Below are 140,000 nucleotides of genomic sequence, written 5' to 3' on the forward strand. Positions count from 1 at the left end.
AAATGCATTATTGGAAACTTAAAGAGGATAATAAAGTCATACAGGGTTGTAAGGGTTATAAATCAATTGCTAATATTATTTCTAAAATTATGGAAAGGAATCATAAATATTTTATAACATTCATTATGCTAACCCCCAATATTATAATTTAAAAATAAAAGCTGATTCAGCATTGATACAAATACTGTCCTTCTCTTTCATGTGGTTGCATTCCATATCATCACCTTTAAACGTGACCTTCCCCAGAATATCCCCAAAACTCAGAACCCCAGACCACTCCAAATTAATACAACCACACCATTCCAAACCACCAACCTCCCTCCCCTGAACCACTATCTACCCTCTTATCAACAAAATCAATCTCAGGATACATATGAGGCAAGACACAGGGAGCAATTTCTTCCTCGCTGTCTACATTAAAGACAACATGCTGGGTGAATCCTCGATCTTCTACCCATATATCAGTCAAACTAACTGTTATCATCCGACATTCCATTGTATCCCTGGCCAGTGTAAGGTACCAACCAAGCAAGGTAAGCAGAGACTATCGTTGGGGACCAAAGGAAAGCACAAACAAGAAAACCTACCAATCTTGTCAATGTAATATGGAATCCTAAGGCGTGGCCAGTGAGAAGAAATAATAAGGGAAACAACAAACAGACTTATCACTTGCTAATATTTCACGTAAATATTAAGATTGATTGAATAATTAAATACTAATTTAAGCGAAAATCTATGAGAGAGCTGCCTTCTTTGATTAAGTATAAATTTTGAATGAATTGTTTATAAAGTAAAATTAAAGCAAATCAGAGAGAGAGAGAGAGAGAGAGAGAGAGAGAGAGAGAGAGAGAGAGAGAGAGAGAGAGAGAGAGAGAGAGAGAGAGAGAGAGAGAAAATGGAAACAAAGAAAATGTAATGTTAGGAAATTGAGAATCACAGGATTTACACATATCACACTCCTCTACCTATCAAGCTTCAACATGTAACTATATCAATTATAATGTATCTATATGGTCCAACTGTGCTTGGATATAATGGGCCTCAGTTGCAACAGGAAATTATTGCAATTCTTGAAGTCTCTGTTGTATCCGAGCCCTATTATACCATTGAAACCTTATGGGGGTGTTGAATATCGAGGAAAGTCACAGTCTGTTCCCTGAATATTTTTTATCATTAATTTGATGTCATGGTCAAAAGACTCGACAATTCTAGTTCCTAAAATTCTATATCCTCCATAAATTTAATCATAAGTTTGAAAAACTCTTCCCAGTCTTTGGTTTTGCTTATGTCATATTTCTGAAATTCCCTGCCTTTATTATTTTTTTTTCCCTAATACTTATTTAGGCCTTTTCACTCTTCGCCATCAACGAAGCTCCCCCATCGAACACAATTCTGGGCTACCCTGTCCACTTCCTTCCATGCTGTCTTCTCTCCTTCAGTTAAGCCTCTGTGTCGCGCTTCCAGCTGTAACATGGCCTTCCCCTCTCTTTCTTTTCCCCTGAGGGTTTCATAGCAGTGCCTGTCGTGTGATGCTGGATGCTGGCTTCCTAAAGCTGTGTCCACTCTAGCCCCACTTTTTTAGTTGGATCTGCTGCTTAACCAGTGCTTGTCCTGTATTTTGCAAGAGCTCTTCATTTGTTATCTTCTCTGGTCATCTTATGATGCAGATCCACCTCTGACATGAGTTCAGTATCTTATTGAGCAATTTACAAAATTGAATATAACAGTTTCGAAAAAGAGAAAAAATATCAAACACAGAACATTTTGAGCTAAAAACCCTTCTTCAGCCAATAATAAAAATAAAAACATTAAATACATCACTTAAAATCCAGAAAGAAGGCAGAGAAATATTGTTTTTGTTATTGACTGATAAAGAGTTTTGAGCCCATATGTTCCGTGTTTGGTATTTTGTTCTTTTTTTGAAGCTGTTAAAGGCATTTTTGTTCATTATTTTTTACAGTCTACAGCTTCTAGTAGCTTGGTACCACTATATCTTATTGGACATAGTTTTTGTTTCTCTCCACATCTCTGATCCATAAAGTAGAACTGACTTAACATAATAATATGTATTGAAGATGTGGAGTTTGGGTTTTCAGATGGATCACTTTTGAAGCCCAAATGTTCTTCAGTGAGATGAAGGCTGTTCGGGCTTTGCCTATCCTAGATGTTACCCCTCGGTTCGCATCCCCGTTTTGTCTACCACACTCCTCAAGAAGGTAAATGACTCCACATTTCTGATTGGCTCTCCATTCAATGAGACTGGTGTTTGGACAATGATGTTTAACTTCATCATCTCAATCTTCCTGTGATTGATTTTGAGACTTGTGCTTGTTGTAAGAAGAGTTTTTTTTGTCCTGCATCTGCTTGTGGTCGTAAGACAAGAGGGCAATGTCTTCAGCAAAATCAGTTGCATCCAGAATGTCCACTGTATTCCATTATTACTCCCTGTTGTCATTGATTTCATAATCCAGTCAATGACCACTTTTCCAAACGCTTTTCTGCATCTGTAGAACATATTTTTGGGGGGCAATGTGGCAGAGTCGTAAAGACATTGCACTCTGATCTGGGAGGTCCTGGGTTTGAACCCCACTTCAGGCACTTCCATTTTTTCCCCTGGTCAAGATTATTAATCTTGGTTGATGAATAATCTATATTATTTCATGGAAGGCCTAGGTGATGGTATCTAACGGTGCCATGGCGGAAGGCGGAATTTCAAAAAATAACATTTCTACATTTGTACTTGTGTCAAGCATAAACCTTTTTTCGCTTTTCATATTTCCCATTTTGCTGTCTTAACTTCCATTAACAGTGGATATCAAATGTATTGCTCACTCTGAACTGTCTCTATTTCAGAACTTTAATCAAGCAGTCATGAAACGGTCTACTATTACTCTTTGCTTTGGAGGGGGGGAGGTTTTTGGTTTTAAAAAATTTTCCAGTTTGTTTCTATGTCTAATTCAGAGACAGATTGCTAAATATTCTATGCCTTTCTTCTCACAGTAGTGCATTTTGATTTGAGCCACAGACAGAATTATAAAGATATGCATTTATAACTAATGGTATTTCAGGGGCATTAGTTATCATATATCCAATATAAAATTAGTCTTGTCTTTGAGTGACAATTCAAACATGTTATCTCTCTCTCTCTCTCTCTCTCTCTCTCTCTCTCTCTCTCTCTCTCTCTCTCTCTTTCTCTCATGCCTTCCCTTGCACACATATTCCTTTCTCTTTTTCAGTATCTATCCCCCCCCCTCCTTTTTTTTCCATTCATAACTCGAGTCAATTAAAAAAATGTAACCTTTTTTTAAAAAAATCTCGTCATTATCTCTTATCTGTTGCCATACGAAGGCCAAAGACTGAATATACATACGTGTGTATTGTTTCACTTTATGAGCCATTATAATTCAAACATGTTGGATCAAATGTAGAGGACCTCACATTCCATGAGTTTGGATCCAACAAGATATCAAATTTTACAATTGAAATATAAATTGCTATTAATTTATTTTGTTTAAAATCGCCAAAATAAATAACAACACCTTACATACAACATGGCATTGGACATAATGAGGTGTGACCCCAGTGCAACAGACCTCATTGTATCCTGCTTTCAATACAGTTTGAACATGCCAAAGCTAAACCATTACTCATATATGATAAATATTACTCACAATATAACTATGATTATTTTTTGCAAAGAAAACTAATTTTAAAAAAGGCTCTCATGATAGAAGAACATAAACTATTTCCTCCATGTATTCCATATCAATAAAATGTCGTCATTCAATTTCATATTATAAGTGCTTTGGAAAAATAATGATAAAAATAAAAATAATAATAAAAATAATAATAATAATAATAATAATAATAATAATAATAATAATAATAATAATAATAATAATAATAATAATAATAATAATATCAATATCAATAATAATAAAAATAATAATAATAATAATATTAATAATAATAATAATTTCATTGAAATTACATTACTTGTGTCATAAGTTTTAACAATCGAGTAATAAAATGAGTGAATAAAAATCGAAATATCATTAAAGTTGAGACTAGGGGAGATAACAAATATAATCATTTCATTTTTCAATATTGTTAACATAACACCACATATACTTAGTAGGCACGGTACAAGAACGTACTGAATGAGACCTTAATCTTCTTTGTCATTATCATTTATTATTCATTTGAAAATTTGGTTTAAAAAAAAGGAATTGTTGAACAATATCCTTCTTCTTCTTCCTTTGAGGTCAAAACGTCAGAAAATTGGTAATACCCCTGTAGTGTTTTTTTTTTAAATTTTAAGACTCACTGTAATATATTGCAAAACTTATGAATGCAACCATGTCATCAACTACGAATATCTTTTGGATCATTGATAAAAAGCTTGACGCTCAGGAACTTAAATACCATGTTATTTCGGTAAATAAAAAAGACAGAATTCTGATTTTAAAAGATATAATGAATGTTAGGAAACACATTTTCCACTTTTTGTTTCGAACAAAGCCTACATTCTTGAAGTTAAAATCATATGCGGCAAACCTTTTAAAGAGCTAAAACAGGATACCCTAATGCACAATACAGCAGCATGTTTGGACTATTATATAATATATTCTAGATTTAGAGCTTTTTCTGTTCCTGGTATTAATTTGCTGGTCAAAAAAGCATAATACTGGAACATACAATGGTCATTTCCGTACATGCAATCAGTCCAATTTTGTTATTTAAATTTTTTTTTCTCATATTGCCAAATCGGGACAGTCTCGATTCTATCAAGAGAGTTGGCAGCTTTGCATTAATATTGTTAGACATAGATGTCACATAGTCATAGTCATAGGATTATAATAGAGATCAACTGTGCTTAATGCAATAAATACAACAGAGGCCTTGTGATTCAATGTATCTTCCTATAAGGGGTATGATGAATGAAAATAAGCACGACAAAGTAAAAAAAAATGCAAGATCTTGATATAAATGTGTATATTTAGTACAGTGGTCTCCATTTATAAGTAAAGTCCTCAGGAACCAAGCTGAGCTTATAGCTTATAGCTAGATCAAGCTTATAAGCAGATTCAGATTTTTTGATAAATCAATGCTCATATTAAAGTAAAAATAACTTTTTTCTATGACTTTCCAAGTGTATACATAATGCTAAATGCACCGGCTTGCAGGCTTGGACCTTCAAAAAAGTTAATGGCATGCGCTACATCTCATAAAATTAAAACTATCAATCTCACCCCAACACGGAACCAAACAAACGAACATTTAGCTGAAAATTCAAAAGTCATTAAATCTCCACCCTCAACGACTATCTGCCCCCTGATTGACCTCATTGTGCTACCTGTATGAGCACTTTTGACTGACCATTTTTTTCAACAATATGCCAATTTTATTGGTGTCTTTAATCACGCAGACTTTGAGATTGTGTTATGTTAAAGAAATGTTTTAGGTTTGGACAAAACTAAATAAAATAATATTTTATTATGACACCAAACTCATAACAATCATTTGTACCGTTGATCGTTTAACCAAAGATAAGTTTAGTAGACATAAAAATTGTACGAAGACTATAAAAAGTTAGGTTTTGTTAAGTGAAGTATTTAAATAATATCACCGTACAGCAAATATATTTTTGGCTTAAAAGAAAGACAAGAGAATGCAGATTATAGTGTTATAAATTTCTTGATTAGCTAAGTCACCAAAGCCAAGTTACATGCTTGTAAAGTTGAATAATATCCATTCTTCACGAACCTACCAGTGCAAGTAGACTAGTATAGCAGAGTATAGTGTTATCTCATATCAATTGTAAATGATCATTGAATCCAAAATAGTTTGTTAAGAGAGTTGCTTTTTATTACTCTTAACACAGTGCAAAGTATAGTGGCATGACTGACTTAATAATGCTTTCGACCAGCAATGTTGTCAGATATTGTAGTTTCGGCTATAGTGAAAATTCAATGTTTATTTGATTATAAATAAACAATGTTACTGATGAACGGTTTCTATAGTCAATCGCATAATCCACCAAGCATAATAAAGTTTACTGTTAAAAATAATCATTTGCTTCCTTTTTAAAATCATCCCTCGTGTTAGTGTTGGTCATTATGCTTGTCTTTGAGAAGTGTTTTAGATTTGACATTCTTTCCATATATTACTTCAGCACCCAAAAGATTCGAGTTTCTTTTCGATTTACATAGACAAGTAGTAGTCACTAAGAGCCACTAAGTCCATGAGTCGGAGTTTATCCTTCTGTTTCTGGAGTATTACGGTAGAAATCACTAGTTACCCTCTGGATCGGACACTAGTCTATCGGTGGTGTGGGGTTTGAGGGTTTGGGCCAGAAATAATCTCCACGTCACTGGTAATGCATATAGTATAGAAAAATGTCAACAGGACAACGAGTGGAAATATCACTGTGGAATTCGACTATTATTAACTTGGATAAAGACAGAGTATTAAGCGTACAAATATAAGTACCAATATTTATCGCGGATGCAGTAAAGTTGGTTTTTAACTCTAGTACCGCATTGGGGTCAACCGGAAATAACGACCGGTTCCCAGTACTTGCCTAGCAAGTTTGAATGACGTAGCTAACATATAGCATCACTCGGGTTCAATCGCGTCATTTCTTACGTAAAAAACTAGCTTCATACTCAACCCAAACAGCTTAAATAAACTGTTTGCTGATTGGCTGAAACTAATAATATCAACCAATCAAACTTTTATTTCATAAAGAACACAATGGAATTTTTACTGAATCAAGGTCGGGTCTGTGTTACGTTTCGACAACTGATGCGCGTGTCACTTGGACGACTGCGGCGTCAGTGAGGTGGGAATGGTGTGTTACGTTTATACAGCGGTCGAGGATCGGGGGTTAAGAATTATTTTGTCCAAAGAGCAAGATTTGATAGCTGGTACTGTTTGATCAGCTATTACTTGAAATATATACTGCAGTCCAATCTAAAGATTAAGAAGCAATTGGTGTCCTTTAAATGATAGAGAACCTGTGATAAACATTGGTTTTATGATATTTATGGTTTTAAAACACTGCTACGGATTACACATAACAACAATATAAAGATATTGCTGCTTTCATATAATCTAATACTAATACATGTATTCGATTAAAATTATATGAAAGCAGGAGTAGTGACGATTCAGCGAGAATTCCCCATCCACTGTTTTAAGCATTTACTTTTGCATCAGCGTCATGTCCGTAACCCATACGGATTGCGAGCACTAAGAGTCCGATTAGCCACAAGATACTACTATAGTTCAAGCTGAGTTCAAGTCAAGTTTATTCTCCTGAGTGAGAAATAGAGTCAGCCTAATTACTAATTACTACTGTTGGCCATGTTTGCTCTGTTCGTGTAACATAAAACTTGTAAAACGTATATGTCTTTACTTTTTTTGTCCTAATACTAATACTAATAGAGTACAAGATTGAGTTTACTGCATCATTGGCATCATCCCATTCCACTACTATGGTTCATCTCTCAAACTCAAAGGGCAATACTTTCAATTTCGATCATACGTATCTTATATGATATGACATTCAATCTGGTCATGGTCTCCTGGTAAGCAAAGCAAGATAACGACAGGGACTTGAACCTAGTGATAGGTCCAAACTGAGGAGGGTTGAATGGATGGTAAACATACTAACCACCTATTTCTTCTGTTCCTTCTGTCAAAATATCTTTCGTTAAGTTTGACAACTGTCCAGTAAGAGATGAGATGCTGCCTCCAAACCAAGAAGACATTTTATTTGATTTCACTTTTCTCAAATGATACAAAACATGTCAAGTTGTCCAATTACGCCAGAAACTTCATATGTGGGAGTGTTGTATGCGTGAAAAGCGGTTAAAAACCAAAAATACAAAGTTTCATGGAGGTAGCCATTTTTATCCCATTTGACGTGTCTAAGGTTGTTCCTAGTTTCAGTTTTTCATTGTAAACAATCTAAGGGAAATCACTCTTGAATTGTTTTCTTTAAAAACTTCGTTTCGTACTCTGCTGGAGAATTTTAAATGTTTGTTTACTTTTTTTTTCCTATCCAAAACAAAAAACATCTCATGTTCCGCCTTGGTAAAGTGAGGGAGTTAAGTAGTGTCCGAAACTTCTATTTCACGCTGTGACTAATGGTCAAAAAAAAACAAAAACGCTTTGACTAATGGTTATGAAACAGAAATTTTCACTTGCATGCGCTCTGCTTGTGTGTGTGTGTGTGTACTTGAGATATATATCTATAGCTAGTCTAGATCTAGTTGAATATTTTAAATATTTAGGAATAACCATAGAGTTCCCTCAATTTCATAATATCTAAGAAAGTTGCCCAAATATTATACACATCTTAAGGAATTTGAGAATATTTCAAGTAGGGAAGAAAACTATATGTTAAGAGTTTATGACTCATTGGTTAAAAGTGTAATTGCGTTTGGCTGCACCATATGGTTTGGCGGATGCCGACTTAAAGATAAATAAAAAATTTCAAAAATAATAAACCATCCTCTTGATGGAGTAGAAAGAATTCATGGAAAAGCAATAGAAAGGAAAGCATTCTCAATTATCAACAAGAAAAAAACATTTTATACCATGAATTTAGTCTTTTACCATCTGGGAGAAGGTTTTGTCAGATTAAATGTAGAACTAAGAAGTATAAATCAACGTTCGTTCCATCAGCAATAAAATGTTGAATATTTCATATGGTACAGCAAAACCACGGATTGATGCGTTGACTGATTGACTGATTAATTTATTTAATGTTAGATTAATTGACAATGATGATAATATTTGGTGTCGAATGTAAGGAATTGGAAATTAAATGAATATGTTTATGTTGTGTATATCGCACGCGTAAATGAAAGAGAAAGAGAGAATGTGAGAGAGAGAGAGAGAGAAAATAAGTAGGAGTGAAATATCTGTTCAATGTTATAGTTAGCATGTAACGTTATAACAAGTGTAACTAACTTAATGACAAATTGCCATATTTATGGACAATAAAGATCTATTATTGTTATTATTATTATTATTATTATTATTATTATCAATGACGATCACTAACACTATCTCAATCTCTGATGGGCCTGAAAATATTTTAACGAGTCTTGTTTTACCACATTCCTGTTAATCTTCTAAAATTTGGGCAAAATTGACCTGGGAGAGTGAGAGAGTTGAATTTCCAGTATAAACATATTCATTCTATCCCCGTTATCGCAGAGTAATTACATTCCAATAAAGCCAAGCCAAGTGGCTAGGCCTAGATACATATCATATATTGGTGATTACATGTTATACCGGTATTTTCACCACTATATTTTCATTATCATTCGATAGTTTCACTCCTGTCAATACTTTTTAAACAAATTTATTTTTGATAATTCCGTTGTGACTAACTTGACATCTAGATGTCTAGATTAATTGGTAATTATAATTAATGTGTTGGGCGCAGGGGAGACAAAGATACGAGATCAAATTGAAAAAGGGTGGGTGTGTGGGGGGTTGGTTATTTTTTAGGTAATAATCATGCCTCCCCCCCTCCCTCCCCAACCACACGAAAAAAATGTCAGAAGAGATTGCAAGTTATTGGCCAGTCGCCCACACAAAATTTAACTTGGTTTTATATTTTAACAGAGCTTGAATGTACACAAAATCAGCAAAATAAACTTATGCAACTCATAAGAAAAAATATGAGTGCATTGGGTGAGTGAGCTGACTGATTGCATAGAAAAAGGATAAGAAAGAAGAAGAAGAGATAGTGAATGTAAACAAAGGGAAAATAGCGAATACATGACTTTGCTTTAAAAAAAAAAGAAAATATAGAAACAATTTGGAGACATGAAGTGTCTGAAAATATGGTTATCGAGAGTAAGAAATGGCATTTACTCTAGAGACAAGCCTTCCAAATAGATATAGAAACTTCCAATAACGAACCTTGAGTGCTGTGAAGGTAGCCTACAAATTACATTCAGGGCGCCATGAATGATAGTAGCCTGGCTGACTACATTCAAGTCATAAATTATAGGTCAAATGGTATTGTTCCTTGACAAAGGCAATCAACTAAAGGTAATTTTCTCATTTTTCTGATTTCCAGAGGAGAATAACTAGATTTTTTCACATCAAATAGAATTCGATTTCATTTCCTGTTCCATATGTTTTCACGATCTGATATAGAAAATTATCATCTCTTCTTTATTTTGTTTTGCTTGATATGTCTGCCTTGCTTTTCATGACTTTTTTGAAATCCAATTATGAGATGATGAATTTGAAGATTGTAAGACAAGACATACATTTTAGGAGAGGAATTTTAATTGCATCCTCCAGTACCTTACAAACAATAAATATGTTCATAGTTGCTCACTTGAGTTAAAGTGTTATACAGATACACCGCACTCAAACATTGTTGTTTAGCATCCTAATAATTCCAGTCCAGTCTCTCTAATCCATAACTCCTCAATTCGGATGTCTCCACTATGCAGACAGGTTGCCAGGGGATGGATTATTTTCCATCTTTTCTTGTACACTATAAACTGGAAATTCTTGTTTCGAGATCCAAACATTTATATTTGGGAACAAACCATTTCAATGTAAAAGATTTATGACTTTATAATCAGAACATCGCATGGATTGACAACGTCTGTCTACCAACTCTTATTCAATGCAATCAACTAATGAGTGTAGAATAATCTGTTTCAAATGCTTTGACTTTGACACATTCAATTGACGTCAGGTAGGTAATTTATTTGTCTATCCAGTCCTGTCATTGGGGCAAACAGCCCCACTTCCTAAATTATTGTGGTGATGTAGTGTGTGTGTGTGTGCAATAATCAACAGATGTCAAAGCATGTTTGACTAGTCAGTTATAGAGAAATATAGACACCAATCCACCTGCGTCACTTGATATCGCTGTCATTGGGTACACAATGGCTATTGTTTTTAATTAAAATGTAAGATTTGATGATTGTTTGATCTTGCCACTGTTTGATGCTCCAACTTTTCAATTGTCCTTATAAATCTGTTCTCACCTCAAGAATATGCACTACCCTACAAGTTTTATTTCTTGTAATTTCTTTACATCAGTGTGTCAGCAGCTTCACCAAAGAAAATAATTAAAGAAATTGACTCAGTAATCAAAATCAGTGAAAAACTGTTTCGTGTAATGGAAAAAAACCCACAAAAAACAAAACAAATCCAAACATCATCTCCTCTTTTAAACAAAATGGTAAACATGAATTTAAAAAATGAATAAAACATACCAAAAAATCTACTCCTCCAAAAAAAAGTAATTAAATATGCATAAATAAGAAAACTGGCCAACAATGCAAGTAGTATAGCCCTATAATTATTTGCTGCAATTATATGCTTAGTTACTACGGTCTGAGAACAAAACTACATGTATGCCACTTTAGGTACTGAATGCACTATCCAGATGTCTCTGTAATACAGACAAAATGCTGGGAAGGAGGTATTTGGATAATGGAGACGTAAGGGTCTATTCAATGGTATAAAAACCAGAATGAATTCCTGCTCCATGGGTCTCAATGCTCAAAAGTACCACAATCTCCTTTGCTGCTACTGGTAGATGATTGATTCAAACTTAAAAAGTAAGGCTATTGAAAAATTCCTGCTTCTGAATCTTTTAATATTTCCTTGATAATTTCATGTTCAATTTGTCTATTTAACATCAGTAATTAATGATTCTGGAATGCATATGTGAGTGCCATTATTTTATTTTATTTTGTTTTTGTTTTTTTCTTTTTTGAATGTAGATTATAAGCTTTGAATCTGTATATGGAAGGATGGTAGTTTCTGTAGACATCAAGCACATCTTTAAGTACCCCGTGCAGCTTGTGGCAGACACGCATTTGACTAAGGTATACATTTTAGGATGAAATTAGTTGCATGACAAGATTTCTCCCAGCTTATCTTCTAACAACATCAAGATTGTTATCTTATAATAATATGGAAAATACTTTGAATGAATCTGCTTCATGACTTCCATTGCTGTGTTTGATAACCAGGATTTTTTATTATTGCAAGAAGATTGCTTCACTACTTTAAGCCATTGACAGACCTCACCATCCAACTGAAAATGTTTTAAGTGAATTAAGTATGATGATTAATTTATCTCTATATCCCCAATTAATATTAACAAATCTTAGATGCCAGAGGAACTAAAGATATTTTGTGGTCTGAGATTTAAATGGCTCCATCTCTAGATTTCTTCATATTGAGAAAAACAGATTTAAAGTTTATGTTTTGTTTTAATCTGTAAATAAAGTTCTGTTACTCTTTTGTTGATGGCTAAAGTGATTAAAATATTTATGATCCCCGTCTTATTGTCCAATTCTTTTTTTCCATTTTTTTTTTAGAAATGATCATCCATTGAATTGTGATTATCTTTTTTACAGTATCCAACGCCAAAAGACAAATTTGTGGAACAGGTTGTAACAATAGAGCATTCTTTTGGTATGTAAACGAATTTATTTGTAAACTTTATATTTGACTTTGTTGTCTTTGACAAAATTATCTCATATTTTGTGACATTGGGAAACCCTATCCACACATGACATACAAGTTTCAAACTAGCACCTTCAAGGGGGCTTAATAGATACTGTCATTGAAAGGATTAATATATTTGATGTATTTGATTAATAAATGTATAGTTGATAGCACACAATGACAGGTCAATGCTACTGAAGTCGATTTCAACCAAGTCAATTTTTTACTCTGTCCCCCAAGGAACACGAAGATAATAAGAAAAATTGAAGATCAAGCATATAAGTTCAATTATGCAAATCAACCTTTTCATTGAGACTAGTGACAAATGAAGGTCTTGTTCCCTATCAATATAGAGGAAAGAGACTGTGTAAAGCCTTCATCTGTATACATAAAAGCATAATTTCTGGTTCTTCCATGACAAAAAGAGTCCAGTGGTGGTATGGGATGGAATGTGGAATCAACACACTGTGAAGTAGTCACCTGTACTTTAATCAAAGTATAAGATAGTGACCATAATGGCAGAGAATAGATTGGGTGGAGTAGTCTGGGGCCTTTTCAACATGTACACTGTAATAATCTTCCGTGAAATTGAAGAACTACTAGGCACCTGTGTTGGAGGTGAGAATTTGATGAACCTGAGGTATGCAGATGATGCAGGTCTTACGGCTTACACACCAGAAAATCTTCAGATCATGCTTGACAAATTAGTGGCTTGTTGCAAAGGGACGTTTGCTGAACATCAAGAAAATCAAGTGCTTGGTGGTTAACAAACAAAATCAAGATCTATCTTTTCACCTCACCAGCAAAGGGAAAACCATTAAACAAGTTAAAAAGTTTAAACATCTCGTGCAACCATCAGATTTAAAGAAATAAAAGAAAGAACAGCAATCGTTTAAACCACCTTCTACAGTCATCTCTGCCACCAATATTGAATTAAACATGGAACTTAAGATTATCGAAACTTACATTTTCTCGTCTCTCCTCTACGTGTGTGAAACCTGGACTTTAGACAAAGAATGTCAAAACCGCCCAGAAGCTTTCGAAATGTGGTTGGACAGTAGATTGCTAAACATCAAATTGTCAGATAGAATAACAAACATAGAAGTTTTGCATAGAATAAGGAAACCCATCCAAATTGTGAAAACCATCAGAAAAGGGCAAATGGACTTTCTTGGCCATGTGTGGCAACAAGGGCACATTGAAAGCCTAACACTCAGTGGCTACATAGGGGGGAAAAGAGCTCGTGGTCGTCAGAGGTTGACGTTTTTGACCAGTTTGAAGCTATCAACAAGCAACATCCCTACAAACTCCGAGTCATGAGGGAGGACATAGGATAGGTCGTCATGGAGGCATATGACAGGCAACATGCATACCAGTGCAGGCCACAGATAAGTAAGTAATCTGGGGCATCAGGTAACAAAAGGATTAAAATTGGTGTCACCCGAGGCACGGCATTCTTCTTACATGTTCTTTTCACTCTCAGATGCTATGATATTTCAATAGCTTATAAATTAAAATTATTAGTATCTCCCAAAACATAACTTGATGATAGTTCTCTTATGAATTCCAGATCTACAATATGAAACATCTTCCTCAGTCTATAAGATTTTCAAGCCCTAATGCAATTTTTTAAAAACGTTTCAAGACATATCTTTTCATTTAACATTTACTTGATTGACTTAATGTATGTAATAAATAATGTATACATATATACAAGGTGTCCCAGAAGTTGTTCACCATGTAGATTCTTATGATGATACATATGAATTGCAATTTTTTAAATAATCATAATAGATGCTCAAATTGTTCACCTTTGGCATTGATAAATGCATCAATTCTCTTTATAAAACTGTTTCTTGGAAACGTTTGATCAAACGGCGGACAGTAGTATGGCGCAGTGGCTTTTCTCTCTCAGGATGAATATGGTTGAATTAGTCGGCTATATAGTGGTATATTGCCCCATTTTTTCCAAACATAAAAAACAATTTAACTCTTTCTTGTATCATTAGTTTTGTCACCCATATCTGGAACATTAAAAAAACCAAATTATTATATTATTATAAAGTAATATTATATTGTTACTCTAATGTATTTGATAAAATTCTACATGTAGCGCGACTTCTGGGACATATATATATAGTAGAATGTTGTCATTCTTATTCAGAAAGAAGGAGGGTCATATTTCAATGCTTCCATAACTGATATGAATGTTAAAAGTCATTCATCATCTTAATTTCTTCATCATCCCAGATAAGAAAAACGGATTGGACTACAAGAGAAGATGGGCATTTTGCAAAAACGTTGTTCCTGCTATGTTCCGAAAGGTTTGGAGAAAACTTTTGAAAATGTTTTTAGTGAATTAGTATGATGATTAATTTCTTGCTGTATCCCTATGTAACAAGTCTCCAGGTGAGAGAGAAACTAAAGATATGTTGTGGTCTGACGTCTAAATGGTTCCATCTCTAGATTTCTTCGTTTGAGAAAAATAGATATAAAGTATATATTTTGTTTATAACTATATAAACTTCTCTTACGCTTTTATGGATAGATTTTTGAGTTAATCCTTGGATTAGAAGACAAGTGGAGATTGAACAAGTTAATCCTCAATCCATGTTTTGCAATCAGTAGAAATTGATACTGGACTATGATTGGGTAATTTAATTCTCTGAGATATTTAACCTATGAGTGTGTTATTTGGATTTTTTTCCCTTAATATATGGAGATTTACTCCTCTATATTTTACTTACAGTCATTGTCAATATCCACACTAAGCCGAGAGAGAAAAACAGAATTAATCTTCCTCAACAGGGGATCGAACTTCAAAACTCTCAGACGTGTCAGCATATCTTACACCAATGCTTGCTCCCCAATTTTGTATTTTTTATTTTATCATGGAATGACGAGTGTGGACTTCTTTGATCTTTCAGGTGTTATAAGGTATTATTTTTAGATAAGATTTAAATTGCTTTTCACATGTTACCTTCAAAATTCTATAAAGACATGGGTAAGAGATATTTATCTATCTTTTTTTGATGTGACTGTTTCCTTTAATATAGGTCTCTTTCTTGAATGAGGATCATGTTGTCTTAGAAGAAGAGACTTGGCAAAACATGAGTACTGGAAATCTCTATATCAAGTCACGTAATATCACATGGTCAAAGTATGCTGTCATGTGGGAGGAGTCAAAGTTTACTCCAGCAGATGAAAATCCCCATTGGTAAGAATATGGATGTGGATAATAATGAAGAATAGTAGTTTGGTGAACTTCTGTGATAGGAGTTCAGTCGACTTTGTGTTGATAAATCTATCAACAAGTAGAATTGTGTGAATCTGCCACAGATTACTGTCTAGTTACCAATTTTTTGTTTATTAAATGTGTTTTCTATGTAAGTTTGCCCTCCGTACTAAGGTCACATCAAGATCTTGACTGCTTCAAAACTCTGGCCCAGGACCGTGACCAATGGAAAAATTAACAACATGGATGGAGAGAACAGCTATACGCCTCGAATTTTAAATCTCTGTGGCTGAGTCATACAATTATCAGCAAGCATCATTCAGACTGCGAGGCTTACTACTACTACTACTACTTCTACTACTACTACTACTACTACTACTATTACTACTACTACTCCTACTACTACTACTACTACTACTACTACTACTACTACTACTACTACTACTACTAAGTGCTTCTAATAGTAGGGAGCCGTGCAATTAGAAGCCATAATGGGTTAGATGCCTCTGTAAAATATCTGTGACTGAGCTGCTTTGTTGTCTTGTGGTATTACAGTCACTTTTGAAGCAGTAGATCCCTGGTTCAGTTGTATATGAATCATTACTATATGACCCAGCTTTTTAGATTTTCATCTTGCACTGATTTTCTAGCCCAATTTTCCACTTCATATTTTGTTCAATTATGGTTTATTATTTGTATGAGCACAAAAGGAAATATCAATGCTGATTCAAAATTGTGCAGAGTTGGCTTGATAAGTTGAATATACAGGATCAACATAAAATATGCTTTCAATGTTATATATTTACTTGCAAGGTATCTTGCCCTTTTTTATTTTTGTTTTTTTCATCATCAAAGAATGTCTACATGAATGACCTGGCCATATAGGGAACTCATTATCTACTCCAGCTTAATTAATATGAACACTGGAGGGTTGACATAATATTGTCCAAATAATCGTTCTCTTATTTTTAATTTTTTTTTTTAATTGTTGCAGGACTAAATTTGAGCAGCATGGCCACTTCGAAATTCCCAATCTTGGCATTTTAGGCTCTGTGTTGGAAACATTTGCAAATAAATTTATTCACAGCCATGGAGTTCATAAGGTATAATAATAATAATAATAATAATAATAATAATAATAATAATAATAATAATAATAATAATAATAATAATAATAATAATAATAATAATAAAAGTATATCTTTATTGTATGAGAATGTTTTTAAAAAAAATATTTTCTGAATGTTATGTATACCATATTGCGTTCATAAAATAAGAAAAAAACTGTAATTATGAAAGATTTTAACTTGCATATCTTGCCTTTTACATTATCATGACTCTTGTCTTCTCCTGATATCAGATTTCTTACACTTGCGCATTTATATACTGCAATATCCACTAAACACGCTCAAAGCACTTTGCAAAGGGTCCTTAGTCAACAGCAACACTTAACTTGTAGGACGAGACACAATGCATGTAACATCACTGTTAACGGCCAGGTACTCATTTTACACACAAGTTCGGTGAAGAATTATTAAAGGGCCTTTTCCAAAGACTCAACTATGCGCCGCTCAGAGCAGGACTTGAACCCTTAACCCTTCAGTCTGAAGGCAAGTATCATATCCCAAGACCACATAGATGCACCATCATCTAAAGAAGGTGCTGATCTTTAATTTATTTTTTGCTTACTTGTTCTATAAAACTTAATGTTTGTTTGTTTTTACTTGTGTGTTGGTCTTTTAAAAGTGTTTTTGGTTTTAGTTTTATTTTAAACTGATTTTTGCACAAAATATTAAGAGCTTTGTTTGATACAAGAATGGTAATTACGTTTGCTTGTACCCTTAGTGATTCCAACACATGTAGCCGATACAATGTATCTCCACCTGTTGCAATAAGATTCCATCATTGTTTGGCCCCACATCCACCTCTCTCTCTCTCTCTCTCTCTCTCTCTCTCTCTCTCTCTCTCTCTCTCTCTCTCTCTCTCTCTCTCTCTCTCTCTCTCTCTCTCTCACACACACACACACAGTCACTCTCACTCACTCACATACCTTCCTATTCTGTCTGATCTGGATAGTGATATAAATACAAAGAGGAATCCATGGGTTTCATATATTATTTTTTTTAATTTGTTAAAACCAAGTTCAACAAAGCGATGATAATCTTAGACGTAAATGATTGATGCATAAATTATTCTTTACTCAGGCCCTAAATGTCATGGAAGAATTGCTGGAGGAAAGGTATTGCAAAGATAGCTGAATCTTCGATTTATGTATATGGCAATGGGGAAAATGGTGACAATACAACCACATCATGACCCAGGACTTGCCTTATGATTTTTGATTTCCAACAATCATGACAGGGTATGTGACCTGTTATACCACAAGTGGGACCATGCCAATTATTTTATTTTTGTCCACTTATAAGTTATAACTACATGAAAAGTGAGTTTGTTTGTTTTGACAGTCTTGTGTCCAATACATTTTTTATGGAGACGTTAAAGTAACCCTTATTGTTATGTTAGTGTTATATGCCCTTGATTTTTAATGTTTCCGTTTTTTGTGCTTGTAATGACATGAAAAGCGAATTTTTGTTTTGACAATCTTGTGTCCAATACTTTTTAAATGGACAGATAATTTGAGACGTTACAGTAACCCTTATTGTTAATATGTCAATGTATGCCTTGATTGTGAATGTTTCTGTTTTTGCGCGAGATAATCTAAACATGTTAGTTATATCTAAGTATTACTATGATGAAGTTTTGATAAGAGTCATCAGATATGAAACCTTTTACATTTTTATCATATTTACTTTTACAATTTTAGTGGTTTTGATCAAGAGTTGAACAAAAAAAAATGATGATCATTTGAAAATACACCACATTTATGAAGTGCAATTATGTTCACAGATTTATATAATGATATTATGTAAGAATTTTTTTTAAACAAAAAATATTAAAGTTATTGATATTGTAAATCATAACTCTTTCTCCACAGATGAATCAATAAGTTGAGGATAAATTTAAGCCCCCCCCCCCCCCCAACCCACTGCCAATCAAAGGCTTCCTTAAGCATTTGATAGCTGATCAGCCACACAACTGATTACATTTCTTTTTTTCCAAAGGATCAATGATTTTATCTTTGGAATCGTAGACACTATGCAAACATTACTTGCTTGACTTGATGAATAATCATATGTCACTCCATTCAGTTGGATAAATATATAAGAGTGTTGTAAAGCAGTGTTTGTTTATAATTTACATTTACAAGATATTTTTATTGTGCATTGAGATGCGTGTATATGAATCAAATTTTGAATTAGATGAAATTATAATGTTTTGTATTTGTTATGAGCTTGGTCGGTGATAACAAGTTATCAGAAGTTGAGCCTGAGAGGCAGAAATTATGTTAAACACAAGAGCAGCAGGATTTTGCATGAAGTAATGGTTATGAACGAGGTTAATAGGTGGTGACCACTTCATTCCAATTTTCTGTTAATTATCATACGATCAGGGTGCACTTTTATTATCGTATTTCATTATTTCTAGTCAATATATTTTTATTTAGAATTTAAAATTAAATTGTAGGTAAGGTTTGGTTCAATAAATGATTTTCTTTTCAATATTTTAAGATCTGTTGATATTTTTCATATTATGTTTTTCGATTATTTGTGATAATGAGTTTATTTTTCTTGTTGCATTTACTCCATTTATGTCATCTGAAGATTGATATTTTGAATATGTTTATTCAACTGGAACCTTAGATAAATAATTTTATGATGAGTCATAGTCATTTATCAAGTTTATGATTAGATAAAAGATATTATTGGTTTTAAACACATTAGATTTTTTGCTATTCCATGTGATTAAACAAAATACTCCACTTCAGAAATATTGGTGAAGGCTGTGGACTTCCCTTTTGGTCTGGGGAGGGTCACCTGTGTTCTCTTGCTCCCCACTCCCTTTCTCATGCTTTATCACCTTTCCACGTGGTTTCGTGTCCTTGTTCCAAAACATCATTTTAGATCATTTTATTTCGTCAGGTCTTTCATTGAAGAGACAATATGTTATGAATTTATTTTCTTCGGAAGCTTTCTTTTTCTTGTATTCATCTCTCTCTTATCTCTTTTATGTGTATGAAATTATTTAAATGTTTGATACATATTTAACACTTTGTTATAGATTAGTGATACAATTACTTTCAGATTAAACAGTTCTTTAGAACTAACCCCTATTTATCGTTATAAAGATGCTTAAATTGTCTAAAAGTGTTGAAAGTCCCCTTTCCTGTGACTTGAGCTGGTCGTCTTGAAGGAATCTTTATTTTCTTGCCCTTACAGTTTCTGGGATTCCTCTTTTATTAGTTTATTTTTTTTCCCTTTTATATCTTCTTGTGTCTCATGTTACAATCTGCTATCAGTATGCTGAATCGATATAGTGGGTTCCTTTTGGTGGAGTCGCATAATAGTTTGAGTTGTGTCAGACTGATCACAGTTGCTTTCTTCCTTACTCTTCAAAGTCCTAATATACTTTAAATCTACAGTCTTTTATCTATCTTATTCTCTTTCTCCTGCATGGCCCCTTTAATTCTGGAAACAATTCATGAAGTCTGATAGATTTAAGAGTGGAGATTTAGAGTTAAATAGCCATATGATTTTTGAAATACTTACATTGTCCTTTAGATTACTCATGAGTTTAATTTTCATATGGGAGAAAAATGTATATGTATTTTAAAATAACTCAATTAGATGTTTATAATGTAAACAAGGAATTTTGTATCTGATCTGTTAAATTGTGAATCCCAGTGCTCAATTCTTTTTTTTTTCCCAATGATATTATATCATTGCCGTTTACTTATCAAATTATAAAATCATTACTTTGTGCTCACATTCTATGTGGGTGAGATTTTTGACCTCCTATGCTGTATATTCTAGTTCCCTCTATATTCTTTTCACCCTTCCACGTGGCTTTATATACTTGTCTTGGACTAGGATTACATAACATAGATCTTTAGATGAAAGGAAACATATATATTTTTTCCCCTTTACAATCATATATTCCTTTTTTATTGTCAACATTTTTAGATATGGATATATTATTTTGTAAGCATTGAGTATACCCATTGTTAGATATCCTGTGCCTTTGATTGAGTCAATCACACCTTTTTCTTTGGTGCTTATAAGCGCAGACAAGTTGAAGTCATTTTTTTGTGAGAAAGGCAGTCAGATTTGAAAGATGAACTTTGTATTATAAATGTGTGACATTATTATCAGTGTTAGAAACCTCTCTTTTCCTTGTTCTTCATAGTTTCTGTGTGAGACATTGGATGGCCTTCAGACAGGCACACGGGTAGAATGCTCCTGGGATGTGCTGTGTGAGCTATGCCTTTTTTGGCATACTTTGTCCTTCGCGCTTTTGGCCAATATGTTTCATGCACTGAACTATTAAATCTATCTGTCATTTTATGACGTGTACCTCTTTACTGGTGCTGAAATGTTGCCATAGGCTCCTAAAATAATAAAACATACTTTAATGTCATCAATTTACATAGTATTCGGTTGGAGCGCTTTTTTGGGTACATCAATTACTGTGAACTGATTTTTTTTTATTGCGGATATTATTGCTATTTTATTTTTGAATTTGAGAAAAGTTATCTTTTCTTTATCGACAATTTAATAGTGCAACATTGAAAGCAATAATTTATTTAATTATTGTAATTAAATCATGCTGTGTCTTCTATCCCCTATATCTGTTTTTCGAGTTGCTTTCTGTCTTTGTCTTGGAATGCAATTACATGGTTTTGTCCTAGCCCTGACTTGGGTCCATCACTTAGAGGGAAACAATCAAATGCATAGTTATAGTTTTGGGAGTTTTTTTTCTTTGTAAATCATTTCTCTGTTATGTAGTTACATTTTTGGTTGTTGTCTTAAATATATATATATATATATTGGTTTGCGGGTGGTTGGATGGGAGCATCACCCTTGAATCATATACCTATGATGTTCGCATGGGTGTACGATCCGATAGTGATGTCGTTTCTTCTTCTCTTTACTAGCCTATCCTGCTTCTTTGGTTTGTGATTGTATTTTTGACAGGGGATATTTTTTTTCCTGTAAATCTTCTGCCTGTTTGTTCTTGGTTATTTATAATTTAGCTTATGATATCTTTAGGTTATGATTTTGATTTACATTTGTACTATTTTTGTTAGATTGCTTGTTTTTTTGTTTCAGCGGTCTCTCATATAACCTCAATTGTGTTGGAAGAGACCTAAAGCAACAACAACCAATTTATTTTGGTTTCTAAACATTTAATTTGAGTGAATTCCTCTTAGTGGGGACCTGTGTTTGTGTCTGGATGAGACTTAGATAATCTCAAACTGAGTACACTGATAGTATGCTCTTGGAATCTACATCTGTTCACTATTTGTACCATTCCTCTTTGTCTTACTTTATCTTGTGTGCTTTCAATTGTAAATCCATAGATTTTTGACTATACCAGTTTCTTCCTTTTGACCGGTGCTGAAATGAACTAAATGTGTCGCAAGCGATGTAAAACCCTTAAAAAAGAATGGATCTTTTTGATTCGGTTGTTATCTCTATTTTATTTTTCATTTGGGGAAATTTATCTTTTCTTAATTGGCAAATTAATTGTTTATATTGTTAGCAATCATTAATTTCATTATTGTAATCAAATTCTTCAAAATTTATTGAAGACTGAGTCCTGGATGGGGTTCCTGACCTCCCATAGTGGGCAGGGGGGGGGGGGGGGGTACATACTGTGTCTTCTATCCCCTTATATCTGTTTTCCAACATGCTTTCTGTCTTTGTCTTGGAATGAGATTACTTGGTTTTGTCCTGGCCCTGGCTGGAGTCCTAGCTGGGATGGAAACAGTCAAATGCATGGTTATTGTCTTGGGAGATGATATTTTTTTTTCTGTAAATCATCGCTCTGTTATGTATTGTTATATTTGTTATTTTGAATGTATAATGTAAGCAATTGAGTGTGTTCCTCTTGGGTGGATTTTGTGCTTGTGTCCAGATGAGACTTAAAGGTGATCTCAAACTAAGTACATTGGTGGTATGCTTTTGGAATCTACATCTGATCCCTATTTATTCCCAGTTCCCCTTTGTCTTACTTTCTCTAGGATGCTTTAATTGTAATTCTAGAACTTTTTACTATCCCATTTTCTTCCTTTATACTGGTGCTGATATAACTTAAATGTGTTGCAAGCGCCGTAAAATCCTTAAAAACAAAAAAATAAAAAACGAAGACTGAGTCTTGGGGTACTTATTATTTTCACCTTACTAGATTTGCACTACGTTGTTAATAAGTTACTTTATATTTGCTCTCGTTTCTTGCCATGTATTTGAAATTGTTTTGTTGTGTTGAGGTATACTCACAACGAAAATCACTTTTACTTTAACTGTTTGGTTTCCACCATAATGTATTTGATGCAATGTTAAAACCTTTTAATTATTTATTGTAGAATGTTTTGCTCAAATCAATATTAAACCAGACATCCAACTATTGACCACATTGCGGGTGGTTGATGAAATGACTTTTTCGTTTGTTTATGGGTTCTCTTCTTTTCTCTCATGTAACAAGACTTGGTTTTTCCTTGGATCTGGATGTTTTCATGAGGAAGGTATTATATGCTTTTCTGTAAGTGATATTTTTTTTCTTCTAAATTATCACTCTGAGTGTGTATTAAAAAGGAATGAGGAATTTTGTTTGGGATTGTGTCTGTGTCCGTAACACTGGAGTAGATTCAAATTACTGCTTATGAGATTTACTTCCTGTCTTCTTTTATCTTACTTTTTTTTTCGGATATCTGCAGTGGGACCTTGACCACCCTTGGCCATGATGCTTTATCTTTTTTCCCCCTACATCTGTTTTCCCTTTTCGTGTTTCTCTCAGCTTTGTTCTGGATTGAGATTAATCGGGGGGGGGGGGGGGGGGGGGGGGGGTCCTGGTCCTGGTAGGGGTTAGCTGAGAGTGTAGTTCCTGTTTTTAGAGATATTTTTTCCTTGTAAATCATCTCTCTGTTATGTACCATTAAAATTTTTAGTTTTAAATATACTGTACTTTGTAATCATTAAAGTGTACCATTCATAGCGGTATCTTCTGCTTGTGCCTGGATGTCAAAATAGGTACATTGATGGAATCTTTTATTCCCTATTTGAACCCGTCCCCTTTGTCTTTTTTCTTTGGTGCTTTTATCTTCTGGTCGAGAACATTTCCCTTATCATCTTTTTAAAACATTTTTTTAAAATGCTGAAATGACCTATAAGTATTTCAAGCACCATAAAAACTCTAAAAGCATACATTTCTTGGATGTCAGTGAACCAAGATTGTATCTGATAGGTACTGAACTTGAAATCTATCTTGCCGTTGTTTGTTGGGTATCATCAAAAACTTCTTATTTGCAGATAGAACCTAGAGCTAAATAACAAATGGATTATCAAGCAAGGAAATTGGTTAATTCAATTGAACATTATTTTGTAAAAAAAACAAAAACATTTTTACTAACCTTATTTTTTTATTTTTAAAAATTGTGTGATGATTTTTGGTGAGGTTTTTTTTTCTTTTGTCAAAATATGCATTGAACAATGTATTACGGTTAATGTTTGTTATAAAACTGATATCAGTTCATATACTTTAGATTTAATGCTCAGATTTTCAGATGAAATTTTGTAAAAAAAAAAAACATTTTTACTAACCTTATTTTTTTATTTTTAAAATTTGTATGATGATTTTTGGTGAGTTTTTAGTTTTGTTTTGTTTTTTCTTTTGTCAAAATATGCATTTAACAATGTATTGCAGTTAATGCTTGTTTTAAAATTGTTATCAGTTCATATACTTTAGATTTAATCCTAAGGGTTTCAGATGCAATTGATTATTATTTATCGTTTTTAAAAGAATTTGTCTTCATACTTATGGCTGAGCTAATTCCTCAGTTGAGCTTATTATGTTCAGAACTAATACCAAAAAAAATGCAAGAACACACAAAAATAAAATAATAATGAAGCAAAACCACTGCTTTGTATACAGTCTAAATTATGCAAGAATAAATTGCTTCCTATTGTTTTCATGTTGCAGATATTTGGCGCTTAGCTCTCTAAAATCTACACCATAGTGCCGGTTGTACTTTGTTTTTCTAGTTACATATACTTACTGATTTTTATGACCAGTTTGCATTCAACAAACTCATTTTCAACCAAAAAACCTGGTTTTAGAATTCACTACCGACTGATGTATGAGTCATCTCATGATGTCAACATGTTTATCTTTTCTCCCATAGTGGGCAGGGACGCACTTAGTGTCTTCTATTCCCCTATGTATGTTTTCTAACATGTTTTCCTGGGTGGGGTTCTCTACCTCCCAGTGGGCAGGGAGGTACTTCTATCCCCCTGTACCTGTTTTCCAATATGCTTTCCGTCTTTGTTTTGGAATGAGATTACTTGGTTTTGTCCTGACCCTGGCCCCAGGGAGACTTGGCTGGGAGGAAAACGGTCGAATGTATAGTTGCAGTTTTGGGAGATGATATTTTTTTTTCATTGTAAATCATCTCTCTGTTATTTACTGTTATTTTTCTTTTTTTTTTTAAACATTTCATTTGTAAACATTTGAGTGTATTCCTCTTGGTGGGATCTTGTGATTGTGTCTGGATGAGACTTTTAGGTGATCTCAACTAAGTACACTGATAGTGTGCTCTTGGAATCTACATCTGTTCCCTATTTGAACCATTGCCTCTGGGTGGGGTTCCTGACCTCCCATAGTGGGCAGGGAGGTACATGCTGTGTCTTCTATCCCCCCATACCCGTTTCCCAATTGTTTCCTGTCATTGTCTTGGAATGAGGTTACTTAGTTTTGTCCTGATCCTTGCCGTAGCTCCTTGGCTGGGAGGGAAACAGTCGAATGTATAGTTATAGTTTTGGGAGATGATATTTTTTTCCTTGTAAATCATCTCTCTGTTATGCATTGCATTATGTTTAGTTTACATATTATATTATATGATTGGTAAACATTTGAGTGTATTCCTCTTAGTTGGGACCTGTGCTTGTGTCTGGATGAGACTTTTAGGTGATCTCAAACTAAGTACATTGGTGGTATGCTCTTGGAATCTACATCTGATCCCTATTTGTTCCCAGTTCCCCTATGTCTTACTCCTTCTTGGGTGCTTTAATTGTAATTCTAGAACTTTTTACTGTCCCATTTTCTTCCTTTTTACTGGCGCTGATATAACCTAAATGTGTTGCAAGCGCCGTAAAACCCTTAAAAACACACACACAACCATTGCCTCTTTGTCTTACTCTTTCCTCAAGTCCTTTTAATTGTACATCTGGAATGTTTTTACTATCCAATATCCTTCCTTTTTACTGGCGCTGATTTGATCTAAATGTGTTGCAAGCGCTGTAAAACCCTTTTTAAAAAACCCAAATTTACTGATTTTTATGACCCTGCAGTCTAGATTGCATTCAACAAACTCATTTTCAAACAGACCTGGTTTTGAATTCACTACGACTGATGTACCAGTCATTTCATGATGTCAACAGACTTACTCCCATAGTGGGCAAGGAGGTACTTGCTGTGTCTTTTACCCCCCTGTATCTGTTTTCCAATTGCTTTCTGTCTTTATCTTGGAATGAGATTACTTAGTTTTGTCCTGGCCCTGGTCGGAGTCCTTGGCTTGGAGGGAAAGAGTTGAAGGTATTTTTATAGTTTTGGCAAATATTTTTTCCTTGTAAATCATCTCTGTTATGTACTGTTATTTTTTATCGTAATTCTATAACTTTTTATGACCTTAATGTGTTGCAAGCGGCGTAAAACCCTTAGAAACAATACAAAAAACATTCGAGGAAGACTGGTTTTATGGGATGGTTTTTTTTCCCTTGCTTTGTCTGGCACCGTTTAATACTCACTTGTTCAGATCTTTATCTTATGCCTGCTCCCTAATTTCTCAATTTAAAGTAAATATATATTCGACTGTTTCCGTCTTTGCCAAGGACTCCAGCCAGGGCTGGGACAAAACAAACTCCAAGACAAAGACAAAATTCAACCTGGAAAAGGAAAACGGATTTAAAGGGATAGAAGACACAGGAAGAGCTGCTTGTTCACCATATTTTATTGATACTGATATGACCTGAAAGCTTTGGAACACTCCAACATTTTATTGAAAGACAATAAGTTTTGGAAAATTTTTCCCTCAACATCCACTCAAAATAACACATAGCAGCAGCACATTTATTCATTGAAGTCGAAACTATTTCGCTTGTCTAATACCATGCGCACTCGACTGTAAGTCACCATAACTGCTTATCATAGATGTCAGTGCATAAGTCTTTCCATCATATATGACAAATGGGTATACTGTCTTCCTATGTATTTTTAACATTTATATTTTTATTAATGGGTTTGAATTTTCGCATTTATGATATTGTTACTTGCGTTTACCAAAGATATTTTCATGGAGTTGAGAAATAAAAGTGAATTCTACTCGTCATGTTCGAATTGCCTTATTTTGTCGTTTGGAGACCTAATATACCCTGGTGTGTAATGGGGAAGGAAACTCATGCTATCTGGGTGGGGTTTTCTGATCTCCTAGGTGGGCAGAGAGGTCACTTTTGTTGTGTCTTCTATCCCCCTATATATGATTTCCCTTTCCACATTGCTTTTGTCTTTGTTCTAACTTTCTCTTTTTTTTTCTGGTCCTGGCAGGGATCCTAAGCTGAATGTATTGCTTCTTTTTCTGAGAGATTTTTTTCCTTGCAAATCAACTGTCTGTTACATATATTATATTTATTTTTTTTTCAGTTTTGAGTACATAGTACTTTGTAAAAAGTTGAGTGAATCCTTCAAAGCGGGATCTTTTGCTTGTGCCTGGATGAGACTTTTGGCGTTTTGTTTATTTTTAAGGGTTTTAGGGCACTTGCAATACATTAAGGTCATATCAGCGCCAGTAAAAACGTAGAAAATGGGATAATAAAAAGTTCTAGAATTACAATTAAATCATCCAAGAAAAGGTAAGATAAATGGGAATTGGTTCCAATCGGAAACAGATGTAGATTCCAAGAGCACACTATCAAAGTACTTAATTTGAGATCACCTAAAAGTCTCATCAAGACACAAGCACGGGTCCCAAGAGTGATACACTCAAATGTTTACAAATCATATATAATATGTAAACAAAACAATACAGTCCATAATAGAGAGATGATTTACAGTACAGGGAAAAAAGTATCACCTCCCAAAACTCTAACTATACATTTGACTGTTTTCCTCCCAGCTAGGATATCAGGCCAGGGCCAGGACAAAACCAAGTAATCTCTTTTCATGCTTTGCTATGTTACGATAGAGAAAAATATGGTTGCTAAAAGGTAAAGTTGGAGAATTTTAAACATTTTATTCATATTGTACCTTACCCTTACGCACTTACCTTAATCAAGGGTAACTTTAGAAATTTTAGACACCTTTTTGAGTTTTGAAACCTAAGAAAATGGATTCTACAGATATATTTACACAAGAATCACCAAAAAAACAATTTTCGTTTTATTTTATTTTCTGAATCTCAAAATTTGAGCAGCACATGACCCCCGGATCCTCTTAAAATAAAAAAAATCAAACATGATGAAGATGCAGAAAGAAAGCTATTCTCTTTATGGACAGCACCAATTATTTCATCCTCATCTGATGTCTCACTAGGTCGCCCTTGGCAAAGTCGATCTACCGGGGTACTAGATAGTTGATCTTTCCTAATAAGGGTGGGGTTCCTACCTCCCATAGCGGGCAGGGAGGTACTTGCTTTGTCTTCTATTCCCTTATATCTGTTTTCCAACATGCTTTCTGTCTTTGTCTTGGAATGAGATTACTTGGTTTGTCCTGGCCCTGGCCGGAGTCCTTGCCGGGAGGGAAACAGTCAAATGCATAGTTATTGTTTTGGGAGATGATATTTTTTTCCTTGTAAATCATCTCTCTGGTATGTATTATTATATTTGTTATTTTTAATGTATAATGTAAGCATTTGAGTGTATTCCTCTTTGTTGGATTTTGTGCTTGTGTCTGGATTAGACTTATAGGTGATCTCAAACTAAGTACATTGGTGGTATGCACTTGGAATCTACATCTGATCCCTATTTGTTCCCATTCCCTTTGTCTTCCTTTCTCTTGGGTGCTTTAATTGTAATTCTAGAACTTTTTACTATCCATTTTCTTCCTTTTTGCTGGCGCTGATATGACCTAAATGTGTTGCAAGCGCCGTAAAACCCTTAAAAACAAACAAAACAATTTCCTAATAATAGAATACATTGATCTCCTCGTAACTTAATTTTTTTTTTTTTTTAACTCTGTGAGACACACCTGCTTCAGCATGACCAATGAATCGTGCTCTGCTGTTTTTGGTGAGATGTGGCCTTGTGACCTGTTGTCGTATTTAGTCGTTTACTTTCAATGTCTCACAGTGTTCACTAAGATTTGTAAAAGTACTCTTCCACCAATTTTTGATTTACCAATACCTATATATGTATGTGTTAGCTAAAAACAAAAAACGGGTGACTCGAAATCTTAGAATGCATAATTAGAAATTTGACACATTAGCCATTTTTGTAAATAATGAGTGGCAATAGAAAACATAAATTCATAAGTAATAATAAGGTTGCAATTCTGATGCTGGTATTGGAAAGTTCCAAGAAATTCCCTGTCTGAGATCATTTGTTTGTTTTTGTTTTGAAGGGTTTTACGGCGCTTGCAACACATTAAGGTCATATCAGCGCCAGTAAAAAGGAATAAAATGGGATAGTAAAAAGTTCTAGAATTACAATTAAAGCACAAAAGAAAAGGTGAGACAAAGGGGAATTGGTTCAAATAGGGAACAGATGTAGATCCCAAGAGCACACCGTCAAAGTACTTAGTTTGAGATCACCTAAAAGTCTCATCCAGACACAAGCACAGGTCCCAACTGAGAGGAATACTCAAATGTTTACAAATCACATAATATAATATGTAAACTAAACATAATATAGTGCATAACAGAGAGATGATTTACAAGGAATAAAATATCATCTTCCAAAACTATAACTACACATTCGACTGTTTCCCTCCCAGCCAAGGAACTCCGGCCAGGGCCAGGACAAAACCAAATAATCTCCCATCCAAGACAATGACAGAAAACAATTGGAAAACGGGTTGGGGTAATAGAAGACACAGCATGTACCTCCCTGCCCACTATGGGAGGTCAGGATCCCACCCAGTTGTTTGTTTTTACTACAGGAAACAGATGAAGATTCCAAGAGCACACTATCAAAGTACTTCATTTGAGACTGCCTAAAAGGTCATTTCAGTGTCAGTAAAAACGAAGAAAATGGGACAGTAAAATAGTTATAGAGTTACAATTAAAAGCGTACAAGAAAAGTAAGACAAAGGGAAATGGCACAAATATGGAACAGATGTAGATTACAAGAGTGCACTACCATTGTGCATAGTTTGAGATCAAGCACAGGTCCACACTATGAGGATCACAAATGTTTACACATCATATGTATGTTCCCAAAAAAAAAATACAATACATAACAGAGAGATGATTTAACAAGGAAAAAATATCATCTCCCAAAACATTAACCATGCATTCGACTGTTTCCCTACCAGTCAAGGACTCTGGTCAGGGTCAGGACAAAACTAAGTAATCTCATTCCAAGACAAAGACAGAAAGCAAGGAAAACATATAGGGGGATAGAAGACACAGTAAGTACCTCTGTATGAGATCTGGCGACAAAACTTTTGACACGTTATCATCAGCTCCTTGTCTAATATTTAATAATAACTAAGTGTTTACTTATTTTGTCAGAGTATATAAGAAACATTTTGGACATGTGAGTGTTAAGAATTCATAAACACAAGGCTAATTTGTTGTATGTAAAAAAACAAAAGACATTTATTTCACAATATTATCAGAGAACAGCATTCTAAACAAAATGAATATACAACATGTTTGGAATATTTAGAGGAGGAAAAAAAATCAGTGGAAATGGCTTGCCCTGAAGAATCTGTGACAAAAATTGGCTAAAATGAAAAATACATTAATAAAATGTTTTTACTTCGTTTGAGCCCCAGTAAAGAGAGGATGACAGAATAGTCAACATAATCTAATTATCAAGAACTGAAGAGAGACATACGACAAAGATAACTAATGTGTTTTATTTTTGTTCTGAAAAGTTTTATGGTGCATGCAACACTCTTAGGTCATTTAAGCACCAGTAAAAAGGGAGATGATAAGGGAAAAAGTTGTAGACCTGAGGTCAAAAGCACAAAATAAAAAGCAAGACAAAGAGGACTGGTTTAAATAGGGAACAAGAGTCCATGAGCAATAATCAATGTGCCTATACTGACTTTACCTAAAAGTCCCATCTAGGCAAAGCAAAGATCCCACTATGAAGAATAAATTCAAATTCTTACATAGTACAACCTATTCCGAACTAATAACTATACTCATGCATAAAAGAGAAACCATACATTTGACTGCCTCTCTCCCAGATAATGATCCCTGCCAGGACAGTGAAAAAATTAGTAATCTGAATACAGAACAAAGACAGAGAGCAACATGGAAAGGGGAAACAAGAAGTTGGGGATAGTAAACATATTCAGAGTGGCCTCTCTGCCCACCATGGGAGGTCAGAAGATATTCTACTCTTATCCCGAGACTGAGGCACAACGACACTGGTCCCACTCATAGGAAGCTAATCCGTTTCTAATATACACTCAGAGAGATGACCTGTTTGTTCTTTTAATTATCACTTGAAATCTCTCGTGTTCACATGAATAGGCAATCAAACAAATTTGTGAAATTTCCTTTCATGACAGACTCAAGAGATAAGACCTATATCCTCTTACAAAAATAAAAAGCACACACACACAAACAAACACGATCACTTACAAATGCTTCTCATATCACAAATAACAATGTGAAATTGAATGTAAGCTTCGATTTAATTACAAAAACAGATCAAATGAACGTTTCAGGTTTTCCCTTTATCAACAAAACAGGATGAATGAAATACTACAGATGAATGAGATAATGTGGTAGTGACGTTGTCAAGATAAAATTTTATTTTTATCTTGACAATGTCACTACCACATTATCTCATTTTTTTGTAATTAAATCGAAGCTTACATTCAATTTCACGTTGTTATTTATTTCTTTGAGCTTCGAGCAGCAACATTCACATCTCTCATATCACAATACTCCAGCAACAGCCTGAGTAGACTAAATCACCTCCTTTGGGGACAATAGATGAAAACAACCAACAAAGAAAGGGTACTAAAGACATAAGGGATAGGGGGAAACCTAAATGGTTATCTTTAATATATGTCTCAATTGGTTTTAAGGCGCTTGCGCCACTTTAAGGTCATTTCAGCTCCAATATAAAGTAAGAAAATGGGATAGTCAAAAATTATTAGATTTACAATTAAAAGCGCCTGAGGAAAAAGTAAGACAAAGAGGATTGTTCAAAAAGGGAATAGAGATAGATTCAAAGAGAGATTTTGAGATCACACAAAAGTCCCAAGATCTTCAAGGAAAAAAATATCATCTCCCAAAACTAATAATTTACAAATGACTGTTTCCCTCTCAGCCAAGGTCAGGACAAAACAAGGTAACCTCATTCCAAGATAAAGGTAGAAAGTGGCATGAAAAGGAAATTAGATATACAGGGATAGAAGCCACAACATAGGTGTCCTCCTTGCCCACTATGGAAGGTGAAAAGATACCACCGAGCTAGTAGTGATCTTACCAACCACAATAAAAAGGAACCATGCAAAGATTTTAATAATATAATATAAGGAAATCTGCCAAACCTTAAGACAACATTAACAATTTTTTTCTTATATCGAATATGGAGGCCTTCATATTAAAAAATTTATAGCGACATCCTACTTCGAGACTTCATTCACAAATTCTAAATACAATCACTTTGTTAATACTGCTGATTTTCATTTATTTAAAATTGGTTTTAAAGAGTGTTATTAACTTGATTATTAGTAAACAATAAATAAAACCATGCTGCCTGAAAAGGGGCAAAATAAATTGCATTTAAGCACCTAGTATGTCATACCCACTATGATTAAAATAGAAACTGTATTTCCAGTATCTTATGTAATTTCCACAACGTATTGTGTCCAATTAATTTATAAACGTATAAGTATTATACTCTACTGAAAATACTATGGTAGCTATTGACAAAAAAAAAAGTCCATTAATCATTAACTTAACATGCAATATTTAGCCAATATTTTACATAATGCAACTGAATTGTGCATAAAAAAAATATTTACATTTGTTGTACATGTAAATCTCAGACTGCTATGATTTGATTTGCTTATTTTGTTAGGGGTTTTACGACATTTTTGGAACTTTTTCAGCTCCAATAAAAAGGGCATGATGAGAGAACCAAAAATATTATAGACTCGAGTTAAGATATAAAAGAAAAAAGTAAGACGAAGGAAATAGTTCAAACATGGAAAAGAATTAAATCCACAAGCAATCTGTGCATGCCTACATAGGATAAAAGAAGATAGCAAGCAAAGGTGAGGATATATGCAGAACCCGACAGCTCAAAAAGTAAACATTCCCCCATCCACCAATTGGATGAACTACAAAGTTCAAAATATCCCCGATTGAAAAAAACAAAAACAATTTTGATAGGTACTGTTTGTTTTTGTTTTTAAGGGTTTTACGGCGCTTGCAACACATTTAGGTTATATCAGCGCCAGTAAAAAGGAAGAAAATGGGATAGTAAAAAGTTCTAGAATTACAAATAAAGGCGATAGAAGACACAGTATGTACCTCCCTGCCCGCTGTGGGAGTTGATAGGTACTGCTTTTCAATAGTTTTAAGGGTTTTACGAGCTTTGCTATACTACTACGTGATTTCAGCACCAGTAAAAAGGAAGATGATGGGAGAAAAGATGCAAATATGAAATTAAAAGCACCAAGGAAAAAGTTAGAGGGGAATGGTTCAAACAGGGAACTGATGATTCTATTTTTATGAGCAATCCATCAATGTGCCTATTTTGACATTACCTCAAAGTCCCATCCAGGCACAAGCGAAGGATAGCGCTATGAAGGATACACTCAACTTTATAGCATAACATATTGATGATTTACAACAAAGAAAATATCATCTCTCCAAAAAAAAAAGGTATAATACATTTGACTGTATCCCTCCCAGCTAAGGCTCTCCATCTAGGACCAGGAAATAAAAACCGAGCAATCTCAATCCATAACAAAGACAGAGCAACATGGAAAGGGAAAACAGATATTGAGAATAGAAGACACAGTAAGTGTTACTGGCCTCTTTGCCCTTAATGGGAGGTCAGAAGATCCCACCCAGGAAATGAGCCTGGGCAAAGCCACATTGTTCATTGTTTCAGAAAAAGGACTGACAAAGAAATTCCCAGCTCAGGGGAAGGTGTTCTCCTGCTTAAGGGAACTTCACCCACTACTAGCACAATGGTCATTATCTAAAATGAAGTATACCCTTTATCAACGCAAGTATTATTCACTTATTTTTTGTTTTTTTGTTTTTTAAGGATTTTACGGCGCTTGCAACACATTAAGGTCATATCAGCGCCAGTAAAAAGGAAGAAAATAGGATAGTAAAAAGTTCTAGAATTACAATTAAAGCAGCCAAGAGAAAGTAAGACAAAGGGGAACTGGGAACAAATAGGGATCAGATGTAGAATCCAAGAGCATACCACCAATGTACTAAGTTTGAGATCACCTATAAGTCTCATCCGGACACATGCACAAAATCCAACAAAGAGGAATACACTCAAATGCTTACATTATTCATTAAAAATAACAAATATAATAATGCATAACAGAGAGATGATTTACAAGGAAAAAAATATCATCTCCCAAAACAATAAATATGCATTTGACTGTTTCCCTCCCAGCCAGGACTCCGACCAGGGCCAGGAAAAAAACCAAGTAATCTCATTCCAAGACAAAGACAGAAAGCATGTTGGAAAACAGATATAAGGGGATAGAAGACACAGTATGTACCTCCCTGCCCGCTATGGGAGGTCAATTATTCACTTAATACAGGTAGTTGGAGGCAGAAGTTGTGACGTCACACCTCCCTTAATTTCAGTTCAAAACTCCTTGGAAGTGTTTAACCAGTCCTCAAGGAGAATGAATAAACAATGAATAGGTTAAATATTGAATTACAGTCCACTCCGGATAATCGCAACTCAGTTAATTGCAACTTTCGGTTAATCACAACATTTCCCAAGAAACGGAATTAATTCTATATAAAAGTCACTGGTTAATTGCAACAAACTTTGTTTAATTGAACAAATTTTCGACCTCTGAATGAGGCAAATTCAAGGAATCAATCAAACAAAATCTCATGATTAGATTTCATCATGGGTGAAATCATGACGCGTTGAAGAATCAAGGATGGGTTGGGTTTAATACTACATTAGTGTGTCACCACCCTATTCGGGACAAAAGAGGGCAGGGCTTTGCAGTTCGGGTTTGTGCGGTCATCTGTGGCCATTATGTTTGTTTTTATTGTTTTTAAGGGTTTTACGGCATTCGCAACACATTTAGATTATATCAGCGCCAGTAAAAAGGATGAAAATGGGATAGTCGAAAGTTCTAGAATTACAATTAAAGCAACCAAGAGAGAGTAAGACAAAGGGGAATTGGGAACAAATAGGGATCAGATGTAGATTCCTAGAGTATACCATCAATGTACTTAGTCTGATATCACCTATAAGTCTCACCCAGACACAAGCACAAGATCCAACAAAGAGGAATACACTCAAATGCTTACATTTCATTATACATTAAAAATAACAAATATAATAATACACAACAGAGAGATGATTTACAAGGAAAAAAATACCATCTCCCAAAACAATAACTATGCATTTGATTGTTTCCCTCCCAGGCAAGGACTCCGGCCAGGGTCAGGACAAAACCAAGCAATCTCATACCAAGACAAAGCAAAAACAGAAAGCATGTTAGAAAACAGATATAAGGGAATAGAAGACACGGTAAGTACCTCCCTGCCCACTGTGGAGGTAGGGAACCCCACCCAGTGTGACCATTAGATATGAGACGAGTGGGCTGGGTATGGTTTAGACAACAGGTAGATGATGACAGTTGTGAGGAGAGACTGAGCGATGATATCCCTTGTTTTGTGATTGACAACTGTGCATTGTGATCGACGGGTTTGGTGAGAGCTTATTGTCTCTCATTACGGCTAATCTCTTGGACTCTTACAAATGTTGAGAACAAAAAGTGAAAGTGAATCCAATCTTAAGATGTCGGCTTGCCTCAAAGCTGTTTTTGCTCGTCAAAATCTATACAGGTCTGGCATATATTTTTTATTCCAATTAATTGCTCAGTCTATGGTGGACTCAGATTTGAGTTTACCATATTTGTGTAAAATGTTGCAATAGTGGACAGAAAACTCAACTTCAGTTAATTGCAACTTCGGTTAATTGCAACATTTTTGCTGATCCCAAGGTGTTGCGATTATCCAGAGGGGACTGTATAAGGTAGCATAACCATTTTAATAGCAGGATATATAGTCAGGCTCTTATGATTACGGAGTGTAAAAGAGTGAGGATGATCTTCACTGAAAACCAATATCTATTTAGGCTAGAAAATTAGATGCCATCACTCTGAAACCAGAAGATCAGTTGCAGTGTATGTATCCAGTCCATCGGAGGACTGGTTTAACACTTTCAAGGAGATTGGAACCAGTATTTTGACATCACACTTTTGGTCCTTATTGCACTGTATTTATCATTAACGAAAAAAAAATATCTTTTAAACAATCTGTATAGATGTATATATGTATACATGAATCCTCCCTATCAATGATTAATGTCACTGAAACAGACCTTCAACATTTTCTAACATTTCTAAAGCAAGGATTTAAGAAATGAACCATTAAGCAAAGCAAAGCTACATTATGATTATTTCAATATTCAAATTACTGTTATGTTCATAAACACAAATATAGTGAAACTATACATTGTGAGCTATCTCCTCCTTAAAATGGTATTGTGTCGAGGTAAGCTTCTCGCTGCTGAAAATTTAATTCATTGTAAAAATAAAATCAAACTAGGGTTAAATATTTATGCTTTTTTGAGCAAAGTGATAAACGTTGCTGTTTGAGGGGGACTATTTACCTGTTAAAGGCTAGATGATGGGTTAGTCAAAAAATTGTGAATCTGGATAAGTTCACACAGGGTACAGGAAGATAACAACAGGTGTCTATCCATTGAAATTGATCACCACCAAGAGGGATACACTCAAATACTACACATGTATAACTATAAATAACATATAATGGGGAGGCAGCTGATTACAAGAGAATAAAAAAAAATCATCTCTACCAAAATTATTTTTTTTTACATTTGAAATAGGCTAGGGATAATATTATCTTAATGTGTAAAAACATAAAAATAAAATTTAGAATTTTCATTGATTCTTATTTCTGATCATTTCCATTTCTGGCTTGTACTACATCCCGACACAATACAAGATTTAGGCAGTAGGTCACAAATATATAATTGGTCCATGAATCGTTTTCTTTGAAAATGAACAACAGTCACAGACCTGCCACACACAACAAAGTAAAAATCTGAATTTTTTTTTTTGTTAAATCCAAATTTCAAAACGATAAATCTGTATCAAACCAACAGCATTGTTTCCACCATAATCGAAATTTTTAAAAAATAATTTTTAAATGCTTTAGAATTGATGCAGTGTATTTCAGTTTGGTAAGCTATTCATTTCTGAGTAAATTACCAACTTTTTCATTGCTTTTCCTTTAAAACTTTGGTCAAACAAATATGACTGGTGGCAAAAAAAAAATCAGAATTTGGTCAAATTTGGCCAGCTAAAAAAAATAAATCTGTTCTTGCAGCAGGTCTGCAGTCAGATGACAAGAATGCAAATAATTCATCTCATCAATCAAGGAACATATCTCTAAATATTAAGTATAAAGTAATAATAACAATGATACACGATTCAATGGTAAAGTACAATGCATATTTTTGCGTCTGTAAGTAAATTTCAATTTTGAAATTATAAGTTCATGAATATCACATCTAAAAGTTCGAGAAACAGAGTGATGAAAAGTGGAATACAAGTAATACTATTCCCAACATCGAAGTGACCAAGCAAAGTTGTTTGACAAAACAAATTCCATTCAAACGTACGGTCCATTTATATATCATACCATTCAACTTTTTAAACTTTTGTTTAACAACAATGAATAAATTTATGGCAGCACATTAGTCATATTTCAATAAAATACAATGTTTAATTGATTTATGAAAAAAAAATGAAAACAAAACAAGACGACGATAAAATCGATGACTAGGTGCAATTTGTGTTAACAACGAACAATTTAGAAAAAACAATCTGACATACATTATATGAAAATATCTATCACAAAAAATCAAAACAGAAAACTGAACACAATTATATCTATCAATATTATCGCCAGTTTTGCTAAAGAACAATGTAATTTAAGATTAAGATATACAACATTTCTTTTAATGCAAGTCAAGTACATAGTCATTCACAAATTCAATTTGCTTTCATGTAATGAAACAAGAAGTAGTACTATTAAGATAGGATTTATACATCTTAAATGATTTCACTTTCACTCCTGGTTTTGACTGGCTCATGACGTGAAAATGAAGTGAAAATGGTTACAATGAGCAATTTGTCAAAAGACATAAAGAAAATCACATCAAAATTGTTTGTTTTTGTTTTTAAGGCGCTTGCAACACATTTAGGTTATACCAGCGCCAGTAAAAAGGAAGAAAATGGGATAGTAAAAAGTTCTAGAATTACAATTAAAGCACCCAAGTGAAAGTAAGACAAAAGGGAATGGGAACAAATAGAGATCAGATGTAGATTCCTAGAGCATACCACCAATGTACTTAGTTTGAGATCACCTATGTCTCATCCGGACACAAGCACAAAATCCAACAAAGAGGAATACACTCAAATGCTTACATTATACATTAAAAATAAGAAATATAATAATACATAACAGAGAGATGATTTACAAGGAAAAAAATATCATCTCCCAAAACAATAACTATGCATTTGACTGTTTCCCTCTCAGCTAGGACTCCGACAAGGGCCCGGAAAAAAACAAGTAATCTCATTCCAAGACAAAGATAGAAAGCTTGTTGGATAAGATATAAGGGGATAGAAGACACAGTATGTTTTTGAAAACCCACAAAAATCTGATCAAATGATATGTTTGTTTTTTGTTTTTAAGGGTTTTACGGCGCTTGCAACACATTAAGGTCATATCAGCACCAGTAAAAAGGAAGAAAATGGGATAGTAAAAAGTTCTAGAATTACAATTAAAGCACAAAAGAAAAGGTGAGACAAAGGGGAATTGGTAAAATAGGGAACAGATGTAGATTCCAAGAGCACACTGTCAAAGTATTTAGTTGAGATCACCTAAAAGTCTCATCCAGACACAAGCTAATACAATGCATAACAGAGAGATGATTTACAATGAAAAAAATATCATCTCCAAAAACTATAACTATACATTCAACTGTTTCCCTCCCAGCCAAGGAACTCCGGCCAGGGTCAGGACAAAACTAAGTAATCTCATTCCAAGACAACGACAGGAACCAATTGGAAAACGGGTATGGGGGGATAGAAGACACAGCATGTACCTCCCTGCCCACTATGGGAGGTCAGGATCCCCACCCAGTGATCAAATGATAAACAGAATAAAAGTTTAAATGAACAGACTATATTTCCAGACATTGCTATACATACAACAGAGTTCTATCCGACAATACTCAGCAAAATAGCTAAGAAATGTTTGGAAATTGAATGTAAACCCTAACACATGATAAAAATAGTTGTGAAGAACAAAATTCTAACCTCTAAAAAATGAGTAAACCTTTAGTACTTCCTCTTTAGTTTCAATCTCCATGACACTGAACTATTGCAAAGAAACCCGATGTATGAACTAGATATATTAGTGCCCAAGAGCCTCCAATCTATACCTCACCCAGGATATAGGCCAAATGAAAACTTTTAAATGATAATATATGTCTATAATGAAAATAATGCAGGAGATATGAAAACAGCTTCCCCAGAAAACATATGTCTCTTTCATCAAAGCGCCCCAACAAAACCAATGAGCCTCTTCACAGGACAAAGAAAACTTTCAAGTGACACGGACAAAGACCATAAGGAAATGGAAGAGACAATAAGAGTTGACTTTGAAAAAGAGACATTGAAGGCCCTCCACCCAGGAAAGGAACATCACCTATAAATATGTATGTAAGCAATATCACCGAAATGATCAGACGAATCACCGCAATAAACTTATTCTGCTGGCTAGAAGATAAGTAAGTAAACTGGCAAGATATTTTAATTCTTAAGAGTTCAGCGATTTCAGGCAACAAGTTATACCTGAAATCAAAATAAGAACTTCCAAAAAATATTTTTTTTAGAATTAATAAATACATAAAAAATTATGCTAATCAGTTACATCTTCCAAATGAAACAATGACTTGAAAATACCAACACTATAAATTAATTTTCTTTTATTCAATTTAAAAAACGCCAAGTGTTCTAAATCTCATTCCCTTCCATTTGCAAGTGTTATGAATAATCAGGATTAATTTCATTAAAAGCGAATGCAGATCTTATCAAATTAAACAATTCGAACACAATGATTACAGATGTTGAAATGTATTGGAAAATCATTTAAAAATTCCCTGTATAAACATAAACTGAAGTCCTCACAACCCGTGTATCATCACAAATCTAAGAAAAGCAACCAAAAACAAGTTGGCTATACCTTGAATTGGCACACAATTAACTGATCTAATAATATGAGTGTGTACAATACAGTACAGTAAGTTCACGCAAAAATTAAAATAAATCATGAAACAGTTTTTACACTGTTAATCCTATCTAATATCTTTCAAATATTTCTCCCTCCCTTATAATTATTGTCATTCCAAACAAAAATATAAAACAACGAATGCAAGCTATTTTGTAAGAAAATAAGTCTTGTAAGTGCAAACGATATTGGTAGAGGTAACACTACAAATTTGAACGTATAGACAATCTGCATAAATTCAATAATCATCTCATATCAGAATGGTGGCTGAATAGTTCTATCTTGACCAAATCATCAGTTTACTCTAGTGGTTGCACTGAAATGCCAATCTTTTCTCATAAAAAAATTCTTAATCAGATCAATGGTGATTTAGCACACAAAACAAAACCTTTCAAGCCTCCTGGGCCTTTATCATGTACACACAAGTATAGGAATGTTCTATATCTTTTGCTGTTGTTCATATTGAGAGGATATATGTCTCAACTGCCTTACAACTTATGCCACAAAATGTTTTAAGTTTGAATATTTTAACTTGATTTTCATCAATTATTTCTAAATCATAACGGTTAAAATATATTTATTGCCCCTCTCCATCAAGCTTGTCAAACATATCAGATCTCTTGTTTCACTTATTTCCATTCCAGCCCCTTTACATTATATTCAAACATTTTCACAGCCTTTGACTTGCAGTACACTGAAACCAGATATTTATCAATAACAACACCAAAGATCATATTTATTCACAGAACGATTAATTCATATATTGTAAGAGCATATAGGGAATGAGACACTGAATGAAATCAACAGATAATTTTATTGTAAACATATTCTTACAAGAGTTTGGTTTTTAAATTCAAAAATGTGTTTACTGTAATCCTGACATTGATATACAAATAAGAAAATTTGAAGAAAAAAAATAAGAAAATTTAATTCCCAGGAATAAATAAACTGTGTCAACATCGTGTCATTGGAACTGATTTGCCCAGGATTTTTTTTCCCCGAGCAAAATGCAGATAATTGAGCACAAATGTTTCACTTTTTAGCATAGCTTTTTATCTTTTTATGGATACCTCCTCCCACCCCACAATGAAATTGGTAAAAATTGCAGACCATTTCATCATAACAAAGAATTACTGAGAAATAACTAAATTGCAATAAAAAATAAAACTGGTCTAAAAATAATGAAAATCCACAGCAAGTGGAAAATGCCACATTCACATAATAAAGGATAGTGGCCCATGCCTCTCAATTATTATTGGCAAATTCAGATGTAGTCATTCCAAGATGGGGAATTTTAATGTCAGATGCTTCCCTCACAAAAATTTGACATCCATATCAAAGCTGAGACAATTGTGTATAATGATAAGATATTATCATCGCACGAAAGAAGCCTCCCTATATTCCTTGGGGTCCATTTGGAAAAATTCTTCAAGCTTCCACTGAAGTGTTTCGAAAGTCGGCCTTTCAATTTCCTCTTTTCGCCAACAATCGAGCATAATGTCATACAAGGTCTTTGGACAGCCCTGGGGGCAAGGCATCCTGTATCCATGCTCGACTTGATGAAGCACCTCTGCATTTGTCATTCCTGTATAGAAACAAGTCAGAAAATGATAAAACTATTAAATCAATAAAAGAACTCAAAATCATGCTCCCTTGGCTTTTATCCCTTTTCTAGCTTGAAACAAAAAGTGCTCTCTTACAACATTAAAATCCAGTTTTTCTTCCAATACAACATTAGTGAAAAGATCTCAAATTTTACCAGAACTGGTCATATCGGCATAACATTCAATCGATATAGTCAATAAATGGTTTAATAAAATAACAAGAATAGATTTTTAATTTATAATTGGCTAACAACATCTCCCTTTGAGGTAAATTACAATAGCCAATGAAAATGTCAGCTTGTTGACACAGTCAGAACATTCAGGTCAAAAGTGAAGTCTCGGACAATGCTTTATGCTAATTGTCGATACGACAAGAACACTCGATGAGTAGTCAGATGAGAAGGATACTGTACCATTTTCCAGACATGCCACTATAGTACAAGCAAAACCCTACGCTAATCCTGAAAGGGCTTCCTTAAGTGGGCTTAAGACCGGGTCTTTCAAATGACTTATGGCCTTCGGAAACAGACTACTTTTTAAAGTTAATTTAAGTGAAATGACCTAAATTTGAAAACCAAGACCACTAAATCATTCACACTGACTTCCCTTGTTATCTTGCATTTTCCATTTGTTTCCCTTTCATTCTTTGGAAGGACTGATATATCTACAATACTCTTATATCAACTTAAAACAGCGGTCCCCACAATGTCAATACATCCGACTCGGCTGTATTAATTCTAATAAGAAAAGGAGCACCAGTGACAAAAGATCAAATTATTTGCACAAGAAGTCTAAGGGCTCTGTGTAGAAACAAAATGACATTGAAAAAGTATTAACACATATATATACACGAGACATTATAAAAAATTTAATGACTCTGATAAGTGGGATACCTGGATATGGCACTCTTCCATATGTTACAATCTCAGTCAACAGGATCCCGAAAGACCAAACATCAGACTTGATTGTAAACCTGTTGAAGTTAGCAGCTTCTGGAGCAGTCCACTTAATGGGGAAGCGGGCTCCAACTCGAGCTTCATATTCATCCTCCTGAATAAGAATATAAATGAGAAAAGACAATTCTAAGTCTTGATATTCAAGTTCAAAACAACCGAAAATGATGAATACAATCTTTCCATAGTCACCACATCTTTTATACCTAATAATGAGATTTAAAAATTGCTTTCAATTTGATGAACACATTCAAACAACTAATTTTAAAAGTTTTAAAAAATCATACACAGACAGTATGTATTAATACATGTCTGTCACAGAAAAAATTGAATACAATAAGAAATTTATTATAGAAATGCCCTCAACACTAGACGTAACAAATTTCACAAATATTATTTTTATTTGAATAAAGCTGAATCAGAAAAAAATAAGGGTACAACCATAAAATTGATATTTTAATACATTATACTTTATAAAAAGAAAAAAAAAAATATTTTTAAATAAAATTTCTTCACCAAAAACAACAAATTCTGAGGACACTGTACTAAATTAACAAAAAATATATATCTACATTAACATTTTATTAACACAGAATTTGTATCGCTTTCATATTGGAAGATGCTCTGAAGTAGCACAGTTGGCTATTTCTATTTGGTCAGTAGACAGTTTTAAATTTTTTTAATGGAACAATTCTGAGCCATCGTGGCCTGGTAATCTTAAAAAATGATAGTTTTATAAACAGTGACAAATTCAATTCCACTGGGATGCTTAGCAGATACGAATAGCACTTGCACAGAGGACAAAGACCATTTTATTTGGATTGTTTCGGTTCCCACACAATGTCTCAATTTCTTAATATGAGTCATTTATGATATTTCATGTCCAAGATAAATAAAATCTTAAGTACCCCAAAAGTCTGAGGCCTTGCTTTGAGCACCCACGAAATATCAAAGAGAGAAAGATTCTGTGATGAAAAGGTCCAAATCCTTGTGGAACATTGCTTATTTGAGTTGTGATCAAGCTACTCAATTTCAATGTAGATCTTATAACTCAACTTAAACACACACACACAAACACACACACACACACACACACACACACACATAATTTCTACAAATTGAATCAGTTACCTTTAAAAGATATTTATTTTAAACAATAATTATCCCATACCTTGATGACTCGTGCAAGACCAAAATCAGCAATTTTAACATTATTGTTGTCACCGACAAGAATATTTCTAGCTGCCAAGTCACGATGAATGTAATTCTGGGATTCAAGATATGCCATCCCACAGGCAATTTGAGCACCAATATCAATTAAAGATGGCAGTTTAAGTATTCTGCCTTTTCCTGGTAAAGAAAAATAAACAAGGAATTGGTAGAGTTAGGATTATTAACCTGTTACATAAGTGGGAACTTGAGTGAGATCAGTTTCAGACTGAACATGCAAAATGGAATATATATCGAGGGAAATGCTCTAACCTGTATACAAAAGAATTTTATTAAAGAAAATGCATCTCGAGCATTATTTTGCCTCTCTATCCTAATATCCAGCTCCCTTAACCTCACTTATTATAAAAAGTATGAATGATTCTGAATCTATTTTAGTGGTAAACCAAACAACATGAAATCCCCACTTATCATAAAGAATGTGTTAGGAATACAGAATACTACTATCAAGAAATTTATTTATTTATTTCTTAAATGAGCATCAGCGGTCACAATTAGGTTTTGGGTTGTAAGAAAATAAAAATGATATATTGACAACTATGATTCAATTCAAGAAAAATATAAGACATAGCAATATATCTTTATCTTTATATACCTTGCAAGAATTCCAGCAAGCTGCCATTTTTCATTAGCTCTGTGATAATATAAATAGGTTCATCCTGAGTGCATACAGCATATAATTGGATCAACTTTTCATGACGTAGTTTTTTCATGATCTGAGCTTCAGCCAAGAAGTCTTTTGGATCCATGGTGCCTGAAAATCATTTTAAAGCAAAATAGTGAACCTTTAAAAAAAATATCAATTAACAGTGTTAAAGCAGTATAAAGTATAAAGACACAAAAGAGAAAAGAAAAAAACAAACTTTTAGTTTAAAATTAGCCAAACAGCGATTGGATTCAAATTTCACAACGTGAAATAATGAGCTGATGGAGGACATGAAGATAGCTATGTTGAGAATGGGTGTGGGGAGGGAGGTTTACTAAAACAAACCGTCGATGAAACATTTCTGGCTTTGCAATTACAAAGAATAAAATAAAGAAACAACAACGACAAAAAACAATAGTAATATAGTAATAATAATACTATTGTAATTTTCTTTTCATATTTTAGTTTATTGGAGGGAAAAAATCCAAATCAAACTATAAAATTTCATTCTGGTTGGCAACTCTGCTAAATTTCATGCCATTGAAAAAAAGAAATTAAATCATCTTACCTGGTTTCAGAGTTTTAATAGCAACAGGGGTAGTGTTGTTCCACAGACCCTCCCAAACTTCTCCAAACTGACCATGACCAATCTTACGGATGAGTTTAAGAGAGCTTTTCGGAATTTCCCATTGATCTTTCGTATTATAAGACAAGCCTACAGTTTGTGGCTTTTCAATCTGAAAAGTTTTATGACAGGAATGAATACAAAGATCTGAAAAAGTGTCTGTGTAACAGTGCCAGACAAAGCAAGAAAAAAAAATACACAAAAAAATTTATCTGACTAAGGATTGAACTTCCGACCTCCTGATTACCAGTCAGGCATGATACCATTACACCGTACTAATATTTCCAAACACAAAAAAATTAATAAATAATAATGACATCAAATCTAACTAAGAACACTGCATGATTTATGTTAAATCGCCTATGAGATGCCAAGTTTCGTCCTTCATATTATGTGTTGCTACTGACTGCTGGCTTTGGATCCATTATAAATGCTTTGAGCACATTTGGCAGATACTGAGTTATATAAAAGCTTAAGTTTTTTAGGGCTTTTTTTTATCTTTTAGTAGAAATATTGAAACAACAAGAAAATGATTGATTAACTAGAGTTAGCCATTAGATATGCATCAATGTATGACAAATATTTTCTTTTCTTCTGATGCAATGAATGATGTATAAGCCGTCTGTACTAATAGACTGGATTGGATATTGACTGAAAAATGTATTTAAAAAGTCTGGCACTGTATGGTATAAAACAAATGGAAAGTCCTAAATGGAGTTCATGGTTATATAGATAAAGCAGAAGTCTCTCGTTAACTAAAGATGTCATATAAAATTCTATATACAAAAAGATGTAGGTTATATAGTGAAACATGAAAGCACCCACAACTTTATGGGTTGATCTACTAATAAGCTTGAGATAAAAATAAGTAGTTCTTCAAAGTCATTAAGTTCCATAGAACCACAGTTTATCCCTACTTCTGTAGCTTTCAGTTGACAAAAGCTCAGTTGGTTAAGTACTTGTCTCTCAAGTAATGGGACCAATACAGATTCCGCCTTCCACCTCCTGTCCACCCAACATGAGGAGTATACGAGTCCAATAGATCTGGCAAAAAGTACTTTGCAATAGACTCGACTCCTACCCACCTGCACTTGTTATTGCCAATTTTACTCATTAGGAATCAAGAAAAACTTCAGCTCTATGGGCCTTATGGCTCTAAAGGACTAATATTTTAATTCCTTCTGAATAATTTATAGTTCTGAACTATTGCAATTGAAGTATATTTTTATCAAAGTCTATTCAGCCATCTTTAGAACACACTAAAACAATTATTCTTTTTTTATCAATATGATTTTTTAAAAACAATTCAAAATTTATCTCTGATTTCCTAGGATGTTCATCCCTGTCTATTGGTAACTTGGAGTATACAGATCTTTCATATTGCTATGGGAGGCTGTTAAAGTTAAATGCATAAATGCTTAAATCTAAACAGATTTTGTAAGTTGAATATAAAAAACATTTTGGACCTTAATCAAAAATTAAAGAAGCAATATCACAATTTTACCTGGGAGCAAGGTTTCCTCAAATTCACACAGAGGCCATCAGAATCAGCACTATAATGATCTGCGAGATCTGCCAATGTTCTGAATGTAATTCTTCGGGCAATGAAGAAACCACCTTCATCCAATTGCCTGATACGATAGTGTTTAACTGTGTCTCCATCCCGTACTGTAAATACAGTAAATAAATTTCAAATCAAAATATGTTTGGAAGTTGACAACACAATTATTTACATCAATAACTTTCTTTGCACACAAAAATTGATTTGATACAAGGTCTTATTAATTAAGTTACGAAGGTGCCATTTTTAAGTCAACAGGGTTCAAAGAATCAAATTTACTCCAAATTCTAAGATTTAAAAAAAATAACCATAATAATTCTTTACAACAAACCTTCAAATCTAAGGTTGGTGTTCCCATGCAGATATCACTTACTGATTACCAAATTTTGTTAACAACACGATGCGCCAATCGTACAAAAATTGATGTTTTTAATAACAAAAATTAATTCAATGAATCATTACATAAGATCATTATCAAAAGCAGTGAATTGCAAAATGCACTGATGTGTTGGTCATAAATACCATCAAATTAGGGGATTTTATGCCATAACGCTGGTTGAAAAGTGAAAGGTCTACCGCGTGTTCATGGAAACAAGGACCTTAAAAATTTACACCATTTCCGATGGGACCACTACTAATAATTCTCATTATTTGATCCATGCATAACATTCTAAATCAAAATATAAATTTTCTTTGAATTTTTAACCTAACAAAACTTTATCTTGTACATTCTTGCTGCCTTAGCTTTGCAAGCATTGTCTCTTAACACTGAAAAAAGGTGTTATATATACTAAATCATTGTATATGAATTTAAAAAATATAAAAAGAAATAGTTTGTCAATGACAAACCTGGTTCCGGATAAAGCTACTGCTAATGTGTAATATTCATATTCTCTCAGCATGAATAATTGTCACTTTTTAGTTATTGGGGGAATTCCTCTAAACAAGTCATTGCGTTTGGCAAAACAATCTGCCTCGACTTGGTTGTGATGTGGCATATCTTTCTACACTAACAATGGCAATGTCATTAGACTGGCGCCTGGAATTAAGTATTTGCTGTGGCCACGTCGCAGTTGTGAAAGCATAATTTCTAATCAGCAGCAGCGGCTGGTAAATCAACTTTAGCAATGGAATTGCTTACATCAGAGGAACATTAACTCTGAAAAAAATATTGATGCTATTTTCTTTGCATAAAAAAATATTTATAATTATGCACATAATTTCAGATATTAGAGGCACAACCTGTTTTCTAAAAGTAAATTGAATTTGTATATTTTGCAAAAAGAGTTTGTGAGATGGCAATCATTCACTTCTTTTTATTGTAGGTTTGAAAATCTGGCATGATCTGAAATAAATATAAGATCAATACCAAACTGTCTTAATCTTTCAAAACAGAAAAAAAATAATTTTTCAGTATGGATATAATTTCAAATAATGAGACAAATTTTATCACTAAATGTAACACAGTATTCTTTGAATTCTGTGCTCTGCATTTGACTGGCAAAATATCAAATCTTATGATTACAGTAGACTTGCCTGACAAAGAGTAATCATTTCTTCTGCTTTCACTGTCTCGTATCAAAAAAGCTCCGTGTTCGTTTTCAGGCGATAAAAGCTTCTTTTCAGCCTCAACTCTCTTTATTTTTCCAAAGTACCAACTGGAATAAATAAGATAAAATTTTTCTTGACAAGGCGGATAAAGATGGAAGTGTTTCTCCATATAGAACTAGAACTATATCTCCATTTCATACAGTACCATCCATTACTCCTATAGCCAGGTACTCATTCACACATGGGTCTTGTATGGTAGGGTATTGTGTGTTAAGTGCCTTACCCAAGAACAATGTCGGGACCAGAAAATTTCTCAGATCACTGTCGTCCATAAGTCCCCTTAACATTGTTAGACTTTTGTGACACTGTACTGCTAAGCCACCGATCTGGCAGTTGGCAGTGATTATGATGACAAAGTAACAGTCGTGGTGATAATGGTGGTCATTGACTGACAATGATGTGGTAACTGGTTATGATGGTATGTTTGTGGTGATAGGTAATATGTCTGAGATTTTTTGGAATCCAAAATATAATATAAAAAGCAGTTTTAAAACCAGAACTGGATTTCATTTTAGTGGAAAACTGTTAAATGGCTGGTAATCCCCATCTTTTAAATTGCTCAGATTGTTGAAATCCTGACACATCAAACATTTGAGACACTTGTTACAAAATCAAATACTTAGCATATTAAATTGCTTTCATCAATGATTTCAAATGTTAGTATTTAGGGTAATCATTTTACCGCTTCGCCCAAACCCTAAATAAAATAAAATCAGCCACATTATCAAGAGACAGAGGTAAACAAATGGAAGATTTGCAGGTTATGATTCTAACACTTTTATGAAGGTAAAATATGAAAAAGGAAAATACAACTCTCAATTGAATAAGCTGAACTGATTCATAAATAAGTAAGGTTCTTTTCTAATGTTATTTGAAGAGTTGCAATCATGTAAATCTGAAATTTCTTTAAAATCAATAATTCAATTTGATTATATGATGATGATGATATTGAGTTGGAGTAGGAGAAGAAGAAGAAGAAGAAGAAGAAGAAGAAGAAGAAGAAGAAGAAGAAGAAGAAGAAGAAGAAGAAGAAGAAGAAGAAGAAGAAGAAGAAGAAGAAGAAGAAGAAGAAGAAGAAGAAGAAGAAGATGAAAAAGAAGAAGAAGAAGAAGAAGAAGAAGAAGAAGATTTATGTAAATCTCTATACACTGAACTGCTCAAATATGGATTCATCCAAGGATTAAGGTTTGCCACCCACAACAGCTCATTCAAATTCAAGACCTGCTGCTGCTAGACTTGCTAACCAACCTCAATTACTTTTAAAGATCTATCATATTTTCCCCAATATTTAAGCTAGTTTCTCATACAGTGCAACCCCTGGATAGCGACATCCCCCGGGACCGGAAAATGATGTCGTTATCCAGGGGTGTTGTTATTCCGGGGTTTCAAGATGGCGGAATAAGGGGCGTCGTAAACCCCTTGAATACATAACAATGAGGTACACGGACCAGTGACAGAGAGAAGATACGTCCCAACAATGTTAGAATGTGTATTTCTCTTGTTTACTAAGTGTTTACCAGTTACGCTTTCTCTCTCCAGTGTGTATTGCAGAGACACCAACTTTAAATTTGGCTCACAGGAGTTTCAGACACCACTCGTAGGAATTTCAATGCGGAAAGAGGAATTTCGGCATACAAAAAAAAGGAATGGGAATGGTATTTGGCCTTCTGTTTACATATTGTATAGTTCTAAATAGATAACTGATTAGAATTATATTATATTATGATACATAAACACATTGCCAAATACAATCCCAAAGTTTCCTTATTCCAAATGAAGTAAAACGCCAAAACCTAATGGTAGAGATTGTAGTAATGGTGGTAGTGATGATGAAGATGTGATAGTGGTTGTTGTTGTAGTAGTGGTAGTGATGATGATATGATGGTGGTGCTGGTGGTGGTTGAAGTAGTAGTGGTAGTGATGATGATTTGGTGGTGGTATAGTGGTTGTAGTAGTTGTGTCGTGATGATAATGATGTGGTGGTGGTTGTTGTAGTGGTGGTAGTGATGTTGATGTGGTGGTGATGGTGGTTGTAGTACAAATGGTAGTGATGATGATGTGGTAGTGGTGGTTGTAGTAGTGGTGGTAGTGATGATGTGGTGGTGGTGGTTGTAGTAGTAGTAGTCGTGATGATGATGTGGTGCTGGTGGTTGTAGTAGTAGTGGTAGTGATGATGATGATGTAGTGGTGGTTGTTGAAGTAGTAGTAATAGTAGTAGTAGTAGTAGTACTTGTAGTGATGATGATGTGGTGGTGGTGGTTGTAGTAGCAGTGGTAGTGATGATGATGTGGTGGTGGTGGTTGTAGTAGTAGTGGTAGTGATGATGTGGGGGGGTGGTTGTAGTAGCAGTGGTAGTGATGATGATGTGGCGGTGGTGGTGGTGGTGGTTGTGATGAAGATGAGGTGGTGGGGGTGCTTGTAGTAGTCGTTGTAGTGATGATGATGTGGTGGTGATTGTAGTACTGGTGGTAGTGATGAAGATGTGGTGGTGATGGTGGTTGTAGTACAAATGGTAGTGATGATGATGTGGTGGTGGTGGTTGTAGTAGTATTGGTAATGATGATGTGGTGGTGGTGGTTGTAGTAGTAGTGGTAATGATGATGTGGTGGTTGTAGTAGTAGTGGTAGTGATGATGATGTGGTGATGGTTGTAGTAGTAGCGGTCGTGATGATGATTTGGTAGTGGTGGTTGTAGTAGTAGTGGTAGTGATGATGTGATGCTGGTGGTTGTAGTAGTAGTAGTAATGGTAGTGATGATGATGTGGTAGAGGTGGTTGTAGTAGTAGTGGTAGTTGCAGTGATGATGATGTGGTGGTGGTGGTGGTTGCAGTAGTAGTGGTAGTGATGACGATGTGGTGGTGGTGGTTGTAGTAGTAGTTGTGGTACTGATGATGATGTTGTGGTGGTTGCAGTAGTAGTGGTTGTAATGATGTGGTGGTTGGAGGGGGGGGGGGGGTATCCTTGGAACAAATTGACCTCACCGGAATTTGACGGAAATTGCCTGGAGCCCGGAATTTTTTGCTTCAGACCGGAGTTTTTTCCGGTGAAACCGGAGTTTTGGCATCACTGGTATTGTCATTGTTTTGATCATAAACAGTGCTCAAACGCCATTTATCAACTAAGAATAAATTTTTAAAAATCCAGTGTCAATATCAATATGATGACAACACTGCACAAGAACACAGATGCATACATCTAGTTTTGATTTTAATTAAAATCCATACAATACTGCTGATGCTTTTTGAACACCAAAATTTTTATTTAAGTGCACCAAAATTTACAGGCCCTTAATATTAGTAGTAGTAGATCTACATCTTCTGATTAAAAAACAAACAATCAAACAAACAAAACATTTTTTTTTTTAATTTAAAAAAAAACGAAAAAAAAAAAACAACAAAACTCTGTATTAATCACAATAATATCAAATTTGGACTGATGTTTAGGGGGAAAAAAACAACTGATTTTTCAAATGAAAATAATAAAGTAAAACATATTTTTGTTTTCTCGGTTATTCCAACATATTCTAGGACCATAAATCCCCCCCCCCCCCAATTGGACACGACATTGCCTTATATTAGTTAATCTCCACTGACCTCAGACAAGTAGCTAACAGGGAAAGTTAATGTACCCATTAAGAGTGCGAAATGACGATGGTTGGGTATCAAGTATCGGTATCAATTGTTGATTATTTTTATAACGATGTCACTAAACAGGGATTTTACTGAAATATATATCGCTATTTTGGGGGTTTTATTACTAATAACGTATAGCAAAAAAATTGGGACCAGAGGTCAATGTCGTTATCCAGGGGTTGTCGTTATTCAGGGGTTGCACTGTATTTTCCCATTAAAAATCATAATTTTCAACATCAGCAACTATTCAAATTCCAAAATTAATTCCAACAAGATTTATGGAGACTTATCAAGTTGGTGGAAGGAATGAAAACCATGCAATTCCTTTGCAATCATCTGTCTGGCTACTCAGGTTCACATCAAGCTGGAGACTATATTTAATAACATAAGTCTTCCACTTTTATAATTTTTCCCCGTTTTGCTTTTTACATTCAGCATATTTTAAGCAACATTCCCATATTGTCATATTTTGGACCTTAAAGCATTTTAAAAAATGAGAAATCAAACTGGTTGGCAAGTCTGCTGCTACAACTGATCAGAAGCAGAGTGTCCATAAGACTACACAGCTTCATTGAACTACCTAGTCTTGAAGACTATACTACAACCACTATAAACAAAAAAGGGGAGGACTTCAGTAGTTTCACAGCACTTTTATGATATTAATTAATAATTTAGCCATTATGGACTTTCAATTAGTTGCAATATTCAATAAATGTTACTATTTAAGATAGGTTTCATTTTTTATACGTGGTGCGCTTTTTCTAATTTCAAAAACAATTTGATGAGTAAGTTGTTTACGGCTCCGGCTGACACAATTATTACTGTTTCCCATCAGTTTCGATATTGCAAGTGATGGCAAATATCAAGTTTCATAAGGTTATAGTTATAGTAGACTATCTTTAGTTCGGGTTGAGGGGGGATTGGAACCCTCTTTAGGCGCGCTGTGAAACTACAAAAGTCCTTCCCAAAAACGGAACATTCCACCTCAAAGTAATTCCAGATTCTCGTGAGATTCCGTCAGATCAAATTATTCATTATAAGACAAATGAAAGACGTTTCTCTAACTTTCTACTTCATTCCTAATTATAAATAATGGCTAAATCTTGTTATATACACAAAGCTTGAGGTTTTTCATTTGCCATGGATATGTTTATCTGACGGATGTTGACAAGAATGTTATATTGTATACGTGTGAAAAAGCTCTATTGTTTCATTTCATAAAAATCAAAACAATAGTAATCGGTAGATAATTTAAATCTAATAAATAAAAATGAATTGGAAATTGAATGCCACACCCACTCTTCCATTGTGATTGACGTTAAAAAATTATTTTGATTTATACTTACGCTTCAGATTCCAAGCTTTTTAATTTTGCAACATAGTTTGATGGAATGTAACCTTCCTTCTTAGATGTCTTTGATCTAGCATACCACCAATCTCCCTGGGTGTCATTAATAATTTCTAAATGTTCCCCCTTTCTGAATGACAGGTCTTCATCTGTACGAGCATCGTAGTCGTACAACGCAACAAAAACTTTCAATTGGCCTGTAGCAATTGGCACCTCATTTGTTATTTCTGTCTTATGTTGCGGAGACTGATTGAGCGGTGATGCGCTACCTTGAGAGTTATTTGTGTTACCAACAGAAGCACCAACAACATTTGTTAAATTTCCATTTACAAGACGATTAGGTGATGCTTCACCGGCAGGGTTGGAGACTGGCTTCGAGTGGGTTCCCCCGAAGCAGTTACCCATTGTTGTTATCGAACATCCGTTAACAATTAATTATTGTAACAAAACCCTCTATCTTAAATAAATATCATGGTCCTCCTCAGATAAATGGAAAATTGTCATTGCTGTACGACGTATTTTCACACAGAAACCATAATATCTTTATGTCGTAGAGTCTGATTCATGACAATGTTATTATCGAACTAATGTATCAAGACGCGTGCAATTTAATGTAAATTGTTTTTATTGTTGCAGATTTATTATTTTATACGTATTATAGGCTTATTTTTTTGCCCACTAATGACGATATTTGGTCAATTTTAGAAATAATTTGATCCAAATTAGCGGACTCTTTATTGTAAATTAGACGGGTTGTCACTTTTACAATGCTGTGAAAATGAAACCGTTTTTCATTGGTTTAAAGATACGGAACTAAGTTAAAGTTCCATGTCTCGACCAATAGACAAAAAGCTTTTACAACTGGCGTCCAAGTTGTTTAATATTCCGCTTTCCTGTTTACATCCGAGCGCGCCAGATTGCATTACTTATTCTTAGCAACAAAACGAAACTGCAACCTCCACAAAATAATTACAATACTCTCCAGCTTCTTTAATAGAAAAGTGTTAACAGTTTTATTTGTAAATTAAATTTCTCAACCATGAATCTGAGTAGAGGTGCAATTGTAAGAATTCTTAATGGTCAAACTCCCGAAAGTCCAGTGTTTCAGCTGATCAATGCAAGGAAGATTGGATCATCTGCGGCAAATAATGCAGTTGATCGCTACCGCCTTATTGTTTCAGATGGGGATTACATGTATTCTCACGTTATGCTACCCGCACAGCATAACCATCTCATAGAAAGTGGGGACATGGACAACAATGCAATTATTAAAGTCAACAAGTACTTATGTAATATCGTGAATGGTGACAGAAAAGTCCTTATTCTTCTAGATGTTACGGTCACGAACAAAGGTATACGACACGGTGACACCCACTTTTACTCTAATATTTATATTGCACATGAACAGTGTACTTTCAAATTGTTTTTTGTTTGTTTGTTTCAGGCGCTTTATTTTAAGATATCTAAAAATATCAACCTGACTTCTGACTTTTATCTCATTCGGTATCCGATCGCACCACAAAATCCACATGATAGGTACTCGGACTTTTGACTGTCTCTAAGTCTGTCTAAATTAGACGGTCTAAGTAGGCAGTTTAGTGAGCAGCAGCAGTGGCAGTCAAATTTTGACCCAACTCGCCCATAGGAAAGTTGTGACTGGAAATTGCCGTTCGCGTTTTGGGGGGTCCAATTAAAGATGCATAACTTCGTTATAAAGAGGAATATCGCAGATATTTTGGTATCATTATTTTCGTCTTTCAATTTCCTTTTAAATGGTGCCAATTAAGGTAGGTACTTTGGTAAACGTCCATTTGGCCCTCCAGCAGGGAGCCGATAAATGGGCTAGTGGCTGTGACCCGATTTTTTGGACTTTTGAATGATGGGTCTCAGAAAAAGTTCCATAGATTTTTTGTTTATGGGTGGATTTTAATGATTGATGTCTTATTTTCTTCAGGAGAAATTACTCTATCGTTTGGTGTAGTTTATTTTAAAATCACTGACAATTTAGTATAACTTTTGATTATGGATAAAACAGGGTATAATTTAGCTTTGGATAATTAAAAGATTAGAACTTGGTAAATCAAAATTTCATGCTGGCTCGTTTATTTAACATCTTAACTTTTATATAAAATTAAATTCAGGGCAAAGGTGTATACCGCATCCATGAAATTCGTTCCAGCAAAATCCTTACTCAAATATTAGCGGCCATTTTAAGACCAGTTTTGAAATCCAAATGGTGGTTACTACCGGAAATGCAACACTTTTCAGGTCACAAAGTCCGTCCGTAAATAACAAAGGCAAATAGAAGACCATTTTTCAGCCTTTAAACTAACATAACTTTTCTTCTGCTTATCTGATTTTCACAATTTTGGTATCATTAGTATCGTGTTGAAAAGCACTTTAAAATGATATAGGTTTCATTGAGCTCAATCCAATTTGAATTTTTTACCAAAGTATCTAATTAAGGAAAAATCCATTAATAATTCCAGAAGTTATGTGAAGTTAAAATTTGGCAATTTTCAAATGCATTTATTTTTTTATTTACCGCGTGTGTTTTTAAAATTTAAACGCTTGTTTTTAGAATAACATCTAAACTTTATTCATGCCAAATTTCAGGGCTCTATATCGATGCGCAGACACCTTTTAACTCTGCGCCGAAATGCCTTGTTTACATTATCTTCTCATCATGGCTGCCGGGCGATATCGATATTTTAAATTTAGTTATGTATAATGTTAAATTTAGTCCATAATATTTTCAGTACTATTATTTACTATGTTTTTATTTTGAATACATACTTTCCAACTTTATTTATAGGCATTTTATAGTTTTTGTTTTAAAAGTTCTTATATTTCTTCTATTTGTGAAATTCGATATTAATAATATCGATATTTTAAAAATACCAATTGCTTTAATTTTATTTTATTTTACTTTGCCATCAAGTTTCTTTCCCATATGTTTAGGTATGTTTATCATTTGTATCCATATTTTAAAGGCCTTAGACTTAATAATTATTTTGGTAAGAAGTTCTATTAGTTTTGACACCCCCATACATTGAGAGAGAAGGGGTGGGGGGGGGGGGGATAAAATTATATTAATTGTCAGTTCAAATGATGTAATAGCAATAAACCCAAAGTGGTTCAGCAGAATTTTTTAAGGTATTAAAAGCCAGAACTTTCCTTCTAATTATAATAGGGAATCTGTTTCAATTTATTTGAACTTTTTCAATCTACCATTTTATTTATATGCAATTAAATTGCCATAGGTAAAAATAAACTCATTATGTCATTACACAACATGTTTATATCTTTTCATTTAAATACTCTCAAACCCTTTTTTATTTTCTATGTATTAATTAAAAGTGGGTAATTATTTGCAATTGTTTCAGTGAGATATTTAGGATAAATCCAAAAGTGATAGAGCAAATTCTTTCTTACGTCTAGCCGAGTTTTTGATTATGTAACATTTGCGTCATATTATGTAATAATGTGTTAATTTAAAATGTTTATCTTCCTCTTTATTAATGTAAATGCATTGTCCTCGATAAGACGAACATTTTGGTATACAATATATGATAACTCCATATTGATTGTTTTAACCATTTTTTATTAACATCACGCGTTTTCGGTCACAACTTTGCAATGGTAATTTTGGGGTAAAAATCGGTCTGAAATTTCAGACTTTGAACTGCCGTAACTACATTTCTAATCAAGATAGTAACAAAATTCAAACTGTTTTGTAATCTGTGTTGCCAGCTCTTTCATATGACATTGGTTTCAAGTGTGTGAGGTACATTTAGAAATTCTATTAAACTCCCTAGTCTAAGTGTGTATAGATAGTCCCTGTTTGTATATTTTATTGTATGTCCAGTTTTAATCAGAACTTTAATGATGATAAAAATAATTATGTGTGAACCCGGGGCTATGCTTTCAGAGATGAAGATGGCCGTCACTGGGGAGTGATCACAGGTCCGCCACCCTTAAGTGTAATAGTATAATAATAATATATATATGATATGGACACCAGTGAGGAGTGAACCCAGAACTTTGGGAGGTGGACACCATCGGGGATTGAACCCAATGAGAGGTGAACACCAGTGGGGTGTGAGAAAAGTGACAAAGGCTATGAGAGGTGGACACTTGGGAGTTAAATAAACCAGGGCTGTGGGATTTGGCTATGGACAGGATGAACCCAGTGCTACGGGATATGAATATGGACACGGCTAGTGAACTCAGGACTAGCGGAGGTAGACATCAATGAGGAGTGAACATGGGGCTATGAGAGGTGGACACCACTGAGGAGTAAACACTGTGCCACTGGATATGGACACCAGTGGGGAGTGAATCCGGAGCTATTTTGAGAGTTGGACACCACTGGGGAGTGAACCTGGGACTTTGGGAGGTGGACATCAGTGGTGAGTGAACCTGGGGCTATGAGAGGAAGACACCAGTGGGGAGTAAATCTGGGCTATTTTGAGAGCTGGACACCACTGGGGAGTGAACCCAGGACTTTGGGAGGTGAACATTTATGCCAGCTTCTGTCATTTTTTGTGGCAAAAAAAAAAATGGCAACAAGCTCAGTCACTGGGCCGTTTATCAGCTCACTGCTGGAGTGTCAAATGGACGTTTACTTTGTAAGGGGTAAGGACGCTTGTCTCTTGCAATGTTCTTTCTGTCACTTATAACATCCGACTATCTAATCATGTGATGGACAGTAGTGTCAAAAAAAAAAGGTCAAGGCGCAGGTCCCCATTTGGAGCAAGTACTTTACCAGTACAGCTATTCATTTTTCGCCAGTGAAAGCAATTTTGCAGCAAAGGACATTTCCAGTCCCAAAGTTAAAAAGATGTCTTATTTTATATTCACAGGTTCAAATGTTGGTGACAAGATCGGAGATCCTACCCAAATCAATCCAGCTCAAATCCCATCTTTGTCAGAATTGAATGAACCTGAGAACAATGCCAACAGACAAAGTGCTATGGTAGGGAGTGGGAATGGAAAAGGAGTCCTCCAAGTTCAGGTCAGTTGCAGGTCTTGTGTTCCATGAGCATTACTGGGATGGTGGTTTAGGAATAGGTAGTTTGTCGTACATATACAGTGAAACTTGAAGACAACAGGGATAGTGGGATTGGCAAAAAAATCCCATCTATAACTTTATTATTAATCAAGCTAAATCTCTCAAATTTTGGTAATCACATACCACTTTTAGCAAAGATTACACTCATTTGAAAGAAATAGTATTTGTTTAACTGTTGAAGTTATCTACCCTTGATGAACATGGCTCCGTATGCTGTTGGTAAAAAATTTCATGACTTTAGTGGTTTATTTCTGGTCATTGATCATGTGTATCTCGATAAATGATATATGGTCCAACATAATATAGCAAAAATATTGGTCTGGTACCAGTGGTACTATAATTTTTCGAACAAATATATTTTTCTGTCTTTTTTTTTTTTTTAATATAATATTGATAAATAATGCATTGAGTTTGCAACATGTAATACTGAGAGGATAGTATATTCAGTTGTATTTTATGAGATGAGATTCATTCAGTACTACTTTAGGTATGTATTTTGGTCCACTCACTCTCTTTTTCTTTATGTACTTCGATGCTATCAGAAACTGATATCTCTGCTAGATTATAGTGAATAATTGACCAATTTGTTAATTGTTTTTTGGTGCTTGTTTGTTTTTGTTTTTTGTGTGTCAGTTTTTTGGTGTTTTTTTTTTGGGGGGGGGGGGGGTTGTCTTTTTTTTTATTGGCTACTTGTGGTTTGACTATTTATAGGCATTATATAGTTAAATATTTTCAGTTTGTTTTTCAATAACAATGTTTTGTATTCAAACTTATATTCACTAAAAGTAATCTTTCTATCTATGAGTTTTACAGTGATAATTGCTTCTTTTTTTTCTCTCTTTCAAGAATCCTGTTGTCAACAATAAAACTGCAACTACTCCAAAGGCAAATAAGGTCCCAACTCCAGGCACACCAGGCTCAACCCGTGTACATCCCATTGCCACACTGACTCCTTATCAGAATAGATGGAGGATTAGGGCCAGAGTCACCAACAAGTCTAACATTAAAACCTGGAATAATTCACGTGGAGAGGGGCGTCTCTTCAATGTGAATCTTTTGGATGAGAGTGGGGAAATCCGTTGCACTGGTTTTAATGATCAAGTTGACCAATTTTATAATATGCTTGAGTTGAATAAAGTTTACTACATTTCCAAATGTACCTTGAAAACAGCAAATAAGCAGTACAATCATCTTAACTGTGACTATGAGATGACAATGAATGGAGAAACGATCATTGAGCTCTGTAATGATGGTGATGAATTGCCAGCTTTGACCTTTGATTTCATTCCCATTTCGAAACTTGAAAATTCCAAACCCAATTCTAATGTTGATGTGATGGGTGTTGTCAAGTCTTTTAAGGATGTGGCATCCATCATGACTAAAGCTAATAGAGAAGTTCAAAAGAGAGACGTTTCAATTGTAGACCAGTCTGGAGTTGCTGTCAATCTTACTCTTTGGGGTGATGATGCTGTTAAATTTGAGGGCGATGGCTTTCCCATTCTGGCTTTGAAGGGGGCTCGTGTATCTGACTTTGGTGGGCGTTCATTGTCTGTGAGCAGCGGTACCACTATGATGATCAACCCCGACACAAAGGAGGCACACACTCTTAGAGGGTGGTTTGATAGTGAAGGCCGCAACCGAGAATTTAGCTCCTTCCAGAGTGATGGTGCTTCTGGTTCAAGTCAGTCAACGAATTGGAAAACTTTCTCACAGGTATGGATGCCCTCCTTAGTTTTAATGTCGTATTCTGTCTGTAAGTATATAATGTCTTTTTACTGGAGCCCAGCGCTCAGAAAGGGTCCGTCAATGTGTTTGCGTAAAAGTGAAGTAAAGTTTTGCCTCCTGAATTGGCATATCTCTGTGTGTGTGCATGTGCTTTATCCAACTGAAATCTCTTTTATCTCACGATGATAACAACAAATATTCTTGAATTTCAATTTATTTATTTTTTAATGTAGTTAATCAAGCTACTGTTTAAGCAGAATAATTTTTATTAACAACATCCTTCATACATATGGTGCAGAGTGATCCTTGGTGTTGTCATTATGGTTGTGTTGAAGATCTATCAGATCATCTCTGAGTTTGTGCTTCTCTGAGGTATCTGAAAATGTAAAGATCAGTCCAGAGTGAGGCACAAGACTTCAAATTAGTATCTGCTTTGTTTGGTACTATGGGTGTCACTTTACCAGGTTATCCCTGAATTCTGGGCTATGAAATAACAGACACATAATGTTCTAGGATAATAAATTTTATGGGCTAATTTGCTATCAACCTTTTTGGTCAATCAAAAGATATTTTATCTGTCTTAAGTGAATGTAGTTGATGTTGAATATTATAATAATATTATTTTCTTGGGTTGAGGGGGGGGGGGGGGGGGGGGGAGGGGGTAATTGACCAAGATACTATTATATTGTACTACCTCCAATATGTCCATAGCATTATTAGTGTATACTGTTTGCTTCTTAGCCTATGTAAGCTTGGTAGTGTCATTAGTGTTTTCATGCATTGCATTGTGGTTGGTTGTGTATGTGCATAGAGGGGGGGGGGGGGGTGTACGCGTGTGTATACATATGAGAATGAGAGAGGAGGCTTGACCTGATCCTGGCTTTCAGGGCTGGGAATTCAGATAGTAATTTTCCGTGGCCAAGATTTTTTGCAGTGGCACCTATGTTAGGTAATGTATCTTATGCTTTAGCAGATTTTTGTCTACACCAGTATTCCCTGTTTTAGTGTACTCTTCATGTCTTTATTAGTTCGTGTTTATAGCAATTGTGACCAAAACATGAACTTTTGACTGCTTTGACAAAATTATTGTACCAATGGTTATATTGATATATTATTTGATTAGTTTTTGAAATGAAAAATGCTAAACAAACTAATTTTAAAGTGAGTATACATAGGTTACTATTATTATTATTTTTCTCTAAGCTTTCATTTTAGTATGGTTTTGTATTTTATGCTTTGTTTTCCTTTCTTTGCTTTTTCATCCAGGCCAAAATGGAAAACCTGGGTCAAGGTGACAAGGCAGATTATTTCACGGCCAAAGGAACAGTTGTGTTTTTGAAAAGAGACAATTGCATGTACCAGGCTTGCCCCACCCCAGAATGCAACAAGAAAGTGATTAATCTTGGCAATGGTCTCTTTAGGTGTGAGAAATGTGCAAGAGAATTCCCTAACTTTAAATGGCGCATGATCTTGAGTACTAATATTGCTGATCATTCAGATAATCAGTGGGTCACTTGTTTCCAAGACTCTGCTGAGGTTATCTTGGGTCTCAAAGCTGATGAGTTGGGGGCCATGAGAGAGGAAGATGAAATTGGCTTTGACAATGTCATGCAGGAGGCTCTGTTTAAGCCATACATCTTCAGACTGCGTGCTAAGATGGAGACTTACAATGACGAAAACAGAATGAAGACAGTATGTATGACAGCCAATCCCATTAACTGGCTGGATTATGGGAATCATCTGTTGGAGGAGCTGGTGCAGATGGGGGTATGAATTGTATTTTGTGTGTAATTAAGATTGTTAATTATTTTCAGTTCTTTGCAGCACTACAATTACAAAATTGAAGGTTCGAATTTGGACTCGCTGTGGTTGATTGTAATCTAAGGTGTAGAAAATGATAATTTTCTTCGACATATATCCCCATTCTTTTTTGGGTGGAATTCTTAGGGTGGGAAAATGTTGACCTCCTTGGTCTGGGCTATATTAGACCATGTTTGTTATGTCCCGCCTCCCCCCACCCCTCATATACATACATATATAAGGTACAACCTAATAAAAGTATAATTAGCTTATTCATCAACCTTGGTGCACTTGGCATATGGCACCTTTTGACCTTGGCTCACATATAGTACATTTCCCTAAAATTCCTCACATTTATCTACATAATAGTAGGAATATGAGGATGTGATGGTTTGCTTATATTTTCTTGTCCTTAATCTCATGGGAGTCTATTATTATTATGACAGGTGTGTCCATATAACGATTATCTTTAGTTATGGTTGACATTAATTGAAGTAGGATAACAGGTTGTCTCTATACATGTCCTTCGTCCTGGAATGAGACGACTTGATGGCGAAGGGGGTAATTTTTCATCTTTACAATTTAAGGGGAAATTTTTCACAAGAACCACATTGGGTTACTATAAGAGCAGTGTCTCTTGAGTCAGGTTGACATTACTTGCACTGTGCAGATGTGTCAGACCAGATAAGGGATAGAGTCGTAACCTCCCATGGTATGTGTAGTCGCTCTTGCTGCGTCTCCTTTCCTCTTGTACCTATTTCCCTTTTTAAGATTGCTGTCTGTTTTTGTTTTTGAGTGAGATTACTTGGTTTTTGTCTTGGCCCTGGATGGAGTCCTTAGCTTAATGGAGAGTTGTCAAATCTATAATGTTAATTTTTTTCAGATTATATTTTTTCCTTGTAAATCATCTCTCTGCTATGTACTGATATATAGTATTTTGTTTTGAATATATATTTTGTAAGCTTATGAGAGTATTTCTCTAAGTGAACCCTTATGATTATATTTATATCATCAGGATGGGAGTTTTAGTTTTAAGTGATAATATCAATCAAACAGCAATTGACAGACACCTCTTGAAGTCTACTTCTGTCCCCTATTTGTACCAGCCCCTTATTCCCTTTTTCTTTTAATTTAAATTCACATTGGACAATGTGATATGATCCTGGCATATGTATACATTAAATTCATGTTTATGTTTATTTTGTTTTTTTGTTTTTTTATAAAACATCATTAACATCTATTCCCTATGAATGAAAGAGGCTGGTGCATTTAGTTTTTTCTAACATAATGAACGATTGGTATCAGTATCACTAGGGAAAGAAAATATTTTTGGAGATGTAAGTTTACACTTTTGGTGATATAATAATACAATATTAATGATAAAAATAATGAATTATGTCATTTATGCTTTTTGTTATTTGCTTTTCTAATTCTTATGCTGTATTTTGTAACGATGGTTCGAAATACAGTAGAACTCGGAAATAGCGAGTTCGACGGGTCCACTCCTGATTACTCGCTATTTCCGAGTTCTCGCTATTCCCGAGTTGCCAGGAAAGGTTATAATATTGCTGGTTATTCCCCTCAGTGTGTAATTCGAGTAAAAGCCGTCGCCCCTATTTCAATTTCTTCACAGAAGTGGCAGAATGCTTGGTTTTTTGTTGTTTTTATTTTCAAGTAAAATCATGACTAGAAAAAAAACAAGAACATAGAAGTGTGTGTGTGCGTGTGCGCGCGTGTTTGTATGCACTCGGCATGTTTGATGAGGTAAGCAAGCGCATCACTCAATCACTGACCCATTGAAATAATGGTTCCACACTCCCCTCTCTCGCTGATCGTGTCGTTCGTTAACGATGCTACTCGCTGACCGATGCTGCGAAGTGAGGCATGTTGACATGTGCTTACCTCGCGCGTCGCGTGGCATCTCATTAGGTGAATAATTGACCCCCACCCCCAATACACACACACGCACACAAACCCAACCCCCACCCAAATTTGTTTCGCCTATTATGTACTACTACAGACTAGGCTACTATGTAATATTACTCGTAACGAAAAATAAGAAAAGAAAAGAGGCTAGGCTAAAAATATTTAAATTGCCATTGTCTCTTGTTTTGCTTTACTTCGTTCGCAGTCCTAGGCTGGGGCAGGAAATGCTCGTTATTTCCGAGTTGACCTCTTTTTCATACTCGCTACTTTCATGCTAATTTTATTGACTCAAATAAGGGGAAAAAACAGGGATTTAGATTTTACTCGCTATTTTCGAGTACGTTACTTTCATGTTCTACTGTACTATCACATTGTTTTGTATTTTAAAATACTGACTGATACTGATGTTGATTTCATGTGATGAGTTTGAAGGAAAATGAATGCTGTAAATAAAGAAATAACTCAAGAATATGTATCTTTTGGCTTCATTGTTTCCTATCATGATTTTGCTCTATTTTTCGCCAGGATATGAAGATGTAAACCATGTAACATTTGCGACTTAAATGGGAGAGATCTTGCAATAACGGATTGTCTTGAAGTGTCGGGGAAATTCGATTTCATTTGCCATCCCTCCTTGTGGGTGTGGCGGGGGGAGGGTGGTGCATTGATCCCTCTTAGCTTTTGTACCTTTCTATCTCATCTGCTGGGTGGGATCTATTGACCTCCCGTAGTGGGCAGGGAGGTCACATGTTGTGTCGTCTATAGAACAGTAAAGGAAGGTGCCCCAAACGTAAACAATAACAAGTTGCTAGTGATTTCCGTTAGGGACCGGAATAATTTACGCACAATATAGGTCTCCCAATTTTGTAGTTTGAGTTGTAGGCAATACACTTTCAGTATTGAAAATATGTTTACATAAAATCTAACAGTTGCAGAAATAATAATATAAGGCAAAATTATTATGAAAATCAGGCTCCGAATAATTCTCGTTTTGTTCACACCAGCGCAATAATTTGCTCTGGTCTAAAAATAGATAGACTGTAACTTTTGATAAATTTTAGAAAATTTTACCTTTTGTTCCATAAAATAACCATATCTAGACATTATTTGATGCATGATCGAGTATTTATGAATATGTGTTTCTTTTGCCACCTAACAGCCAAATTTTAAAGGTTATTTTTTTCTATTATTTACATTGGAACGTGAGCTGTCAAGACAGGAACATGTGGTCTGCCACGTGCTTCTCGACCTTTGTTTACGTTTGGGGCACCTTCCTTTACTGTTCTATCCCCCTATATTGTTTTCCAACTTGCTTTCTTTCTGTCTTTGTCTTGGAATGAGATTGTACTTAATTTTGTCATGACCGAAACCATGGCAGGGAGAGAAACTGTCAAATGTGTAGTTATGGTTTTGGGAGATAATATTTATTCCCTTATTTTTCGTTTTTAATATACATGGTTTTTAAACATTTGATTATATTCCTGTGATTTATGTCGATGAGACTTAGGTGATCTCAAACTACATAGATACATACTGTGCTCTTGAACCATTCCCCTTTCTCTTAACTTTTCTCGTATGCTTTCATTTGTAAATCTATAAGTTTCTTACATTTATACCGGCGCTGAACTCACATTTGTGGTATGTGTCACAATGGCGCCATAAAACCCTTGAAAACATCTAGCCCCCAATAATATCATTACTTGTCCGTTATTTGTGGCCTTGAGTTTTATTCTGAAACGGAATAGCATCATTTGGTTTCACATGTGGCGGTTTGGGTCTAATTATTAGGAAGATCTTTCAAAAAAATTGATTTTGATATTTTGGTGGAAAACGATATTTTATTGTAAAGCATCTGAAAGTTAATAGATATCAGTTCAATTATCGCAAAAGTGTGTAACAGTGACACCATTAGTAGCTGCTGCTGTCATATAACAGGCAGTTTTAGAGAAAATAGTCTCTAGCTTGGATATGAATTATGAAAAGAACTAAAATATAGTAACAAAACATTAGTACATGTACAATGTTAATAATGTTATGATTATCATAACAACACTTGAAAAGAAAAAGGGTCTGAATATCCATTATGTGTAACATTAAGTAAAATAACCAAAATGGAGACTAGAAATAGAAAATGCGGCTCATCTTACTGTCCCTCCAGGAAAATGCGGCCGCATCGGCATCCTGTGGCCTTCCGCATCCGTCAGCAAAAAGCTTAAAATAAAAAAAATAAAAAATTGCCTCTTTTTTTTTCTCTACAGAAAATGTTGGCCTTGTATTTTTTTCCTCGTAAATCATCTCTCTGTTATGTATTATTATATTTGTTATTTTCAATGTATAATTATGTAAGCATTTGAGTGTATTCCTCTTTGTTGGATTTTGTGCTTGTGTCCGGATGAAACTTATAGATGATCTCAAACTAAGTACATTGGTGGTATGCTCTTGGAATCTACATCTGATCCCGATTTGTTCCTAGTTCCCCTATGTCTTACTTTTTCTTGGATGCTTTATTAATTGTAATTCTAGAACTTTTTACTATCCCATTTTCTTCCTCTTTACTGGCGCTGATATGACCTTAATGTGTTGCAAGCGCAGTAAGACCCTAAAAAATACAAGCAATAGTCTGGTATATATTTCTGCTTTTTAGTCGTTTTTAATGAAGATGTAGCTTTTAAACCTATCAGTATTCATATTTATTGTGAAAATTAGATTTTTGGGGTTGCAAAAGCACGCAAGAACATGCACAAATGTCGGATTTTTGGCATAATTTATGGCATAATGTCGAATTTATGGCATAATTTTCCTTTTTTTTTTGGCATAATCTTGCCCCAAATATGGCAGAATTCCGCGGGGACAGATCTTACTTGGGCTTGAGCAAGCAAAAACAAAGGGGTGGGGGGGGGGGGGGAAACAACTATGATTGTAGTTGAATAGATTAAATAGAGAAAGCTAAGAGCTTTACCATTACGCGATTTAAGAACAGTTATAAAAATAGTACATGGCATCTACAGTGGAATCCTGATAAAACCAACACTGCCGGACCATAAAATTTGATTGACTTTAAGCAGGGTTGATTTTATCCTTCATTAAATGCACACACTTAGATAAAGAACAGACAATTTGGGACTATAAGCAGAATGTATTGGTTTAAAAACCACACATGCCTCTTTCTCACGGTCAAAACGGCATAATTTTATATCACTGTATACATTGTCTACAACAAAGAAAGAAAATTTACCAGGCCCTCGGAATCATCATATCTTCGCTGCCAGCGTCGACTTTTACTGAGATCAAAAGCCAAAAGTACCACACCCCTGACTCATGAACTACGGGTTATGACGTCGCCAGCTATCTGATATCTACATACGATTACCACATTTATAACCTCGCTAGGAACCGATCTAAATGACCCAATAAAAAATATGAGTAGGTACCACAAAGTGATTTTTGGTTTCACCCCAAAAGAGAAAACAACAGATTTTTTACATAGAACTTTTTAAAACATGAAAAACAAACTTTACTTCAACAAAATCGAACAATAAATAACAAAGTTATGACGTTTCAAAGTTTATTCAAACCCGAAATACCTGCGAACAAGCAATCGAAGTCATTTTGAGTCATTTTCAACAGTGTCAATATGAAGAATAAGGACATATATTAATTAAGTAAGCATCTGAATCAGAAGTACACAACACCAATTCAATTCATGAAATATCAATGGAATAATCTGTATATGTGGTAGTTACAGAGAAAAAGGTCAATAAAATCCTTAAAAAATTGGTCGGACTCTAACATTTCGCAACAATTATAGACGAAGTGACAAGTTGACGCGCGCACAGTTTTCACACTGGACACCCGACACACTCAAAAATTTCTAAAGTAATCGAAAATGTTGCATACAATGTAACTAATTTTTTTGAATAGACTCATTGCATTAGTTTTTGTATAATAGATCAGCAAATACTGTACAAAAGTTTAAAAAGTACGAAAATGCATGCGGGGAGAAAAAACAGTACGAAAGACGAAACTTGATCACTAAAATGTACATAAAACAAAAACTAGTAGACATAGAGCATCAAAGTAAAAACCCTCTTACAGTAAATTTTAAGCTCTATGCAATTACATTAAACACAAAGTAATAATGTATCATGGCATTTAATTACTGCAGATTGAAAAAAGAAAACTGTCAGGGAAAACTGGAGGACACAACAACAACTGACCTAAACAAAAATGGACATAGACCAAAATCTAATAAACGTAGAGCATTGAAATTAACGCCATTATAAAGATATATTAAAGCTCTATGCGATTATACTAAACACAAAGTAATAATGTAATTCAGTATTTAACTACTGCAGATTTCGTTTTTTTAATGGCGAGTAAAAATAGAGGGTAACAACAAGTCACCTGACTAAAATGGGCATAAAACGAAAACTAATAAAGCTAGAGCATTGAAATAAACATCATCGTAAAGAAAGATTAAAGATCTATGCTATTAAGTTAACAAAATAACATTAGATAACATTGTATTATTTGAAAAGTTAATAAAAGTCATGGTGAAAAGAAAAGGTAGGGACAATGTCTCTGAAAAACTGTTCCCAGCAATGGTGACAATTGACTAAGATCATATAGGATACAGTCAAATATTGGATATTATTGTTCAACGAAGTGAGAAATGAATAGCATTCCCAAAGTTCAAATACAATATTCAGTAATACAAAATAAAAAATCTGAATTCAAAGAAAATTATAACTATAATAATTCGATAAATTTTGAGTCAAAAAAAAATATAAACAAATAAAAAATTACCATTACAAGTACATTTAGTAAAACAAAGATATGCAAACATTATTAAAACCCATGACTGCTAACAAATAAATTAATTTAAGTCAACCGCTCAAGCAGCCTCTTATAAAGAGTTTGTCGGTTACCTGAACAAAAAATTGTTTCCCCAAGGATTATTTTCCTGTACTTAATTTGATTTTTTATTTTCATCAGAGAATTCGGCTGGAACATAATTCTATCTAAGTCTTCTTTTGTACTACAGAGGCCCCCATCCTGTAAAATTGACTGTAGAATCTTAGACTTATCCTCCATCAACTTAAGTTCCTTTTCCCTCTTTTTCCACAAATTTTCATAAATTTTATTCCTGACCTTTTCCCTTTCCAACCGAATTCTCTCCTTACTACGCATTTTCCAGAATGGAGCATTCTTTCTTGCAGATGACAATAACATACATCTTTTCTTAACACTCTGCTGCCCTAACCAACCAGTTGTTTTATTTCTCTTTAACATATTTAATGTTGTCCTCAGATGGAGTGAGGCATTTCTACGTTTATACATATCAAAGTCTAAATCCCCAAAAATTCTTTCCCCTGTTAAATGTCAATGGACATGAATCTAAAATATCTCTAATCTCTTCTGAAAGTTCCCCCCCATAAACACCCCCCTCTAAAAAATCTGAAAGCTGACGCTGCAAAACTTCATTGGCATGGTTAGCTATTTCAATATAAGAATTTTTACACAAAGTTTGGTCACAAGAGGAAGATGACAAAAAATTCAAAAGGACATTTTCATCATTCACAATAAAACATTCATCAAAAACAGAATCATTATTGACATCAATATTCAATCCCACAATCCAAAAATCAAACTTATCTTTCATTTTGGAAACAAAAGGTGCAAACTGGCCATACGAGACATCACTGTTCATTAATTTCCAATATGGACCAGTAAACAATTTGTAGAACAGTCCTATTGATGCAACAACTGACAGTAATTTATTGTCTTGTAAATCTTTTAAAATACTTTGAAGTTTCAAGTCACTTCTATGGGAAACATGGCTATTCAAAAATGTTAAAATATCTTGATTATGATAAATCACAGCAAAGGCATTTTCAAAAAGATTATTGAACCTGTTCGTTCGAAAACTTATAAATTGAGATTTTATATTCTTTGATTTACAATACGCTAACCATTCTTCTCTACAACCACATTTTTCATCCCCCCTTGGTCCAAAAACATCTGAGGCTGTTCTAATAATTCTAAATGCAGAACATTCTTTCCCAGCAAACATATCAAAAATATTGTCTTTATCCCTCCCCATTTTGCCTAAATCCCTTTCAACTTTCAACAATGCTTTTTCAGTGGATGTTACAAGACCTAAAAGAAAGTGTGCATTACAAAAAAGAAATTGAAGTGTACATTCATCATCTTGTAAAACATCTTTTTTAAATTGTAATAATTTTTTATCATATGACTTGTTTACAGCTGCACGATCAGTCATAATACATCTCATTTTTCTAACAATTGATTTAAAAAGTGCATCTTTATCTGAATCTGAGGAGTTATGGTAAATTGTACACAAATCATCTAAAATTTCAATAGTTTTTTCTAATAAAGTTTCTGAATCATCAGAAGCTACCTCACTATACCCTAATGAAAGACTCAATTTATCATCTAAGACTATATGCTTTTCTAAATAATGTTTTTTCTGACGACTTGTCCCATCAGTTGCAAATGTAAAATGTTTACTATCAATAATCTTCTCAACAACATGACAATGAGCAATTTGGGATGCTTCATTTGCAAAATTCAAAATGGTTGAAATACTTGGCAATTGCTCAAGACTAAAATTTACATGAAATAAATGTTTTGAAACATTCTGAACAACACTATTACAATTCTGGGCTGCTACATTACTTTCGCCCAATAAAGACATGTATAAAAGCCTAACGTCATCAGTAAACTGATTAAATTTATCAGTTCTTAATTTCATATCATCTTTATCTGCATCATTTTTCAACAAGTCTGAAATAATATTGGTATTTTCTAATTTTTCTTTCTTCAGTCTCGCTTTCATTGTTTGCTCAGATTTTAGCTGTTTTTTTAAATTAGTAATTTTTTGCTCCAGACTTTGCACAGTTTTCTCAAAATTTGACTTAAGGTCTTTAAATTCTTGATTTATCTTTCGTTTTTCTCTATTTTGCTTTTGGATGTGTTTCCTCAAATTGACATTTCTTTTATATATTTTAGAACTCTTTAAATCAACCAATTGCGAGGACTTTGTTTCAGTAATACTTTTCTGCTTTTTTAATTGAATAGTTAAAGACTTGGACTTTTTAGTATCTTCTTCAAGTGTAAAAATTTTTCTTTGAGACTCCACCAACTCAGCAGATTTACTGTCAATGATCTCTTGAGAATGCTTGTTCATTGCTTCTAACTCATTAATTTTATCTAGCAACTTATTTATATCTGAATCACATTTGCATGTTGTTGGTGTAGTTAAAGATAAGGTTGTATCACTAGGACTAGGATTTTTAACAAAATTAGAAATAGAATCTTTTAAAAACAGAGAAAGCTCAGCAGATTTTTTTTTGCTCTTCAACTGTTTGATATTTTTTAAGACAACTGATGCCTTATGCCGCATTTGGCTCTCGGTATAACTAGGACAAAGTCTAAGAAGCCATTTGTGAACAAATGAATGAGGAAGCTTGTGTTTGCTTCTAAAATGATCAAAATGCAATACAACCTCATTCGTAATTAAAAGACTTTCATCGTTTGGGGTAAAATTGGCAGCATCACCAAGCATTAGTAGGTCCCTCGTCAGTCCCAAACTTGAGAGCAATTCGGGGAATTCATCTTTCACCATTGGTTGGTCCAAGTCACTGTCTTCTGCTTTGAGGAACACCTCAATTTTCCGTATAAGGCTTCCTCTGGCAAGCGGTTGATCTGGAAATATCTTGTGGTACCAAGAAGTGACCTGTATGACAAATCAAATGATATCAAAATTTATCTTCTAAGACAGCAACTTGACAATGATAGACTACAGAAAAAACACACACACACACCATGAACATGACCACCTCAATTTCCACAATTACCTGTTTACACACAAAACAGGGCAAATTACAGATGTCGTAGGTCTCTATCAACACAACTAAGGTTAAATCAGAGACAGCTGATACCAAATCTCACACTTTATCAAAGCAATGTCGTTTACGATATCAAACATATTAGGCACCCTATCAGTAGCCATGCCGACTGGCAGCACAATAAAAGTGAGATACAACAGAAAAGAAATTATAAAACTGTAGTGACAATGGTGGCCATTGTACCAATATTCGCTTAGATCACTTTCAGGCACAGATGAATTTGCGTGGTTGATGTCATAGATACGAGTAATATCTATGTTTTATCAGAGAGGACATTGATATCTTGAGGGTAAATGACTGGGAAATTACATTAAATACAGAGGCAGAACTCACCAAGAAAGACATCAAATCACCCACAAGCAATATATGCGAATTCTTTTTTTTTTTAATTATTAAAAAATTGAAATAGCAAACAATCACTCACATCATCCCAAGTTGCATTTGCATCATTCTTTAAGCAAAATAACTGCAGCAAGACTTTGGGTGTAGGGGCTCCCAATTGAGGAAGTGCAGGCTTTCTTCCACGACCTGTGTGCAGGAAATGATCAGCTAACTTCTTAAAGTCATCAGTTTCCCCTGAAATACAGAAGGCAAAATATTATTTTATAATAACTATTTTTCATTCAAACATAAACTTCATTCAACTTGCTGCATAAAAATGTCATGATTTTAAGTCTTAGCTAAGCATTTCGATAACTCCAGTCAGGTGGCCACTATCACATATTTTCAACAGTAAAATATTAATAATCAGGAATTTGTAGAGAAGCAAATCAATGCTTATTTCAAGACTCTTCCATCTGACCGGGTCAAACTTTGACTTTGGCGTTTTGAGTTTGAAAATTTTAAAAATGACTAACTTTAACCAGTATTTTAGAGAAAATATAAATTAATCCAACTTTACTAGCTTACACAGAACCGGTGATTGAAGGGATAAAAAGTCAGATACTACTTATTTCTGCAAAGTAAAAATTGAATGAAAGTTGTCGTCAGGGTAAACAAGCCCAAATCACCATGAAAAGCTGACAATGCCGCCATTTTGAATTCGCCGATTTTTCGAAAAACAAAACCATTTTCTTATGATTTAATGACACTGGTTTTATTTAAAGTAAAACCACTTTATTCTACTTTAAAAACAAAAAGAAGTACTCATAATACAAAATTAATCGCAATCATGAGGGAAACCAAGACTTATACTTATCTCCTTTTTTACAACTTAACGGTAACGACTCGCACTCTCTCTTTCACTTCGACTGTGATTCTCACAATCACCCAACCCAATGTAGGGAGCAATACGCTGTGATTATCCCCAGACACCTGTCTGGGGATAATAAAAATTTGTTATCCCCAGACACCTGTCTGGGGATAACGAATTTTTATTATCCCCAGACGCATATTTGAAACTCCGCTCTTTTAAACAATTATCCACATTCCAGAATATGGAATGTTTCCAGATGCACATAGAAATAAGGAAAGTTAATAAAATATCTATAAAAACATAAAATTAACCAACATTGAAATCAGTTGTTACTACATATACACAATATGCGTCGACTTCGAAGTGGGTGTCATGGCCGAATGGTTTAGTTTGACCATAATCGACGTTGTGGGTTCAAATCCTGGTAACGTCACTTTTTTTTTTTTTAATTCCGTCTTCTTTTTACAGAACGTTGAAAGGGATAAATGTCCCATCCATCCTCCCCCCACCTCTTTTTTTTTATTATTAAACTCTCTCTCTCTCTCTCTCTCTCTCTCTCTCTCTCTCTCTCTCTCTCTCTCTCTCTCTTTTTTTTTTCTTGTTTCTCGCAAATAAATTCGTCCCCACTCCGATCTCAAATAGTGTCTAAAAAGAATAAATAATTAAAAAGCAAACAAACAGAAATATTCAGAGAGCGACCAAATGGTCAGATAGAGGAGAAAAAAAAACAATAATTGTTTTAAAAATAAAAACAATTTAAGAAATTCATGCTCAGAAACGGAACATTTACATAAAGGTTTAGCAAACAAAAAACTCTAAGGTTTAGGTCAAAATATAAAAAAGAAAAAAGAAAAAGAGAGATTTCCCTCGGAGCAGGGAATAGTGTTAACAATAATAATAATAATAATAATAATAATAATAATAATAATAATAATAATAATAATAATAATTATTAATATTATTATAATAATAATAATAATAATAATAATAATAATAGTAATAATAATAGTAATAGTATGATAATAAGAGTATTAATAATAAAAATAATACTATTATTGATAATAATATAATAATGATTATGATGGTAATAGTAATAATAATAACAAATATTACAATTATTATTATTATTATTATTATTATTATCATTGACCAAAACAAAAAAAAACAATAATAGATCGAGAGCAAATTAAATAATGAAATAATATTATCGGAGAAATAAAAAATTCAACTGATTAAAAAAAAACTCTTGCTCGGAACTCGGAACAAAAGTGAAAACAATGAAAATCAATTGGGAAGAAAGAAAGAAAAGTAAAAAAAAAAAAAAAATGAGTGGGGGGGGGGGGGGGGGGGCGGTCGCGACTGGGTCGAATCTGTGCAGCAAAAAGGAGTAAAATGAAAGGTGGCCTTACCCACTGAGCTGCCTATCCACACCGCTATCGGAATATTTTAAATTCATATATGAGCTAAACATATTTCCACCATTTTTGATTCCTTGTTTTGGTAGTTATTTTCATCTCTGATTCGAATAAAAATATGTTGTTGGATCTAGTTTTGTGGACGTGTGATACTAAATTGTATTGTCTTGTGCGAAGCAGACAGGAAAATAACAGGTGTGGGTTTTGGGCTTTGGGGCGAACAACACCATGGCCTAGGAATTTGTCCGCGACATAAAAATGATTCCCGGTCGTCCCCAAAATTGTGGCCAGAATGAGCAAATTATAGAAACAAGAGATGATCAATAAAGTTAACAGGTAGGTTGGTAATGAAAATTTAAATGGTTGGTGGACTATGAACAGATTTGATGATTAACAACTTTCTTCCTGGTTGAAAATAAAAAGTCGAATTGCCAGTTTGACGTTTTCAGATCAAAGTAACAAAAGAAATTTCACTGATCCATTTGCTTTAAAATATTTTTTTTAAAAGAGCTGGATTTGACATTTGATCACTATTTACTTTCATCTTGTGTTAAATATCACTTGATATATTAACTGTTTTGGGACAAACCACTAGTATTTTTTCCAGAATATTTGGTATTTTTCACACCTAGTTTGGCATTTTGCATAAAATCTTTCTGCCCACTTGCTACATGCGTCTGGGGATAGTATCCTCAGACAGGTGTCTGGGGATAACAAAAATTGGTTATCCCCAGACACCTGTCTGGGGATAACGAATTTTTATTATCCCCAGACAGGCGTCTGGGAATAATGACACCAGACGCCTGTCTGGGGATAATAAAAATTCGTTATCCCCAGACAGGTGTCTGGGGATAACCAATTTTTGTTATCCCCAGACACCTGTCTGAGGATACTATCCCCAGACGCATGTAGCAAGTGGGCAGAAAGATTTTATGCAAAATGCCAAACTAGGCGTGAAAAATACCAAATATTCTGGAAAAAATACTAGTGGTTGTGTCCCAAAACAGTTAATATATCAAGTGATATTAAACACAAGATGAAAGTAAATAGTGATCAAATGTCAAATCCAGCTCTTTAAAAAAAAAATATTTTAAAGCAAATGGATCAATGAAATTTCTTTTGTAACTTTGATTTGAAAACGTCAAACTGGCAATTCGACTTTTTATTTTCAACCAGGAAGAAAGTTGTTAATCATCAAATCTGTTCATAGTCCACCAACCATTTAAATTTTCATTACCAACCTACCTGTTAACTTTATTAATCATCTCTTGTTTCTATAATTTGCTCATTCTGGCCACAATTTTGGGGACGACCGGGAATAATTTTTATGTCGCGGACGAATTCCTAGGCCATGGTGTTGTTCGCCCCAAAGCCCAAACAAAACCCACACCTGTTATTTTCCTGTCTGCTACGCACAAGACAATACAATTTAGTATCACACGTCCACAAAACTAGATCCAACAACATAATTTTATTCGAATCAGAGATGAAAATAACTACCAAAATAAGGAAGCAAAAATGGTGGAAATATGTTTAGCTCATATATGAATTTAAAATATTCCGATAGCGGTGTGGATAGGCAGCTCAGTGGGTAAGGCCACCTTTCATTTTACTCCTTTTAGCTGCACAGATTCGACCCAGTCGTTTAATAATAAAAAAAAAGAGGTGGGGGAAGGATGGATGGGACATTTATCCCTTTCAACGTTCTGTAAAAAGAAGACGGAATTTTTTTATTTTTTTTTAAAGTGTCGTTACCAGGATTCGAACCCACAACGTCGATTATGGTCAAACTTCCAGGGCAGACGACTAAACCATTCGGCCATGACACCCACTTCGAAGTCGACGCATATTGTGTATATGTAGTAACAACTGATTTTAATGTTGGTTCATTTTATGTTTTTATAGATATTTTATTAACTTTCCTTATTTCTATGTGCATCTGGAAACATTCCATATTCTGGAATGTGGATAATTGTTTAAAAGAGCGGAGTTTCAAATATGCGTCTGGGGATAATGAAAATTCGTTATCCCCAGACAGTTGTCTGGGGATAACAAATTTTTATTATCCCCAGACAGGCGTCTGGGGATAATCACAGCGTATTATTTATTTATTTTATTTTCTCATCGTGAATGAGATGTAAAAATCAATTCACGACACCAATAAGCCCGTTAAATCTTAGAGTAACTACTCAATAAATTATTATTTTTCTTTTCGAAGGTAAAATTTTTACTTACGAAGAGGTTTCAAAATGTCAAAGGTGTCGTTTTCGCCTCGAGTGCCAGTCCGACAAGACTCCATAGGTGAGGCAGGCGATCAGCCAGTCGGCAATTCCAGAATTCGATCACAAGTGAAAAGGGGGGGTTGTTCAATCTTGATTCCTCCGTTGGAGAAACATGATACAGGAAAACAAACTACATCATGATTAAGCAGATGTTTTCTTTTATAGATACGAAAAGCGTGGCGATGTCTTAAAACCTTTTACGGCGTCAAATTTCTGAAATCAGTTCTTCAACTCGACTTTTTTAGGGCTCTCCAATAGTGTTGGGTTATTTGATCGCTTTTACTCGATCGACGACCGAGCGCCAAGCCACGAGTCAGTGCTCGATCTCAATGCCGGAAGAGCGAGTCAGTAAAACGATCACTCGATCGCAAAACGATCAAGCGGGTTGTGAGCTTGAGACGATCTTGACACGTGAGACGAGCTTGAGACGATCAGGATTCGAGCGAGCGGAGGGGTAACGAGTGTTTCGAATCATTTCAAATTCAAACGATCACAGTTTGCCATCCGATACCAATCGCCAATGTTTGCACACGGTAGTCTGTGGTTCTTCCACAGCCCTCACTCCTTGTCAGATGTTAGTGTGTCTGGGTGGCAGTGGCAGGGAAAGTCGTATAGGTGTATCACGCGTGTGTGACAAGACTTCATTAAACCTACTAAAGTTTGACTATCACACACACACACACATACACACACACACACACTAAGGCTATTTCTATGACACACACGCATCCCTCTATCAATGAACACTCCTACAGTAGTGCGGCTATGTGGTCTAGTCATGACGTAACTATAGTACTCTTGTCGGCCATGGGTCTAGTGCATTATAATGGTCTAGTGGTATGACACCCGTGTTCGGATCGGAAAGTCCTGGGTTCGAGCCTCGCGCTCGGTGCATAGTTGAGTCTTTGGACAAGGCTCTTTACTCACATTCTCTCACCGTACTCAGGTGTAAAATGAGTACCTGGCCGTTAACAGCGTTGTCTTTGTCTGAAAAATTGTAATATCGCCTAACAGGCGGCATGTCCCGTCCTACATATTAAATGTTGCTGTTGACCGGGGACCCCTTTACAAAGCGCTTTGATCACATTTAGTGGATATTGTAAAGCTCAATTTTTTAAAGTAAAACATTAGCTTTGAATATGGAATGTTTCAATTTTAGATGCCTGTGTATTCTTTGTTAGTTCCCATCATCATCATCATCATCATCATCATCATCATCATCATCATCATCAGGGGCAGCGGTACGGTCTTTGGTTGGCACCCGAAAGGTACCGAGTTCGATCACCCGCCGCTGAGTGGTCTTGAGCAAGTCACCTTGCCCTAACTAAATTTGCGGCGCTGCACTGCGGCTATCGCTTGGGTTATTCCAGTCTTCCCTTAGAATAGACCCGAAAGACGAATCTCCCCTATGGGATGAATAAAGGGAATTATGTTTAATTTATTTATCATCACCATCATATCAGCGGGATCATCATCATCACCACCACCACCACCACCACCCTAATAATAATGGATAAAATAATAATCAACACATTTCAATGTAATAATCAATCTAAAATCAATCAGTGCTCCTAAAAGACCCTTTGATTTCTTTGTCTAATTCGTTCCATACTTTTGGAGTCCCGACAAAGAAAGCTTTTCAGCTAACTATAGTTTATATATGGAAATATTAATCAGTCGTTTATATTGGAATCGGAGTTGTCTAGCAGGTGTATTAGTTCAAAGCGCATTTCCAAGGATTTACCATGCTCAATGAACTTCACAATATTTAATTTAATTTATTCCTCCGGCACGCCATATCGACCATACATCCATTTCGTACAGAAGGTACCGATCGCTGTTTGGAGTCTTTTTGTATTAAAGCTCTTTACAATACCCGTCATTGCTTATAAGATAAGAATACATTCACACCTGAGTCAAGTGTCTTACACACGGACTTAACGTCTGGATCACAATTTTCAACAATCACTGTCACTCATCCGGCCATTGACAAGGCTTGATTTTCTGACAAGAGACACCGTACCACTGAGCGACCGAACAAATAATCACCATCTGCGCCATCGTCATCATCATCATCATTATCATCATCCTCATCACAGCCGTAACAGCCAGCAAAACCACAATCATCATCTTCGGGTCCGGTCTATCCGTGTTGGGGGTGGGGGTGGAACCTGCTAAAGTATTTCATTTTTTAAACAGAAACACGATAATCATCATCATCGTCATCCATTGTCGTCGGCATCGTTATCATCGTGTCCGGGCAATCCGTGTGTGTCTGGGTGTGGAACCTGCTAAATATTATTATTATCTACCTACCTAATAAAAACACACCATTCTTGTTCATTTATTTTTTAAATAATGAAATGAAAGGCACGACCTTTCCCGCACACACAAGAGGCGATGACGACCAGTGACAAATTATGGGAGGTGGGGGCGGCCGACAACTTTTGGCGCGACATAAATATGAAATGTTGAGGTGACAGCGGGATGATGGTGGTGGGAGGGGGAGGGGGGGGGGGTCTCAACCCTTCACCATCGACAACTGTTTGATGGTGTGTGTGTGTGTGTGTGTGTGTGTGTGTGTGTATGTGTGTGTGATGCGACGAACGATCATAATCAAGGCTGCCAGACAGCCAGATTTCTTCTTGCCCAAGTAGTCAAATAGACCCCAAATAGCCAAACACCACAAGCATTCTGACTCCCTTGAAAAACTCATTGGTTTTGATTAACAAAACAATCGACTACAGTTGGATAAACTTATCTTTTCATTTTTTTTAAATAAAAGATTTTTTTTAAAAATGAATAATAATAGAAAAGCGTTTCTTAGTAACCAATTTTGAACTTGGCCATCTGGCAGCCCCTATCATAACCAGCTGCAGTCAAGCCAGCCACAGACATAAGAGAGGGAGGGGTATGTGAAGTTTCCTGTGGCAAAACGAGTTGCTCGTGTTTTTTTTTTTCAAACGAATCACTGCTTGATGACGTCACTGACTCGAAACCCGCCCGAAACCCGCTCGATTTTAGATGACTCGATCGAAAACCCGCTCGATTTGATAGTTTCAAACTCGACCCAGCACTACTCTCCAACTAGAAAACCCGGCTTGTGTTCCACCGTTCGAAAGCCCTATTTCCGGTCTTTCGATTGGTCTATATTAGCTATGTGTCGATCCGACCTTCCTCCACTGAAGAGCGCTCGTTTAAAGCAATGCACCATCGCTTTTTTAGAGGGGGAAACTCACCGAGTTCGTGGGCACATTGAGAATGACCATAACCGATTCACAAACGTTTTAAATATAGATTTTTAGTTCTTGACCAAGAAAAACTAAGACATTTAAAAAGAAGAAGAAAAGATTTTTATTCTTATATAAATTTTATTTGCAAAAAGTTTTTAAGGGAGGAGATAGAGCGGGTAACAAATTAACTAAAATACGATTGACCGGCTTTCACGTACCGATTTCAACTGCGCGCAGGCGTAACTTTGTGGTACCTACCGTAGGTAGCCATATTATGAGTAAAATTATGGATCTGATTGGTTCCTGCTACTAAAACCTGAACTCTGACCATTTTTTTATAAATAGAGAAGTACCAGCCTTCATTCTTCCTCTCTCACTATGTCTCATGACTTGACCAGAATTTAGTGGTTTTTATTATATTTAGCAGACTATACTCCATTCTTCATAAGAATGAGGAGCAGGCTTCTGGAGTTCTGAGAAATGGTCGTAAACTCCGCCAATCAGAAATACATAAAAATATTTTTTTTAAAAAGGATTACACCCCTTTAGAAAGGGAAGAGATGAGGAAATTGGTAGAGATGAGAGACAAAAAAAGGGAAGAGACAATACAGAAAGGGGGAGAGGAGAAGTGGACAATATGGAGGGGGAAAGTTGTAGATTCCAATCGAAGACAGGGCAGGCCAGCAGACAGAAAGAGAGAGGAGGAAAGAAAATAACCAACGATTTTAGTTCTAATGTACAGAATGTTTTTAACCCCCATCAGACGGACAGTTTTAAGTGCTTGTACAAAAAATTAGACCGTCATCGCACGGACATTTTAAAGTGCTTTTATACAAATTCAGATTCTTTTATCAACAAGAGAGATGAACTTTTATTAACGATTGATGCTGAGAGTGTTGATGTTATAAGTATAACTGAAGTGTTACCTAAAAATCAGCAAACCCCAAATATTTTGGACCTGGTTTTTACAAATGAACATTCAATGATTGACTCAATAAGACATGAGGCTCCACTAGGCAAGAGTCACCACCAGGTTTTATATTTTGACTTTAGATGTTACACAAAGAAATGTTACTCGAACGAACCCCGCTACTGTTTCGATAAAGGCGACTACAAACAGCTTTCTGAATTAGTCTCAGCTGCAGACCTAACACAAAAAATAATAAACCTGTCTGTACTCGATGCATGGACTATTATCAAATCTGAAGTTATGTCAGCAGTGGACATCAGCGTACCAAAAGTTAAAAGTAGTTCAGACAGAACTTCACCTCGGTGGATCAATCCTACAGTCTTGGCAAAACTCAAGAAAAAGAAGCAAGCTTACAAAAAGTACTTAGAAACTAGAGAGGGTGCAGACTATATTAATTACACGAGGGCCAGAAATCAAGCCAAAAGCTCATGCAGAATTGCTGTAAAGGACTATGAGAGATCTATTTCTCGTATGGCTAAAGTGAACCCGAAAAAGTTTTTTGCATATGCTAGAACAAAAACGAAGACTAAAGACGGTATTGCGGATTTGTATGATGATCATAAGACAGCCTCATCTAACATTGACAAAGCCAATATTCTTAACAAGTTCTTTAGCAGTGTATTCACCAACGAGGATCTTACTAATATACCTACATGTGAAAGAAAAAGTGTAAACAACATACTATCAGATATAGAATTCGACAAAGACACTGTAAAGAAGAAACTAGACAAACTCCATATGAACAAGTCCCCAGGACCTGACATGTTCCACCCCCGCGTATTATGTCAGTTGTCAGAAGAACTCTCCGAACCATTAGCGTTACTGTTCCAAAAATCACTTGACTCAGGAACTCTTCCACCCGATTGGAAAGAAGCACAAGTTACACCGTTATTCAAGAAAGGAGACAAGAGTAATCCGGGCAATTATCGACCAGTTAGCCTCACCTCAGTGGTTTGCAAAATAATGGAGAGCATTATTAGAGACTATGTCATAACTCACCTAAAGAACAACAAGTTACTGTCTGAATGCCAACATGGCTTTGTTTCTGGCAGGTCATGTTCAACTAACCTCCTAAAGACTTTAAATGATTGGACAGAGTTTCTCGACCAAGGATCTTCGGTTGACGCAATCTACTTAGATTTTGCTAAAGCTTTTGATTCTGTTCCCCATCAAAGACTCTTAAACAAACTGGAAGCTCATGGTGTTCAAGGAAATACTCTAAGCTGGATTAAGCATTTTCTAGTAGGCAGGAAACAGAGAGTTAGCGTGCAAGGCACAGTGTCAAATTGGACAGAAGTTCTTAGTGGAGTGCCACAAGGCAGCGTCTTAGGTCCAACTCTTTTCGTAATCTTCATTAATGATTTACCAAGTATTTTGTCTAGCTCATGTTCAATGTATGCCGATGATACTAAAGTATACAGAAAGGTAAACAATCTAGAAAATAGAGACAGTCTTCAGTTAGATATTGACAATCTAGTTAACTGGGCAGACGATTGGCAACTGAAGTTCAACGCTGGAAAATGCACAGTGCTACATCTTGGAACGAAAAACAAAATCTTTCACTACGATATGAGACAGCATCACTGTAACGACAGAACAGCTCTGAATAAGTCAAAACTTGAGAAAGATTTGGGAGTACATGTTGATACTAAATTAAAATTCTCAAAGCATATAGAAACACAAGTTAATAAGGCAAACAGAATCCTTGGACTCATCAGAAGATCTTTTACCTATTTAGATGCAGCAACTATGAAAATACTATTTACTGCATTAGTCAGACCCCATCTCGAGTTCAGCAACTCAGTATGGTCACCACAAATTGAGAAAGATAAGAAACTTATTGAAGGCGTGCTTCGCAGAGCAACAAAAGTAATTCCTGGGTCGAAAGATAAGCAATATGAGGATAGACTGAAACGTATTGAAATTCCAAGCATGACATACAGACGAGTACGAGGTGATATGATTGAAACATACACGTTTACACACAGTTTGTATCAAGTCGAGAGTAAACTTTTCGTGTTTGCAAACAATGGAACCAGAGGTCATAATTACAAGCTGCATAAACCAAGGTGTAACACATCGCTTAGGCAACACTACTTTAATCAACGTGTGATCGACCGCTGGAACAGTCTCCCTGAAACGGTGACCAATGCTCCAAGTGTCAACGCCTTCAAAAATAGCTTAGATAGCCACTTAGCAGATTACATGTTTAGCATAGTTGAACCGCCCATTAAGATCCCATCAAAGGGTTAGACGTATATACAGGTCAAAAGATCTGTTAGGGTTAGGGCCTTCAATTTATCAAAAAGTTTATATATTATAGATACAGGTCAAAAGATCTGTTAGGGCTTTTTATTGACTTTTATCTCGATGAACTGAATGCCAAGATCAGCAAAGGCACAAAACGCCTAATACGCTGGAAAACTATACTATACTATACTATTCAATTTCCTAACTTTACTCGTAGCGTCACCCAGCGCGTATTGTCTTTCCCCTAAGACTGAAGAGAACGACTTCAGGGTCTTTTTGCATCTTATGATTTTTGCAAGTTTGAGCGTTACTCCTTCGCACCAGATCGTATCGTACACCGCCGATAAGTCTAAACACAGCACCGGTTTGCTGTTTCCTCTCGAACTCTGCCTCAATAATATGCACTTTAAGGGCAATGACCTGTTCCGTAGTGCACTTCCCTTCCCTGAAGCCCGCCTGCCCGGGTGGCAGGGCAGCGTCTAGGACCGGCCTCATTCGGTTTAATAGAACTCGCTCGAAGAGTTTGTACAAGCAGCTCAGAAGTGATATGGGACTGTAACTGTCGGCCCCCTTCGCCGGCTTCTCTGGTTTCGGGATGGCAACTATCTTAGCGTGCTTCCACACTTGTGGGAGCTCTCCTTTTGCAAGGACGTCAGACATTGCCTCTGCCAGCCAAGCCCGTGCCCTGGGGCCCAGATACGTCACCATATCGGAATATAATATGCCGTCGATCCCTGCTGCCTTGCCGTTTTTTGACACCGCTAATGGCTGCTCCCATTTCTCGGAGACTGAACGGGGATGTCCAGACTCGACCGCAGGTAGCGAGTCCAAAATCGGACGGTACGCCTTGCGGACGCCACGCTCGAAAGCCTGATTTTGGAAACCCGAAGAGGAGAGAGTTGCAATAGTCTAATCTCGAGGTTATCAGTGAGTGAACCAGCATTTTGCATGCGTCTTCGTCGATAAGGTTCCGCACATGTCCGATGTTTCCGAGCAAATAGGGAATATTTTGACATCATTTCGAGATGTGAGTTTGCATGTCCAAAAATTCATCTAAATAACAGCCTAAATTTCTGACACTTTCAGAGTTTTGATGTTATTTATAATAATGTCCTCCATCATGACAGTTTTGCCTTTTCCCTCTGAACACAATGAGTTCAGTCTTGTCGTCATTGAACTTAAGTTTGTTCGCTGACACCCAGGACCCGATTTCTTGCACTAAGTCTGTCAGACTAATGGTAACAGATTCACAATCGTTGAAAGACATTGGACAATAAAGTTGCGTGTCGTCGGCATAGATACGATTACGATGGTCGGTCGGCGCCATGAGTTCAGATTTAGCCGAATAAATCTACTCAAATTTTTCTAAATTAATTTTCCAGCTGTTACGGAAATAACGTAGACATATGAAAGGGAGTGGGGGCAGAGCAAACTATGGTGTTATAGATGGCATTGGGGTGGGGTTAGAAAAAGAAAAAAAAAACCACAAACAAACAAACAAAAGAAAAGAAAGTTAGAAAAGAAACATTATCAAAGTACGATATTATTAATTGACGACGCAAAATGAAAAGGTACTGGTAAACTCTAGACCCAACTCAATACTCAATACTCAAATTTAGGTCTCGCAACTCGCATCAAAACAAAGTTTCAGGAAGTGAGAGAGAAAAAAAAAAGGAGTTGTAAAGATTTAAGAGAAGAAAAAAAGAGCATGTTAAGGAAACCTTTGGTGATCATGGACCAGATGGACTCTACAAACACACATAACTATATGATGTGTGACCTTGAACGTTTAAGTTTACATCTGAATGAGTAACATTCTCCTTCGCTTCACCCTTTGCGGTAAAGAATTTATTGTGGTTGGACAAGGGAAGGGGGGGGGGGGGGGGGGGGGGGGATAAGTAATAATGACCGTTCTTTATTTGGCAACACTTTTAGGGCACATTAAAAAAAAAAAATTGTCAGCTATTTCTCTTGACCAACATGAAAAATCTGGCTAACAAAACATCAGTAAAAGTAAAATGACATTGCTTGGAAGGGGCCACGTTTTTTTGTTTTGTTTTTTAGGAATGCACCCGCAATAGTATGCACTTCAAATAGTGCCGCACGGGTTTTGGTTATCGAGAACAGTAACACCAGGAACATAGCTCAACCAGGAACTAGTACCATGAACCTCCATGTTACTGTTACTGTGTGTGTGTGTGTATTGTGTGTGTGTGTGTAGAGAGAGAGAGAGAGCGCGCAAACCAGCCTACGTCCCTCCCTCCAGTCTGAACCTCTCGTCTGTCTGTGGTTGGTACCACAAACACGAGTACGCAACCTCTCGTCTGTCTGTGGTTGGTACCACAAACACGAGTACGAACGTCGTACCCGTGTCATCTATGCGCAATACTACTTAGGACATGACTGATACGAAACTCTCTTCGACCGGAACAATCGCACCAGGAACACAATCGTACCAGGAACATGAAAATGTTCCGAATGCCCGCCGCTAAGGGAGCGTTCACATATTACGTCATCAAAAATTTGCCCTTTTTAGACCCCCCCCCCCTCCCCCAAGTCATCACTTGTCATCATTGACCTGACCCCCCCCCCCCCCCCCAACAGATGATGACGTCATCTAATTTAATAAAAACTAAAAGATAACTTTAATTTCACAATATTTATTATTCGTTTTTCAAACCATAAACATTGATTATCAACGTTTGATAAAACACATTCAGACATTTTATTAATTTCAGAAACTGTTGATAATTTATGTTTTACGATAGAATGGGGACATAAAATTTAAATTTGCAAAGATAAAATCTAACAAACATTATTTAAATTAGGCTACTTGGTGCAGGTGCTATTAAAAAAAATTCAGAAAGTGTAATTTAAAATAGTATAGGAGGCAAATTATTTTATAGCATATTAGTTTTTTAGTGGAATGAATTTCTGTTTCAATTTCCAAACATAAAATTAATTGATTCAAAAATGTTTCTGCCTTGGACCTCTGGCAATGTACTATAAATAGTATCATCAATTTCATCTTCATCGTCATCATTTTCTCCCATTTGCTGTTCTTCTTGTATGCCGCATTTTCGTGAATGGTCTTTCATTGCTGTGATCGAGGAGTGATACAATGAACATTTAGGGCAAGTTCGCCTTTTGAGAAGTGATACCCCTTTCCCATCTTGTTTCTTGAGAGATGGGCAATACTCATCATAGCAATTTATCTTTAGCTGTTTTGAAAGGAACAAACTTTGAAATAGGCTTAATTTGCCTATGTTTTGATGACATCATCTTGGGTCTGACCCCCCCCCCCCTCCCCCATGTCAACGCATGTCAACATTTGGTAGACCCCCCCTCCCCCCCTAGCTGATGACGTAATATGTGAACGCTCCCTAACTTCAAACTGTCATTGGCCAATAAGTAATTTTTTAGTTGTTTTTTATGTCTTTTCAGTAAAAAAAATTTTTCTGCAGCAATATGTGACAATATTGTGCTGGAAATTGTGATTGTTGCTTGTTTGACTTTTGAATGTCTTCTATTTGTATGAACTGGTTCCTACTCTTTTCCTGACCATAAAAAAGTTGAGGACTATGTCTGATGGTTTTAATTTCTTTTTAAATCTCTGAGGTTGTTGCAGAGTGCAGGTATGTAGCTCAACATACACTTGTCAACAATGGCTTACGTGAAATTAAGATTAAGAAAGTCACCAAAGAGTACAAGAGCAAACTATTATTCATATTATACATCGTGAGCACACTTAACATCTTTATAAACAAACTGTGGCCATCAACATTACTGTCTTGATCGATGAATAATTATGGCTACATCTTGATACAATGAACCCTCCCATCCTTTGTCTTGCTTCCAGCACTGTGTCAGACTCACCTCAAGAGGAAAACATACTCATCCCTCCCACTCCACCCCCATCCTGTTTCATACTGTTACATTGAGTTGCCAAGTCTGTCTATTGCTATCACTTAAGATTTTATAACGGACCTGCTTTGTTCGTTTCATCTCTTAGGTGTCAATTGTATTGTGCAGGGGATGTAAAGATGGAATCGTGATGTGTCTCTTGCAGAGAATTTTATTGTTAACCCTGTCTGTCATTTTTTTGTATATCGAAAATATTTTGGTATTTTTCTTTTCAGTTATTTATTTATTTTCTATTCTTTATTTTTTTTTTTTAAATGAGTGGTCAGAAAATTGAGTGTGCTTATAAGCAGAGTCTGTTTCAATGAGCATGCTTATTAAGGGGTAAATGTATATAGTAAAAATTCTGTTTTGCACCCCGAGCATGCTTCTAAATGAGACCATTGTACCATTGTATATTATTTTTATTTCATTTCATTGCAGGTTCCGTTAACAGCCGTTTAATTTGATGAAAGAAAAAAAATCCAGTTAGCTTTGGTTTGGAGACACGATGGCATCATCTGCAGTGAATTATGCTTCTCTTGACAAAAGTAAGTAAATGAATTCAAGCTCCAACACTTTTACAATAAGAATAAACAGATACATATTTTGACTGAGAGAAAAATCCCTAATTAAAAAATAAAAAGGGGATATATACATCCTCTGAAAATATGATTAAATCTTTGTGATGATGGTAAATAAGGTAAATCTATTTATAAATTCTCTATTAAGGACTATCTGACTATAGGCACTCCAAATCCAATCTTAGAATAAAGAGCAATTAAATCCTTTGTATAGATCTTTGTGTTCTTAGTAAATGATTTGATTATAAAAGATATGATTCCTCAAAGTTTGCAATATGTGGTTATGCAATAATTGTGAAAATTTTTGAAGCCGACTAAGGCAATAAGTTACAAAGGTAGAGAGGTGAAAATTGGGAGATAGTTGCAGTGGCGGTTCTAGCCTATTTATAGTGGTCGGGCAAAGATGAGTCGGTCATATATATATATATATATATATATATATATATATATATATATATATATATATATATATATATATTTTTTTTTTTTTTTTTTTTTTTTTTTTTTTTGGGGGGGGGGGGGTTTTTTGTTTGTTTTTTTTTGGTTTTTTTTTGTTTGTTTGTTTTGTTCACCTTAAAAAAAAATTATTTCAACCACAAATAATCACATTCACAATGCAATGACAATACCAGTAGATTTTAATTATTCCAAACGTAATCAAAAATGAATCACGAAAGAGAATACAACAAAAAATTAAAGCGAAGAGACATAATGCCACAACACCTTGACAATACAAGTCCATCTCGTTCACTCGAAAAATTAAAGAGATGCTTTAATCCCTCAACTGCGAGATTAATATTTCTGTTACATTACTGGTTTTCAGTAGTACGTAGTAACTGTAAAGTTTTTATCGAGAAGCAACAACAGCGATATGACTCGAGTTTCATTCAGAGCTCAAATTGCATAATTTTACTGCTCTCTTGGTGGTTAGAATGATTGTGCGGTGGTGGTAGTGGTTGGAATAGTGGTAGCGGTGGTGGTGGTGGAGGAGGAGGAGGAGGAGGTAAGGAGACGGTGAGGGAGGATGTAATTATGGTAGTGGTTTTGATGGTGCTGTTGGTTAGAATGATAGTTGTGGAGACGATGATTATATGATGATGTTGATATTGTTTTTATATTCTATTGTAGTACTTGATGTTAATGTTGTTGTTGTTGTTGTTAATGATGATGATGATTATGATGACAACGACGATGTCGACAATGATGATTACAATACGATATTACAAAGTTTATTCAATCTTAGGCTTTCGCCAATAAATCATAAAATTGATGACAACATACATGAAAGTGGAAAAAAAATGATAAATGGAACCAAACAATAAAATGATACCATTAATAACCACACAAAAAAAAAACCAAAAAAAAAAAAAAAAAAACAATCGTAATCCCACTAATACGTACAATAATAATAATAATAATAATAATAATAATAATAATAATAATAATAATAATAATAATAATAATAATAACAAATGATAATAATAACAATAATAATACGAGTATTACCATCATCATTACTACCACCATCAACATAATTACGTTTCCAATCAGTTTTTCTCGTTTTTTAAAATTTGATACCTATAATAGACGAAAATTCCGGTGATTTTGTTAAAGGGTAGTTAAAATATCTACGATTTTATTAACCCTGAAAACTACGATTTTTATTTTCCTATTTCAAGTAGGCAGGTCTGCTATTAAGTATCAGTTCCATAGTCAAAAAAAAAAAAGACAAACAAAAACAAAGTTTATTTAATCTTAGGCTTTCGCCAATAATTCATACAATACAATTAAGACAAAATAATGCTACTAATCTCTCCTCATGCATTCGTTAGACGATAACAATAACGCCCGTGTTATCTTTACTCCTTACCCAACCAACCCCTAGCTTCCCGCCTCTTCATCACGAACTATCTTATGTATGTATTAGCTTTAGGACGGGCAAGTACGGAATCTGCCCACCCTTCCTTTAAACGTATCTATTTCCTCTTAGAATTCAACTCTCTCTTTTCTCAGAAGAGTATTTCTCGTATACTAATTCAATTGTTGAGAAAACCAAAATGGTGGTTGTATTTTATATATTTATTTAGTCGTGACCTTTGAATAAAAGTGTTTTGTTTTATTGGAGGAAATGCAATAGAAAATTACATTGTTTTGCAAAAATATTTAGTATGGCAATAAAAATACAGCGGTAATTACTTTAAGAATTTGAAGAAAAAAAAGAACAAATTAATTTGTTAAAAAAAACAAAACAAAAACAAACAAAAAATCAAATAAGAAAACAATTTAAATAAATGAGTTTTGAGAAGCACTAAAGAAAACGAGAAAAAAATAAATTTAAATGGTTAAACAAATATATAAAAACAACACAAGTTAATACTAAATTGATATATTAGTAAATTAATAAATTAAATTCAATACTGGAATCTTCCCAATGTCATTACATCAATGGTACCAGCACAAGTAAGGCAATAAATTAGAAAAAGTACGTTTGCCAAAATCTGCATTTAGTTTATAAGGTGGGCTCATTTGAATTAGCCCGACCTAGTACTAGAGAGGCCAGACAGCAAACTCGGAGTTCAGCGTCAGGCGACGTGACGATGGGATGACGATGTGGGCGGAGTGGAGTGGTTGGGGAGAGGGGGGGGGGGGTGATAAAAAAAAGAACAGGAGCGTATCCTGGTTTATGTATTACGGGGTGCATGGTGATTCTCAATCTATCAAAAATACACACAAATTGATTTCAGTACGAAGTATCAAGTTTAAGTACTAACTTTTGAAATTATCTAATTTAAATTAGATTATTTCGGACCTGGTAATACAGCATATAACTTGAAAAAACAGGCTGGTATTTGCCCACCCTGCCCATTATTACCAGCCGTCCCTGGATAGTTGCACAAAGTTATAAAGCTTACGCTCACGTTTTAAGACCTGTGAGATGACAAACTTTTGAGTGACATCAAAACAAAAATGACAACTGAGAGCAAAACATAAAAATATCTGAAATTGCAACCTCAATTAGACACATATAGCTCGAACATTGACTATTCTTAATCTACATAATGATATGGTAGACGACTTACAGCAGGAACCCAACTGAGATTGTTTGCGGGTGACAGCCTTCTATATCAGACAGTAAGAACTAAACGTGACACAGAAATTCTTCAAGCCGATCTAGATTGCTTAAAATGCTAGGAAATAGAAAATGGCAGGAAATTCCATCCTCAGAAGTGTCAGTTCTAAAATTCACAAACAGGAAAATCGAGCATTCAACATGCACAATACATAAAACCACTCTAGAAGAAGTGAGCAAGGCAAAATACCTAGGAGTAAGAATAACTAAAAAATTAAATTGGAAAGATCATGCAGCAAACGGATGCAAAAAATCAAACTCTACTTTAGACTTCCTCAGAAGAGACTTATACGACAGCAGTAGACAAATATTACAATCAAGGTACTGTCTTCAACCTCCCAAGTGTTGGGAAGTATATAGCAGCTCTGTCTGGGACCCTCACTACGAATCACCAAGAAATCGAACGAATGCAAAACAATGCTGTGAAATTTATAAATCAAAAACAACATAGGAAAAATAACAGTTTTCTTTTTTTGACAAAAGCAGCTTCAAGCTATCCTTTGTTGATGGACGGCAAAGAATATGATGTCTTGACGGTGGTTGCTACATTGCAAAATGAGTGACAGAGGTCTTGAGTTGTGGCCTCGGGTCCATTATGGTCTGGGCTGACATAAGTTTTGGTAAACGATTCTGCTTTTTCATCTTAAATTCTGCCTTTTAAAGCTTTATGATTCTGCCAAGGGTAGACAGCCCTTTCCCATGCAGAGGTCAGAGTTTAGAATCATTATCACTCACCCTGTCACTGATCTTGCAGTTACTTGACTTTCTTACATGAAATTCTGCCATTGCTTTGAAATAGCAGTAACCTTGATTTAAATAATAATAAAAACAACCCATTATACATCTCTATTTGTTTCAAGGACAGCGTTTATATTGCATTTTTGTTTTCAGAACATGCTGACAAGAAGAGGATGTATCTTTCTGGATGTTCGACTGGTCAGGAAGGTGAATTTTATTTTTTTAATTTTCAAAAGAAATAAAAAGATATTGGGTTAAGGTAGATTAGTGCTTGGTTTGGTCTTGTATTGATTGGTCTTAAAAGGTAGGAGTGTTCCTGCTTCTTGGTTTAAAGAAGGATGAATTGGAATGTGCTCTTAGTCTTCCAATTGCTTTTTTATGTTTCAACTTTGTGTTTAATTTCTTAAAATTGGGTCTGATTTAGATTTGTCATAACATACTTTGATTTAGACCAGCATTCTGTTCAAAAATTACAAACAATTGTTATTTTTCATTCACAATGCAAAACAGGGAAAACTCCAGCTCCAGGACCTACTTTTTTTTTAAAGATTAAAAAGGCTTGTTATCTATTCTAATTTAGTTTGAAAACTGTTATATACTCAGATTTAACTACCCCCTACTCCCGTCCCCCCCCCCCCCCCCCCCCCCCCAATGAAGAGATAAAGAAATAAAGAAAACACTCAAATCCATCAAGCTCTTGAAGCCAGATTTTATCAGACAGTAAAAATCATATCGCTCTGAATCTGATAGTGATTCTAATTCATGAAGTATTTTCCCCAAGATCTAATATTAGATCTAATCTCTACCGGGGTAACAAGGAAGTCAGAAAATAAAATCGGATGTAATGATGTAATGAGGAGTTTAACCTCATTATTTTGTGTGAGTCTTGTTCTCTTCAGATGAAGTTATAGGGCTTCCTGATTTTATGTAGATCGTCCATAATTTTCTTATAAATTTAATATGCTTAAAATAAACATAAATTTGTATCTTAACAAGTTGATGTGAAATATCTAGAACTAAATAATTTAATTTTTATGAATCATGAAGGAAATGTGGAACGATGAAAATTATGATATATTTGTTTATGTTATTATAGCCAATCACATTACCATTATTATTGATCACTACTGGAGCCAGCATTGTCATCATGTCCTTGCTTATAATTGTGCATATTTGATTTCCATTTATTCATTTGTAGTTTATTTGCCATTACTCTTAGTTGATCAAAACTTCATTTCTTTAATTCCTCAGTTATTCCGGAATGTGAAGTCATGTTGGAGAATGACACAGATAATTTAACTTCCCGCTACAAACGCTGCAAGAAACACCCATTTCATGAGAATTTCATTTCTGTGTCCAAATTTTCTGTAGAAGACTTACCACCCAAATCTCAAAACCTGAAAATGATGGATGAAATCTTCAGGCGGTGTGCTTTGGCAGTTCGGATTAAAGTGACCTATACTAGCCAAGATAGGCCTGACACATTTGCTGATACCAATACTCGCTATCCATTTAGTGAGTTTAAGGGAAGACATGGCGTTACAAGGTATGGCACAGGATCCATAGTCCAAGCATTTTATCATCTTGATTCGTTGAAGGTTAAATTTTGTCCATGTCATTTGTGTAAGATGTCAGGGAAACCTGAGACAAATTACTGGTGGATTCGAGTTCGAACAGCCACTCATGTAATCCATGACAGATCTGAGGCAGAACTTGCAGAATTTGATTGTTTCTATGATACAGATGATCGATGTGGAGTAAAGACCATTTATGGTTTTGACACATTCAATGCTATGGTTGGGGCTGAAAGAAAATATCGCAATGATGTTTGTGATGTATTGTGTGTGACACACAATTGGGATACTGTGAAAGCTCTCAGTCGCATAAATCCACTGCATAATTTTCTACATCCCCCATCTTTGACAAGTGGCCACGCCCCCTCTAGGGTGATAGTTTCCCATCCTCATGGGTGTAGCAAGAAATTAACAGTTGGTAATATTCTCCACTTGACAGTCCCGATAGGTGCAGATTATCCAGTAAATTGTGAGATCCCTTTCAAAAAAGGAACAATGTATCGTAAAGCTTCCAATGAAGGAAAGAGTATGACACAAAATTCTGAATCTGATAAAATTAATGTGGTGAAGGAAGAACTTGCAATCCATAAGATTGAAAATGCCTCAAAAGATTTTAATTTGGCTCTTCGTAATTTTAATTTGAAAGAAAAACTAGATTCTGTGATAAAGACTTCTCCTGGCTCTGGCATAACTTCCACTGCAAAAGAAGTAGATGAAAATTGTGCAGAAAAGGCTAAGGACAAAATGACAGATCCTGTTCCAATAGAGAAATACTTAGTCGATTTTTACAATCTGTTTTTGAGAGAGCACTGTTTAAAGATTCTTCTCATATGTACCATTCTACACCAAAGGAATAATCGACAACAGAGAGGGATGAAGACTCTAAAATATCAGACCTTGCTGAAACAAGCATTTGAGCAGGTGTTTTATACTTTTCTTGGAAAAGAAATGAAGTTGTCAAATACTGCTGCAGAGGAACACAGCAGCGAAATGTCTTCTATTCACAGGTTTGGCACAGATCCAGATTCAACTCACAATTATTGGTTAAGATTGTGGAAGGAGAGTGATGAAGAATATGCAAAATTTAGATCAAAGAATGAATTGTCTTTATTGCAAAGTAAAGATTTATCTCCTTCAATTATTGTTGCATGGTTTGCTGAAGTTGAAAAAATTATGGATGCGGAGGTACTTTCCAGGAAGGAAGAAGGACTGATTATTAATGAAGATTTATTACATACTGTTGTGGAAAAGGGACTTAAAGCTGGCATCAAAATTTTAATGACTCATGATGAGCTGTGGAAAGAAGGTAAATCTCACTGTGGAACAGCAAAGAATTATAGAGATAAGGAAGAAGATAAAGATAAAATAAATGAGAGGAACAACATTGATAAAGTTGAGTCAAATGATGATGATGATGATGACGATGATGAATTAGGAGAAGAAAGAGAGAATGAAGAATATTATCAGAATGTCCCTGATGAAGCAACCTTCATTCTTCCACCTGATGCCAGTTATGCTTTCCGAGTTTATGATGACAATCCAGGGTGGATCACTTTCCCTCCAGGGACTGTCATGAAAATGCGCGATGGAAAGGAAGAGAACATTGGTTATCCAGCATATGAATTCAAACATCCATCCATGCAACCAGAACGCAGCTTTGTAATGTATGATATCAATACTTGTCCAGGTAGTAGCGGTGCTAATGTTTACTGTGCTTTGATGGGGAAATTCTTAGGGACATACTTTCCTCATTCAGGACACATTCGTGGGAATTGTAATCGCAGTGGTATGAGGGATAATTTTTATACGTTATTTTCAAAGATGCTTTTGTTCGACCCAAGAGATATTTTAAGCAGAGAAGAAACAGATTCAGGTGGTGATAAATTTGGAGAGAATCCGCTGCAATTGATAGAAGGATGCAAACTGATAATGCTCAATTTGAAAGAGATATTGCGTAAATAATATATTATCATCAATTAAAAGACATGCAGAATTTCACTCTCTAATTATTTTGAATTAAATCTCAGTATTACTCGGCAGAAAAGCTCTTAAGAATGAAGATATTTATCTCAGTGTCAAAGAGATATCAGGAAAAGAACAAGTCATTTCAAATAAGTGAAAATGTTTCAACCAGAGCACCTGTTTTAATTTGTTTACAAAAATGACATGGTGAATATTGCCTTTTTTCTGTTGTTTTGTTAGTCTTCAAATCAATATTATTTATTCTTTTTACAGTATACATTCTGATTTTGTTTACAATAAAATTGACAATTAATCCATGTCTTTTGTTATAATTTTATGCTGTCTATTATCAGGATTGTTTCAATGAAAAGACCAGTTAACAATTTTTCCAATACCAATGCACAAATTATGTCCTCTAAATCCATTTGGATTAGTTTTATACATAGATCAATTTTTGTGTTATGGGATTGCTAAACTGCATTTTAATTTTTTACTTTTAACAATTTTCTCAAACATTAGATACTTTCGCAAAAGTAACAATTCTTTACTATGCAAAAAGAAAACAGTATTGATTGTTGAAGATCCAATTTAGGATTTCATTCTTCCACCTGATGCCAGTTATGCTATCCGAGTTTTCCTCTCTTATTCATGTAAATCTAAAGTATATATGATATGATTATCATAAAAACGCACAAAAACAATCAATGTACAAAATGATTTATTACACATGTATTCAAAAGTTGAGTCATTTATGTCATATATCTACATAGTGTTTGTGATTTATATATATCATACTGCTCTGTGTTTTTGTTTTTTTTCTTTTTTCGTATACTGTTTGAGTGGATACATTTGAGTGATGGTTTGAGAAAAGGTTCCGGATGTTGCACAAGCTTTTTTTTTTGTTTTTTTTTGAGAAAATGACAAAATTCTAGATACATTTTATCTCTTTATATATTCAGATCTAAAGGTCGATGGTTTCATTGGTGTTTTAGAAACTCAAGGCTGTATTCCTTTGAAAAATATTTTAATTTGATTAAGTTAAACAAATTCAAGATTGGATTTCTCAAGAAATTTTCTATAAAGTACTGTCAAGAATTCAAATTTTGAGACCCTTTGTTGTATTTGATTAAATATTATGTGTTGCACGCTTTTCAAAATTATTTTCTTCATCGTTTCTGTGTTTATTGTACAATAATACATGTGATCCATAAATTGGCAAAGTTTATTTGATTTTTTAAATTTACTTTTTTCTTTGGGGGAGGGGGGGGGGGGGTACATTTATTGTGGATCTTTACATGCAGCTCTCTCATTTATTTTCAGAATTTTTCATTTCAAAATGAATTTTACTCATGATGAACTGCTTTTAAAAAAATATGTTATGAGTTGAAATATAACAAATTTCTCCATATGATACCTTTTATCAGGCCACCACGCATTTGAATAAGAGTAGTGATTCAATTGATGCTGATAAATGACAGGAAGATATTGTAAATGAATTTGATTTTACTTATATTCAGTCATTAATTATCTTTTCAGAGAGTAACAGCCTTTAAAAGTCAAAAAAAGAAAAAGATCAATGCCGTTCTTTCTAAGTTTTAAGTGAATTACAAACAATCAACAAGTGTGCTTGCATTTTTAACTAAAATAACACCACTTTCTAATATGCTTACTGGATACTATTTGTATTTGAACATTATTACCAGCATTTGCTTATTACTGGGATCGTGATAACTCAATTGATAGCAAAAGGGACTAGTTTCAGTTCCGGGCTCAGTCACACCTCTGTCAACCAACAGTGATTTAGTATCAGGATCTACTCACAACCCTTCGATAGGCTATGGTCTGTTTATCTGGTGGAAAGTTCTACTTGATAGACTAATGTCATAATCAGAAAGTAGCAGGGAATTATTATTCTCCAAGATGAGAGATGGGCCTAATGGCTTTAAAGGGATGCTTTCAATAATGTTTTATTATTTGAGCTATTGTTATTTGTTGTTTTATCCTTTACCCTACCATAAATCTCAAGATTTATTAACATTGCATTAATCTTTGTATTATAAATTATATAATTCCTGACAGCTGATCAATTATCCTACCGTAATGATAATTATGAAACTTATTTTTAAACAAATTTCTGCCCAACTCCAATGTCTCCATTCTAATCAGATGATAATTATTTTATTGGATACAACAATAGGAATGTAAAACATAACTTTTTTTAAAATGCATAACGAAGAATTCTTTTTTACATAGCAGGATGTGTTCATTACAGTTTCTAGGAAGGCTTCACTGTTGAAATAATGGAACAATAATTGATAAGTGGATAAGGAAGGTATTGACTCACTTCTTTAATTACATTGAGCAGTACTCTTACTTTGCTCACTGAAACAACATGCGTTATTGCTGTTCTCATCCGATGTTTATTTGATGGATTATCTCTATCTAGTCTAAATTATTTTTTATGCTTCAACACTTTTGTGCTTTTAACTCTATTTATCTACATGTTAACTTTTACAATATTTCAGTCTCTGCTCTTATTACTATACTTTTTTTACAATTTACATACAAGGGTTTATTTTTTAAAGAAAATAAGGTGACCATGAAAAAGTTCGTGTGGACTTATTAATTATTGTTTTTCATGAAATTGATCATTTTCTTTTAACCATTTACAGTAAAACCGTGTTATATCGCCACTTTTGGAAAAATTGGTGGTAAAGCAAATTGATTTATAGTAAATTTAGTGCCATCTGTACAAGTCATTATGTTGATGGTATAGTGGATGTGGGTTTTTTTACACTCTTATGTAACACTAGCCCTATAACCCGATGAGTTCTTTGTACTTATGTATTTAGAATTTTTGATAATTCCTTTATTTAAGAATAGCGCTATTTAAATGTGATATTTATTTCTTTACATTTTAAATACACTTGAGATTTTTACTCTGAAATCATTTTTTATTAAATGAATGATGATATTTATAATAACATATCCTTTTAATTGCCAATGAGATTAAAACCCCAATTACTTTCACTTACGTGTTTATCATTTATTTATGAAGCTATAAAAATTGTTAGCCCAGTTGGTAGAGCACTAGCTTCATACGCACAGGGACCGAGATAGATTTGGGTTGAAGTTGAGCTTTTTTTCTGATCCCCCCTGTTTGCTCAGCAGTGATTAGGGAGATGGGCTTGTTTGATTTGGTGACATGCACTTTTACGATAAACTACCGTCCAATCAAAAGGGTAGTAAGCAATTACTATTGTCCATTTCACGCTATAACAGCCGTGATAAACCATGACTCTCTGGGTTTAATGACTCTGAAGGACTACTTTTTATAAATAAATGATTGACAAGATGGGCTATCCTAAGTTCCATAGTTTATCATTTTTCATGTCACATGCATTTAGCGTAACAACAAGAGAGCAGTGGTTGTGGTAGGGATACAGTGACAGCTTCAATGATGCTAAAGTCCCATCACTGTTACTACCCTCTAGGTGGAAAGCGTCTCGATATGTAGCTACAATTAGGTACAGCATGTCAGAAATTTGATTTTTAAAAAATAAGTATCGTCATTAAAAAGTTCATCTATATGACAAGTAATTCAGGGGGAATGCAGAGTAGATTTTTAAAATGTTAAAGCTTTGTTCACTCAATAGTTCAGCTGAATACCCTTTTTTTCCCCTGCTGTGTTTAAATAAATTAAAACGCCTAACCGCCAGTCTCTTGGAGAGTGATTTAGACGATGATTTAGTTGCATAGCATTTTTTTCTTGTACCTGCCTCCTGTGTGTTCGTGTTTATATGATTGTGTGTGTATGTGTGTGTGTTTGTGTGAAGCGTCTGATAACATTTGAAAAGTGTGTCTGTGATGTAAAGCCCTGAGAGACTTCGACAGGAGACGCTATAAAACAATTATTCTTATTATTATAATAATAATAATAATTATTATTATTATTATTATTATTATTATTATTATTATTATTATTATTATTATCATTATTTTTTTTTGGAATTATTATTATTATTATTATTATTATTATTGTTATTGTCATTATTATTTTATTATTTCATTAATTATTAATCCGCAAATGTGTATTCCACGTCAATCATATTAAAATAACATTATATTATATAAATTATATACATATATTTTATTATATAAATATTATATAATATCATAATAAATACGGTTATAAGTAAGTGCACAAAAAGCTGATGTGTTAATTTAATTTTGCTCGATTGTTGTTCAATGTTCTAAGCTTGGGTTACAGGCAGTTGATGGGGCTTCAGGTAGGGTATCTGCTATTCCTGTTTATCTCTTGTCCGTTTCCCATAACACGACGAATCTCTTTTTCCTCTCATGGTGGGCAAGAGGTCACTTGCTGTGTCTTCCATTCTCCTATATCTGTTTTCCGAGTTGGTTTCTATCTTTGTCATGGAATGGGATTACTTGGTTTTGTTCTGGCCCTTGCCGGGGATCTTGGCTCATGGGGAAACAGTCAAATGTATGGTGTTAGTTTTGGGAGGTGATATTATTTTAACTTGAAATCATCCATCTGTTATATATTGGTAGTTATAGCTTTGAATATACCTTGTAAACATTTGAATTTGAGTGTGTTCCATCCACTTTGTGGAATCCTGTGTTGGTTTCTGGATGAGACTTAGATGATCTCAAAATTAAGTACACTGATAGTGATATTGTGCTCTTGAAATCTACTTCTGTTCCCTATTTGAATGGGTGCTTTTACATGTAGATAATTATAGATTCCGTCCTTCTTACTGGCGATGATATGACCTAAATATGTCCCAAGTGCTGTACTGTAAAATCTTTAAAAACAAAACACGCAATCTTTTTCCCCTCGAATCTGGCTTGAATTCTTTTTCGCGATAGAGGCAATTCATGAGAGCATGTTCTCTCTTCAGGATGACTTTTTATTTTGGGATGAGTGTGCAGGACCCATCTTAGTGTCTTCATTTGAGTGACCATTCTATGGGTGGATGTGACCACATAGGTAGATACGTACCTGCTGTAATAAGTACTTCTGTAATTGAACTAGGACCGTCTTATTATTTCAGAGGTCCCTATGACTCATTTGTAGGTGTCGATGCAATATTAAATTTTGTACTGTAGCCCACTTTTGAAAAAGAAAAATTTGGACAGCGATATATTGAAAGACTACAGGCCAGTTTCGAACCGTCATTTTATTTCAAAATGAATCGAAAGACTCGTTGTCAAACGTCTCAACAGATAGAACACGAATTTAAACCATCTGCATACTCCCTTTCAATCTCCCAAGCGATCCCACAGCACAGATACAAACCTTTTGCATGTCCACAACGATATTGTCGACCTATTCGACAAAAACGATATGGCAATGCTACTGCTGATGGACCTAAGTGACGCGTTCAATACTGTGGATCACACTCACACAATATTACTAGAAGAATGCAGAGGCTCTTTGGAATCAGAGACAACGCGCTAGAACGGTTTTCGTGCTGAGACAGGTCACAACGTGTTCTCATAAATAAATTCCTATCACCATCAACAAAGCTGCAATTTGGCATTCCACGTGGTTCGGTGCTTGGCCCTTATATTTTCACAATATACACAAAGCCTTTAGGCAACTTCATCTCGATCTTCTGCCTCAGTCATCGTCTCTACGCCGATGACACCCAGTTATCCTCTCCCATTTCATCCAAAAGCATCAGGGAATCAAAAGAACGTCCAGCTGCATGTCAAGATAAAGTTAAAACGTGGATGACAGACAACAAGCTTAAATTCAAAAAGGATAAAACCGAGCTGTGTTCAATAATACAGTAAAGTACATACTCATTAACAACTCTCCATCGGCGAATCAGTTATTGAAAATTCCAATGTCGTTCGAAACTTTGTTTAAATTTTGACACTCACCTAGATATGCATGCAGACACAACAAAGTGCTGTCAGGCGTTCATAGCGCTCACCAGTGATATTATATTATCCATATTACGACATCTTATTAATTATGAAACGCGTAAAATACTTATCCATGCCCTTGTTACCAGCCGCTAGGGCCGATCAAATTGTATAGTATTAATTTTGGGAGATGATACTTTTTTTCCCTTGTAAATCATCTCTATGTTATGTACTGAAATAATCTTTTTTGTTTTGAATGTAACATTTACACATTTGAGTGTGTTCCTCTTTTCAGTGGGATCCTGTGTTTTGGATGGTCTCAAACTAAGCATATTGATAGATTGTTTTTGGAATGTACTGCTGTTTCTTATTTGAAACAGTCTTTTTGTCTAACCTTTTCTCGGGTGTCTTTGATATTACACATTTATTCTTTGACTATCCCATTTGTTCCCCTTTTACTGCACTGAAATGACTTTAAAGTGTTACGAGCAATGTAAAACCATTTTAAAAAATAGTACGTTTCATTTGTTTCTTCAGCAGGCAATATGGAATATATTCCCAATTCATACAGTGCCAGCCGCCTTTAACCCTATCCCTACAAGGCTTTTTACCTGTATTCGCCTACAACGTGGGTCTTTTTTGACCCAGACCTCTCAAAGAGAAAAAAAACTCTTTACCCCCCTCTTCCTACAACGTGGGTCTTTTTTGACCCAGACTTCTCAAAGAGAGAAAAACTCTGTACCCCCTCTTCCTACAAGGTGGGTCATTTTTGACCCGGGATATAAAATAACAGAAATACATCTTTTATGCTTATATTGTGTACAATGCTGCCACTTTCAATAGAAAAAAGATGTGCGCATCTTTTATACTGATATGATAGGGGTTCGAATCTCATATAAATATGCGGTTTAAGTTGTTCCATGAGTCCTAATTATTAGTATATATATGTATACTGTATATAATATATATATATATATATATATATATATATATATATATATATATATATATATATATATATATATTATATGAATAAAGCATTTGATAGGATACTATTGTTTGTTTGAGGGGTTTTACGTCGCTTTTAACACATGGTAAGTCATATCAGCGAGTGTTATATTTCACATTCATTTTTGTGCTGCCACACAGAGACATGGTGTAGCACAACTCATGCCTCATTCGATCACAGTATACTGATACCGAGCCCGTCTTAGTAATAGTACTAATCCCATAATGCCGAGAGTTAGGCGAGACTGCTACTACCGAGCAGTGGTAAATGTTTACAGTGGAAACCATTTATAACAGGCCTGGATATAGCAGGGATCCGGCTATCAGGGATACTCTAAACCCACATTTTTGGTTTTGTTTTCTTTAACTATGTAATATTTTATCGGATATAACCGGGAATCGGATATCGCAGGGATTTTTCTCCACCTCCACCATCCCTGTTATAATCGGTTTCCACTGTATTTTAGATTATAGGAATAAGCCTTCACAAAAAAATATAAGAAAAACTAGAAAATTTATTAACTCAGATTAACTTGGATCAAAGGTAGATCAAATGGAAACAGTATGTAGCTTTCAATTGGAACAAGCTGTACATAAAATGGTTTTCACTGAATGTCGTTTGCAAACTGGCACAGAGCATTTATTACAGGCTGTTGAAGTTTTCACGTCTTTTTTGGGTGGACACTTTCCACACCGTCTCCTTTTCAGGCCACACCCTATTGTTGCAGTTGGAATTGGCTCATATTCATCATCATTGCCTAGTTGAGTAACTATTTTACTCTTCAATTCCTTAGGAATGTTCATAGTCAATCTTCTTTCCATGAGAGGACGAGCTAGTTCCAAAGCAATATCTATCTGAAAAAAACGTCGATTGTCAGCTTGGGAAAGTTTACTTTCTGGAAATTTAATTTTGTACACAGCTAATGCAGCGATGCTAGCGATGTCCAAAATGTTGAAAAAAATAACCATGGGCCACCTCTTTGTCTGTCTTTTGGTTGTCATTGAATGAGCCATGAAGTCCATACAGTCAACTCCTCCTTTCGTTGAATTGTAGAATTCGATTATTTCAGGTATTTCTTTTCCATTCGGGGATGTAACTAGCTTTCCATCGTTGTGCATTGAAGACAAAACAATCACATTTTTTTTACATCCGGATTTATAACTTACAAGTGTTTTCCCTTTTTCAAATACAAATTCAGGCTGTCCTTTCTTTGTTCGCTTTGGGTCTTTGAAGGCTTCAGGAACAAACCTTTTATTTCTTCGAACCGTCCCCACAACTGTCATCTTATTCCCTTCAAGACCATTGCATAGTTCCATGTCCGTAAAAAAAATTGTCCACCGTCAAATTTCGACCACTTCCAAAATAAGGTTCACTCAACTGTAGAGCCGTGTTCCTCCCTAAGTTTATTTGAGGTTCTCTTCCAATTTTTCCAAGGTATGGAATTGCTCCCAATGGGTATTTTGTGTCTGCATCCGCTGCCCAAAATATTTTCAGCCCATACTTGTCCGGTTTTGACGGCAAATATTGAAGAAAAGAACATCTTCCTCTCCAAGGCATTAGTTGCTCATCAACAGTGATGAAAGGTCCTGGCGAGTAATGGCGTTTTAGATTTTTCAGCAGAGCCTCCCAAATGTCTCTTACAGGAGCAAAAAATATCTCGATTCCTTCTCTCCGTTCTGGTGTTTTTATTGTCAAACCTCAGTCTGTTGGATAAACTCAAGAATCGATTTCTTGTCATCACAGCCCTTGCCAGCGCGTTTCCATTTTTTAGATCCCATACTAATTCCGTTGAAAAAATGTTTTGATTCATGGCACCCAGATGAATGAGAATACCAAGGTAGCCACGCATTTCGATATCATCCGTATCTTTCCATTTTTCTCCCAAAGCCTTTCTCCCTTCTGCATTTGTATATCTAACAACATCAGAAAGTACAGATTGGGTGAAAAATAAATTGAATGCAGATGTAGGATCAATCATCTGTTGACAACCGACCAATTTAGGCTTTGCTTGACGATAAATATTTTTGCTTGGAGTTCTCTGATTGGGTATAGTGTTTGCTGACCAGGACGTCCCATCTTTAGTAACCACGGCAACAGAGTCTGACAATAAATAATAAAGTGGGGGGGGGGGGGGGGGAGGAAAGGACAGAAAAGAATTAGTGTTGCTATATAATAATATTGAAACAATTATTTCAACACTCTAAAAGTAAACATAATACAGGCATGATCGAATGGATATCACACTTGACATGTAGCTAAAGGTACATAGGGTAACCATGGTACACACTTGAGATTGAGTTGCAACTTACGTAGTTCTTTAGCATTATAACATTGATTATTCAGTTAGACTTCGGGCACTGCATGTGCTAAAATGCGAAAAAAACCTCACAACTTTAGTTATATTTAATTTATATCAATTTAGTTACACTCGCCATCATTTGTATTTCCTGTGGGTTGAAGAACTGTATTCTCAGTTGCTCCGTTTTCATCATCAGAACTCATTTGCAAGTCAGGCAGAGATGGCGGATAGAAATTCCTTGAGGTTGGCCCTTCCCCTTCTTCAATCGGTTCTAAAACTGAAGATGAAAATAAGATAAAATGTATCAAACAACCAAATCATACATTACTACTAATCATACATAAGTTGGACGAAAAGGTATCTGGGAAAGGATATGGAATTCAATATTTATTGATTTCTCAATTTGAATAACTAAACAATACAGCTTGTGAAATATTATTATCTTATCACAGTTGTTGGAAAGGACTCATTGTGGTTTAGAATATAATAGAGATTAAACTATTCCAAAAGTAAATAAAAGCAGACATACCTTCAGTTTGAACTTCGTCAGGATACTTGTAGATGACAGGGCCCATTTCTGTAAGCACAAATTCTTCATCAGATTCCAAGTCACTTTCATTTGGTAAGTTATCATTGTCATCCAATAAGGCATCTGGAAAATCTTCTCCATCGCTTTCATAATCATCCATTTCTTGAACTGTATCGTCATCATTCTCTTCAGTAAAATCAGCTATCTCTAAAGTTTCAAAAATATTCCTTTCCATGTTCGTTGCACGAGGATCAAAACAATGTAAAAGCGGAAGAGGAAATAACGTGAAAAGGGAGGTAACTACCAAATATATCAAGGGGAGGATAACTCTAGATAACAGAAAAGTAAAGTGGCTCCATGCACATTTCTGTTATTGTTATTATTTGATCGCTAATGAACCCACTTATATGCCCGTAATGGGAGAAAATATAGTTTTTTCATTGATTTTATTAGTGGGTCAAAAATGACCCACCTTGTAGGACTAGGGGTAGTCATGTTTGACCCCTCACTAAATAAAAACTGTTCACTCCAGGTGTCTGAAAATTTACACACATATGTAAACTTGGACGAACGAAGCTTATCTAAAATTTCAAGCCAATCCATCAAAAAGTTTTTTTTTAAATTATTTTTTAAGACCCTCCCGGGTCAAAAATGACCCACCTTGTAGGGATAGGGTTAAGTTTAAGGCGTCTTTACACTTTTACATTATCCATCATTGCATACGGCCAGGTACTCATTTAAACTCAGGGACAACGTCAGGACCAGAATTTTCCACGACCACTGGCACCCACTCGGCCACTGACGTCGCTTAACATTGATTGACTTATAGCCACATTGTAGCCTATACTGTCCTGTATAGACACTCTATCATCTTCCTGTTCCAATACTTTTGATTATGATCTTAAGCGTACTTTGACTTCAATATCAACAAATATTTGTAATCAATCATGAGGACGGATAACCGAACGAAATTAATTATGGGCTTGATTTAACAACAGTCAGCCAACAACACTTACCGTCGGGATTTACCAATTGACCACTAAAACAAGCGAATTAGCCGCATTTTTACCCAGTACATTACACATAAATATAAATAAACAGAAATATTCTGGATATAAAGTTTTGAGAGATTTTACGAATAAATATGATTTATTGTTTATATTGAATATATAAATCACGAAGGTACATCTTATATAGCGTGAAAAAAAATAAAGATTGAATGAAAAAAAAAGGGCTTATGATCCTTGTTTATGAATACTATTTCAAGGTGAGTGTTATGACTAGTTTTGTCGGCCAAGATCAAGTTTATCGTATCTATAGTATGTCATTTTGTTGTCCTTTATTCCTTGAGAACGAGACCAGCGTGTAATTATTTTCAGTTTATCGGTAATAACTTGAAGGAGAGACCGATTCTTTCCATAGTTGTCTTCGTCATTCGGTAAACTCGGTAATGTGGGCTCTTCCGGCACAGTTTTAATCTGTTGGAAGAAAAGACAGAGAGGTAAGCCAAAAAAAAAAAAAGTCGAAATGTATGACGTTTTTAAAATCATTCTTAACAGTTAGATTGGAATCCTGATTGCTCAGTCGATAGAGCGCTCGGCTTACGGCCAAACGCACCGATGAGTCCAGCTGGCGCGGTTTAAATGGCCAAGTCAATGAATGCCCTGGCCTACGTTCTTGTTGAAAAAAAGTATAATAATATCAAACGGAAATAACTATGTGTGAGAGGAGTAAAAATCAAAGTCCATTTTTTTTTTTTTTGGCGTCTGGATTACTCCGGAATAATACCAGATAGATTGATGCGAGTTGGGTATTTTAAATAGCAAATATTGAGGCACTTTTAAAACATGGAACGTTCAGAGATAACTAGCTTGATGAGTGAAACATTTAATACACTACACAAGAGAGAGGGGCGCAATCGAATGGGTTAGTTTAAAAAAAGCTCCTTAAGTGCCACCAACCAACCCATATTTTTAACAAGTGAAAAAACAGCATTTAAAAAAATAAAACTATTGGGTATATATCCTTGAACGGTTAGCATAAACCACAAAATACTCCAACAATTACAATGAATCCAATGTTGTGCAGCTTTATTAGTAATTACCAAAAATATGGTTTTTCGCATTTTTCTGCAAAACAACTTATTGGCACTTATGAGCTTTTTAAAACTAACCCCTTCGGGTAATGTTGGCTCTTGTCAATATTCTTCTTCTTCTTCTTATTTTACTCGGGTAAAAAGTACGAGTAGAATGTTGAAAGGTTAAATCAATTAATATCTCAGACATGCGGCAAACATTTAATTCCTATATTACATTCTAAATTTGAAAATACAGTTAGAAGAGAGGGTGGGGTGGAGATGAAGATGTGTAGATTAATATTATTATGAATTTTAAAAAATCATATAGATTAATATTTGACCATAGACGTGCCTAAAAACTGAAGAGGATCTGCCTTTAATTTAACTGAATTTGAGGTTTTATGCTAAAAACTTCAGCTTTCATATAGCGCAATATTCACTAAATGATGTACTCAACGCGCTTTACTACAAACCAACAGCAACACTATACGTGTAGGACTAATCGTGAAGCCTGAGAGACTTTTTACATTTTTTTTTCAACAGATACAACGCAGTTACAGGTCAGATACTCATTTTACTCAGGTGATAAGTAAAATATAATAAATGTGAGTAAAGAATCTTTTCCAAGAACTCGAACCAGGGACCTACCGGTCCGAGTGTCATACCACTTGACCCCAAGAGCAAGAGCGCAATCACCATTTAAATATCAATCCTCAAAAACCATCATACTTACCTAAATGGACCGGTTACTTACAATGCAAAGACATTGCTCACTTTAAGAACACTTCCCTTCGTGCTGCTTAAACATTAGAAAATACTCGAAATATAGTTTTCGAGAAGATAGACCCATATTTAGTCGGGGAGGGGGGGGGGGGGGTGGTGAAGCCAATGTTTAAAAAAATAATAATTAAAAAGACTAAAAAATGATATCCAATTCAATGCTACGCGAGGCCGATTAAAAAAAGCCAAGATATCTAGATATACCCCTATGTCGTCTTACCGCAATCATTTTTTTAGCCCACGAATCAATGATTCTCCTCTTTTTGGAGTTCGAATCCAAGACATTCGAGAGTAATGCATGATTGTAACATTCAATAATTGTGGAGTGGCAGCCGCATGCCACAATTTCAAAAATACAATTATAGTGTGTCATTTTTGTTAAAAATAACAAACCTCTCGTATATATCCATGTGTGTTATGTGTAAAACAACGTCGTTTTCTCGTCGTATTACCATCCTCCATGAGCTCGGCCATTCCAGATTCCAAATCAGCGCCTCTGAAGTCTATATATTCGTTGACACCCGTTACAGCGTCAGTATCATTCAATTCACCATATAAGCATCTTTCGTCGTCGCGGTTGTTATTGGTATCGTAGAAACGTTGTTGCTCCTTATGCCACTTCTCCCTCCAAGAGGCATACGTAGGCCTGTCAGGTCCATACCCTTGAAAGTTTAAAGGGGGAGGAGGAGTTTCCAGTCTTCTGCAACTTGTGGTGGGTCTGTTCGAGTAAAAATACAAGAATGAAAATAGAATTGTGACACTGAGTCGTGTGCAGTATTATTGGTCACTGCTCTCTCTCTCTCTCTCTCTCTCTCTCTCTCTCTCTCTCTCTCTCTCTCTCTCTCTATCTCTATCTCTCTCCCTCTCTCTCTCTCTTACTCACTCACCCAATCCCTTCCTTCTTCCCCCCCCCCTCTCTCTCTCTCTCTCTCTCTCTCTCTCTCTCTCTCTCTCTCTCTCTCTCTATCTATCTATCCATACTGTCATTTATTCACTCATCCATCTGCCCATCCATCAAAATGACCCTCCATTTTAACTCACACATTCAATAATCCATCCATCCCTCAATCAACCCATCCAAGAGGCTTCAACAGTCGTGACGTCACTTCCCACGTAATGACGTATAGTAACTTAGTAACTGGTTCTAAACTATCGGAACAATGGCGGTCGCCCTTGTGAAATACTTCTCCTACGAGCATAAAAGTGAATCGAGACGAGAAAAACACTATAGGTCTGATTCATGTTTTGACTTTTAAACATTCTGATCACATGACATGTGAAAAAGTTCGAGCCAGCATGAAGAATAAAAAGTACCGATTTTCTTTGTTTAGAACAAAGCTGTTCGTTGCTAGGCGGACGTGACATCCGACTATTGAATCCTATTAGCACATCACCTATGAATTATAAACTCATCCATATAATATAATATCCAGCATGGCAAAAGAGCTTTCGTGGACTTGAAAGCTTTAAGTGGTTTTAAAAACAAACAATAACACACCGAACCTTTGATCAATGTGATGTTGCTGCACCATTCCGTCCGCCTGGTTTTTGAATCTTGAAAGAGACGAGGAAAAATATTATAATTTTTGAAGTTTTGGAACTTTCAATATTGTAGTTTCGTACTATCTGCAATATCGTGAGTTAAATATTGTGAAAGAGATAGGACTTAGAAAGTCTTTTACTTGGCCGATAAAGTACTGAATGTAGTAGGTCTACATTCAGTTGTTCCATAAGCGAGGGACATATTAAAATTTGTATAAAAGTTTAAATGCTTATAGTAAAGGTGACGGTCAACTTTAGATGCAAGAATATTTGAAATTTGATACCTCGAAGTCTAGTTTGCATTTTACTTGTTTTCATTTATTGGTTTTGATCGTTGTGTATATTATATTTGCAGGTCTTATTATCGAAGGCGACTGTTGTAATATTTGACAATATTTTGAATTGTTTTTTGAGAACTTCAATTACAACAATGAACCTATAACAATTTGAGTTATCAGACCTACAAATAAGTTCACGTTTTTAATCCACTTATTTATAAGGGCGTTTTGTTCATTTTTGCTACACTTGGCATGATTTACTGACGATCAATGAATGAGTAGTCATTTCCAACATATCTCATTATATGTAGCATTCTTTTGTGCTTTTTAATATTATTTTGTTACATAAATGGATCCCAAACTAAACTGAAATGGTTCAGTATTGGTTTATATAAGTTTTATAGATTTTCTCTTTAACTGACCACTTCCGTACATCAGTCCTTACTTTAAGAGTTAACGTTAAAGTGGTCACCTCTTAACACTAGACGGGACCCGATTGAATGGCTTGAGATGACCACTGTAGCGGGAGTAAATATTTTTTGGTCGCGATAATTAAGATTTTACGAGGCCATACTTCACAAGAAGTTAGGCCAACATTATAAAAGTATGCCGTTTATGCGAAGAAAACGGACTCATCTTGCCAACATACAAAACTATATTTTTATTTTTAGTACAGAGCCTGCAATATTTTCGGGGAAATAAAGGCTATTATGAACAGACATTCTTATTCATCTGTATACATTTTTAAAATGATTGCCCAACGACAATCAAAGGATCATTATGTCCCATCATATTTTCTAAATAATCATTCGAGTCAACGGATGATAGAATTACCATGAATCTAAAAAAAAACAAAAAACAAAGAAAAAATGTTCTGCAAAGGTGCGAGTAAATCGATCAAAAAAAATTGTTTTACAATTTTTAGATTTGCCAGTAGCTCTGTACTCGTCGTCAAAAGTTTAACTTCGGCTGTATATCAAGTTTAACCCCCGCCCCTATGTTGTTTCTTTTTCTTCAAGAGTAGATTAAGAATTCAATGAGATCACATCATCCGATCTAAACCCAATTACGAAGAACTGAATGACGTCCTCCCCATCCTCTCTATTCCCCACATTACTCATGCTCAACCAAAAACACGGAAAATACCTTTTAGTCTGCTCCTCTCCGACATGGGACATTGGCCAATCAATGATAATATTCTCGTCATAAGTCTTATTCATCGATGACCGAGCCTCGTAGCACCCAGACTCGTTAATTCGGTTGAATGCCTTTTCAGCTTCGTCCGCAGAGCAAACGTTTGCTTGATGACTCGGAGGACGACTGGCATTGGAGGGAGGGCGATGACCTGCATGTGTCGGCGGACGTTGGCAAACGTTTGATGGAGGGCGCTCTTGTGAGTTGGGATCCTGACCTGTATCTGCGCCGCATGGAGCTGGACTGGATATTGGAAGAGATTCCTGCATAATGTCAGCAGGTGCTGCAGGTCTGCCTGCTGCAATCGAATTTGGTTCTCCTCCGCCAGACGAAGTCGTCACTGAGTCTGTAAAGTCCAAAATAGTATGAAGTCATCTGAATTTCATTTTTGGACAATTGTGCATGTTGATGGAACTACTCTATTAATGCCCATCATTATCTATTTGTGTAATCATCATCATCATCATCATCATCATCATCATCATCATCATCATCATCATCATCATCGTTGTCATTTTATTATTATTATTATTATTATTATTATTATTATTATTATTATTATCGCCATCATCATCATCATCATGATCATCATCATCATGATCATCATCATCATCATCATCATCATCATCATCATCATCATCATCATCATCATCATCATCATCATCGTTATTATTATTATTATTATTATTATTATTATTATCATTATTATTATTATTATCATTATTATTATATATTATTATTATCATCATCATCATCATCATCATCATCATCATCATCATCATCATTATTATTATTATTATTATTATTATTATTATTATTATTATTATTATTATTATTATTATTATCATTATTATTATCATTATTATTATTAAGTGAATTAGTTGTTTATATTGGTAAAGACCTCGTGTCGGTGGTACTTTGAACCAGCCAAAATCCAATTGTTTGTCTGTGCGACCTGCCTCGTCTCCAGTTTGTCTTTCCATAATATCTTGTCTTCTCCTTACAGTACTTCTGCAATGGATATGTCATCTTGATTTTTTATTTTAAAATGTTTAGGGCAATGTTTTAACGATATCGCTTTAACTACAGGGTTTTGTAGCCTTTTAATTTGTTGAAAACAGGTCAATGTGTCATTGGAAGAATTGGAGTCGACGTGTACTTATTTGCAGGTCTGATAACCTAAATTGTTACGATCTCATTGTTGTAATGGAAATGTGTACTATCAAACCAACGCAAAATACTGTCCATTTGGCGACAACAATGTTAAAATAGGCCCATAATTGCGTCCGGTTATCAGACCTGTAAATATGTGCTCGGCGTATCTCACTTGTGTCATCCCAAAAGACTAAACAGTATTCAAAATTTCTTTGAAATAGTATTATACCTATAGATAGTATGCGCTTGGCTAAGAAGCTCACAACATTGCCACCCGGAAGTATATAGTCTGGTTAAAACAGTTAAGTGAGAATTACTCATAAACGTGGATGGCAACCCATTCCCCCCCCCCCCCCAAAAAAAAAAAAAAACCAAAAAAAAACCCCCCAAAAAAAACAAACCAATAATAAAGACATGAGTGACGTCAACTTCATACTATCTTCAGTCCAACTGCCAATCAAATGTCAATTTAAAATAAAATGAACATCTTACTAAGCATGACATTTTGAATTGAGATTTTGAAAATAAAAAGGTTTCAATGGATCCATTTCAAAATTGAAAAAACAAAACAAAAACAAAAACAACTTTACCAATGAAATACAATGACGAGACCTAATTTTTGTCACAATAGAGAAGATTAGCCTAAACAGTCTGCTCTAAAATCATGTCTTAAAATTTAAGTTATTTTCGTTCGACATTCAGAATTACTTAATCGTAGCAATCTGGCCAGAGATGCAGATATAATAATATAATTATTATTATAGTTGCTGGAAATTGTATGTTGTAAGGCTTAATAATTTTATTTTAAATATTCTCAAATAATAATAATAATAATAATAATAATAATAATAATAATAATAATAATAATAATAATAATAATAATAATAATAATAATATAATAATAATAATAATAATAATAATGTTATTAATAATATAAATGATAATCCAGCCACACAGACAAAACCCGCAAGGGTGGAAAATATTCGCTTAGCTGTAATTATATGACACCGAAGCAGAATACATGGTCTTTTGCTGTCTGGGAAGCGACGCCGTATCTGTGCCAAGGTAACATCGAAGTCTAACGCCAATTATTTTCAAGCTGAGCCTCCTATTTCACCGGGCGAGGTGCTGTAGGTACTGTACATTTGCGACTTGACATCTGGATCTCACTTGTACTCTTTACATGCTGAGAGGTTGTGGTGTCCCTTCTCTGGCGTTGCTTTTTAGGAGGTTACAAGACATACTTTAGCGTTACTTTTTGGAGGTGCCGATTTCCACACCATCTAAGGCGCGGCCAAGCCACCCCCACCCCCTCCCTTCCCGGAATGGTGGTCGTGAGCTCCTATTCGGTTTTGGGGAGGGGGTCTACATAATGTGCACTTGAAACAGAGCTTAATTGATTCTTTTGACCCCACATCGTGCTAAACATACACACGTTCTAGTTTCGAAGACCCGAACCTTTCCTAGACTTTAAACATAATTGTCTGTGAAAAAATTCGCCCCATTCCTAATAAATTTAAAAAATAATACTAAAAAAGTATGAGCAAAATAAAATTATCTGTTGATGCGGAAGTGGATATGTAGGACCTAAGCCTAATGTAATCATATTTTGGACTTACTGGAATTAAGTGAATATGACTTTCAAACTCAAACCTTTTAAAAAGACTTTGAATGACTACCATTGGCGACGGAAAAACTATGACATCATTATTCGCACCGATCGAATTCAGCAGCTTAATCACGAGTATCTATCCCAATAAATGGTGCGAAGTGTTTTGAGTTTGGATAGAATAATATTGGTCCCCAAGAAACAGCAATCATAAAACACCGTATCATCATTATCATCTTATCATATTATATTGTATCTAATCATACGTAGGGATTAGTGAGTTAAATTATCTCAAATAAAGTATTTCGATGTGGAATCAGAGCTGGTGGAATGGTAGAAAACACAACAATCAACCAACAAAGGAACAAATCATAGAAACCATACAGTAAAAAGTGGATGTAGAGGGAAAGGTACAGGATGGAGATATAGGGTATATTATTTCCTTTGCTTTGTAATAACCCTAAGATTCGCAGATGGCATTGATTTGACTGCTGTTGTCTAGCAAGCTACAAGTAAGCACGGAAAAGTCAACGATGATAGTAAACAGCAACACCACAGAAAACACGAGTGTCGAAATAGAGAATAATATATTATTATACATTAGAAGTGTTTGTGTGTTGACCTCATGACCCCAAGAATGAGTCCCGAGAGGGTCTCAAGATAGTTAATACATTTGAAAACTTAAAAAAAATTTTAAAAAAAAAAATAGGAGTGGTGGGTGGCATCTATTGTAGAGCTTTCCTCTCGTGGCCAGGCGAAGGTGCTGTAGCAGTCGGGTCGTGGGCTCGACTCTCCATCGCCGCAAACGTTTTTGTTCTGTAGTGTCTTTTGGCTCCTCTCTACTCACTTAATTTCTTGTTACCGGAGGAAGTGACAGGGTTCAGTGTCTTGGAATGGTATTAAACAACTAAGACTTATCAAATCAGAGATACTGTAAAAGACTTGCAATAGCAGCAGCAGTGGCCAAAATGACACAAACTGTAATATTTTTAAAAAAATGATAAGCCAAGGAAGAAAGATAAGATTGTGCAAATACGCTGAGCACCTTTAAAAATAAATAATACAGAAAACCAGTAGAGTACAGAGGGAAAAAATCAGGGAGGAGACAGAAGCATTTAATTGTCCATAAGAACTTTTCCTATGAGCTCTTGTGGTTTGGTCACGTTACCCGACATAATGGGACGGTTATGGCAATACGGAGCGTCGGAGGATGTGAATTGACAACATCAATAATATATTCTTCTCATTCTCCTCCTCTTCCTCCTTTTGCTTCCTATTCTTTGAGGAGATGATGATGATGAGGAATGTCTTATGGTCCCATTCAAAAGAAGATCCATGTCATACACCGACACGATATTATGTCAAACTAAGTGTGTACACCTCCAAGTTATGAGGCAAGGGCTTCTGTACCACGTTTCTAGTTTAAAAAAACAAACAAAACATACACACACACACAGAGAGGGAGAGAGAGAGAGAGAGAGAGAGAGAGAGAGAGAGAGAGAGAGAGAGAGAGAGAAATACTAGTTTCCGTATTATCTTATTTTTCTTCATCAAATCATCATATTTCAGCTATAGCTATGACACGTTAAAAAAAAATCCTGTCATTTCTATTTTCTTCTAATTCACTTTCAGCGAAAAGATAGATGATGACACCTATCAACTGTTGAAGAATGACTCAGAAAAAGAATGTCCGCTGCTGCATTACTACTGCTCTAAGTCCTGCAACAAAGTGGCCTCAAAGTTCTTGGGCAATTTCATGCAGCTTGAAAAGGAAGTAGATAAACTCAGGAAAAAAGTAGAAGACGTAGATAAAAGTGTGAATATCATTCAAAAAGGTGAATTCACAGAGGAGATGATAGAAACAGTGAAATCAACAGCAAAGGATGAGATAGAGGCCTACCCTAGGTCTGAGGCGAGTGAGATTAAGGAGCGACTCAAGAGAAGTACAGAAGAAAAGTCAGATAGAGTAAGACAAGATATAAATGAAATGAGGAAAATTAATGAAACTGAGGAGAAGAAGCAGGCAATGGTTAAAAAGAACCTAGAATTAGAAGAAGAGAGAAATGAAAGGGCTAAGAGAGTGAAGAATGTAATTATGTACGGCATACCAGAAGCAAAAGATGGCGACAACAAAGAAGACATAAGAAAAGCCCAAATGGTACTCAAAGAGTTGCATGTTCATGGAGACAAAGACAGCCTAAACCCTATAGAGCAAGTGATCAGATTGGGTAGAAGAGAAGATAGACCAAGACCCATGAAAATAAGTCTGATGTCAACGGATCAGCGTAACACTGCTCTTAGGAACAGCAAACAGTTGAAAGACCATAAACGGGAATGCTTACAGAAGGTGTATATTGGAGCTGACCAAACAATTATGCAAAGAGAGCAGGCCAAGGAGTTAAGAGAGGAGCTGAAGAGAAGACGAGAAGCAGGGGAAGATGTGGTCATATATAGGAAAAGGGTCATTTTCAGGGAAAAGCTGTTGGAGGAAATGACTGGGACTGGGACGAGGAATGACTATATTGGAAACGTGTCAGTCCAATTGCCCAAAATGTTTCTGAACAAGGACTCGAAGACAACAAGAAAATTCAAAAAAGTGAAGTACCAGTAAATGATAAGGAGGGGCAGCACGTGAATATGAAAAATACTCTGAAGTTCATGTACACGAACGCAGACAGTGTTATGAATAAGAGAGAGGAGCTAAAGGCTATGGCAGAAGAAGAAGATCCAGATGTGATAGCAATAACAGAAGCTAAGCCAAAGAATGCAACAACACACCCAACCATAGCAGAGTTAGGTATTGAGGGATACACTATAATAGCTAGCAGAGATTTTGAAACTTCCGGCAGAGGAGTATACTTATTGGAGAGGTTAACCCCATAGAGGAACTCACAGATCACGACTTTAGGGAGAGCGCTTGGTGCTCGATTGGAGTAACTGGACAAAGTCAGATACTAGTAGGAGTGATTTATCGGAGCCCAAATAGCACAGGAGAAAATAATGAGAGAATGTTGGAGATGATAAGGAGAGCATCACAAAAAAAAGCATTCAGAGATAATTATTATGGGAGACTTCAACATGCCGGAACTGGAGTGGAAAGGGATGGACGAACCAAAAGAGGGAAGCCTGGAGGAAAGTTTAATAGAAACCATTGAAGATTGCTACCTACAACAGAAAATAAAAGAACCCACAAGACAGAGAAAAAACCAGAAGCCCAACGTATTGGACTTGATATTGATGGAGGAAGAAAATGACATTATCGACCTAAGACTGAGCCACCCACTGGGAAAAAGCGACCATGCGACCATATTCCTAAAACTGAGGGCGACATCAGAGACTGTAGATGAAAAGCTGACACTCAGATATAGGAAGGCTGATCTAGAGAGTATGAAAGAGGAACTGGGGCATATCAAATGGGAGGAAATACTAATCGAGGACACCGTAGGAAACAACTGGAGTAGATTTACCAGAGTACTTAACCAATGCTTCGAGAAAAAACATCCCGAAAAGCAGAGGGAACCGGGTTGGGAGAAGAAATCAACCTTGGATGACGCAGGAAGTGAGAGAGGCATTACAGAAGAAGAAGGCAGTAAATAGAAGATACTCTAGAAGTAAAAAGGAAGAGGATTGGGACAAATACAAAAGAGTGAGAAACGCAACTACTAAAGTAGTCCGACAAGCGCATCAAAAGTATGAGAACAAGATAGCAGAGGAAACGAAAGAAAATCCTAAGGTATTCTGGAGTTATGTAAACAGTAAAATGAAGACAAGACAGGGAACCTGTGACATAAAAAAAAGAAGATGGCACTTGGGCCTCTGAAGATGAAGACAAGGCAGAGGTGCTAAATCTCTTCTTTGCAAGTGTCTTTACAGTGGAGAACCAGAAAAACTTGCCAGATATTGCTAAAAGAAGTAATATAGATACTACACAATGGCCGATTACTGAAGAGAGAGTAATGAAGAGACTACAAAACCTAAAGGAGAGTAAATCACCTGGACCTGACAAACTTCATCCTTACATCCTAAAAACTTAGCAGAGCAGCTAGTAGAACCCCTAACCAAGATATTTAACCAGTCGATGAAAGAAGGAAGACTACCAAGGGAATGGAAAGAAGCTAACGTCACAGCCATATTCAAGAAGGGAGACAGAAAAAATCCAGAAAACTACAGACCAGTGAGCCTGACATCTGTCGTCTGCAAGCTCATGGAACAGCTGATTAGAGAAGAAATGGTTGATCATATGACCAAGAACAAACTATTCAGCAAAGATCAACATGGTTTCATGGCGGGAAGGTCTACAGTAACAAACCTACTTGAAACAATGGATGACTGGACGAGAGACCTAGAATTAGGCAACAATTTAGATGTCATATACCTCGACTTCAGAAAGGCATTTGACAAAGTTCCACACTGGCGCCTAATCAGGAAATTGGAACAGTATCAAATTAATGATCAGACAGTCAAATGGGTCCGAGATTTCCTCAAAGATAGAAGACAAAAAGTGATAGTGAATGGAACAGCATCAACGGAGAGACTGGTAACAAGTGGAGTTCCACAAGGAAGTGTACTGGGACCAGTTCTCTTCCTGATTTATCAATGACTTGCCAGACAATCTATCATCTAAATGTAAAATCTTTGCCGATGATACTAAGCTCTATGGAGTAGCTAATACAGAAGAAGAAAGAAACACCTTACAACAAGATTTGAAAAAGCTTGAAGAATGGTCCGAAATATGGCAGATGGAGTTCAATGTAGATAAATGTGCAGTTCTTCACCTAGGAAAAAACAACAGAGAAGCAAACTATATAATGAAAGAAAAACCCCTGCAGAAATCCAATGGAGAAAAAGACCTAGGAGTATTTATTGATAGGAAGCTAAACTCCAAGAAGCAAATTCAAGATGTTCAATCTAAGGCTAGTAAAACACTCGGAATAGTGAAAAGAAATTTCAAGAATCTGAAAACAAAACACATGACTACCATCTACAAGACTATGGTTAGATCAAAGCTGGAATATGCTAACTGCATATGGTATCCGAAGTTTGAGGGAGACAAAGACTGTTTGGAAAGAGTGCAAAGGAGAGCAACAAAACTTATCACACACCTGAAAGACAAAACCTACTGTGAGAGATTGAAAGAATTAAATCTCCCGACCTTAGATTACAGGAGAAGAAGGGGAGATATGATCCACACATATAAAATCGTAAAGGGAATAGACAGGGTAGAGGCAGGATTCCATAAACCAAACAAGAACATTCAGACACGAGGAAACAGCGAGAAACTGAAAAAAGAACGTTTTAAAACAAATGAAAGAAGGAACTTTTTTTCATCTAGAATTGTAAATAACTGGAATAAACTGCAAGAAACCACAGTATCAGCAAAAAATTTGAATAAATTCAAAGCAGAGTTGGAGATAAGCAACACCCTAGGAAACAAGTTCAATTATAAAAATTGGTCCAATCATTAATAGATGAGGAGGAGCGAAGGAGACTACACCAAGTCTAAAAGCTCTATACAGAGGTATAGGTATTTAAAAATCATATTATGTAGTCGACACGCACTTATTTGCAGGTCTGATAACCCAATTCCTTATGGGCTACTACTACTATACTACTACTAGAAATGGAAATCTCAAAAAAATATTGTCCATTACAACAATGTGAAACTAAGCCCATAAGGTTCATATGTCAAACTTGCATAGGCCTATGTACACGTCGTATAATGCAGCGATCTTCAATTCTCGAGGTTACTTCATCGCCCGAACGAAAAAGAACGATAGAGAATTTTCAAGAGTGGCATCCCCTGGTGCTCTTCACAATAAAATACTACGTTTAGTATTGACATCACAATGGCGGAATCAAGTTGTTACTGCTAGATCCAGCGATGTGACCAAATAAACAACAATGCATTAGTCGACCTTCTCGGCGCATTGGTAAAAATAACCAGTTAAATTTCTTCGCATGCACTGTGGATTTACACTATTCAAACATGGATCAAGTCTATGTGAGCGAGGAAAATGTTCAAACAATTCTGTGTATGGGTTTCCCTTCAGAAGCTGAGGTCCGTGAGGCCTTACGTTTAGCAAAGAATGATCTCAGCGATGCTGTAGCATATCTAACCAATGAGCCTCCTCAAAACCAGTATAACATCACCGAAGATATGGATGTTGACTTAAGAGGAGGCGTTGAAATAGTTCGACCTCCAGTACACGGCCCTCATCTGCCTCCAACTTACGATGAAGTTTGCAATGACAACACAAACAAGGTGAGTGAGGGAGTGAGTTTGTTGGAGTTTGAGATCTTGATATATTTTGAGTCTAGTGCTTAACTGTTGTGCTCGTGCCAACGCTCAATTTTCCGAGGTCACCCATTCTATGAGAGGCCTTCCGAAAGCTCCTACATCCCCAGTATTCTTGTTTTTTATAATGTTCTAGTAGGGGGTTTGGGAGGGGGGAAACTTAAAAAAAAAAGTCTCCCCACTCCCAAACCCCCTACTAGAACATTATAAAAAAGTTTCCCCCTTCCCAAACCCCCTACTAGAACAAGAATACTGGGGGTGTAGAAGCTTTCGGAAGGCCTCCCCATTCTATAACACTTTCATACAATAAGCTAAATCACTTGGAGATGGTTGTCTAATAGTAAAAGTACAGCTTTCTGCCTTCCATTTCCAATTTTAAATGGACATTCCATTCATGTGAAAGCCAACTAATCATAACTATGCATGAGCTCATGTAATCTTTGACAAGAAAATACAAACTGATCTGAACATCTCAGACTTTAGCAAGGCCTTTGACACCGTCCTGCACAAGAAGCTCCTTTATAAATTAGAAAGTTACGGTGAGGTAATATCCACAAGTGGCTTACACTTACATGACTCTTCTCTGCAGACACATCAAATCACCATCAGACAATACAACTTCAAGCAGACTTACAAAATCTCGAACACAATGGGCTGACACTTGGGGCATGCGTTTCAATGGAACAAAATGTTAGTAGATGGAAATATCCCGCAGCAAAACACCACTTAGATCTAACTACACACTGAACAATCACACAGTGGAGCAAGTTATGGAAAATCAATATTTAGGCATCATTCAACAAGAAAACCTAGAATAGCAAGCACACATCAACAAAATAATAAATAAAGCAAATTCAGCGTTAGGGTTCATCAAAAGGAACATCAGACATTGCCATACAAACCTAAATGAAACTGCCTACATAACACTCATAAGATCCATCTTAGACTATCCCTGTACAGTGTGGGACCCACACTTACAATCGGATATAAAAGCAATTGAAGCTGTCCAGCACTGCGCTGCAAGATTTGTCTTAATGACTATAGCCCCCATAGCAGCGTATCAAAGACTGGAACGCTCTTCCCGAATCATATGTGGACACAACAGAATTAGAAATATTCAAACAAAACTTATCAAAATTCTTCAGCCTAAATACCAACAATGGCTGTCACACTCAACAACTCTCTCCGCCCTCGAACACAAATGCTCAGAATTGAGTCAACTTCGAGTAACATTCAGATTCAGAAATCTTGAGTTTGAGGTTGTGCCGATTGATGATGCACAAATCATCAGATTGGTATGTTTAAGGTCAGTTTGATAATGTCCATGAAAGAACAAAGGTGCAATAATCAGTGATGATACTTTTCCGCGGATCCGTGGAAATCCGCGGTTTTCTTTCCTTTCCTCGGTTTTCCTCCTCAGATCCTCGATCCGCGGATATTTCCTTCATTTCCTCCTCTTACTTTTTTTTTTAATATAATAAATCTTTAAAAAATACCTCCTTTTTAAAAAAAAATAGAAATAGTGACTTTCCTATTCTTCAAAAGCTGGCTAGGGCTTGCTTATCCATATTTCATGGCCCACAGGTAGAGGGTTCCTTTTCTAAAATGAAGGATATTCTTAAAGACAAGTGTGGCAACATGAATATTTCAACATTCTCTGCCATACAGACGGTGAAGTATTCTTTGAAAGCAAGGAATGCCACTGCCCTGGAATGCTTCAAAAGAAAAGACATAGATCACAGTGAAATTGATCCTGTCCTGATAAGTTGCATTAAAAAATCTTGCAGCAAGTATCATGCTGAGTTGCAAAAACAGAAAGAGGAAAAGGAAAGAAAAAGACAAATGTTTGATCAAGCAGTTGTAAAGGTGGAAACAAAAAAGCAAGCAAAGGCAGTCGGGGAGAAGGCAATTAAAACAGCCTATAAGCTTCATATAAAGAAGGAATCCAAACAGGTTGGGCCCCCACCTAGAAAGAGGCCCAAAACACACTAGTACTCTTCAAGTACTCAAAAGAAGTCATCCTGCCTACTTTCCTGTGGTGCAAGAATGTTCTAGGTGAGTTTTCCGTTTTTCCGAGACTTTTCCTCCCTTTTGACTTTTTGTGAGTATCATCACTGAATAATGGTAAAAAATAATCTCACTTATAGTAATAACTTATTTTTTTATATTCCCAAAGACCTCAGAAGTTTCAACGATGAGTGAAGGAACGTCAATGGATGATACAAACAGTTTAGAGTTTCCTGTTACTAATTTGTACGAGCTTGAAGGACGTGTGTTTACAGAGATGTGGAACATTCCATTCAAAAGAGAGGAGTCTTTAGGAAAATGTTTGATAGCTTCCAAAAAGCTTGTTGATGCAGGTGAGAATTGTAAATGTTACAATAAAATGTATCCTACATTGATGCCCACTTGTCCAAATTTGTATAATTAGTTTTTATTTTTAAAATGGTAATCACTTTACCTTGACTTTTGTGACAGGGGTACAGAACTGACTCTGGTGTTTGTGCTTAATCGAATATAATGTGTTCATTAAGTTTCTATAGACTTGGATATGAGTTCAGTAAACTGGCTAATGAATTAGGCTAGATTTAAAAAATTAACATTGATTATTTTGCATTTATAAGTCATTCACTACCTCCTCTTTCTCTTCTCCTTTTAGTCTTAATTCACCATAAGCCATTCAATGCCTTTTGATGAAAATGGCTTTTTCATAAATTGCATAACATTTAAGGATAGCACTTAAGGAGGCAAGAATATGTTTTGATGTTGCATTTATATTCTTAAAATAATAATTTTCAATGTTTTATTGTCCCAACAGGATTGGTTGAAGGCGACGAGCATTGTAAAAGATTTATTGATCGTTGTATGCCTGAAGCATTTAACAAGGTGAAATCATTATGTTGTTATTAACATATGTCATGTTTTCAATTATTATTATTTATTAGTTTTCTTTTTTTTAAGCTATGATACACATAACTTACACTAATTACTTAAAAAAAACATGATTAATTTCTTCTAATTAACTGTACTGAAACTATCTTTGTATAAACTCTCTCTCTCTTTCTCTCTTTCTCTCTCTCTCTCTCTCTCTCTCTTTCTCTCTCTCTCTCTTTCTCTCTCTCTCTCTCTCCTCTCTATTTCCCTCTCTCTCTCTCTCTCTCTCTCTCTCTCTCTCTCTCTCTCTCTCTCTCTCTCTCTCTCTCTCTCTCATTCTCCTCTCTATTTCCCTCTCTCTATCTCTCTTTCTCTAATTATCATTCTTTTTCTTCTCACAAAACTGAGAACACAAGCAGACCTGATAATGTGATATATTCAATTCAATTCAAAGGTTTATTTTTAGGCAATTGCCAATATAACTCATACATGAATATAATATTTCCAGTCAACAAATCAAAAACATGATCCTGCACTTGCAGTGAAGGTTTTCAGCTTTGATAAATGAGTTGATTTTTTTACCCATCAATTTTTTTTTCTTGTTGTTAGCTCATGACTTCAAATGCAGTGACCAAATGGCCTATTGAAATCCAGGAAGGAATTTTCAACATGCTAGGCCTACTGGTTGAACTCATTGTGGCATCATTAAAACATCCTAGCATTGAAAAAGTGATGATGGACTGTTTGACGTTGGTATGTGTTATACTTTTTTTTTTGGTTTCTTTTGTTTTATTGAATCCTTTAAAAAAGTGAAAAGATTTAATAAATATCTTTAGCATTTTAAAGCATTCTGCCCATATATTATTTAGTTCCTCTTATGTAGCAATGACTATCCTGCACAAATCTTTGGGCCTCATTTTCACTCACGAAGTGCCCAAATTCGTGGCAAAATATGGGACGAAGCCGTTTCGTATATGCTTTTTTAAAAAATTAATTACGGCGCTGTTTATCGATGAATATAACTGAAAGTTGGCACACAGAAAAAAGGTCATTTTAGATTATGTCAAGCGACAAAACTCGTGCGATTACCAGAAGATCGTTAAAAATAGATTTTTACTCTTTGGGGTAAAATATTTCTAAAACTACTGGGTGTGGAGGTTTTGTCGCTGACAAGGTAATACATGAACATTTCTTCTTTTTGGTTGTAAAATTTCATATGAATATGACGAGTACTTTTCCCGTATTTTACAAAACACCATCCTAATTTGCTCTTCATTCGTAAAAGACAGAAAGCCATTTTGCCCCCCTACAGCCTGAGAATCACAATACGAGTTCAAAACGACTTGGCACCAAACTGAGCGGCTGAGCGGGTCGTGGCAAAGCGCTTTCTGATCGGTTGACCTCGTTTTAAATTTCATGACTAGTCAAAATGTCTGCGCGGTCTCACTGGCAGAGGGGTGTTTAATCATCTGCCATTGCGTTTGGGTTCAATAAACAGCTGATAATTTGACTGTTTAATTTACAAGAATTTAACTCACTCCACCCTAACACCGACTATATCCGTAGTTTACCCGGGTTACTTTTACCCCATGCCTATTTATTACATTTTTCTGAGACAAATTATAGGCGTAGTATCAAAACTAATGATTTTAGTTTATACATGTTAATGGTAGTTGAATAAAACTATCTATGTACATGCTCATTTTTAATACATTTTTTTTCTCGTTTTGAAAAGTAGCAAAAAATCTCTAGGATTGAGTGAGTTAAGAAATTATAATGTTAAAAGTTTTCGATTGCAATATGATCTACAATCTCAGCATAGCTTTAACTATTGTGTTCCATGTCACGTTCCACCAGTAACCTTTGTCCCCTTTTCCAATTTCTCTTTTCCTTCTATATTTCTTTCATTTATTCTCTCTCTCTCTCTCTCTCTCTCTCTCTCTCTCTCTCTCTCTCTCTCTCTCTCTCTCTCTCCCTCTCTCTCTCTCTCTCTCTCTCTCTCTCTCTCTCTCTCTCTCTCTTCTCTCTCTCTCTCTCTCTCTCTCTCTCTCTCTCTCTCTCTCTCTCCTCTCTCTCTCTCTCTCTCTCTCTCTCTCTCTCTCTCTCTCTCTCTCTCTCTCTCTCTCTCTCTCTCTCTCTCTCTCTCTCTCTCTCTCTCTCTCTCCCCTCTCTCTCTCTCTCTCTCTCTCTCTCTCTCTCTCTCTCTCTCTCTCTCTCTCTCTCTCTCTCTCTCTCTCTCTCTCTCTCTCTCTCTCTCTCTCTCTCTCTCTCTCTCTCCTCTCTCTCTCTCTCTCTCCCCTCTCTCTCTCTCTCTCTCTCTCTCTCTCTCTCTCTCTCTCTCTCTCTCTCCTCTCTCTCTCTCTCTCTCTCTCTCTCTCTCTCTCTCTCTCTCTCTCTCTCTCTCTCTCTCTCTCTCTCTCTCTCTCTCTCTCTCTCTCTCTCTCTCTCTCTCTGTGTGTGTGTGTGTGTGTGTGTTATATACCATCCAGTTCTAAAATTATATAAGTTAGAACTCTCCTAATGTTTTCATCATATTCTCTATCAAATTTGCCATAAAATTGCCAAGTTTCAACCTTTTAATCCACTTATTACGCAAGATACAACCAAAGGTCGAAAAAAATGCCGAAAAAGCGTCCCATATTTTCACATTTTTTTCCTCTTTGCGGGTCATCCAAATAAATGACACCTGTGAAACTGCATAACTTGTTTATTTATGAATGGATTTTCAAATTTCATTAACATTTTTACTCAGTGGAGATAGGGCTTTGATTTTAGACAAAAAAATTTTCTCAAAAAGAGAAAAACACATTTGTCATAGTCATTGCTATCTTATGGTTTTATTTATCTCTCAACTTCTGAGTAATTTCTGTACTAACGACAATTAATAATTGTCGGATAATTATTATCTGTAATCTTTTACAGGCTTTCAATCCTGAGACAGAATTTCATATCAAGAATCAAAATAAACGAGACAGTCGTATCATGTGGGAGGAAAGATTTGAAGGTCGTGAACTTCCGAGTTCTTCAAAGTCTTCTGTAAGTTCTCATTTTTAAAAACTATTTTCCATTCTTTAAAATATAGGTATATTCAAACAAATATAAAATCTGATAAGTGCTGGTAAATCTTAGGGTTTAGTGTAAATGGACCAAATAATAATACAAAATTTACTACAAAAACTTAGATTTTTAAAATTTTTTTTCCTGAAACGGACCACAGTGTCTGAAATTTTGTTTTGTTTTTGTTCTTTAATGACCTTACAGAAATTAGTATATTAGTAATACCCAAAACAAATATTTGATTAACAAAACAAGAATAACTTTAAAATGTTTAAAATTTTAATTGGTAAATGAAATCTCGATGGATATTAACAACCATTCTCTCTTCCCCATAACTTAAGCATATTTTAGTTATGTTAGAATTACATTTTTAACCCTATAGTAATGTTCAAATTATGGCACGAGTTTATTGTCACCCCAAGCTTTCAACACGGTTTGGATGCTTGTTTGTTTTTCAATTGGGTAGTGATAAGTTCATTCATTTATTTTTTGCAACTTGTTTGTTTTTGTTTTTTCAGATTCCCTTTGGATGGTTAACAAACCTGATAAATTCGGTAAAGACATGTTACTGTCTTCATTAGAAAATAAAATATAGATTTTTTTATTCTTTCTCGTTTATTTCTCTCTTTTTATTTATTTTTTTTTTAAGGGGGGGGGGGGGGATTACTTTGAAAAAAATATTGAAGATTAAAGTATTTATTCTAGATATACAGTTACTTATACTGTTTGTAATTTTATTTCTTTGAGAAACTTACAAATTTATTCACAAAAGTTTTCATCTGATAGTTCCATGTTTAAAGGGATAAAGAAAATGACAGTTGTGCAAAACTTCTTTTGTTATATTTATTTGATTTGTGTATGACTGATTAATTTAATTGATTCTCTTGCTTGTAATAGTTATTTGATATGTGTGTCTGGTTAATTTAATTGATTTCTGTGGCTTCATTTCTAGTTTGGGCACCAAGGAGGTTTTGACCTGATAAAGAAACATTTGGCCACAGAAGAGCTTGATATTTTGGTATGCCTTTAGTTGTGATTTAATTATATTGCATATTTTAATTTTTTAAATATGACTGTGACGCTTTTAAAATTGTATAATTGAGTTTGAATATAAGAAACTTGGGACATATTTAGTTAAAATGAAAATGTGCAGACTTCATGAAATTCTGTTATCCCAGTGTCTAGTAATTCTAACTATTATCTTTCCAAATGTAAAACATTACCTGAAATATGATACTGCTGTTTTTAAAAACGTTTTGATAAATGTTATGAAAATTAAAAAAAAAAAGTGTTTTTATTTATTTTAGTTTGTAATATGGAGAAGAAAATTTATAATTTCAATATTTTCCATAGAATATGTCATTGCTGTTAAAACCTTTTGGTGTGTGTGCTGAATATCTGAACCCAAAACTTGTTGAGGAAACGCTAAGGCCAGGGATGGAAAGGTCTGTTCTCTACATAAAGGGACTTGAGGAAAAAGAATTGAAGAAAAAGGTATCCTTTACATTTTCTATTATACTGATCATCAAAAGACAGTAAAATTAATGATACATAAAAAATATAGATAAATCAATTGCTGGTGGAATGGTGTGAATTAGACTACTTTTCTTTTTATTTGTTGCACATTTTGTAAGACTTTTTCATATAAGGTTTTGTCAGGAGATATATTTCCTTGAATGAGTTGAACTTTGTTTCAAAAAGCATGTTAATATTACTTATATATATGAGTTTATAAACATCACTCAAATTATGGGATCTAAGGGGGTATTTGTTTCTGTCATTTTAATTTGCGACATAGATACAACCACTAAGACATTAAAGACAAGCAAAATAATAAAACTGTTATAAAAATTATGTGTATTTTATGTTTGTCTTATGACAGAGAATGGGAAGTGTATCAGAGTTACTGAGCTCCATGAAATTGCTTTGTCTCCAATTATGGCCAAATGATGTTGATGGATTAGATGATCTTCGTCTTGAGATAACTTTACGTATGCTCAAATCTCCCCATTTCAATGCAAAGATGAATGCCTTAAAAGAGGTAAGAGTTCATTGACACAAGTGATAAATTGCTCACTTCATTTAATTACCTTTGTGCAATAATCATATTGCTTGATCTAGAAATCACCAAATTAAATTCAGTGTAATTGATTGTTATGATGCACTCTTTCCAAATGATGTTGGTAGATTTTAAAAAAGCTCAAAAATGGAATTTGATAAAAGGAAAAAATAAATGGCACGTTCATATAGAACATTTGTACAGGTCCAATGTGCTCTTAAACACTGCACACTTCTTTAGATGATCCCCTCAGGCCATACCACAAATAAAAAATAAAATAGTAGAATACAAGTGCCTGTTAGGAACCGGTTTTGTTATATCCAGTGTTTATTGCAATGATTCATACCATGGTCAAGTGGGTTACTCCAAGAAAGTGCCAAACCCAAGGCCACACAAAAAATGATTGCATTTATTTAATGTTTCTCTACAGTCAAAACCATGATATACATACATACCTTACAAATTTTAAGTTTCCTGGTATGGAACCACATGCATATAACACATAAGACAAGGCAATCATCACGTTTGTTGTCTGTACAATACTATGTATAATCATGTATTATTGTTGAATTAATGTTCATAATCTAATACATTTTAATCTTTTTTACTTAATTCAACAATGTTTACTCTGAAGTATAAGAACTTCTATTTTCCAAAATGAGATGAACAACACAAATTATTGTGATATATTTTTTTTCAAGGTGACAAAATTGATTGATGACCTTGATGGCACATCCAGGACAACAAAGATTTCACTAATCATCCATGCAGACAAAATTCTGGATTGGTTAGTGGCGAATAAAGTACTGTCAGTGGCTTTGGAAGGTGAGGAATTATGTATTCTCAAATATTTTGGTTTTCTTAATGTCGATGACTCAGTGCAAGAAGTATCTGTGTCCTCTCTTGGCCAGAATAGACATGGGTGCCTTTTGCTTTGTATCATCAATATTTACACAAATTGTTTTATAATCCAATTAAATAAGGATAAACTTAAGGCATAATGATGTGTGGGGATTGACAGATCTTTAGATTAATCTCACAGTTGTCATTTGCTCTGTAATGAAACTTACTATTGGTAGATTTGAAGCTGTACCAACCATTTGCACCCACAATTTTCGATAATTTCACCATAAAGATCTTTATTGACAAGCTTCCTAATTGAGACCTCATATGTAAAAAAAAAAAAGTTGGGTCTTTATGACTACATTTGAACTGTCACCACCATTTCTATCTTTCATTTATTAATCTTACAGGCAATATTGATCAGGCTCAGTACTGTGATAAAATCAAGGGTCTTGTTGATTTTCTTGGACCCAGATTGTCGGGCGAAGAGTTGACCATGATATGGAAAATGCAGGTAAAGACTTAAGTTAATTTTTGCTCAGTTTTTAACAAATCAATCAAATATCAGTTAAGGCCACTTCAATTAAATGCTTCACTTTAATAGAAATCCAATCTTCTTACCTGAAGAACGCAATCACTGTCTAATCATGATATCCATTTTCTCTCTCTCTCTCCAGAATGGTCAAACCAACAATGTAATAGACAACATCCATTCAATTATTGCTGCCGCTGCGGTCAGGTTCGATGCAAATCAGCTGGAGCAGCTATTTCGATTGATTGAGAAAGTGAGTGGTTAGAAGAGATTATATTTTGTTACATTGTTTTTAATGAGAAATTGCAATATTTTTTTCTTGAGTTTGTTATGGGGAAATATTGAATAGTAGTAAACTGTGCTTATTGTTTCAGGGAAAATTTTGATGCCATATGTATAAATATAAGAAGCAAAATGGTCCTTGTGGAGTATGACAATATACATTATATTTTTGCAGAAATGGCGAGAAGATACTGACAGAATCAGGGAGAAGTTGCTTAGTCTGATTGGGAAAATTGGGAAGGATTCTAAAGTGACCAAGACAACCACAAGGGTAAGAAAAGAAAACAAATAAACCCCTCCCCCCCCCAAAAAAAAAAAAAAAAAAAAAAAAAAACTTCCCAAAAAAAACAACATAATAATTTATTTATATGATAATTTCTTACACAAGATAAAATGACTTTTTAAATTATTTAAGCCCATTTAAAATTCCATGGCTCATCAAATGACATTTGACATATTTTTTTCCAAAGGTGTTGGAATTGTTATGGGATCTGTCTCATTTGCGTGCCCTGACCACCCACCTAGTAGAGCAGGCTTTAGACCAGCATCATGCCATATTGTCCGACTCCTATAGTGTCAGGGAGCAAGTCAAGCTGCAGTATATTTATAAATGTGTTGATGACATCAAGAAGGTAAGTCATCATCATGTTTTGAAAAATGGAATGCAAATTAAACCATTGTTTACTGTAAAATAACATGAGGGTAATGAATAAAAAAAACATTGTGAACATGGCGTTGGGCTCGTTGTATTTCTCTATTACCATTTAATTATTTAGATCCTTATTTATTTTGATCTCCAGGGCTATTGTGTGTTACCAGCTATTCGACAACTCATGGCTATCAGTAAGAATATCACGAAGCAAAGCACTCAGAAGACTGACAAGGTGGGAGATGTTTATATCTTAATTAGATTGTTTTTTTTTCTCTCAAAATCTTTTAAAGAATCTATCAAAGAATAATTGTCTAAATATACTCTAAAGGTCAGGTAGAACTCGTCAGTATAGTTGTCTGCTGTATAATGATTCCTTCACAGATAGCTTATGAAATCCATATGACCATAGTGCATATGGTCGTTACTTTTTAGATGTGATGAGTATAACTTTAAACTTTTAATATAGCTGTAATTTTCCACTTTTATGCCAAATATATATTTTCTCATGTCAAACTGCTATTGCAGAGAGATTTTTAGGAATGATTTTCTTATGTGGTAAGGTTTTAATTGGATTGACTTTGATATTGAATTCGTAAACTTTTAATCGCAGATTTTAATGACTGACTTCGATATAGAAGTCGTAAACTTTTAATCACAGCTTTCATTCACTTTTAACATAATATTTCATCACAGGGGGTGATAAATGAAGTAAACAAGAGTAGTGACGTTATCAAACTGGTGACAAACAGTTTAGTTAAATGTCACAAACAGGCTTTGACTGTGATAGGAGATGGTGTGCTGCAACCGACAACAATGGTGGATGGGAGATATCCACACTCTGATGTAAGTGATTGAGTGTAATTTAAGTTTTAACAAGTGTAAAATAAGGTTATAATTGTAATTTTGAAGAATACGATTGATTCACCCTGAACTCATTTGGTAAAAGTTATTCTTTATGTCAAAGATATTTAAATATTTTAGTTTGTTCTGCTATTATGCGAATGATTTGTAATCAAGTTTTCAAAATCTGTCTCTCAGGATCCAAACCTTAGTTTTTATTGTTATAATCATTTAATAAAATAGCATTGATCCATTATGGAAATACAGCTCTGGTTACGTTTTATTTATTATTAAAATAATATTTCTTGTTTCCCCCCACCCCTTCTTTCAACTTCCCAATTGTATATGATACGCATATATATATATATATAAATATATATATATATATATATATATATATATATATATATATATATATATATATATATATATATATATATATATATATATATATATATATATATATATATATATATATATATATATAATGGTAGTTTTTTTGTAAAACATGTAATCACTTATCTTTCAACAGTACATCACAACACATTTGTCATTTCTACGATATGTTTTACAAGAGGGAGTCCTTTACTTACCATGGAACAGAGCACGTGATATTTGGACTACCTTGGTAGCCAATCCTAAGGCTTGTGAGTGGGATAGAGAGGTAGGTTTACTCATTACTCAAAGATTCATTCCAGTTAAAAGCTACTGACATTGGAGTTCAATTTTGGAATTATATTGATCGTCGTACTAACTTAAGAAATGAAATTGCAGCATTTCATACATTTAAATGATTAAGGCATGCATACATTCCTTTGAATTAGAAAATGCTAAAAAAAAATGCTCCAGAGGGGAATAATAATTTTTGAATTTATTTTTGTAGTAAATGATTTAGAAAACTTTTTTGTTTGTATTTTTTTTTAAACAGCCAACATTTTTTATAAAAATGAAATCATTAATTATATTTCATACCACCTCATTTCTAATTTTGGGTAAATTACTATACTGCATTCATCCTTTTTATTTTCTCCAGACATGTTATGAATGGTTTCGAAATGGTATCACAGATTTAGAGATGGATACCCAGAAAGACATGTTTCAAAAGGAAATCTTACGTATAGATCCTTCAAAATTAAGTCAGAATGGTAAGGATTATATTGTATTTAAGATACTTGAGAATTAAAAGAAAAATAAATCAATAACAGGTATTGTCACCATCAGTTATGCCTTTTGTTTGAATTTTACGAATTGTTTATATTCATTTTAATATTTTTTTCTTCAGTTTTTGAAAATAGGCTAATCAGAGTATAATCATTTCTTAATTCCAGGTTTCATGTGCTTCAAGTGTTTCTTTGAAAAAGTGAATGCATTTGAACACAAACTGAAGACAGTTAATGGCACATTCGTAAGTACTACTGCTCATTTTAAAATTATTATCATTGCCAAGACGATGATCTGCTTTGATATCAACAGATTCCAATCATCAGAATCATTTTTGGATAGGCCATGTTAAAAAATTATTGTGTATAAATGATAATCTTATATTGTATGTATAATATGATACAGTATTAGGCAGTTTGTATTTATCATCTTTATTATGGTTTAATATATTCAGTATTTACATACAGGAGCCCTTTAATGCAAGAAACCTGGCATTTTTGATGTGTTGGCTAAATAACCTCTCTCAAAGGTGCATGGCAAATATTTAAATTAAAAAAAACAAAAAGCATATAGTGAGAAAAACATTAGTTTGCTTGATGTCATGCATAATATTATTCCAAGTTTTGAATTTGTTTGATATTCACAGATGGTTGATAAAACAGATTTGATAGGTTTGGACTATTTATGGGAGATTTGCCTCCACGTTCCTATGGAGTCAATTGCTGAACAAGCTATTCAAATGCTGTTGTCTCTCAGCTTTTCCAACCTGAACATTAAATTAAAGAAAGACCCTGTCAATCTCCACAAGAGGTTCATCAATGAATGCTACACAAGACTGGAGGTCAGTAATGTAATGTAATGTAATGAATGTAATGTAATGTGATGTAATAATTAATTTATATAGCACACAGAATCCACAAAGTGCTCTAAGGCACCACACATACAAAGACAATAGGTAAAACAAAACACACAATACTATTACTACTCAAAAGGCTGTCTGAATACGAATGTTTTTAAAAGTTTCCATAAAATCACTGAGCTTCAGGGGCATCTTTGATTCTTTAATTAATTTGTTCCATACTTTTGGGTCCTGACAGAGAAAGATTTTTCAGCTTGAGATATTTTATATATGGGAACGTTAATCAGTCCTTCATTATGAGATTGGAGTACTCTAACAGGTGTATACAATTCAAGAAGCTCTTAAGGTACCACTCTTTGTGATTTATACATGGTGTTGCAAGCGGTATAAAATATTAAAAAATACAAAATCAAACAGAAACATAGATGGGTTGTTCTTAAAATCAACAACCGTTACCTGTAAGGGCCAGTCCCTGTTGGCTTATTTTTTTCCCCAGTGTTTTTAAGCGCAGATGAACTTTAGATTTATTAATTTTTGACTATCCCTTCAACTTCCTTTTTTAGGTCCTGATATGACTTAGAGCACTGCAAAAACTGATTGTTAGATTAATTTTTATATACTGAATTTACTTGAGTCTTTGCACAATGTCATTGTTTTTCTGTCATGTAGCTGTGTATGGGTGATGGTTTTGTAAGAGTCATGCTGTGTAATAATAATGATGATAATAATAATAATAATGATTATTTTTATAATAATAATAAAAATAATAATGCACATTTGTTAAGTACAGCTTATCCTGCTATATTATGCATGTAAAATACAGTATGGTTTCCTTTTTGGTTTTGATAAAGTTTATGATATCTAAAATGTTATCTGTCCAGACTGCCATGATGGGTGTTGGTGGTAATGCTGTAGCCCAAACAGTATCCAATGCCACCAAGATTGTCACTGCTGTTATTGTACCTGACGTAGCCAATGTGCCTCTCCCTTCACGGTAAGTTAATAGTGAATATTATTTTCATTATAACCCTGTAAAAATAATTTCTATGGTGCTTGGTTGAAAGTAAAAAAGGTAAATTGAAAATACCTTTAACGTAAAACAATACAAAACGATAGCAAAAAAAATAAAAGATAGATACAAAAATAATGAGATTTGAGCAGAATTTAAAAAAAAAGAGAAAATATTTATCTGTTTGCTTTTCTATCCTTTTTAGTCGAATTGTATTGAGACCTTGCCATTTTACATTGTTGGTAGTAGCTTGACTCACAGACCTGATTGTATTTGTATATCTGTAACTGGCCTCTGAATCTTAATTATTTTCAGAAAATCTCCTTCAGTAATTTACTTAAAGCAAGAATATTTACTTTTCATCGTAGTAACAAAATCTTAATTATCTTTCGGGATCACTTTTTGAGACCTATAAACTTAAATTGTATTTAGTTTTAACTTTAAAAGAATGCCATTTTCATAAGAGTTGAAGGATGAATGTTATCATTATCATAATTCACAGGTCCATCAAATACTTAGCCATCGAAAGATTATTATGGATAGCTGAGTCCTATATCCTGTCTGTGGAGGAGCTTCACTCAGCACCACGGACAATCTTACCCCATGGTGCTTCCTTCCATGGATACCAAATGTCCATTCAAGTCAAATGTGAATCTTTGAAGCAAGAATTCACTCTTCTTGTAAGTGTCTCGCTGTCCCCAAAAATAACATTTTTCAACTGTTGTTGATTTACGCCTGGTAAATAGATAATGGTCAGATGCAGGAATGGCAGTTTTGGGTAAGATTAAAAATTTTGTATACACTTATGTTAAATATGAATATCAAATTTAATAAAGTTGATTCCTTTTCAATTAAAGAAAATCTGTTCTAATTTTAAGACTAAGTTTTATCCCAATTTTTAAAATAAAAAATTATACACATTTTATACCAACTATAAAGGTTATTTTTTCTTCTTTTTTCAACAGTGTCATAGCAATGAAACAGTTGGTTCTGTTCGCTTGAAGGTTTTGAATCGACTGCATCACCCTGCTGATCATGTGCAAATGCACACAAACGATAAACTTGTAAATAAATCTTCTTAATTTGTTTTTTTGTTTTGTTTTTTTGTTTTAAAATGATTTTTATAGGCCTTTGTTTTCAATTCACTTGTTATTTTTTTAGTTTTACTTATTACCATGTTCATGTAATATTTGCATTACCGTTAAAAAAAAATAAATTTATGAGTAGTATATGTATATATAAAAAAAGAATCAGCTTATGGAATGATTGCAACGTTCTGTTTAAACCACAATCATTTAAAAACAATATTCGTATGCTTCTTCATTAACAATCTTTATCCATTGTTCTCTCTGCTCAGCTCTGTTCCACCAAGGACCAAGCCTTGCTTCATCAACTTGACTTTGGTGATTCCAATATTTTGCAAGTTCACCTAGGATCCAACTCAGCATCCAAATCTGGTTCTACTGGGGCCAAAACGGCTCAGACAGAAGTAAGTCTTGTGATCTTTTCATGTACACGAACTTCAAAGTGAGATTATTTTCCTTTGATGCTTACGAACATGTTTAAAAAGACTTTGTACTTTTCCTTTCCATTTCGTAAGTTTCTTTTAAATAAGAAGTTTAAATTATCAATAATTTTTGTTGGTTGTAATTTTTATTTTCCAGCTCGCGTTTGATGAGCCAAATACCTGGCAAGCGACCAAAACTAGCTCTACCTCTGTCAAAGCTGAAGTAAGTCCTCTGTAATCAATGAAGTTTTAAAAAGTTGTTTTATCCCTATTTTGGATATGCAGCATTATAAGATTGGTCTCTACATTTTACAGTCACAATTCATAAAATATTTGGAAGATTTCTTTATGTTTATCACCATTGTTTAATAGCAAAACAGTTTGGTGACATCAGTAGCTCAACAGTTGTACTAGTCAAACAATGTTGATTGTGATTAATGACTGGATGTGTGCACTTTATACACATTAACTCAGGTGTGAATGACTAGCTGACAGTAGGCAATGGTAGATAATGTTGAAGCGGTGCAAGTAAAAAATAGGCTGCCTAAATGGTGATTTGCAATTTATGAAATGGCTCCCTTGGAGAATAAATAAAGCACTCAGAGGTGTGTAGAGCTTAGTGAATCTGTGGAAATGCACTATAATATAATTTTTGTACATAATTTTAAGCAGTGACTCATTATGATATATAATCTTGAAAGATGAAACAAAGGCCTTTATGCCTGAGAAAATAATAATATGGATAGCACAAACAATTTGTTATAAAGTGGAATTGGTTTAAATTACGAAATTTGAGTTTTTAGTTGTTTCGGGAGCCAATCTAATGTTCTCTATTAAAACAATTCAGTTGATTATGAGCATTGAGCATCAGTTGTATAAATCACGTTTTGAAACACTACTCTCAGTAGGACATTCAAAACCAACATTGACTTTCCACAAGAGATCTATCTTTTCCACGGCTGAATAAAAAAAAAACTTAACCTTTTCTTCTTGGAAATGGATTTTCAGAATTTTAAAGATTTGGTATAAAATTTTCAGGCACATAGTAGGCTTTGCTAACATGCAAAAAACTCCAAAATTTGAAAAAAAAAACCCAAAACAATCCTGACCTGATACCTATTTGATTTGAGGCAGTGGGTCACATATTTACTTTGTTAGCGTTTCCTTTGTACAGTAAGAAAGGTGATAAAAAATGCTAAAATGTGATATAATAAAAAAAAAAAGTAGTCACATGGAGCCGGAGTTCATCCCGGTTTCTGTAGCATGAAATGGACGATAACAATTGCTTTCTGCCCTTTGGATAGAGTGCTTATCTATTGCAAAGTGCATTCTGCCAGATCTAATTGACCCAATCATGGTTGGGTGGACAGGGAAGTTAGAATAAATTATTGATCCTAATCCCGTTGCGTGTGAAGTGAGTGCTCTACCAACTGAGGTATCAGGAACCCTTATGTGATACATTAAAATGTATAAGATGTTGTGAAGAGGAATTGTTTATCATGAAACTTTCCTTGTTACTCCGTTTGCCTTTTTTTTTGAAGCTCTTAAAAATTTTTTAGTTACATGTAAGAGAAAGTTCGGGTTATGATCAATGACTTTTGTTTCAGGATTCTGGTGATACATCTAGTCTGTCAGGATTTAAAAGTTCCTCATTGTCTGCATCCGCTTCATCTGGATCCAGCAGCAGCAGAGAGGTGGGTATTGAAAAAAAAGAGATATTTGGCTATTAGAAGTTAAAAAGGCTGTGTGATTAAAACGTGAATTTTAATTATTTTAAAATATTTATTTTTAAGAATTCATGTATTTTCATACACTCTAAGAAAGTGAACATTGAGAGTTGTTATTTATTCATTTATTCGTTTGTTTGAATTTCTTTTTCATGTATCATTCTTCATTGGAAAGGATTCTGAGAAAATGGTAAGTCTAAAATTATAAAGTATAAATCATAGCCATACTACTGCATTTAATTGATTAGTATTTCTTTTCAAAAATTATTTGGTAACCAGAATAACTTGCTGTCACAAAAGAATAGTTTAACTGAGTATTGTGAATGATGTTAAGGAGATGAACAATCAAATTCTCAAAGTTTGATAAGGAAATTAAAAATCTTTAGTCTTTCCAATGCAATCTTAACATCCACCAATTGAATTGTTTCTGTAGTGGGAGGAAAAAAAATGTATAATCTACTCATGATTCTAATTAAATTTTAAAATTTGACATTGACTTATATCACTTTTCAGACTCCTTTTTTTTCTGTACTGAAATAATGAACAATAGTAATAAAAATGTAGTTCTTCATCAACTGTTGTCTCTGACAAATTCTGAACATCAGATGGGAAGATAAAGTCTCAAATGGTACCTAATGAGAACTATGCAAACAGATGCCTATCACAACCTCAATGCAATCAAGGAAATGGAAATGGTTTGGGCACTTTTTGAGAAGGGAAGATGGTAACATCACGAAGAAAGCATTGGAATGAAATCCACAAGGCCAGTGGAAAAGAGTTCGCCCACCGACAACCTAGCAGTCCCAGATGGAGATCTGTGGTCGAAGCCCTATGTTCCAGAGGGAGTTCAAAGGGGCATTAAAAGAGCATTAAAACTGTCCACTGAAATTTCAAGAGGCCTATTTTTTTTCTTCTGATTTTGAGTTATCTCCTTGCTCACCCTTGATACCCCTTTAAAAATTCAACTCAAAAAATGGCTATTTCGTTAAAAAGGGCCATTGTGAAATCGCAGATTTTATGAGATGATTAAGATGTATGAAACTCCAGCGAAATTACTTTTTTTATAGTTAAAAAAAATCTCATAGCAAAAGCTAATATGGCAGTTGTTTCAATCAATATTTTCAATTTGTAATGTTGAAATAAAGCCTTAATCTTCAACCATCAACATGACTCTTCAAGGGAGTGTTGAAATGATTCACCTTGACTGTTCAGTCATTGATTAATTGAAAATGTGCAGCATTAACCAGTCATAGACCAAAATGTAAGAGTTCTTTTAGATAATTAGAAAAGTATGTCTGTTTTGGATGAGGAATTATGATTATGGAATTATATTTATATTGACGAAGAGGTGAAGTTTAAAATGAGATTTGGAACGTGTGCTTTTAGTGTTTATATATTTTACTTTCAGGCTGCCAGTGCAACTTCAAAACTGTCATACGAAATAGAACAGGTTAGTTGGTGCCTTCTTGTTTTATTAAAAGTGGTTGATGAATAATAGTTTATTTTAGTTGTATTTTATTTTTATATTATTTCATCCAAAAAGTATTTTCTAATGCCTTCAACCATTGTAGGAGGACCCAATGTTCAGTCATGCAATTATTCAATAACAAGGATTCTACTGTTACTTGGAATAATTAGAAAATAAAAATGATTGATAAGACACAATTTTGATGATCAAAACGAGCAATATATTTGAATAATGTAAATAGGTTTGGGATATGCAAATATGAGTGAGAAACAGGAAAAACTAAAATGAGCTATATGCCCAGATTTTTCTTAATATTTTTGGCTCTTCGCCTTCAACCAGAATAAATATTTTTGAAATTTGGGACTCAAGTTGATCTGGGATTTTTTTTTTCTGCTCTCACATAAATGGGGATCTTTTATTTTCAAAGCTGGATTACTGTAATTCTCTGTTGTTTGGTGTGTCGGAAAATAAGCTCAGGCAGCTGCAGACGGTTCAAAATAATGCTGCCAGATTGGTCTTTCGAGGCGGAGGTTTGACTCTGCCACATCTCTCCTTCGAAGGTTACACTGGCTGCCTGTTTTCTCATATTTGTCCGTCTGTATGGTACACCATTCCACAGAGCATCTGGGAGTCCAAATCAATGTATGTTCAAGAAATCCTTGAAAACTTTTCTTTTTTGATGTCATGTACTTTCTATATTGTTTTGTGTTGATGTAAAATGACAAGAGACTCATGGTTGAGGTTACTGTGCGCTCTATAAGAGTCTATTATTATTATTATTATTATTATTATTATTATTATTATTATTATTATTATTATTATTATTGAAAACTGAATTACTCTAATTCTGTATTTATATATCCAGACACTTGCTTTTACTTTAATCCCTTGTCAGCAGGAATTAATTTCTTTTAA

At 34.9% G+C, this 140,000-nt stretch overlaps 10 protein-coding genes across 22 annotated transcripts in view; 5 read left to right on the forward strand and 5 right to left on the reverse strand.

Moving 5' to 3' along the window:
* Positions 1-7,977, reverse strand: part of LOC144963026 (uncharacterized) — a 98,684-nt gene extending 90,707 nt beyond the window's left edge. Inside the window, exon 1 of one of the 3 annotated variants that reach the window (XM_078896602.1) lies at positions 7,679-7,977. In XM_078896602.1, the coding sequence (XP_078752728.1) occupies positions 7,679-7,775 (97 nt within the window). In that variant the 5' untranslated portion in view covers positions 7,776-7,977. The remainder of the gene's footprint in view (positions 1-7,678) is intronic. The other 2 variants (XM_078896601.1, XM_078896600.1) reach the window with 2 other exon arrangements.
* A 106-nt stretch (positions 7,978-8,083) lies between these two features.
* On the forward strand, positions 8,084-23,295 carry LOC144963036 (PRELI domain-containing protein 2-like). 5 transcript variants are annotated; one of them, XM_078896643.1, is made up of 7 exons: positions 8,084-8,105; positions 11,781-11,885; positions 12,423-12,480; positions 14,764-14,837; positions 15,570-15,730; positions 16,743-16,851; positions 17,953-21,491. In XM_078896643.1, exons 1-7 carry the CDS (start codon positions 8,088-8,090, stop codon positions 18,004-18,006), a joined length of 579 nt encoding a protein of 192 aa, XP_078752769.1. In that variant the 5' UTR covers positions 8,084-8,087; the 3' UTR covers positions 18,007-21,491. The 5 variants fall into 5 exon arrangements, with proteins under 5 accessions (XP_078752769.1, XP_078752772.1, XP_078752771.1 ...); XM_078896646.1 differs by having other exon boundaries at positions 8,095-8,188; positions 17,953-23,295; XM_078896645.1 differs by lacking the exon at positions 8,084-8,105 and adding an exon at positions 8,287-8,389.
* Positions 23,296-35,298: 12,003 nt separating this feature from the next.
* Positions 35,299-54,643, reverse strand: LOC144963034 (tyrosine-protein kinase Src42A-like). Its single transcript, XM_078896634.1, has 8 exons — positions 53,863-54,643; positions 48,811-48,932; positions 47,218-47,381; positions 45,657-45,825; positions 45,038-45,196; positions 44,384-44,562; positions 43,153-43,309; positions 35,299-42,240 (listed from the first exon to the last, which is right to left on the reverse strand). The coding sequence occupies exons 1-8, from the start codon at positions 54,267-54,269 to the stop codon at positions 42,029-42,031; spliced, it is 1,569 nt and encodes a 522-aa protein (XP_078752760.1). The 5' UTR covers positions 54,270-54,643; the 3' UTR covers positions 35,299-42,028.
* A 108-nt stretch (positions 54,644-54,751) lies between these two features.
* On the forward strand, positions 54,752-64,858 carry LOC144963033 (replication protein A 70 kDa DNA-binding subunit-like). The gene is made up of 4 exons (XM_078896633.1): positions 54,752-55,216; positions 58,730-58,881; positions 59,785-60,651; positions 61,930-64,858. The coding sequence occupies exons 1-4, from the start codon at positions 54,904-54,906 to the stop codon at positions 62,434-62,436; spliced, it is 1,839 nt and encodes a 612-aa protein (XP_078752759.1). The 5' UTR covers positions 54,752-54,903; the 3' UTR covers positions 62,437-64,858.
* A 3,082-nt stretch (positions 64,859-67,940) lies between these two features.
* Positions 67,941-77,468, reverse strand: LOC144963027 (uncharacterized). Its single transcript, XM_078896612.1, has 3 exons — positions 77,166-77,468; positions 72,745-72,896; positions 67,941-72,148 (listed from the first exon to the last, which is right to left on the reverse strand). Exons 1-3 carry the CDS (start codon positions 77,227-77,229, stop codon positions 69,731-69,733), a joined length of 2,634 nt encoding a protein of 877 aa, XP_078752738.1. The 5' UTR covers positions 77,230-77,468; the 3' UTR covers positions 67,941-69,730.
* On the forward strand, positions 76,432-98,360 carry LOC144963028 (uncharacterized). 2 transcript variants are annotated; one of them, XM_078896614.1, is made up of 4 exons: positions 76,432-76,521; positions 88,010-88,116; positions 92,171-92,224; positions 93,269-98,360. In XM_078896614.1, the coding sequence occupies exons 2-4, from the start codon at positions 88,077-88,079 to the stop codon at positions 95,551-95,553; spliced, it is 2,379 nt and encodes a 792-aa protein (XP_078752740.1). In that variant the 5' UTR covers positions 76,432-76,521; positions 88,010-88,076; the 3' UTR covers positions 95,554-98,360. The 2 variants fall into 2 exon arrangements, with proteins under 2 accessions (XP_078752740.1, XP_078752739.1); XM_078896613.1 differs by lacking the exon at positions 76,432-76,521 and adding an exon at positions 85,277-85,504.
* Positions 81,083-83,668, forward strand: LOC144962801 (uncharacterized). Its single transcript, XM_078896068.1, has one exon. The coding sequence runs from the start codon at positions 81,083-81,085 to the stop codon at positions 83,666-83,668; it is 2,586 nt and encodes an 861-aa protein (XP_078752194.1).
* Positions 98,361-102,951: 4,591 nt separating the features above from the next.
* On the reverse strand, positions 102,952-105,559 carry LOC144963041 (uncharacterized). Its single transcript, XM_078896648.1, has 2 exons — positions 105,286-105,559; positions 102,952-105,033 (listed from the first exon to the last, which is right to left on the reverse strand). Exons 1-2 carry the CDS (start codon positions 105,518-105,520, stop codon positions 104,876-104,878), a joined length of 393 nt encoding a protein of 130 aa, XP_078752774.1. The 5' UTR covers positions 105,521-105,559; the 3' UTR covers positions 102,952-104,875.
* An 856-nt stretch (positions 105,560-106,415) lies between these two features.
* Positions 106,416-119,699, reverse strand: LOC144963035 (uncharacterized). Of its 6 annotated transcripts, none has more exons than XM_078896638.1 (6): positions 119,572-119,699; positions 112,058-112,167; positions 111,109-111,502; positions 109,646-109,696; positions 108,536-108,860; positions 106,416-106,763 (listed from the first exon to the last, which is right to left on the reverse strand). In XM_078896638.1, exons 2-6 carry the CDS (start codon positions 112,137-112,139, stop codon positions 106,566-106,568), a joined length of 1,050 nt encoding a protein of 349 aa, XP_078752764.1. In that variant the 5' UTR covers positions 112,140-112,167; positions 119,572-119,699; the 3' UTR covers positions 106,416-106,565. The 6 variants fall into 6 exon arrangements, with proteins under 6 accessions (XP_078752764.1, XP_078752762.1, XP_078752765.1 ...); XM_078896636.1 differs by having other exon boundaries at positions 119,616-119,667; XM_078896639.1 differs by lacking the exon at positions 119,572-119,699 and adding an exon at positions 115,089-115,226.
* Positions 119,700-119,745: 46 nt separating this feature from the next.
* Positions 119,746-140,000, forward strand: part of LOC144963025 (ubiquitin carboxyl-terminal hydrolase 24-like) — a 48,874-nt gene continuing 28,619 nt past the window's right edge. Inside the window, exons 1-28 of the mRNA XM_078896599.1 lie at positions 119,746-120,182; positions 122,392-122,575; positions 123,034-123,101; positions 123,699-123,842; positions 126,012-126,125; positions 126,665-126,700; positions 127,099-127,164; positions 127,500-127,640; positions 128,029-128,187; positions 128,907-129,030; positions 129,459-129,562; positions 129,726-129,833; positions 130,038-130,133; positions 130,333-130,494; positions 130,663-130,746; positions 131,208-131,357; positions 131,887-132,018; positions 132,388-132,499; positions 132,683-132,759; positions 133,162-133,356; positions 134,256-134,368; positions 134,886-135,063; positions 135,349-135,447; positions 135,741-135,872; positions 136,048-136,113; positions 137,498-137,584; positions 137,793-137,807; positions 139,026-139,067. Coding sequence (XP_078752725.1) covers positions 119,907-120,182; positions 122,392-122,575; positions 123,034-123,101; positions 123,699-123,842; positions 126,012-126,125; positions 126,665-126,700; positions 127,099-127,164; positions 127,500-127,640; positions 128,029-128,187; positions 128,907-129,030; positions 129,459-129,562; positions 129,726-129,833; positions 130,038-130,133; positions 130,333-130,494; positions 130,663-130,746; positions 131,208-131,357; positions 131,887-132,018; positions 132,388-132,499; positions 132,683-132,759; positions 133,162-133,356; positions 134,256-134,368; positions 134,886-135,063; positions 135,349-135,447; positions 135,741-135,872; positions 136,048-136,113; positions 137,498-137,584; positions 137,793-137,807; positions 139,026-139,067 — 3,264 coding nt within the window. The 5' untranslated portion in view covers positions 119,746-119,906. The remainder of the gene's footprint in view (positions 120,183-122,391; positions 122,576-123,033; positions 123,102-123,698; positions 123,843-126,011; positions 126,126-126,664; positions 126,701-127,098; positions 127,165-127,499; positions 127,641-128,028; positions 128,188-128,906; positions 129,031-129,458; positions 129,563-129,725; positions 129,834-130,037; positions 130,134-130,332; positions 130,495-130,662; positions 130,747-131,207; positions 131,358-131,886; positions 132,019-132,387; positions 132,500-132,682; positions 132,760-133,161; positions 133,357-134,255; positions 134,369-134,885; positions 135,064-135,348; positions 135,448-135,740; positions 135,873-136,047; positions 136,114-137,497; positions 137,585-137,792; positions 137,808-139,025; positions 139,068-140,000) is intronic.

The sequence above is a fragment of the Berghia stephanieae genome, chromosome 1, assembly GCF_034508935.2.
Source record: "Berghia stephanieae isolate SIO BIC M18660-M18661 chromosome 1, UCSD_Bste_1.3, whole genome shotgun sequence".
Classification (NCBI taxonomy): domain Eukaryota; kingdom Metazoa; phylum Mollusca; class Gastropoda; order Nudibranchia; family Aeolidiidae; genus Berghia; species Berghia stephanieae.

Coding starts and splice junctions, on each gene's coding strand:
- LOC144963036 (XM_078896642.1), top strand. CDS start 10,042: ATGGTATTGTTCCTTGACAAAGGCAATCAACTAAAG. Junction 15,731..16,742: donor GCAGATGAAAATCCCCATTG/GTAAGAATATGG, acceptor TAATTGTTGCAG/GACTAAATTTGAGCAGCATG. Junction 16,852..17,952: donor ACAGCCATGGAGTTCATAAG/GTATAATAATAA, acceptor TTCTTTACTCAG/GCCCTAAATGTCATGGAAGA.
- LOC144963034 (XM_078896634.1), bottom strand. CDS start 54,269: ATGGGTAACTGCTTCGGGGGAACCCACTCGAAGCCAGTCTCCAACCCT. Junction 43,310..44,383: donor GTCTTGCACGAGTCATCAAG/GTATGGGATAAT, acceptor ATTCTTATTCAG/GAGGATGAATATGAAGCTCG. Junction 42,241..43,152: donor TGGAAGAGTGCCATATCCAG/GTATCCCACTTA, acceptor GTTTCTATACAG/GAATGACAAATGCAGAGGTG.
- LOC144963033 (XM_078896633.1), top strand. CDS start 54,904: ATGAATCTGAGTAGAGGTGCAATTGTAAGAATTCTTAATGGTCAAACT. Junction 58,882..59,784: donor AAGGAGTCCTCCAAGTTCAG/GTCAGTTGCAGG, acceptor CTCTCTTTCAAG/AATCCTGTTGTCAACAATAA. Junction 60,652..61,929: donor ATTGGAAAACTTTCTCACAG/GTATGGATGCCC, acceptor TTTTTCATCCAG/GCCAAAATGGAAAACCTGGG.
- LOC144963027 (XM_078896612.1), bottom strand. CDS start 77,229: ATGGAGTCTTGTCGGACTGGCACTCGAGGCGAAAACGACACCTTTGAC. Junction 72,897..77,165: donor TGACATTTTGAAACCTCTTC/GTAAGTAAAAAT, acceptor TCTGTATTTCAG/GGGAAACTGATGACTTTAAG. Junction 72,149..72,744: donor CAAATGCAACTTGGGATGAT/GTGAGTGATTGT, acceptor TTTGTCATACAG/GTCACTTCTTGGTACCACAA.
- LOC144962801 (XM_078896068.1), top strand. CDS start 81,083: ATGGAGGGGGAAAGTTGTAGATTCCAATCGAAGACAGGGCAGGCCAGC.
- LOC144963028 (XM_078896614.1), top strand. CDS start 88,077: ATGGCATCATCTGCAGTGAATTATGCTTCTCTTGACAAAA. Junction 88,117..92,170: donor TTATGCTTCTCTTGACAAAA/GTAAGTAAATGA, acceptor TTTTGTTTTCAG/AACATGCTGACAAGAAGAGG. Junction 92,225..93,268: donor ATGTTCGACTGGTCAGGAAG/GTGAATTTTATT, acceptor TTAATTCCTCAG/TTATTCCGGAATGTGAAGTC.
- LOC144963041 (XM_078896648.1), bottom strand. CDS start 105,520: ATGGAAAGGAATATTTTTGAAACTTTAGAGATAGCTGATTTTACTGAA. Junction 105,034..105,285: donor TGACGAAGTTCAAACTGAAG/GTATGTCTGCTT, acceptor TTTCATCTTCAG/TTTTAGAACCGATTGAAGAA.
- LOC144963035 (XM_078896638.1), bottom strand. CDS start 112,139: ATGGAAAGACAAACTGGAGACGAGGCAGGTCGCACAGACAAACAATTG. Junction 109,697..111,108: donor GGAGAGGAGCAGACTAAAAG/GTATTTTCCGTG, acceptor GTCTCTTTCAAG/ATTCAAAAACCAGGCGGACG. Junction 108,861..109,645: donor CAACATCACATTGATCAAAG/GTTCGGTGTGTT, acceptor TTACTCGAACAG/ACCCACCACAAGTTGCAGAA.